The sequence below is a fragment of the Nomascus leucogenys genome, chromosome 13, assembly GCF_006542625.1.
Source record: "Nomascus leucogenys isolate Asia chromosome 13, Asia_NLE_v1, whole genome shotgun sequence".
Lineage (NCBI taxonomy): Eukaryota > Metazoa > Chordata > Mammalia > Primates > Hylobatidae > Nomascus > Nomascus leucogenys.
In genome coordinates, this window is record NC_044393.1 from 32,916,164 (window position 1) to 33,057,612 (window position 141,449).

At 49.0% G+C, this 141,449-nt stretch overlaps 5 protein-coding genes and 1 long non-coding RNA gene across 19 annotated transcripts in view; 4 read left to right on the plus strand and 2 right to left on the minus strand.

Annotated features, from left to right (window-relative positions):
- Positions 1 to 5,750: 5,750 nt before the first annotated feature.
- C13H20orf96 (chromosome 13 C20orf96 homolog) lies at positions 5,751 to 52,276 on the minus strand. Of its 5 annotated transcripts, XM_030825982.1 has the most exons (11): positions 52,181 to 52,276; positions 26,796 to 26,844; positions 26,096 to 26,213; positions 20,267 to 20,385; positions 13,799 to 13,957; positions 13,128 to 13,227; positions 12,022 to 12,179; positions 11,840 to 11,941; positions 11,589 to 11,675; positions 10,765 to 10,883; positions 5,751 to 5,983 (listed from the first exon to the last, which is right to left on the minus strand). In XM_030825982.1, the coding sequence occupies exons 3-11, from the start codon at positions 26,121 to 26,123 to the stop codon at positions 5,923 to 5,925; spliced, it is 933 nt and encodes a 310-aa protein (XP_030681842.1). In that variant the 5' UTR covers positions 26,124 to 26,213; positions 26,796 to 26,844; positions 52,181 to 52,276; the 3' UTR covers positions 5,751 to 5,922. The 5 variants fall into 5 exon arrangements, with proteins under 5 accessions (XP_030681842.1, XP_030681843.1, XP_030681841.1 ...); XM_030825983.1 differs by lacking the exon at positions 26,796 to 26,844; XM_030825981.1 differs by lacking the exon at positions 52,181 to 52,276 and having other exon boundaries at positions 26,796 to 27,065.
- On the plus strand, positions 38,744 to 42,126 carry ZCCHC3 (zinc finger CCHC-type containing 3). Its single transcript, XM_004093104.3, has one exon. It carries the CDS (start codon positions 39,378 to 39,380, stop codon positions 40,599 to 40,601), a length of 1,224 nt encoding a protein of 407 aa, XP_004093152.2. The 5' UTR covers positions 38,744 to 39,377; the 3' UTR covers positions 40,602 to 42,126.
- Positions 52,277 to 61,935: 9,659 nt separating the features above from the next.
- Positions 61,936 to 67,521, minus strand: LOC100605918. The gene is made up of 3 exons (XR_001116786.2): positions 67,411 to 67,521; positions 64,643 to 64,830; positions 61,936 to 63,046 (listed from the first exon to the last, which is right to left on the minus strand). It is a non-coding gene; the product is annotated as an uncharacterized LOC100605918 (long non-coding RNA).
- Positions 67,522 to 67,784: 263 nt separating this feature from the next.
- SOX12 (SRY-box transcription factor 12) lies at positions 67,785 to 72,535 on the plus strand. Its single transcript, XM_030826479.1, has one exon. The coding sequence runs from the start codon at positions 68,194 to 68,196 to the stop codon at positions 69,136 to 69,138; it is 945 nt and encodes a 314-aa protein (XP_030682339.1). The 5' UTR covers positions 67,785 to 68,193; the 3' UTR covers positions 69,139 to 72,535.
- Positions 72,536 to 93,669: 21,134 nt separating this feature from the next.
- Positions 93,670 to 101,619, plus strand: NRSN2 (neurensin 2). Of its 7 annotated transcripts, XM_030826369.1 has the most exons (6): positions 93,670 to 93,754; positions 94,052 to 94,126; positions 95,870 to 95,984; positions 96,259 to 96,453; positions 99,973 to 100,069; positions 100,202 to 101,619. In XM_030826369.1, exons 4-6 carry the CDS (start codon positions 96,265 to 96,267, stop codon positions 100,396 to 100,398), a joined length of 483 nt encoding a protein of 160 aa, XP_030682229.1. In that variant the 5' UTR covers positions 93,670 to 93,754; positions 94,052 to 94,126; positions 95,870 to 95,984; positions 96,259 to 96,264; the 3' UTR covers positions 100,399 to 101,619. The 7 variants fall into 7 exon arrangements, with proteins under 7 accessions (XP_030682229.1, XP_030682225.1, XP_003273517.1 ...); XM_030826365.1 differs by having other exon boundaries at positions 96,237 to 96,453; positions 99,973 to 101,619; XM_003273469.4 differs by having other exon boundaries at positions 99,973 to 101,619.
- A 27,899-nt stretch (positions 101,620 to 129,518) lies between these two features.
- TRIB3 (tribbles pseudokinase 3) overlaps positions 129,519 to 141,449 on the plus strand; it is an 18,320-nt gene continuing 6,389 nt past the window's right edge. Inside the window, exons 1-3 of one of the 4 annotated variants that reach the window (XM_003273466.4) lie at positions 129,939 to 130,143; positions 131,238 to 131,431; positions 136,834 to 137,124. In XM_003273466.4, coding sequence (XP_003273514.1) covers positions 131,351 to 131,431; positions 136,834 to 137,124 — 372 coding nt within the window. In that variant the 5' untranslated portion in view covers positions 129,939 to 130,143; positions 131,238 to 131,350. Of the gene's footprint in view, positions 129,797 to 129,938; positions 130,144 to 131,237; positions 131,432 to 136,833; positions 137,125 to 141,449 lie in introns of those variants that run through there. The other 3 variants (XM_003273465.4, XM_012511893.2, XM_012511894.2) reach the window with 3 other exon arrangements.

Sequence of the window (141,449 nt, forward strand, 5' to 3'; positions counted from 1 at the left end):
ATAACTTTTTAATAGGTATGTGCTTAGTTTATTCATGTTTCTTTGCTAGTTTTTTTTCCCTGCAAAGAAGAAGAAAAATAATTTTAAATCTTATTTGAAGGATGATTGTACACTGATTGCGTTATTGGCCTTGGAAAGGACAGAAGGAGGAAAAGGAGTAGTAAAAGGGAAAATATCTTAAGAGGTTGTATTGTTAATCTACTTCTAGGCAGATTTTAACCACTAAAGCTAAAATGCTATTATGAAATTGAATATTTCAATTGAATATTGAAAATGGTATAATGGTGCCGGGTGCGGTGGCTCACGCCTGTAATGCTAGCACTTTGGGAGGCCAAGGTGGGTGGATCACTTGAGGTCAGGAGTTGGAGACTAGCCTGGCCAACATGGTGAAACTCCATCTGTACTAAAAATACAAAAAAAAAAAAAAAAAGCCAGAAATTGCTTGAACCTGAGAGGCAGAGGTTGCAATGAGCTGAGATCGTGCCACTGCCCTTCAGCCTGGGCAACAGAGCAAGACTCCATCTCAAACAAATAAATAAATAAATAAATATGGTATAGTGGCTTGAAGATGCAGGGGCACATGATGAAGAACGTGGATGGCCCCTAGAAGCTGAAAGCAGCCCCCAGGTGGCAGCCAGCAAGGAAGTGGGGTCTTCAATTCTACATGTGCAAGGAATTGAATTCTATCAACAACACGAATGATCTTGGAAGCTGATTCTTCCCCAGAGGCCGCAGATAAGAGCTCAGCCTGCTAGGGGCTTGAGAAAGGGGAAAGTGACTTTAAAAGTGTAACTCGAGGGAGTTCCAAAAGGCTAAGCGATTCGGTGAATCTAATAAACATGTTAAAATGCATAAAGTTCGGGTGTGGGGGAAAGGGGAGGGAGAGCATTAGGACAAATACATTCTTTTCTGAGTTCTGGCCAGGAGGCTTCTTGATCAGTTCAAATTGTTACAAAGTTCAGCTGGAGGTTTCCTTCTCCCTATGGCCGCTCTGGGCCTCTAGCAGCCCTCCCCAAGGAGCAATCTGTTTTCCTTCAGAGGGTCTGTAGGTTCTCTTGCCTTTCCTAATGGGTTCCTGCAGTCCTTCTGAAGCAAAACTTAATGATGCGAGCCTCCACACGCTGCTCTGTCCGTCGGAGTGGGAGCTGCAGTCTAGTCCTGCCTCCCATCTGCCATGATCCCTGGTGGTTTTTGACTACAGCTCAATTGTTTTAGATTCCATGTATAAGTGAGAACATGAAGTATTTGTTTTTCTGTGTTTGACTTATTTCACCTAGCAGAATGTGTAATAAACATTAAAAAAATGAATGTATAAAATCAGGTAGTGATCACAGCTACAAAGAAAACAGAGTGATAGACGGAAAGTGATGAGGAGGAAGAACCTGGTTAGAAATGGTGGTCAGGCAAGACCTCTCTAAGAAAGGAAAACAGCTGACTGCATGATAAGCCAGCCACGTGAAGACCTTGAGGACAACATGCAAAGCTGATGACCCACCGGCCCTGTAAAGACAGGGCAGGAAATAAGCTTGGTTGGCGCGAAGAAGGAAGGCTGGAGGGAGTAGAAATGGGGACAGGAGCTGAACGTGGGAGAGGGGGCTCAAAGCCAGCTCGTGTAGGCAGGGACTGGGCACTAGCAATGCGCGCAGAACAAAGGCCTCTCTCTCTTTCGCCACACTAAAGGCCAAAATGGTCATCTCCAATTGCGAATTCTGCAATAAAATGCGCCCTTGGCGTCTTACAACCAGGATGCATTCCACACCACTCCCCCACGCCCCACAGCCCGCCCTTGAAGCTGTTGGCTGATTGATTTGTGCCAGTCTTTACCGCCATCTGCCGGCAGTACTCGGTATACCCGCGCCCTGGCGGTCGCACACGTTGGCTAAACGCGGGTACACCAGACACTTTTCAGGGCCTTGCCAAAGACTTCCCAATGTCTATTGGCGTCCCAGACACAAGAGATCCAGGTCAAGACTCACACTTCACAAGATACACAGACACGGGCCTTAGGGCCCAGGAAATTCCATGGAACTTCCATTTACCCAGTTAGCCGGACTCACCGAGCCCCAGAATAGGGTTTTCAACCAACTCCTACTAAAATTAAAAAATAATGTGTGGTATAGATTGGAATAATAGAGAGAGAATAATAGTTTGGAGGCTACAAACGATGGGGGGGGAGAGGGGTGGGGGTTGAAAAATTACCTACTGGGTGCAACATTCACTATCCGGGTAATGGGGCACTAGAAGCCCACTCCACCACTATGCAATATATGCATTTGTACCCCGTAAATCTATAAAAATAAAAAATACATTAAAAATAATAATAATGTCTGGTCATCTAAATAGTACCTCTACAGCTTATTAAGTGCTCTGGAGACGTCTCAGTTGCCTGTCCTTCCCATTAAAGGTGATATCCAGTGCTGATTTCCCCTTCAACCTCGGGTTCCCATAAACCTCTTCTTTCTCACTCCTGCTGCCCTCCGGTACTCCAATAAAGAATGATAGATGGGCCAGGCGCAGTGGCTCACACCTGTAATCCCAGCACTTTGGAAGGCCAAGGCGGATGGATCACCTGAGGTCAGGAGTTGGAGACCAGCCTGGTCAACATGGTGAAACCCCGTCTCTACTAAAATACAAAAATTAGCTGGGCGTGGTGGCGGGCCTCAGTAATCCCAGCTACTCAGGAGGCTGAGGCAGGAGAATCGCTTGAACCCGGGGGAGGAAGTTGCAGTGAGCAGAGATTGTGCCACTGCACTCCAACCTCGGCGACAGAGCAAGACTTTGTCTCAAAAAAGAAAAAAAGAAAACAAACAGTCCCAGTATGCATCCATGTGCATGTGCATGCAGGTGTAGCTGCCTGTGAGAGCTGCGCATGCGGCTCTGAGTACCTGGGAAGACACCCATGTACAGATGCTGTACATGTGCGGGGTCACTCTCTGGTGCATTCAGAGGCATGAGGGCTACGTGCAATGTGAGGGAATCTATGTCCAGGCTTCCTTTCTTGGTTTTCCTCCTCTGAACTCATGTATCCCTTCACAAAAAGTCCAGCTCTTGGCTAAAAACCTATGTGTAATTTTTCAGCCCAACCGCAGGCAATGACAGGTTTTACCTGGCAGGCCTCACAGCTGAGTTGTGCACAGCTGATGCGTTGCAGTCTTTAAAGACAGTTGCAGGCACAGACTCAGGCCTCCTGGACAGTCGACCTCTCACAAACATCTCCGCCCCCAACCCAGGTCTTCATTCAGACACGTCTTCATTGCAGGGGGGTAGGCCTTCGGCCAGGACCTCCTTATCATGGGGGAGTGGAGAATCCTTGAAGACACTTTCCTCCATGCTGACTCAGAAGTTTTCCCACTCTCCCTTCCCCACCCCATCCCTGGCCCCCAGGTCCATACAACTGCAGGAGCCTTTTTGCTGGAAGCTTTTCTGCAGTGAGACCAACCCCACACCTATGCTCATCCACCCAACCCCAGATGGCATCATTCTATGAGGAAATTAGAACAGGTGGATCTGTGTTCTACAAAATAAAACAAGCCAGGTTCTCTGGTTTAGCCTCTTTCTTGTACTGTAATAAGAAGAGATTTGGGGCTTGGCTATTACTTGCTTTGACTTTTTTTGTTTTGAGACAGGGTTTCGCTCTGTCATCCAGGCTGGAGTGCAGTGGTGCGATCTCGGCTCACTGCAACCTCCGCCTCCTGGGCTCAAGCAATCCTCCCACCTCAGTCTTCCTAGTAGCTAGGACTACAGGTGCACGCCATCATGCCCAGCTAATTTTTTTATTTTTTATAGAGACGGGGTTTCACCGTGTTGCCCAGGCTGGTCTCAAATTCCTGAGATCAAGCAATCCACTGGCCTCAGCCTCCGAAAGTGTGAGGATTACAGGCATGAGCCACCATGCCAGGCCATCATTAATCAGCTACGCCAGCACTTGGCAGTTCAGCTCTCTCCTGCTCAGCTGAGCTCCTGATTGTACAGCGGTTAAAAGCAAACTGCCCCTGCCACTTAGTAACCTGGTGACTTGAAAAATCACTTCGCCTTTTCATCCTTTGGTTTCTTCATCTGTAAAATGAAAATAACAATAAACAATACCTCCTTCACAGGGTTGTTGTTGTGAGGATGTAGTGAGTTGATATATGTAAAGCATAAAGTAGGTTCCATTGAAGTGTTTGCTATTGTGTTCAACATGGTCCATTTCTGCTTGGAGATTCATATGGCTCTGGGGAGTATCTGTTGGCTCAGCCTAGGTCACATATTCCACCTTAACCATCCCTTCCCTGCTCCAAGGTAGAGCTGGTGACCTCAACTAAACCAGCAGGCATGCTCCACCTCCAAGACCGGCTCAAAGTGGGTGTGTAATATAAGCTGGTTCAATTAGACTGAATTTTTTTTTTTTTAAGACGGAGTCTCATCCCCTGTCACCCAGACTGGAGTGCAGTGGCACAATCTCAGCTCACTGCAACCTCTGCCTCCCAGGTTCAAGCGATTATCCTGCTTCAGCCTCCTGAGTAGCTGGGATTACAGGCGCCTGCTGCCATGCCCAGCTAATTTCTGTATTTTTAGTAGAGACAGGGTGTTGCCATGTTGGCCAAAATGGTCTCGAACTCCTGGCCTCAAGTGATCCACCCACCTCGGCCTCCCAAAGTGCTAGGATTACAGGTGTGAGCCACTGTGCCCAGCCCAATTACAGTGAATCTTAATACACTGGCTGAAAATTCTGGGACACAGCCAGTCTCTCTCTTTCCAACAGGACATGTACAAGGACCTGCACAACCCTGGGAGATGCTGGCCTATTGGGGCCACAAGCAGTGCTGACCTGAAGAAAAGGGCAACACCTCAGAACACAAAGTAGATAAATAGAAACCAAGTCCTTGGTGCCATCACTTGATTTCTGGATAAAGCCTCACCTAAGCTATTTATTGACCTGAGCCCTTCATAGTTTAGGCCAATGTGATTTGGTTGTTTTGTTACCTGTAACCCAGTATCTTAAAACAAAGTGCATCTGTGAGTGACCAGAGCCTCTTGGGGGTTGTAGCAATCTAGGTCCCCAGAGAGGCCAACTCTGAGATGGAGTGTAGGGTGTAGAACGTTGATTAATGAGTGCTCTTGGAATCAACAACTGAGGAAGACAGAAGTATGCAGGATTGGGAACAGGGAGAAGTCCAGCTGCAATGCAGGCCCAAGGGTAGTTGCAGCTGAGCCTTCAGGAAGTTCTGGAGCCAGAATAGCCCTTCTGAGTTGTTCCAAGCACTGGAGGCCTAGCAAGTTCCCAGGGGTATTAAAATCAATAAACCTGTCAGCCCCGACAATGCCCTCAACAGGTCTGAGCACAGATTGGAGAGAAGCTGGGCTCCCACTGCACCAGGAGGGCATGGCCCAGAGCCACAGAGCCATGGAGAGGGCGGGGTCAGGCAGGGGGTTGCTCCAGCACTTCTTCTGGAGAAGTTTTGAGCCCTAGATGCAGTTAGCACAGTTGCCCGCCCCTTATCAAAAGACGAAGTCCATTCCCACCACATCTTCTGCAAGGCCTAGCTGGGGACCCCGAGATACTGGCAAAAAAGCAAATGTAAATCCACCTTTATTGGTAAAAAAGGAGTAGCAGATTTAATTGGAAATTCCCACCTGGCCCAGCAGCACCAACCAGAAAGAAGGGAAGAAGAGAGGAAAAAACTGCAGGAAGGAAAGAAAGGAGGGAGGGAGAGGAGGAAGGAAGGAGGAGGGAAGGGAAGGGGGAAGAAGGGAGGGAGGGAGGGAAGGGAAGGGGGAAGAAGGGAAGGAGGGAGGGAAAGAAAGAGGGAGGAAGGGCAGAGGGAGCAGGGAGACTGTAGATCAGGGTCTGAATGGAGATCTGGTCCTGGAAGTAAATGATCCAAGGCTCCAGGTGCTGGGAAGAGAGCAGGAGGGGAGGGCGGCCCATGGCACTGCCATCTAGAAGGGTAGTGGCTCTTCCACAGGAATGTTGAGGATGACATCCATGTCTGGGGTGCACCTGGTGGGAGGCAGCACAGAGGGCCATGAGAGACCAGAGGTGGCGGTGTGGGAGCACCCGCTCAGAGGAGCCCTGCTTTTTAGAACTCTGGTACGTACTTGCGTTGGGGGGCAATCCCAAAGTACAATCTGTGACCTGTCTGTGACTCAAAGCCCAACTGTGCATACACAAGCATACACACACACACACACACACACACACACACACACACACCAAAAATGGAAAAGACATGAGTTTGGTAGGACGAATGTTCCCCTGACAAGTCTGAGGTCAAGTGGGAGCAGGAACTCAGCTCCGAAATGCTGAGGGCCCTCAAGATGATCACTGGCTTTGGTGTGAGGATGACAGGTTTGATAACTTTGACTCCGTGTCACCTTGAGCAAGCTATTTCTACTCTCCCAGCCTCACTCCTTCAGTTGGCACTTAAATGAAAAGCACTCATTAAATGCCAGACCCCAGGTGCGCCTCAGTTTCCTCATCTGTCAAATGGGCTTAATATTCTAACCTCAGTCATTGGTGGAAAGATTAAATGAGACCATGCCAGCAGGTATCAGTGCTCAGTAAATGACAGGCATTATTATTTCCATGAAAGTAGCAAGAGAGATGGATTCCCATCAGCAATATATTCCCCATCGCAGGGACCTGCACAAACATTTAAGAGGCTGAAGGATTACATTCTCTTTCACTCTCTTTTCTCTCTTCCAAGGAGACCATCCTCTCTCATGGTTTCAATAATCTACTGATACACATGAAGTATTTAGGCAGGAAATGTCAGGATACAATACTATTCAAAAAAAAAGAATGAACATGAAACCAATATAGAAAAAAAACAATTTCTAAATCTAGTTGGGCAAAACTGGCTATTCATTATGTCATTCTCTCTTCTTTATATTTGAAATTTTTCACAATAATAGTAAAAAAAAAAAGTTCATCTCTATGCTGGCAACACCTAAATTTCTACTTCCAGCCAATATCTGTCCTCTGAGGTCTACACTCATCTTGTCAATTGCCCACCCAATGACTCCACCTAGGTACCTCAAATAAACCAAACTTACTGTCCAAGTCAGCTGTGTGGTTTTTGTTTTGTTGTGTTTTGTTTTGTTTTGTTTTGTTTGAGACATGGTCTCACTCGGTCACCCAGGCTGGAATGCAGTGGTGCAATCACAGCTCACTGCAGCCTGGAACTCCTCAATCCATCCTCCTGCCTCCCAAATAGCTGGGACCACAGGCACGTGCCACCACATCTGGCTAATTTTTTTATTTTTTATAGAGATGGAGGTCTCACTATGTTGTCCCCCTGGTCTCGAACTCCCAGCCTCAAGCGATCCTTCCTCCTCAGCCTCCTAAAGCACTGGGATTACAGGTGTGAGCCACCATGCCTGCCTCCAAGTAAACTTTCGACTGTGCCTACATACACATCCCTCACCCCGTCCCAGCCTTCCCAATCTCTGCATTTGACACCACCATCACCCCATTACAAAAGTCAGGAACCCAGGGGTTATTCTTGATACCTCCCTTTCCTGTACTTCCTAAGTCATACAAGTCCTTCTTACTTTCCTAAATATTTCTCCAATCTATTTCTCCCATTTCTTCTGCCACACTCTTGGCCAGGCCACTTCCCATGTTCCCCTGGACAACTGCCCTCACACCCACTAGAATTCCAGCTGCCACTCTGGCTCCTTGCCAATCTCATCCTCATGCTCTTTTCTTTTAAGAAAGAGTCTTGCTCTATTATGCAGGCCGGAAGGCAGTAGCAGCATCTTGGCTCACTACAACCTCTGCCTCTAGGGCTCAAGCAATCCTCCTGCCTTAGCCTTCACTGTAGCTGGGACTACAGGCGCACGCCACCATGCCTGGCTAACTTTTGTATTTTTTGTAGAGATGGGGTTTCACCATGTTGCCCAAGCTGGTCTCGAACTCCTGGGCTTAAGCAATCCTCCCACCTTGGCCTCCCAAAACGCTGAGATTACAGGCGTGAGCCACCACACCTAGCCCACCATGCTCTTTTCAAACTGACTTTTTTGGAATACAAATCTGATCATGTGGCTTAAGATCCTTTGCTTCTGGGATCAGGCAGAAAATCCGGGCCTATAGGGCACTGCATGGAGGTCCCTAGGGGCTGAGTTGCCCTGCTCCCTTCCCGCCACTCTCCCTGTCACTCTGCATTCCAACCACTCTGGCCTCACTCAGCTCCGTGTCAATGCCAAATTCCTTCCAACCACAGCTCCTTCACAGCTCAAGGCTCAACATGTGGTTGGTTCATAGAACAGTAACATAAGCATCACCAGGGAGCTTCTTAGAAATGCAGAATCAGGCTGGGCATGGTGGTTCACACCTGTAATCCCAGCACTTTGGGAGGCCAAGGCAGGCAGATCACTTGAGGTCAGGAGTTTGAGACCAGCCTGGCCAACATGGCAAAACCCTGTCTCTACTAAAAATATAGAAATTAGCCAGGCATGGTGGTGCACACCTGTAACCCCAGCTACTCAGGAGGCTGAGACAAGAGAATCACTTGAACCCGGGAGGCGGAGGTTGCAGTGAGCTGAGATGGCACCACTGCACTCCAGCCTGAGAGACAGAGCTAGACTCTGTCTCAAAAAACGAAGAAAGAAAAAGAAAGAAAAAAGAGAGGGAGAGAGAAAGCAAGAAAGAAGAGAAGGAAGGAAGGAAGGAAGGAAGGAAGGAAGGAAGGAAAGAAGGAAAGAAAGAAAGAAAGAAAGAAAGAAAGAAAGAAAGAAAGAGAGAGAGAGAGAGAGAGAGATGGAAGGAAGGAAAGAAAAAAAGAAAGAAAGAGAAAGAGAAAGAAAGAAAGAGAAAAGAGAGAAAGGAAGGAATGAAACAAGGAAGGAAGGAAAGAAGGAAAAGAAAAGAAAAGAAAAGAAAAAAGAAAAAAGAAAGAAATGCAGATTCATGAGCCCCACTGAGACCTACTGACTTGGAATCTGCTTTTTAACACGATCTCCAGGTGTTTCCTAGGCATGTTCCAGCTGGTGAGGCTCTGCTTAACAGTGTGCCATTTCTACTTTTTAAGAGGGAAAATCTGCTTCCTTGCTCCTGGTGTTCCCTTCCACGTGGAAGGGCATCCATGCGTGCACTGCTACTGGCCTTTCTCTGCCCCTTTATATTCTGCTTTTGGAAAGGTGGTATGACCACCAGAATGGTGAGTGTGAGGAGAGGAAGGGGACACAGGGAGCCCAGTCCCTTTCTCTCTCAGCAGCAAGAAACCTGAAAGGACTCCACTCTTCCCTGCCCCAAGGCCTGGCTCCACGTGGGTCCAACTCCACCACGATCGGGTGGTGCGATTTGCCTAATTCTGGGTTCGCTATTCAGAGGCCAACACAGTCTCTAAAATCAGCTTTACCAGAATAAACCGGGCCCACATGCACCTTACCCCTTTCAGTCTCATTCACTGTGTTCAGAGCTCAGGTAAAGACAACGAGTGACTACTTATTACATCCCCCGGAGACCCTAGCACCACCCCCTAGAATTGCTCTTCCTTCAGCTCCCCCATCAGTCTCCTTCACCTAGTGAATTTCTATGCATCCTTCAAGCCTCAGTTCAAATGTCACATCCTCAGGAAAACCTTCCTTGACTGCCCAGACTCGCTGTCCTAACAGTTGCTTTCTTTTTTCTTTTTTTTTAATTAAAAAAAATTTTTTTTAGATGGAGTCTCAGTCACCCAGACTGGAATGCTGTGGCATGATCTCGGCTCACTGCAACCTCCGCCTTCAAGGTTCAAGCAATTCTCTGCCTCAGCCTCCTGAGTAGCTGGGATTACAGGCACCCGCCACCACGCCCAGCTAATTTTTGTATTTTTAGTAGAGACAGGGTTTCAACATCTTGGCCAGGCTGGTCTTGAACTCCTGACCTCATGATCCACCCGCCTTGGCCTCCCAAATTGCTGGGATTACAGGCGTGAGCCACCACTCCCAGCTCCTAAGAGTCACTTTCGCAGTGGCATGTACTCTACTCAGTAGCTCCAGGCTACGCAGCAACTCCACATTTATTTGTGGCTCATTATCGACTCATGTCCAGTTCCCTCTTTGGTTCCATGAGGGTGGGACCGAGGACTGTTTTCATTCACATGGTGCCTGGCATTCAGAGGCACTTCATAAATCCAATAGTATTTTGTTCTGGGGGCAGGGGCGGCTTAGAAATAGAAGAAAAGGAAGACATGGCAATAGGAGAGGAGAAGGAAGGAAAAGGACAGGAGGGAGAGACAGATGAAGAAGAAAAATTAAAGAATTTGCAAATGCTAGGCTCTGCCACACATGGTCCTGTGGTGTCATCAAGGAGAGGTAAGCCTGGGGGACCCCCAACCCAACCGCATAGGGCTTGCCCCAAGGAAGGGCAGGCAAAGAATTGGTTTCTGGGGCCCAAAAACCTGCCAAGTGAACAGGACATCCTTCTCTTCTTGTGGAGTGTCTTCCAAGCTATTCTTTCCTGAAGCCAACCACCCCACTCAACTCTGCCTTCCTCAAAAACCCAGAAGTGGAAGGCTGTACCCACTCGGTTGATACATGGGATCTGGGAACTAGCAGGGCCCTTAGAGATTACACAACCCAGCCTGCTGTGTACAGACGGGAATTGGAGGCCTTTGCAGAGATGGGAAAGGTCACATCTGCCCCTGGTCAGTGGCAGATCCAAGGTGGAAACCCAGGCCCCTCCCTCCCTGTACAGGGTTCTGCCATCCACACCAGGCTGCCTTCCCCAAGAACAGAGAGCCTCTGTGAGCTTTGAGTGTGGCTGGTTTAAGAGGCAATGGCAAAAAGATCACATACTTGGGTCTCCGAAGCAGAACATCCTCAAATATGACCTCTCGGGGTTCCCGGGTCTGGGCTTGGAGCTCTTCCACCTCGGCCCTTAATACGGGCATGTTCTCCTTAAACTGGTCAATAAACTGAGAGGAAAGGCACAGCAGGGGAGAAGGGAGAAGCCAAATGGCCCCCAACCAAAGGGAGAAAGGCCAAAATGAACGAGGAGCAAAGCTATCTGGGGAAATGGTATGGGCTCTATCATTGGGACTTGCTGGACTCCAGAGAGGGGACCTCCCCATGCAGGGTGAGGCTGGCTTCCAAGATAGTCACAATATTCAGTGGTGCTGAAACAGGTGAAGGATCATGGAGAATGGAGACAGGTTACAAAGTGGCGGGGAATGCTCAATCATGGGAATGAATGGAGGCTGGCAGAGATATGAAGGGCATGCACATTAAAAACCAATGAAGAGGCAAGATAATGAAAATTAATTCAAGAAGGCAGTGATGGTGAAGTTCATTAACACTGATAATGGGTGGTGGGCAGTGACAAGAATCAAGGGCTAAAGATGCACGGTGGTTAATGGCTGAATAGGTGATGCTTGGTGATGTTGCAAACGGGTCATTAGCCGGCAATACTGGCTAATGAGGCAAGGCCTAGGTCAGTGCCAATCGCCTTCCCAGATGAAAGACAAGTGACAGTAATGGCACCGGCAAGGAGGAAGGCCAATACCAGAGTCAGAGACCTTCTGAGCGCCAGATCAGGAGAAGCCTGACTCATTCCCACAGGCCGTGGGGACTGCCCACCCACTGCTCCCCTACAGGGACCACCACCTTCCTTGCCCACGTACTTCTCTGAACCTTTGCATGCATTTCAGGAAGTCTTGGCTTTCCCACATCTTCTGTAGGAGAGCCTCTTCATAGGGACGCTGGGTTTCCTGTGGAGGAAGAAGAGGTCTGGCCCCCAGGTGCCTCTTCCTGGGCAGCAGAACATGGTAGAGACCGATGGGGCTGCAGTGGGCCTGGAGGCAGAGGATGGGGAAGAGGGCAGGGTGGGGGTGAGACCTGGATCCCCACTCCCACACAGCAACTGGCTACTCACCGCCACCACAGAACTCAGAATTTTTTTCTTCTTCTTCTGAATCTTGTTGGACAAGGACTCCAGGACCTTTCTGCGCATCTCACTGAGGTCATCCAGCTCATCCTGGGAGCCAGCAGAAGGGTGTTGGCCACCAGTCCTGCCTCCCACACACTCTGGTGGGGGAGGGGCAGGGGCTCCCCTACCTGCTGGCTGTCCTTAACCTGCTGCAGCTGGCGCATAAGGGTGGCGATCTGGACAGACTTGACGGAATACTCATGGTCCATATAAGTGCTCAGGAAGTTCACTTCCTCCTGGGTCTTCTCAATCTTGGCATTCAGCTGCTCTGCCTGCTGCTCTAGATCTGGGGAGGGGTAGGGAGGTCAGCAGGGACAGGAGGCAAGACCTTCCCTCAAGCACCTGAGCCCCAGGAGGCCCAGGAGGCAAGGTCTCCTTGGCCAGTAATTGGGGTCTGGGCTGAGGCGAGCTCACACAGGGATGGGAGGTGGTTAAAAGTTAAGGCTCTAGAGGGTTTTCCACCCCTGCAGGAGAAGAGGCAATGCTGGGTAGGAAAAAGGAAGGGAATTGGTGCACGATCCCTAGACTAATCCCCACTCTGCCACTGACTTGTGGTGTGGCCCTCGCCAAGACTGTCCCTCTCCAGACTTCAGTCTCCTCAGAGACACACTCAAGGAAGTGAGACCAGGCAGATGGGGTGACAGTGGCTCCCAAGACACAACTCATGGCAGGATTAAGACAAAGTCTATCCTGTCTTCCTCCAGAGGGAGATCCCCAATGTCTGGGGTTGCCTGATCCACCGCCCCTCTGCTCAGCAGGTGTGTAGTCTGCTCAGGGAAAAGGAACCACAGGCCAGGCAGGATGGAAGCCAGGAGACCTAGGTTCTAGCCCAGCCACTGACTCCCAGAAGGACCTTGGCAGGAAACAGAGCCAGGCTAGGACTGGATTCTGGCTCCTAGCTATATAACCTTCCACAAGCTACTTCACCTCTGTTAGCCTCGGTTTCCTCATCTGTAAAATGGGAGGACAGCTTCCCTGCCTCCAAGTAGTTGCAATGACTGAGTGTGTGCCTGTAACAACACAGACATTGGCAGAGACCCAGACACGGGGCCTGGAAAGAGCTAAGTGTTGGGTAAGTAGGCTATTCGCTCTGTATCTTAGCCTTCCCATCTGCCTAGAAGAGAGACGATGGGGCTGAGGGTTTCTGAATGGCAAGTACAAGGTGAATGCTCTGCTGCTGACCTCCCCAAGGTGCCAGGGGGGAGGGTCAAGGAGTTCGTCCAGGGATTCTTACAGCTCATCTTGCATTTCTTCTTTTCTTCCCACTCCTGAAGCTCAGACTTCAATTCCTGCAGCCTCTTCTTGTTTGAATACTCCAAGATGTTGATGATGGTCTGAGGGAGGGGTGGGGTCAACTCACCCACAGGCTCTGCTGGCTCTCAGAGGCAGCCACCCAGCACTTCCTCAGGAGTCCCCAATCCCAACCTCATTCCCAGAAATCTGACCAGAGGCTAATCGGGACAATAACAGTGTCCACCCATAGGGCTGTTGTAAGGACTATATAAATACATACAGATCGCTTGCTATTGCACGTAGAGGTGTTTGCAAATGCTGTTGGTGGTAGCAGCGACCTCTGTTGCACGGGTACAATATGTGCCAGGTAAACCCCCTCTGGGACGGGTGCTATTGTGCCGCATTTCACAGAGCTCAGGGAGGCAAAGTTAACTCAAAGTCTCCTGGCCAGTGAGTGCTGGCGCGTTGGGATGAAACTCCCATCTCGGTCCTCTTGCAAAGCCCAGGTGAGGGGAGTGAAGGGTGAAGAAATGCGTCTTCCGGTTGGAGGAAGCAGCATGTGCAGTGGGCAGGGAAAGGCAGGAGAGGGCGCGCGAGTGCGCGGAGGGAGGGAAGGAGGGCGGGCGGATGCCCGGGCACGGCCGGCGCCGAGGGCAGAGGCGTGGGTCTCACCGCCAGTATGTCCTGCTGCTGCAGCAGGGCCCGCACGTTCAGGGTCGTGCTGCTCTCCATGTCCTGGATGGTCTCGATCAGCTCCTCGTTGAGCTTGGTGAGGAAGTTCTCATGGCTTTGGAGCTCTCGCAGAGCGGTCCTCCCGTTCCTGAGCATTGTCTGCGGGCGGAGAGAAGAGTAGAGAGACGGCGCTGCGCCCTGCCCGGCCGGAGCCCCCGAAAGCCGGTGGACCGCTGCCCCAACTCCGCCAGACTCCCGCCCCCTTGCGGCCTTCTGCTGGTAACTGCGGCCCAAGCTGGGCGGCGGTTCCCCATTGTCTGCACCGCCCGGGAGCTCCGGGATTCTCATCAGTTCGGAAACACACGTTTACCCATCATTCCACATCCCTGAGGTGCGGGTGCATCTTACAATTGGTGGCGTGTCACCATCTAATCAACAAATATATTATTAGTGGGTAAAGATGTGCCTTAATATCAATGGCTTCTCAGAATCAATGAAATATATAAATAATAATAAGGGCCGGGCGGGGTGGCTCACGTCTGTAATCCCAGCACTTTGGGAGGCCAAGGTGGGCCGATCACGAGGTCAAGAGTTCGAGACCATCGTGGGAGATGAGGAGCGCCTCTGCCCGGCCGCCGCGTCTGGGAAGTGAGGAGCGCCTCTGCCCGGCCGCCCCGTCTGGGAAGTGAGGAGCGCCTCTGCCCGGCCACCCATCGTCTGGGAGATGAGGAGCGCCTCTGCCCGGCCACCCACCGTCTGGGAAGTGAGGAGCGCCTCTGCCCGGCCACCCACCGTCTGGGAAGTGAGGAGCGCCTCTGCCCGGCCGCCGCGTCTGGGAAGTGAGGAGCGCCTCTGCCCGGCCACCCACCGTCTGGGAAGTGAGGAGCGCCTCTGCCCGGCCACCCACCGTCTGGGAAGTGAGGAGCGCCTCTGCCCGGCCACCCACCGTCTGGGAAGTGAGGAGCGCCTCTGCCCGGCCACCCACCGTCTGGGAAGTGAGGAGCGCCTCTGCCCGGCCACCCACCGTCTGGGAAGTGAGGAGCGCCTCTGCCCGGCCACCCACCGTCTGGGAAGTGAGGAGCGCCTCTGCCCGGCCACCCACCGTCTGGGAAGTGAGGAGCGCCTCTGCCCGGCCACCCACCGTCTGGGAAGTGAGGAGCGCCTCTGCCCGGCCACCCACCGTCTGGGAAGTGAGGAGCGCCTCTGCCCGGCCGCCCCGTCTGGGAAGTGAGGAGCGCCTCTGCCCGGCCCCCCCGTCTGGGAAGTGAGGAGCGCCTCTGCCCGGCCACCCACCGTCTGGGAAGTGAGGAGCGCCTCTGCCCGGCCACCCACCGTCTGGGAAGTGAGGAGCGCCTCTGCCCGGCCGCCCCGTCAGGGAAGTGAGGAGCGCCTCTGCCCGGCCGCCCCGTCCGGGAAGAAGTGAGGAGCACCTCTGCCCGGCCGCCCCGTACAGGAAGAAGTGAGGAGCGCCTCTGCCCGGCCACCCCGTCCGGGAAGAAGTGAGGAGTGCCTCTGCCCGGCCGCCCCGTCTGGGAAGTGAGGACCGCCTCTGCCCGGCCGCCCCGTCCGGGAAGAAGTGAGGAGCGCCTCTGCCCGGCCGCCCCATCTGGGAAGAAGTGAGGAGCGCCTCTGCCTGGCCGCCCCGTCCGGGAAGAAGTGAGGAGCGCCTCTGCCCGGCCGCCCCGTCTGGGAAGTGAGGAGCGCCTCTGCCCGGCCGCCCCGTCCGGGAAGAAGTGAGGAGCGCCTCTGCCCGGCTGCCCCGTCTGGGAAGTGAGGAGCGCCTCTGCCCGGCCGCCCCGTCTGGGAAGTGAGGAGCGCCTCTGCCCGGCCACCCATCGTCTGGGAAGTGAGGAGCGCCTCTGCCCGGCCACCCATTGTCTGGGAAGTGAGGGGCGCCTCTGCCCGGCCACCTATCGTCTGGGAAGAAGTGAGGAGCGTCTCTGCCTGGCCGCCCCGTCTGGGAAGTGAGGAGCGCCTCTGCCCGGCCGCCCCGTGTCTGGGAAGAAGTGAGGAGCGCCTCTGCCCGGCCGCTCCGTCTGGGAGGTCTACAATGGAGGCCAGAAGCAATGTGGGGGCTGGACGTGGTGGCTCACGCCTGTGGTCCCGGCACTCTGGGGGGCGAGGCGGGTGATCACTTCGGCTAGGAGTTCGAGACCAGTCTGGCCAACTTGGCGAAACATGAAAAAACAACAAAAACCAACCAACTCAGTACAAAAAGCAGGTCTACCTGAGTCATACTTTTTTTTTTTTTTTTTTTTTTTCCCTTTTTTTTTTTTTTTTCTTTTTTCAATAGGATTGGTTTTACTGATCCAATAAAGTCCCTCTCCTTTTTAACTCCCCCCCCATTCTATTCCCGACTTCCATGTGTAACCTAATAATAAAAAAAAAAAAAAAAAAAAAAAAAAAAAAAAAAAAAAAAAAAAAAAGTTCGAGACCAGCCTGACCAACATGGTGAAACCCCGTCTCTACTAAAAATACAAAAATTAGCCGAGCGTGGTGGCGCATGCCTGTAATCCCAGCTACTGGGGGTGCTGAGGCAGGAGAATCGCTTGAACCTGGGAGGCGGAGGTTGCAGTGAGCCGAGATCGCGCCACTGCACTCCAGCCTGGGCGACAGAGGAAGATTCCGTCCCAATAATAATAATAAACGCCCCAGGTAGGTAAGAAGGTGGCAGAGCAACCCCCATGTCTGGAGGAGAAGCAGGGGAGGCAAAATGGATGATAAACGTCAGCATTTCCTGGCAGGCCGCGGAGCCAATGAGTACTCTCATTTCACACAACAGTACCCTGTGGAACAAGAGGGTCTGAGGGTTAAGTGACTCCCCGAAGGTTACACCCAGCAGGTGCATAAAACCTACAGTAACAATAACAATTGTTGAGGGCCCTCTACATGCCAGGCCAGGTGCTGTGCCTTGCTCTGCAGGTGGCACATGGTATCCGTTCACCCTCCAACAGCTCTATGTTTACTAACTCTATTTTGCTGATGAGTGGAGGCTCAGAGAGTTTAATGATTTGCCCAGTGTCACACAGTCAAGAAGTGGCAGGGCTGGAACTGGAAAGCCAGACTTCTGAGTCCCAATATCTGTCTTTCCACTACGCTAAAACAAGAACTGAGTAGCCTTAAAACTGCAAGGCATGGCTGAACCACGTAGTGACTAAGACTTGGATGTTGAACCTAGACACACCTTGGGTCAACTCCCAGCTCAGCCACTTACCATCTAAGAGAATCTGGGTAAGTTAGTTAATGTCTCAGAGCCTCCTTATATTCATTCTAAAGGTAAGGAAACTAATACCTGTTTTAGAGAACTGCCGTAAAATAAAAATGAGATTGGACAGGTGCAGTGACTTATGCCTGTAATCCCAACACTTTGGGAGGCCCAGGTGGGAGGTTCACTCAAGGCCAGGGGTTCAAGACCAGCCTGGGCAACACAGTGAGACCTCATCTCTACAAAAAATAAACAAAATTAGCTGGGCATGGTGGTGTACGCCTACAGTCCTAGCTACTCAGGAGTCTGAGGTGGGAGGAATGTTTGAGCCCAGAAGATCAAGGCTGCAGTTAAGGTCGAGATTGTGCCACCACACTCCAGCCTGGGTAACAGAGCAAGAACTTGTCTCAAAAAGTAAATAAATAAATAAACACAATTTTAAAAAATTAAAATGTTAGCTGGGCATGGTGGTGTGCACCTATAGTCCTAGCTACTTGGGAGGCTGAGGCAGGAGGATCTCTTGAGCCCAGGAGTTTACGGCTGCAGTGAGCTATGATTGTGCCATTTCACTTCAGCCTGGGTGACAGAGCAAGACCCTCTCTTTAAAAAAACAAAGAATAAATAAATAAATGAGATGAAATTCACAATCAAGCCACTTAGTGAGAGTGCACTCATGTGCACTCAGTGAACAATAGCTGATACTACTGTCTCTGGCTCTAACTCTGTACCCCTGCCATAAATATTTCCTCTTTTATTTGTTCCTGTACTTCCTCATTTCTCCGTTCTTTACTAAAAACTACCCCTTCCTAGCCCTCAGCTCCTTTATTTCTCATATAACAGTAATCATGCTGATGTATTGAGTGCTTACTATGTGGCTGATACTGTGCTAAGCACTTCATACGCACTGCAGCACATCAGCACATCACCCTCACAGCAAGACTAAGAGATGGGCACTATTATTAGGCCAACTTCATAAAAGTGGACAGCAGTCAGGCACAGTGGTTCACACCTGTAATCCTAGCACTTTGGAAGAGCAAGGTGGAAGGACTACTTGAGCCCAGGAGTTAGAGCCCTGGGCAACAAAGGGAGATCCCATCTCTACAAAAATTAGCTGGGCATGATAGTGCATGTCTATAGTCCCAGCTACTCTGAGAGGCTGAGGTGGGAGGATCACTTGGGCTCGGAAGGTCCAGGCTGCAGTGAGCCATGATCATGCCACCGTGCTCCAGCCTGGATGACACAGCGAGACCCTGTCTCAATCAATCAATGTGGACACCAAGGATTAAATTCAGTAACTTATTCAAGGTCACACATAGCAGAGCTGTCATCCTTGAAGTCCTGGCTCCTAGCCACTCCACTATCTTGTCTCCACATCTCCAGACCAAAATACCCAGAAGTATCTTGTGAAAAATGTTATTCTCCAAGTCCTAGGCCCACTGAAACAGCAGCACTAGGGTTTCAGTTCAAATGTCACCCACCTTAGCAGCCTCTCATTAGCACCCTACCTAAAACAATTACTGCCACACTCTCCTCCATGCCTCTAGCCCCCTAACCTTATTCTTAGGCTTCTCTTTAGCTCTTATCATCATTTCAAATATCTTTCTCTTGTGGATTGTCAGTCTCCCCCATCCAATAGAATGTAAGTTCCCTAAGATCACAGGCCACATTACTGGTGAATCCTCATACTCAGAACAGAACCTGGCACATGGTAGGTGCTCAATCAGTATTTGTTGATTCATTAAATGAATGAAAGATTGTAAGAGACAGTATTAAGAACTGGACTGGTTAGGAGCACAAGTTTTAGATCCAAATTGTCCACGTTCAGCTTCTACATCAATCAAAAACATCTAAACCCCTCTAAAGTTAGGATAAAAATAACAGAAATGGCTGGACACGGTGGCTCACACCTATAATCCCAGCACTTTGGGAGGCCAAGGCGGGTGGATCACCTAAGGTCAGGAGTTGGAAACCAGCCTGGCCAATGTGGTGAAACCCCATCTCTACTAACAATACAAAAAATTAGCTGTGCATAGTGGTGGGCACCTGTAATCCCAGGTACTCAGCAGGCTGAGGCAGAAGACTCACTCAAACCTGGGAGGTGGAGGTTGCAGTGACCTGAGATCTTGCTACTACACTCCAGCCTGGGCAACAGAGTGAAACTTCTGTCTCAAAAAATAAATAAATGAATAAAACTAACAGAAATATGAGTTCCTCCTTTAAGAATACTGGGCCACCTCTAAACCATTTTGCAAGATAAAAGGTTAAAGGGGAAAAAAAGGTTTCAAAGCAAATTATATTTTCCCTTGTTCTTTATATAGTAGTCATTGTTCATTGAGCTATTAAAAACTATCTTGAAGAATTATTCTATAGTATTTTGTAGTCTTTATAATACTTAGTATTTTACTTTCTGCTATGTATGCTAAGGACTCGTCTTCCTTTAGGCATTTCAAATACTTTGAAACATTGTTCAGATAATTACAGAAGCCATAAAACAATGTATAGCGAGGAAATTAATTACCTACAATTGTATCAATTGATGTGAAAATTTTAATTGTCAGTTTCTAAGGCTTGCTTCAAAGTACACTGTATGAAAGTTTAATTTACTGGAATTTTTTTTTTTTTGAGATGGAGTCTCACTCTGTCTCCCAGGCTGGAGCGCAGTGGCACCATCTCAGCTCACTGCAACTTCTGCCTCCCAGGTTCAAGCGAGTCTCCTGCCTCAGCCTCCTGAGTAGCTGGGACTACAGGTGTGTGCCACCACACCCAGCTAATTTTTGTAGTTTGAGTAGAAATGGGGTTTCACCATGTTGGCCAGGCTGGTCTCAAACTCCTGACCTCAAATGATCCACCCACCTAGATCTCCCAAAGTGCTGGGATTACAGGCATGAGCCACCACACCCGGCCAAGTTGCTGGAAATTTTAAGATAAATAAGCCACTAGATCGTATTCCTAATACAACAAAATAACAAGCAATTCTGATTATTTCTTGAGTCTTAAACAGAACAGCAAATGCTTTGTTTAACTGGTTTTGACCCCTGATCCTGCCATTTCCTGGCTGTGTGACCTGGTGCATGTCATTTATCTCCCTGCACCTCAGTTTCCCGGTTTGTGAAATAGGAACGAGGATAAGCATGCTCACTCAGTTCCTGTGAGGAAGAAATTAGTCAAGTCTGGCACCCACAAAGTTCTCAGCACATGTTTGCTAGAGCCATCATCCCCGTCCCTGTCCTGGGCCCAGTGTCCAGGGAAGATGTGCCTCATACCTTCATTAACCGGATTTCGGCCTGCATCTTCCCAGGGTCCAACTTCTGCCTTCTATGTAGTTCTCGTGGATTCTTCGGCTGGCAGCTTGTCACCACCATAATGGGCTTGGAGTGAAACACTAGGGATAGACAGGAAAGGACAGGGAGAGAGTGAGGGTCCAGGCAAGCCTGAGGCCAGGTTCCCAGGAGCGCACCATTAATGAGAGGGGGGCCAGACCCCAGCTCCACCCTCTGGCTGCCTTATAATGTGACACTAGACAGGGTGAAATTCACACCCTTCACTAAGCTCCCAGGACCTACTCAGGGCCTCGACATAAGGGAGGAACAAGCCCAGGTGAAAGCAATAACTATAGGCATGGACAGAGGGGAGGGCGGGGCAGCCAGGAACCCCACTCTCAACTGTCCAGTCAGAGAGTCGGGAACTCCCACTCCTTGTGTCTTTCCAGTAGCTACTGCAGAACAGGAGAGCAGAAAGACCAGAGTCTGGCAGGCCTGAATCCAAATCCCTGCTGTCCCACCAACCTGGCTGACAGAAGGCCTGATGGGATAGGGGTTAAGAACAAGAACTAATGAGTCAGACAGTCCAAGTTTAAACCCAGGCTCTTGACCAGGCATGGCAGCTCACGCCTGTAATCTCAACACTTTGGGAGGCCAAGGCAGGCAGATCACCTGTGGTCAAGAGTTCAAGATCAGCCTGGCCTACATGGTGAAACCCAGTCTCTACTAAAAATACAAAAAAATTAGATGGACATGGTGGTGGGCACCTGTAATCCCAGCTACTTGGGAGGCTGAGGCAAGAGAATCGTTTGAACTTGGGAGGTGGAAGTTGCAGTGGTGCGAGATCACGCCACTGCACTCCAGCCTGGGTGACAGAGACTCCATCTCAAAAAATATATATAATCATAAAAATAAATTTTTAAAAAATCCAGGCTCTGCCTTCTACTAGCTGTGTGACCTTGAGCAAGTCAAATGACCTCTGTGTCCCTCCATTCGTCCACCTATAAAATGGGAATAATCATCATGCCCACCTCATAGAGTCTTCGTGAAGAAGAAAGAAGTTATTATACCTTAAAGGTGTTTGGAATAGTGCCTGATGCATATTCAGTGCTGGATACGCATTACCAGTTGTTACTCTTACTTCTAGTGACCTGAGAAGTGGGACCACAACACCAGACAAAGGCACAGCAGGTATGCAAAACTCCAACTGGCTGTCTCTGAAACACGCTAAGAGCTGTGGTTCTGCCAGATATGGAGTACAGGCATTTGGGGGGCATATTCTTAGAATCCCTGTTTCCTCTCCGCCTGTCGTGCAACGACATGAGACAAATCACCCAGGTGGATCCAGCTCTATTCTCAGTCCCCACCAAAATCCCTGCTTCAGGTACAACCCAGCTCATCTGGGAAACATATTAATCTCTTTAATAGATCAATGTCCTTCATCCTGAGAAATGCTGGCATTAACTATGGAGATGATTAAGTAAATTAATTTTGTGTTTAATTTATAAATTACCTGTATATATCCAGTTTTTAGTTGTATTATGTAAGAGATGGAATGATTAATAGGTTAATCTCGTGATTCTAATTTTAAAAGTGTAAGTGGGATTTTGATTTAGATTTAAGTTGAAAGGTTTAAGACACCCTTATTAAATATGTATAAATCACTTTTATTACGTAAGAGAGCATAAGATTACCTATATTAATTTTTTTTTTTTTTGAGAAGGAGTCTGGCTCCGTTGCCCAGGCTGGAGTTCAATGGCGAGATCTTGGCTCACTGCAACTTCTGCCTCCCAGGTTCAAGCAATTCTCCTGCCTCAGCCTCCCGAATAGCTGGGATAACAGGCGCCCGCCACCATACCCAGCTAATTTTTTAATTTTTAGTAGAGACAGGGTTTTGCCATGTTGGCCAGGCTAGTCTTGAACTCCTGACCTCAGGTGATCCACCTGCCTCAGCCTCCCAAAGTGCTGGGATTACAGGTATGAGCCACCGCACCCGGCCAGATTACCCATATTTAGAAGTTTAAGTATTAGATATACAAGAATTATGTAAATACCCAGTGGTTTTTGTTAATCAGACAAGTGAACTATTTGAAAATGAAAATGAATACGTTAAATTTTAAGATGTGGCTTAAAAGGTTTAGGAGAATTTAATTAACCAAGTTCCAAAACCCCCTTACAAGTGTTTATAAAAATTGTAAGATTCTTAAACTGAATTTAAATGCTTAAGGAAGATTTGCAGTTTTAATAATGAGTATTTATTTTCATTATTGGTAGTAGCCCTGATTTATCTTTTTTAAAATTAAACCTTTTATTTCAAGATAGTTCAGATTCACAAGCAGTTTCAAGAAATAATACAGAGGGGCTGGCCGTGGTGGCTCATGCCTGTAATCCGAGCACTTTGGGAGGCTAAGGCAGGTGGATCACCTGAGGTTAGGAGTTCAAGACCAGCCTGGCCAACATGGTGAAACCCCGTCTCTACTAAAAATACAAAAAATTAGCCGGGCGAGGTGGCAGGCGCCTGTAGTCCCAGCTACGCGGGAGGCTGAGGCAGGAGAATGGCGTGAACCCCGGGGGGCGGAGCCTGCAGTGAGCCAAGATCGCGCCACTGCACTCCAGCCTGGGTGAAAGAGCGAGACTCCGTCTCAAAAAAAAACAAAAAAAAATACAAAAATTAGCCAGGTGTGGTGGTGCACACCTATAATCCCAGCTACTTGGGAGGCTGAGGCATGGGAATCACCTGAACCTAGGAGTTGGAGGTTGCAGTGAGCTGAGATCACACCACTGCACTCCAGCCTGAGTAAGAAAGAGAGACTCTGTCTGAAAAAAAGGAAAGGAAAGGAGAGGGGAGGGGAGGGGAGAGGAGGGGAAGGAAAAGGAGAAGGAAAAGGAAAAGAAAGGAAAGGAAAGGAAACAGAATGAGTCTATGTACCCTTTACCCAGTTTCTCCCAATGGCAACATCCTGCAAAAGTACAGTACAATATCACAACCAGGATATTGACATTAAGATGAGCAAGATATAGAACTTTTCCATAACCACAGGGATCCTGCCTGTCGCCTTCTACAATCACAACCACTTCCCTCCCCTTACACCACCCCCCTCACAACTCTGTCCCTAACCCCTGCAATCACTAATCTGTTCTCCATTTCTATAATTTTGTGATTCCCAGAAGGTTATATAAATGGAATCATCCAGTATGCAACTGTTGGGATTGGCTTTTTTTTACCTGGCATAATTCTCTGGAGATTCATCCAAATTGTTGAATATATCAATAGTTCTTTCATGTTTATTGCTGTATAGTTTTCCATGGTATGGATGCACCATAGGTTGTTTAAACATTCACCCATTGAGGGATTTCAAGGTTGTTTCCAGTTTTGAGGTATTATGAACGAGGCTGCTATGAACATTCACATACTGGCTTTTGTGTGAATATAAGTTTTCATTTCTCTGGAATAAATGCCCAGAGTAAAACTGCTGGTCGGATTACTAGAAAGTGCATGTTTCATGTTGTTAGAAACTGCCACACTCGTTTTCAGAGAGGCTGCATCATTTTACCTTCCCACCAGCAATTGCACACAATCTGTTTTCTCCTCTTTGCTAGCATTTGGTGTTATCACTATTTTTTTTATTTTAGCCATTTCAGTAGGTGTGCAGTGATATCTCACTGTGGCTTAATTTGCATTACCCCAATGGCTAATGATGTTGAACATCGTTTTAATGTGCTTATTTGACATCTGTATATCTGCTTTGGTGAAATGTCTCTTCATGTCTTTTTCCCATTGCCTAACTGAATTGTCTGTTTCACTGTTGAGTTTTTAGAGCTACTGATATATTTTACATAGTAGTCCTTTGTCAGATACATGGTTTGCAAATATTTTCTCCAAGTCTATAGCTTGTCTTTTCATCCTCTTAAAAAGGTCTTTCATAAGGCCAGGTGCAGTGGCTCTCACCTATAATCCCAGCACTTGGGGAGGCTGAGGTGGGCAGATTACTTGAGGTCACGAGTTCGAGACCAGCCTGTCTCTACTAAAAATACAAAAATTAGCCAGGCATGGTGGCGCATGCCTGCAGTCCCACCTACTTGAGAGGCTGAGGCAGGAGAATTGCTTGAACCCGGGAGGCAGAGTTTGCAGTGAGCTAAGATCGTGCCACTGCACTCCAGCCTGGGCAACAAAGCGAGACTCCTTCTCAAAAAAAAAAAAAAATCTTTCACAGAACAAAATTTTTAATTTTGATGCAGTCCAATTCATCTATTTTTCTTTTATGGGTCAAGCTTTTGGTGTGATACCTAAGAACTCTTCACTTGGCCCTAGGCCCCAAAGATTTTTCTCTCCTGTTTTCTTCTAAAAGTTTTTCAGTTTCACATTTTACATTTAATTTCTATTTTATTTTATCTTGGAGCTAATTTTTATATTCATTGTTAAATCGTTTCTTTCTTTTTCTTTTTTTTTTTTTTTTTTTTTTGCCTACGGATGTCCAATTGCTCCAGCACCACCCATGGAAAAGGCTTTCTTCCTCCACTGAATTGTTTTTCCACTTTCTGAAAAACCCATTGGGAATATTTGTATGGATTTATTCCCTTTTCCTCACTGGGAAGTGTTGGCAGTGTCCAGCAAGGAGCTGATCCTTCATTCCCTGCTTGGTGGTGCTGATTCCCCAACTGGGATAGTGCTGGCAGGGATGAGTGGGGAGGTCATCTTCTAACCCCCACCTGGCAGAAGATGGTGCTCTGACTCTCTCTCTAGGGTAGTGTCAACAGAGTCCAGCAGTGACAAGACTTCATGAAGTGTCATGAGGTGGGACTCATCACCTCTGGGCTTCACTCCCCTCCCCCAGCCTACGTATGTCAGTAGAGCCTGGTGGGAGCCTGAGCCTCTATCCCCACCCAGCATCAGTGAGATAAAATAAGGTAGTGAGATGCAGGGCAACTTGGCATTCTACTCTCCCATCTCCTTTCTGTGTTTCAGTGTTGCCCACAGGGGAGCTGATCTAACATTACTTACTTGGAGGCAATGAGGTGGTATGAGTGATTTTATACATAGGTGTATACATAAGTATGCTATATTGTCTATGAAGTTCATTTCAGGATACCAAAGAAATATTACAAAATATTTGTTATTAATTCTCACAACAATCCTATGCGATATCAGTGTCCCCATTTCACAAATGAGAAAACCAAGGCTCAGAGAAATGAATGATTTTTCCAAGTGAGTAAATGGCAGAGCCAAAATCTGACCCCATGTCTGCCTGAGCCTGACCTAAGGCCTCGGAACTCCCCTGTAAAGCATGATAATGATGTGGCAGAGATTATTCTATGATTTCACCAAACCTTGTTTTCTTTTCCTCCTGGAAAAACAGATGGACTACATTTCCCACCTTCCCTTGTGGTTAGCAGAGGCCATGTGGCTAAATTATGGCCTCTGAAACATGAGTAGGAGTAACATTTGTCACTTCAAATCTGGACCCCCCCCCCGCAAAAAAAAAAAATGCCCACATAATTGTCCGTGTTCTTGTTCTCTCTCTTCCCTCTATGCCAGGTGGATGCAAAAGTATCCAGCAGAAGACTTCAAGACCTTACAAAATATCAGACCGACAAGGTCAAAGGAACCTGGATCCCTGAATGACCATGTGGAACAGAATCCCTCCTTCCTCAGATCCACGAATGTACTGAGACATAAATGAGATATAAACTTCTATATCAATACTTGCAATTTGGGCATTGTTTATTACATCAGTTAGCCTACCCTAATATAAGTGGTGTCACTAAGAGCCAAGAGCAGCCACTCTATCCTGTCTCCAACCCCCACACCAGCTCCCAGGTGCCTCCACCCACCTGATTGGACCCTAGTCAAAGTCTTCATTTTGCTTGTATGAAGGCTGTTGGTTTGTTGGACCGGAGGCAGAGTAGATGGCTTGGTTTCCAGCTTGGACTGCTGCCATGGAACATAATCCTACAAAATATTCAATCAGTCACATAGCACCATGAGTTTATATCCCAGCTCCACCCTTTTCAGATATCTGTGACCTGAAGCAAGTGACTTGACCTCTCTGAGCCTCAATTTTCTCATCTGTAAAGTGGATCTAATAATAAAACCTACTTCTGTGGATTGGCGCAAGAATTCTGAGAGATATTTATGAAGCATGTGGTAAGTGCTCCATAAATGTTAGCTATCACTTTTTTTAATCAGCCAGCCAGAATTTACTAGGCACATCCAGGCTGTGAGGTGCTAAGAACTGTGAGAAACAGAAGGCATGGAAAAGATGCAAACATCCACCCTCAGGAAACCAGAGTAGCAATCAGATGAATAAGAGAGCAGCATAATATACCCTTACATTCTGATAAGACAGTGAGAGGAGAAAAATGAGGTTCTGAGGCTTGCTCTGGGTCCCACAGCAAAGTGTGACCCGGCTGGGACTGGAATTCGGATCTCCAGCCTATATCCGCGGAGCAGTCACGACCATGAGAGTGGAGGGCAGGTGGACTGCAGGCGCCAGCGAGCCTCCCACCCCAGCCCTAGTCCCCCAAGACTCACCGGAACCTGGAACTCCTGGACCGTGGAGTGAGTCCCAGAGTGCTTGGGTCTGGAAAGAGTTGGGAAGGGAAAGAACTTCCATTATCCCCAGCAAGGGGCAGCAAGCAGCAATTCGAAACAGGATGGGAGTCTCGAACCAGAAGCTGCAGTTTACCGGGGACCAGAGCGCCGCGGGAGTGGGGCGGGGCCAAGGATATGTGGGCGGGGAGAGGGCGGGGTCAGAAGACAGAGGGCCCACCTCAAGGCGAGGGCGGGACAGCGGCGGGGTGTGAAGTAAGCATGCACATTCCGCCTTTCTTCCAATTTTTTTTTTTTAACCTACTTTTGTAAGACATGCGCCATTGGGGAAAATGGAAGAGAGGTTGCGAGTCTGTGAGACCCTGGTCTTCTAGAATAACTACTCGGCTTTTCCAACTTCCTTGTCTCAGTGTAGATCGCGCGGTAACCCAGGCCACTCAAACGTCCGGAGACCAGATGCTTTCGCCCGCGTCTCGGTCTCCAAGGAAACGCGACGCCGCCTACCGAGCGCCTAAAGGGACTAACCTCTCAAGGCAAAATCTAGTTCGGCCCGCTTTTCAATTTTCAAATTCCCCTCAGTTTGTTCTGCCCATAATCCTAAAATATTATATCATATTTCTCCATTATCATCAAACTTCCACCATTTCCTTCGTCATCTTCACTCTTGGCTAATGAGTTTGCTTCCAATTTTACTAAGAAAATTGTGGGAATCAGTAAACCCACAAGTTCACGGCATCATTTACTCGCCTACTTGCCTCCCTCCTGTAACTACGTATCAACTGCCTACTAATACCAATTCCTACATTTATGCACCGAATCCTATCCTCTCACGTTTTCTCAAAGATATTGGCCGAGCAGTTCTCCCCGTTTTTTCCTCCTCTTTTCTCTCTCCTTTGTATCATCAGTATACCAACATATTTTTAAATTTCTTCTATTTAAAAATATTGACCACAGCTGGACACGGTAGCTCATGCATATAAGCATGAGAGCACTTTGGGAGGCCAGAGGTGGGAAGATCGCTTGAGCTAGAAAGGTCCAGGCTGCAGTGAGCCATGATCCAGCCACTGCATCCCAGCCTGGTTGACAGAGCAAGACCCTGTCTCTAAATAAACAAACAAACCACTTCCCCTCCAGCCAGCTCCCATTTCTGCTTCATTTTAAAGCAAAACTCCTAGAGAGGTTTGCCTACTCTGTTTCCCACTTTTTCCCCTCCTCTCAATCAGGCTTTCACTCTCCACTGAAACTGCCCTCGTCAACATCATTGGTGACCTCCACTTTGCTAAACCCCATGGTCACTTCTAGGTCCTCCCCTTATTTGGCCTGTCTGCAGCATTTGACACAACAGATCACTCCCTCCCCTGAAACACTTTCTTAACTTAGTATCCAGGAAACCACTCTTGAGTTGCTTCCTGCCTCCTTTTCAGTCTCCTTTGTTGGTTCCTCCTCTTCTCCCTTTATTATTGTAGTATCCCAGGACTCAGTCCCAGCCCCATCCCTTCCAGTCTCATGGTTTTGAATACCATCTGTACTCAGATGCCTCTCAGACTCACGTCTCCAGCCTCCCCCTGAATTCCAGCCATATACATCCAACTGCCTGCTTGGGCCCCTGATAAGCAACTCTAATGTGCAATATTTTTCCAGAAACATTTTTCCCGAACTCAAAATGGGGCAACTCTGTTCTTGGAATCATCCTTAACTCATCTCTTATCCCACATCCATCAGCAGATCCTGTTGCAATAACTTCAACGTATATCTGGAATAGGAACACACACACACACACACACACACGCACCCCTCTTTCCTTTTGTACCCCAACTAAAGTACTAGCTCCCACCCTTGCCCTACACCAATTCTCTCTCTACACACCAGATTTGCTAGATAGAGCATGGATTTAAAAGTGAATTCCAGTTTAAAAGATAATTGGGAGGGAGCAATAATTTTAAATCACTTAAACTTCAATAGGGGAACATTGCTATAGAACATCACGTCAGAGCTCCCAACCTTTTCTGCCTCTTAAAAATCACAGGAGAATGTGTTTAAATGCACTGTGGTAAATAGAAGCAGCTGCTAGGATAAAAAGCAATTAGCCCAGGTACTCTGGCTATTCAGGCCCCTCCTGGCTGACCCTAGAGCTGAGGGAATCACTATGTTGGGTACCCTCATTTGCAAAGCACACCATATGACAGCACTCTTGCTGGGAAACTCTGTACCAGGAAACCATTAAAAAGTAAAGGATAAAGGCCCGGCACGGTGGCTCACGCCTCTAATCTCAGCACTTTGGGAGGCCGAGGCAGATAGATCACCTGAGGTCAGAAGTTCGAGACAAGCCTGGCCAACATGATGAAACCCCATCTCTACTAAAAATACAAAATAGGATTAGCCGGGCATGATGGCACGCACCTGTAATCCCAGCTACTTGGGAGGCTGAGGCAGGAGAATTACTTGAAGCAGAGAGGCTGATGTTGCAGTGAGCCAAGATCACGCCACTGCACTCCAACCTGGACAACAATAACGAAACCCCATCTCAAAAAAAAAAAGTAAAAGATAGGAATACATGACAGATCCAGGTAGTGACTTACTCAACAGCCATTCCTCCCTGTCATCGCAGCTATTGGATCCTGATCTTGTCCATGTATGCACTTGCCTTAAGGGAGGCAGGTCCCTGGTCCAGCCCTAGTCCTAGTCCCAGCTCCAATAGTCATGACTGTCTGAGGCTGGGCTTGGTGGGCCAATTTCCCTTTCCAGTTAGAGGTCTAGTCATAGACACATGATGAAAGTCTGGCCAAGGAGACAGGATGAGAAATCTACTCAAAGGCTTTTGGGAAAGGTTTTCATCACACTTTTAAAAAAAGGCATTGGAGAAAAACATTCCTTCATCTGCTGGTAAACATTGTCATATCTGTGTGGGATTCCTGGAATCGTGGAACTGTGAGGGGAGTTGGCCAAAGAGGATATACTGTGAATGGTAGAGAGGAAAATGTAAAAACCTTCTTCCTTGATAGCACTGTTGAGCCATTAAATTAACCAACCCTAGCCTGGCACAATAGTACGTGCCTATAATACCAGCTACTTGGGAAGCTGACGCAGGAGGATCTCTTGAGGCCAGGCATTTGAGATCAGTCTGGGCAACATAGTGAGACCACATCTCAGAAAAAAAAAATTGTTTTAATTAGCCAGATGTGATGATGTGCACCTGTAGTCTCAGCTACTTGGGAGGCTGTGATGGGAGGATTGCTTGAGCCCGTGAGTTTGAGACTGCAGTGAGCTATGATCGTGCCACTGCACGCCAGTCTGGGCAACAGAGTAAGATTCTATCTCTAAAAGAAATTAATTAATTTAATTAACCTGTCACCTATCTAGAAATTACTTGAGATTAAATAAGAAATCACTACTGGGTGAGCAAATTTGAGTTGAGTTTTCTGGTACTTGCAGACCAAAAGCATTTTACTGAAATCTACATCTGGAGGAACAACAAGATAGAAGTAACCTGGGTCCCTGACAACCTTGCAGGAGAGAGTCACCTACCTGTCCTTACTGCCTGCCAAATTCCGAGCTGCTTCATCAAAGAGAAATAAACCTCCACCTTGTCTGAGACCCTGTATTTGAGAGTCCCTTTGTTACAGTAGCTTAACCTGTACTTTGATTAATACAAAGAAGAGCTTGGCCACTGTCACACAGCCTTCCTCATCAGACATGCTGACCCAGCATGGACACCCACTGAGAGCTGCCTGTGCCCCACATCTCAGGTGCTTAACCAGTAATATTACTGCCTCCCACTTCAATTTTTTTTTTTTTTGAGACAGAATTTTGCTCTTGTTGCCCAGACTGGAGTGCAATGGCGTGATCTTGGCTCACCACAACCTCTGCCTCCCGGGTTCAAGTGATTCTCCTGCCTCAGCCTCCTGAGTAGCTGGGACTACAGGCATGCGCCACCATAACCGGCTAATTTTGTATTTTTAGTAGAGACGGGGTTTCTCCATGTTGGTCAGGCTGGTCTCAAACTCCTAACTTCAGGTGACCCACCTGCCTCGGCCTCCCAAAGTGCTGAGATTACAGGCGTGAGCCACCGCACCTAGCCCCACTTCAAATTTTAAAATAAATACACAAAAACATTTGCAAAAATGCTGCCATTTTAATCAAAGCCAAAACACACTTGAGGGGCCACTGACAATCACCTGTAACAAAGCTGTTGGAACTGGGATTGAATAAGATGGGGTCCATTTGCACTTACACCTGTTCAGGTGGAATTTCTGTGTTCATGAACACCTGATGGAACTTCCTGCCCCCCAGGATAGGTGGGCAAGATGAGCTGGCCTTTCCTTCCTGCACAAGTGAGGTGATAAATGTGATAGAGGGCCTCTCAAGCCTGCTTGGCTCCAGGCTCAGCAATAGCAACCTGGGCTCTCTGATTCCATCAACATCTTGCTGAGAGGTGGACTAGGCTGAGCAGGCAGTCTCGGGCTTCCATCCATGTCATCTGATGTGCTGGCTTTGTGGCAAATGTGCACAGCATCCTAAACCCACAATCTCTACTGTTGTCACTGGGTAAGATGCTGTGGTTCTTGTGGAGACACCTGCTATACTTGACATAACAAGATCCTAGACATTCCTTCTTATCATCTGCACAGCACTCCAGAGCTGCCTGCTCTTCCATCCCAAGACCCCCCACTGAATTCACTGCTAGGCCCCAGCACCCTGTTGTCTTCCTGTTGTGCATGAATGCTGCTCTTCAGTTGTCCTTGTGCCCTCTTCCAATCCTATTCAGTTCTGATTGTGAGCACAACTTCATCCCGTAACTTGGAGATGGCCAGGCCAACCTTGACTTTGCTGTTAAACATGGCTTCATGGGGGCTGTGGCAGATAACCTCGTGGTAAGTCGAGTTTTTCATCATCTGAGTGAACTACAGACCCTGAAGCCAATGATGTGTGTCGTTGGTCTGCATCCAGGTAGTCAGCATGTAGTGTGTGTACTGGGTTGAATAGTATTTCCAAAAAATACATGCCATTCCCAGAACCTTATTTGGAAATAGAGTTGTTGCAGATGTAATTAGTTAAGACGAGGTCGTACTAGAGTAGGGTGGGCCCTTAAAAGACTGGTGCCATTATGAGAAGAGGAGAAGACACACAGAGGCAGACACAGTGAGAATGCCTTGTGACGACACAGGCAGAGATTAGAATGATGCGTCTACAAGCCAAGGAATGCTGGCAACACCAGAAGCTAAGGGAAAGGCATGGAACAGATTTTCCCCTAGAGCCTTCAGAGAGAACACGGCCCTGCTGACATCTAGATTTCAGACTTCCAGCCTCTAGAACTGTGACAGAAAAAATTCCTGTTGCTTTAAACCACTCAGTTTATAGCAGGGGTCCCCAACCTTTTTGGCACCAGGGACCGGTTTCATGGAAGACAATTTTTCCATGGACAGGGCTGGGGGGTGGTGGTTTCGGGATGAAACTGTTCCAGCTCAGATCATCAAATATTAATATCTCATTAGGAGCATGCAACCTAGATCCCTCACACGTGCAGTTCACAATGGGGCTCCCACTCCTATGAGAATTTAATGCCACTGCTGATCTGACAGGAGGTAGAGCTCGGATGGTAATGCTCACTTGCCTGCCGCTCAACTTCTGCTGTGTGGCCTGGTTCCTAATGGGCAGACCCAGGAGTTGGGGACCCCTGGTTTATAGTATGTTCTTATAGCAGCCCTAGGAAACTAATAGAGTCTGCATGATGCCATTGACTCCCACCACAGGGCTCTGACCCTGTTCATGAACCATCTTCAGCTGTGTTAGCTCCCCGACAATCTGGATGAAGAAATACCCTCAATGGTATCTGCAAGGCACTGGGGGCCCTGAACAGTGAAGATGTCCTACAGGATGTCCTCCTGGATGCACCTAGAGGTCAGAGTATATAAGACAAACTTGGTCAAGTGGTCCTGAAGAGCCAGAATAAATGTGCATAGCCTGGTAGGATTTGCTTGCATGCTGATGAACTAGACTTGGTATCTGCTGCTGAGCACCTTGGAAACCAATCATCTTGGACGTCAAGCCACAGTTAACAGGACATCAAGCCACAGTTAACAGGACATCAAGCCACAGTTAACAAGGTGCTCCTTTGCTGGCAGAGTCTGCAGTGTCAGGTAGAAGCCGCTGCTATCACAGGAGATGTTCTTGCAACTGTGCTCCAGCTCCTTCCCCATGCACATGCACCTGCCATGTCTAGTGCCAAGAAGGGTCTCAGAAAAAATGTCAAAGAGTTTATCCACATGGATATAATACTGGACTTCTGATGATGTCTCCTTCATGGACTCCACAAGCTTCTCATTCCCAGTGGGTTGGGATGATGTTGATCCAGGCCAGACGCTGACAGTCAAGTGCCTCCTTCTTCCCTTGGCCTCAGCCTCCTTCTCTCTCCTGGGTCAACTGGCTCTACTTCCCTTTGGTGGAGATTGCAGTTTGTGGACTTGCTTTCTAACAGCTATTGCAAGTAGCCAAGGAACAACACACACATGTGGCCCCACTGCATCCTGGCCTTGGAAAGGCCAGTATCTCCTCCCTCTGGACATGATCACAATGCCAGATAGTAGGCATCCAGAGGTAGATTTGCAGCCCAAGGAGTGGAGACACCCTTGCTAATGGCATACTATTGAGTGAGAAAGAAATCAGTGAGAAGTGGCAACACTCACAAAAGACAATTCCAGTGAAAAGGAACAGAATACTGTGGCTCAAACATGAGTCAGGATTCTAATCCTAGCTTACCCTTAAATTGCTCCACCTCTCTGAACCTCAATTTATTCATCAGTAAAATAGGAACAATAATGCTTACTTTACTGGTTTGTTTTAAAGCTTAACTAGGCCGGTTATGGTGGCTCATATCTGTAATCTGAGAACTTTGGGAGGCCAAGGCAGGAGGATTTGCTTGAGGCCAGGAGTTTTAGACCAGCCTGGGCAACATAGAGAGACCCCTTCTCTATAAAAAATAAAAAAATTAGCTGGCCATTGCGGCACAAGCCTGTAGTCCAAGCTACTCATGAGGCTGAGGCAGGAGGATCACTTGAGCCCAGGAGGTTGAGGCTTCAGTGAGCCATGATCACACCACTGCACTCCAGCCTTGGTGACAGAGCAAGACCCTGAAATAAATAAGTAAATGAATAAATAAATAAATAAATAAATAAATAAATCTTAACTAACACTATCTTAGCAGAGATTGCTAATACCCTCCCACATCCACTCTACACTTCTGTAGTATTAGAATTTTTATTGGGCACATGGGCTGCCCATCTAAAGACCTCATTTCTTGGCCAGACGCAGTGGTTCATGCCTGTAATCTCAGCACTTTGGGAGGTCAAGGCAGGCAGATCACCTGAGGTCAGGAGTTCAAGACCAGCCCAGCCCAGCCAACATGACAAAAGCCCATCTCTACTAAAAACACAAAACTTAGCTGGGCGTGGTGGGCATCTGTAATCCCAGCTACTCGGGAGGCTGAGGCAGGAGAATCACTTGAACCTGGGAGGCGGAGGTTGCAGTGAGCCGAGATCATGCCACTGCATTCCAACCTGGGCTACAGAGAAAGACTCCTTCTCAAACAAATAACATAACATAACATAACATAACAAACTAAAATAAAATAAAATAAAATAAATAAAATAAAATAAAAACCTAATTTTCCGGCCTCCCTTGCAACTAAGGTGGCTGCATGATTAGGTTTTAGCAAATATGATGTGAGTAGAAGAAATGTGTGCAAGTTCTTGGTCATGCCCTTAAAAGCAAAGGAGCCTAGCTTGTGTGCTAATACAACCACAAATGCAAGTTGTCAATAAATAGTAACCTTAATGTAGGCATTATCTCCATTTTATAGACACAAGGCAGAACTGTATAAGTGGCTAAGCATATAAGCCTTGGAGTCCGCTTGACGTGGATCACTAAGCCACTACTAGCTTTGTGACACTGTGACATTGGGCAACTCAATCTACCTCTCTCAGCCTAGTTCCCTCATCTGTGAATATGAGCAATAATTCTAACCTCATAGGTTTGTTTCTGTATTGCTTTCCAAAACCTACTTCTTCTTTCAAGGTCCATCTCAAATCATGCCTCCATCTCCTGACTTTCTAATGGTCACTTCAAAAATAATGCAAATCCAAAAGTGCATTATTAAGAACTTGGACTGAGATGCAGATAGGCTTGACCAAGTTCTAGTCAATGGAACACAGGTGGAAGTGCAACATCTGCAAATGTCCTTATAGAGGAAGTGGAGGAGACATGCCCTTCTCTTCCACTTGTTCCTTTCAGCTGCTGGAATGGAATCTCATAGTTGGAACTCAGCAGCCATTTGGGCCATTAAATATTGTCGGAAATGTAGGTCATATATGGCAGAACATAAAGATAGAAGGAGCGTGGATCCCTGACACTATGCAGCCATGATATTAGCTCTGAGCTGTCTACCTCCAGACTTATTCTATGAGAGAAAAAATAAACTTCATTTGCATATGTTACCATTATTCTAGAATTTTCTGTTATTTAGGTATTCCCAACTAGCATTAGTGAGTTTCTCTTCTTTTTTAAGACAGGGTTTCTCTTGATCTGTTGCCCAGGATAGCATGGAGTGATCACAGCTCACCTGCACTCACTGCGGCCTCAACCTCCTGGGCTCAAGCGATCCTCCCACCTCAGCCTTCCTAGTAGTTGGGACTATAGGTGGTGCCCCATCACGGCTGGCTAATGTTTTTTTATTATTTTTGGTATAGATGGGGTTTCGCCATGTTGCCCAGGCTGATCTACAAACTCCTGGACTCAATTGATCTGCCCACCTCAGCCACCCAAAATGCTAAGATAACAGGCGTGAGCCACTGCGCTGAGCCAAGTTTCTTAACAATTCAAAAATAAAAAATCAGCTGCCATTTACTAAGTGCTTACAGAACACTGGGCAATTGTGTTTTCTTTTCTTTTCTTTTTTTTTTTTTTTAAACAGGGTCTCACTCTGTTACCCAGGCTGGAATACAATGGCAGGATCACAGCTCACTGCAGCCTCAACCTCCCAGGCTCAAGTTATCCTACCTCAGCCTACAGAGTAGCAGGAACTATAGGTACCTGCCACCATACCTGGCTAATTTTTAAAATTTTTTGTAGAGATGAGGTCTCACTATGTTGCCCAGGGTGGTCGAGAACTCCTGGGCTTAAACGATCCTCCCACCTTGGCATCCCAAAGTGCTGGGCTTACTGGCACGAGCCACCTCACCAGGTCAGTTGTGTTGTCTTCACAGCAATTGTCTGTGAAGACAGAGAGCAAGACATGCCCCAGTTATCAAAGGCCTCACAGATGCTTCTGAGACAAATCCCTTCACCTCTTTGAGCCTCAGTTACCTCCTTTGTAAAGTGAGGATAATTGTGCTTAAGCCAAAGATGGCAAACTAGTTGGTCAGGCCCATTCTGCACACATTTGTCTGTTCTGTTATTTTTTAACTAGAATGACTGAGCCAGGCATATTCTAAGCAGTTTACATGATAGTGACTTGGAGAACAGGTGAGAGTGGTCAGATTGGGGATATATTTTGGAAGAATTGCCATCAGGATTTGCCAAAAGAATGGATGTCAGGCTTGAGGGAAGAAAAGGAGACAGAAATGCTAAAAAGGAACACGGGTGGAAGCCTGCGCACTAAAGACAGAAGAACATAGAGAAGAGGCCTCACAAGAGAGACTCTAGACCCTCACGTGTTCAAGCCGCTGAGCTCAGGCCTTGTTCCAGGCAGCCAAACACTGGATTTCCGATCTCTCTTAGAAAAGCAGACATCTGGCAACACTGGGCCTGTGTCCCTCTGTGACAATAATCTGCCAGAAATGAATAAAGGCTGCTCTCTTCATATGGCCTCAGTGCCCATCCGGACTGCTTTCCTTGCAGGATACCTGCCTGGCTCCTGTAGCTCCTGATGTAATAATCTCTGCAAAATTTGACCTGGAAAAAATGAAACTGACCAAAAGGATGGCCCTACACATACCAATGAAATCTTACAATAGAATAAGATATGGTTAGTAAAATTGGACATGGAGCCAGAACCTAATCCGCAAGTCAAATATTTTCAAAATACAAACAGATGCCTTTAAAGTCCTACACAAAACAAAAATGCTCAAAATACGTTGATTATATGAAAGTTCTTGACTAGTGCAGTAAGACAAGAAAAAGTATAAGATCTGAAAAAAGAGACAAAACCTTCATTATTCACAGACAATATGATTGGCAATACAGAAAAGTAAAGAGATTCCCAAAACCCCTGGAAATTTTTTAAGGTTTCAACTTTGTTGCCAAATATGGGGTCAGTACACAAAATTCAATCGTGTTTCCTCTAAAGGACACCAACAAACAATATGTAACTTCTTATTTACAATAATTTCATTTACAATCGCAGTCAAACCATGTGGTACCTTGGAATAAATCCCCAAAAGTATGTAAGACCTTTATGAAGAAAACTATAATATTTTATTGAAATTCATAAAATATGGCCTAAATAAGTGAGAAATCAAGTGGGGTCATTAATGGAAAGACTCGGTGTTATAAAGCGGCAATTCTGTACAAATGCAATGCAACTCCAATTAAGATCTCATAGTTTCCTGGAACTTAGTAGGCAGGTTGTGAAATTTATATGGAGGTTCCAAACATAGCTGAGACCATCTTAAAGAAGACGAAAGAGAGAAAAGAATGTTTCCCATAAAAGAAGAAACTGGAGTTCAGATTTCTCTTTGGAAACTGAAAGATCCGCCCACAGTGGACCCTCACTTCTGGAGAGGAATAATCAGCTATAGTTGACTAGCAGTTGCCCCTTCAGATAGAATACTCGATCTCCGGTTCACCCAGTATATCTTCTACTTAAGGCACCTGCCTGACCCTTGCAGATATTTGATTATGTGATAGTTACCTGGAGTGAGGGCTTAAGGTAAGAGGAATGGAACAGATTGTTTAAAATACATATATTGTTTGGTCGTGTAAGTATTCTCCTCATGTTGAAACTTGATCAGGCAAGTGGAAAGAATAACAGAGAAATATGTGAATCTAAGACATTGATGTTTCTGGTAATGGTGAAGTTCTGAGTATGATCATGGGAATGCGTGGCTGAGAAGGGATGAAGGAAAGGGTGTCTGAGCATATAAAGTGAGAGGACTGGAAAGTGCAAACGGCCCAAGAGTCAGTGGCTCCCCTGAGACCAATACCAGGAGTTGGGGTGAAGGGAATCTGCCTGTTAACAAGGTTTCCTAGAGTCTGATGCACAGTTCTTGATCCACAGCGCCAGAAATAAAGTGGTTAAATAAATATAAGCTACCGGCCGGGCGCGGTGGCTCATGCCTGTAATCCCAGCAATTTGGGAGGCGGAGGCGGGTGATCACGAAGTCAGGAGATCGAGACAATCCTGGCTAACACGGTGAAATTCCGTCTCTACTAAAAATACAAAAACTTAGCCAAGCGTGGTGGCAGGCGCCTGTAGTCCCAGCTGCTCGGGAGGCTGAGGCAGGAGAATGGCGTGAACCTGGGAGGCGGAGCTTGCAGTGAGCCGAGATTGAGCCACTGCACTCCAGCCTGGGCGACAGACCAAGAGTCTGTCTCAAAAAAAAAAGAAAGAAAGAAAAGAGAGAAAGAGAAAGAAAGAAAGAAAGAGAAAGAAAGGAAGGAAGGAAAGCTACCTATACGTGGGGCTGCCTATTAACTCCGCCAACTGACTTAACTCCTGCCTCTTTATCTGTAAAATGGGCATAATTACAGCATCGTTTTTGGAAGATTCCAAGTAATAAAGTCTGAAGTGTGCTTAACACAGTACTGGGAACTTAAGAAGCACTCACACTCCATCCTAAATACGACGGAAGTCTTCAAAAAAATAAAAATAATGCAATATGACTTACTTGGAAATGTATCAAAAAATAAAGACCGATGAATGGATCGAGGCGTAGTGTGATAAAATAGAGTAAAATTTTAATGATAAAAAGTTAATGGTTAAATGTTCACTGTAAAACTTTCAACTTTTCTTCTTGAAATGTGCATAATCCGACGTGGGAAAAAAAAATAATGCATTGCAGTCAGTTCTGGGGAAAGGGAAAGCTAAGTTTTAAGTTTGCTATTGCTTTTGCTTTTTTAACAGAAAAGGTACAAAAAAGAAAACAAAATGGGAGAGATGTTCCTGAACTCCGTCCCGCCTGTGGGCTGTGGGCCGTTAGCAAAGCTGCTAGCATGAAATCATCGAGCACCGCTTGCGAAATGCCAAATCCTCGAGAGCGAGGCCGGAGGCTGCCAAACCCGCGCTGAGGAAAGGGACGCCTCCGGGCGCCCCATCCCGCTGCGGACGGAGGTGAGGTTGGAGCGAGCGCTGGCGGAAGAGAGGCTCAGCGCAGGGGGCGCAGAGCCGGCGCTGGCCAACATGCGCCGCATGTGATACCTTTGAGGGAGCGGCGGGGGAGGGTAGCGTCAAATTTCAAAAAAAAAAAAAAAAAAAAAAAAAAAACAAAACCCACACAACCCCGGCGGGCGGGCGCGCGCGATGGGCGCCCTTTGGCTGCGGGAGCGAGTGGAGGATGCTGGGAAGGAGGTAAAATGGCCACCGGCGGCGTCGCGGAGGAAGAGAGGAAACGGGGGCGGCCGCAGCTTCTGCCCCCCGCGCGGCCGGCGGCCCGGGGCGAGGAGGCCGACGGCGGCCGCGAGAAGATGGGCTGGGCCCAGGTGGTAAAGAATCTAGCCGAAAAGAAGGGCGAGTTCCGCGAGCCGCGGCCGCCGCGGCGGGAGGAGGAAAGCGGGGGCAGTGGAGGGAGCGCCGGACTCGGCGGCCCCGCGGGCCTGGCGGCGCCGGACCTCGGCGACTTCCCACCGGCTGGCCGCGGGGACCCGAAGGGCCGCCGGAGAGATCCGGCCGGCGAGGCGGCGGACCCCCGCAAAAAGAAGGGCGCTGCCGAGGCGGGCAGGAGGAAGAAGACCGAGACGGCGGCGGCCGCCATGGCGACCCCGGCCAGGCCCGGCGAAGCCGAGGACGCGGCCGAGCGGCCCCTCCAGGACGAGCCGGCGGCTGCGGCGGCGGCGGCGGCAGGCCCGGGCAAGGGTCGCTTCCTTGTCCGCATCTGTTTCCAGGGAGACGAGGGCGCCTGCCCGACCCGGGACTTCGTGGTAGGAGCGCTTATCCTGCGCTCCATCGGCATGGACCCGAGCGACATCTACGCGGTCATCCAGATCCCCGGCAGCCGCGAATTCGACGTGAGCTTCCGCTCGGCGGAGAAGCTGGCCCTGTTCCTGCGCGTCTACGAGGAGAAGCGGGAGCAGGAGGACTGCTGGGAGAACTTTGTGGTGCTGGGGCGGAGCAAGTCCAGTTTGAAGACGCTCTTCATCCTCTTCCGGAACGAGACGGTGGACGTGGAGGACATTGTGACTTGGCTCAAGCGCCACTGCGACGTGCTGGCCGTGCCGGTGAAAGTGACCGACAGGTTTGGGATCTGGACCGGGGAGTACAAATGCGAGATCGAGCTGCGCCAGGGGGAGGGCGGGGTCAGGCACTTGCCAGGGGCCTTCTTCCTGGGGGCCGAGAGGGGCTACAGCTGGTACAAGGGGCAGCCCAAGACATGCTTTAAATGTGGTTCCCGGACCCACATGAGCGGCAGCTGCACGCAGGACAGGTGCTTCAGGTGCGGGGAGGAGGGGCACCTGAGCCCTTACTGCCGGAAGGGCATCGTGTGCAACCTCTGTGGGAAGCGAGGACACGCCTTTGCCCAGTGTCCCAAAGCAGTTCACAATTCCGTGGCAGCTCAGCTAACCGGCGTGGCCGGGCACTAAACACCCGCCTGCCTGCCAGGGTGAACACACAGCCAGCTTACCCCTCTTAAGTGCCAAAACTTTTTTTTAAACCATTTTTTATCGTTTTTGAAGGAGATCTTTTTAAAACCTACAAGAGACATCTCTCTATGCCTTCTTAAACCGAGTTTACTCCATTTCAGCCTGTTCTGAATTGGTGACTCTGTCACCAATAACGACTGCGGAGAACTGTAGCGTGCAGATGTGTTGCCCCTTCCTTTTAAAATTTTATTTTCGTTTTTCTATTGGGTATTTGTTTTGTTTCTTGTACTTTTTCTCTCTCTCCCTGCCCCCCTCCCGCCCCCCCGCCCCTTACCTTGTCTTCCCCTGGATTTTCACCCTTTGGGCTGCCTTGCTCATCTTTATGCCCCAGCACTAGGTACGGGGCCCAACACGTGGTAGGCACTCCATCAGTGTTTGCTGAATTGAAAACATTGTTGACTGTGGCTTCTATCAGAGTGTCTACCTTTTGCAGCTCTTCCCCTCCCTCATTTAATTTGCTGCTTTTAATCTACGTGGTCTGAGAATTTGTGAAACCAGTGTTGTTAGAAGTGTATATAATCTGAATCAATAAGCTCTGAATGGTGGCCAAGGGCCTCTCTTATGGCACAAAAATGCATGGACTTCATGACAGCTCTTTTGGTGGCTCAGAAGCCATTTTTCATAGAATCATGGAATCTAGAATATTCCTGCTGTAAAGAACCTGAGAGTTGGTTTGGACCAATTCCCTGGTTTTCCAGCAGATGAAACAGGCCCAAAGAGGTTAAATGACTGGGTGAAAATCACATAGCTGTCTGGTGCCAGAGCCAGCCTATAGTAGAGTCCCCTGACCCCAAGCCCGGTGCTCATTCCACTACCTCTCACACTTCACAACAATTTCCTCAACACTTGAGGGCCCAGAAAGTCTGATCTCTCCAGAATGATGAGCCCAGAGGAATGCTGAGAAATCATCTGGAGGAGGGAGCAGAAAGAGAAGGTTTTTAAGGAGGGGCTTCTGAATACTTGGGAGATACGGAACGGACCAAGGAACACACTCCAGGGTGCATTCGTTGCTCCCTGGGGCACCACTTCTGGATTAAAGTGTGCCAGGTCCTTTGGAGGCCCTACCCCTTCCCCATTCATTGCCACCAGTGAGAAATGGGGGTGCCCCTGTGTAAAGAAACCTACCAAAGGTTTACATTTGCACCTTAGCCTCAATAGCTAGGAACCCTAGAGAAGCAGCTAGCTGGAGCTCATCTGTGACTCCTGACTCTCAGGAGAAAGATGGATTTTAACCCAAAATTATGAGTGAGCTGTTAACTCTAAAATGTACTTGGGAGATAGGCCAAGCGAGAGGTCATGGGGCCAACTAAGTGTTATCAAGTAGAAAAGACAGTACACTGCTTTTCTTTTAGTGTTTGCTTTTCCTTTGCTATATGTTTTGCTATTTCCTTGTGGCTTAGAATGTAAAATTGATTGTTAAAAAAGTTTTGTTCTGAATAAATATTTATCTTTTGTATTGCTAAAACTGGTGCACTATTTCCTTTCAAAGTGTTAGATGCACAGTTACCCAGCTCCAGACCGTATTTCGATTCCACTTCCCCTACACTCCATTTGTTTACCTTGCTAAATACATTTCCCACCCCTGGAGGCAATACTTAGCACCTACTACCTTGTGCCGGTCCCTTTGCATCACAATCAGTTAGCACACTGTTAAAACGGGTTTTAAGTCCTAACACAGCTCCAAGAAATCAGAATCACTGTTAGAGGAAGTGAAACATTTTAGTTAATCATCCTCAAGCAATTCTGATGGGCAGCTAGGTTTGAGACCAGAGTGTAAGATGTGTGAGCTGAACCCTGCCCTCAGGGAGATTACAGACCTGTGGGAAAGAGAGAGGTGGTTTGCCAGCTTCCTTGTCTTTCTGTTATTGTAAGCGCCGTGGATGGGATGCAAAATATTCTTGGGTTCTGGGAAAATGCCATTTCTTGCAGCTGGTGAAAAAGCGGGTTCCAGGGCGCCGACTTCTCCAAGTTAGCCCCCACTGGAGACTGGGCCTGCAGGCAGAATAGGGTCAAGGTCTCTGGACTTTAGGTCCAGTACCCTGCAGACCCCAGATACAACCCTCTGAAGGATTTTCCAGCTGGTGATGTTAGGATGATCTGATCCTAAGAGTTAAACGTTCCCAGTATATTGACTCTCTGACTCAGTGATTTGAGGATATTTCCAGAGCTGATCTGGAGTTGGGACCTGGTAGGCTCTTGGGAATCCTGTCTTTCAGAGCCAGTTCAACCCCTCTCCTTGTCTCCCAAAGCAAGCAGACTCTCCCCTCCCTCCCATCCCTCTTTCCCGTCTTTGCCAGCAGTTTCTCTCTCACAGAGCTGGAGGCCAGGGGCCAGGAGAAAGCCTGCATTCACCATACTCTCCACGCCGTTCCTCAAAGCAGGCACTGTGCCAGGGAGCCTCCTTGAAGGAACTTTCCCTCTCCTGGCCCCATCCCCCCACTCTCCAGGAGGGAGGAGAGGAAGAAACTGTTTCCCTGCCCATCCCCCACAGGATCTGCTTCAAGGCCTCCTGCCTGGTGGCCCAGGGACAGCCAGGGGCTGGAGCTGAACAAACCTCCCCCAGCTTCCTTTCCTGATCAAGCAGCCCTCAAATTACAATTCTTCACTGTTTTGGGGCTCCTGGAAAGTGTGCAGAGATGCCCGGACTGAGGCTGGTTGACTAGAGGACATTGATTCATTCAACTTCAACAAATACGGAGGGCATTAGAGCTGGGCCCCATGCAAGGCCCTCTGCATAGGTTGCCTTGAACAAGACAGTGCACTTACAGTGGAAGGTACAGATAAGTAACAGCAGGCAATGTTTACAATCATATATTTAACAATTTTTTTTTTTTTTTGAGACAGTCTCACTCTGTTGCCCAGGCTGGAGTGCAGTGGCATGATCTTGGCTCACTGCAACCTCCACCTCCTGGATTCAAGCGATTCTTGTGCCTCAGCCTTCCAAGTAGCTGGGATTACAGGCATGTGCCACTACGCCCGGCTAATTTTTGTATTTTTAGTAGAGATGGGGTTTCAGCATGTTGGCCAGGCTGGTCTTGAACTCCTGACCTCAGGTGATCCACCTGCCTCAGCCTCTGAAAGTGCTGGGATTACAGGCGTGAGACACCGCACCCGGCCAACAACATTTGTCCTGTATAGAATTGTCTGAAGTAAAGATTTCCCTAGAAGAGAAAACGTCCTGACTGAAACCTGCAAGATGAGTAAGAACCAGGCTAAGAGCGAAGAGACAGCCAAGCAGCAGAAATAGCAGATGTAGAGGCCTGTAGGCCAGAGAGCACACAGCGTGTTCAGACTGGCCAAGAGTCAGGGGAAGATGTGGTTGGGAGAAAACGCCGAGAAGAGGTGTCACAGGGCTTACCAGCCATATTTAAAAACGTGGATTTTGTCCTCAGAGCCTACAATCAGGCCTCCTCCATTCCATTCGTTCTTTCAACACATGCCTGTTAAGCACCAACTCTATAGGGGCCTTTTCTAAGCAATGGAACACAGTATGGAGCAGGATAATCAAGTCCCTGAGGCTCAGATTCTAGAGTCACACAAGTACATAATTACAGACGATGATGATGCACTAAAAGAAACATACAGGGTGAGATCCCTGTTTAACAAGGAAAGCTGATCCAGTCTTAAGGGTCAGGGATAACTTCCCAGAGAAAATGTTTGAACTGAGATGGAAAGGACATACAAGGAGTTAATCGAGAGATGGGGCTGGGGGTTAAGGGATGGCAAGGGTATTAACCTAGGCAAGAGGGATAGCAAGTAAAACAACCCTATAGTGGGAAGAGGCATGACCACTTCTAGAGACTAAATCAATCAGTCTTGAGTTTAGAAACAGAAACCACTCCAGCTATTGAAGAAAATGCTGGTCCCTAGGCTGGGTATGAGGAATGACTCCTAGAACACCATAGAACTGCCAGGGGAGTTACTACCTCTCACAGTCAGAAAGACAGAAGCCAGGAGGCCACCACTGGAAAGGCTGAGCATGAGGACACAATGGTGAAGCTTCCACCCAAAGACAGGATCCTGAGATCAGAAAGTTACTGCCAATGCCACTGGCAGGACAGTGAAATGCCAAGTCCTTTCCCTGCCTCTACAAAGCCAGGGACTGTGCACTACTGTCTCCGCAACCATGTTTACAAGTAAAAACAGCCCAAACTGTCTGGCTTACTTATGCCTCCCTTCCATCTTTTATGCAAATACATCTAAGTGCTAGAGCCCTAGCTGCAAGGGAGTTGGGAGATGTTTTAGCTTTCCAGCATCTGCAGCATAGGAAGGCACATAGAATGGGGATGAGTGCTGCCTGTCAAAAGACAATATCCAGCACAATAAATGTGACTGCAATGCAGAGAAGAGGAGCTCGTGGGGGCATCTGGTAGGCCATGTTAAGAATGTGGGTCTAAGAACGATGTGCCATTGAAGGACTTGCAAGCAAGAGAGTAACATGATTAGATTCGTTATGTTTTACAAGTATCATTCAGGATAGTTGGTGGCGACTGGGTCAGAGGAGAGCCCAGGTGGAAATACAGTATAGTTCACCCAGGTCTCTCAAGAGATGAGGACATCTTAGGCATGGACGATGCAGACGAACAGAGAGAAACAGCAGGGTAAAGATATCTTTCAGAGTTTAAGTCAACAAGATTTGGAGCTATATTTGACATGGGCTGGGAGAAAGTTAAGTACCAAGGATGATGCCCAGGTTTCTAGCTTCTGCAATTGGATGGATGGTGGGGCTTCTCCCTGAGATGTGAAACAGAGGAGAAAATCCAAGTTTAGGGTGAAGGGCTTGAATTTGATTTTGGATATATTGAGTTTAAGGTCTCCGTAGAGGATATCTAAGAGGAGATGTGGAGTAGGCGGTTGGATACACACAGATCTTACATTCCTAGGAGAATTCTGGCCCTGAGAAATAAACACAGGAGTTGTATAGCCGTGGCTTTCAAACTGTTTCACCACATCCCACAGTAAGATATATATTTTACATTGCAGCCGTCATACATATGCATGTGTGTATTTATATCTAAATCTGAAATAAGCTTCCTCAAACAATATTTGCCCTATGCATGATGCACCTTGACACTTTCTATTCTATTGCTTCATCCTTTTTTCAATGCTTATATGATGCATTAAACTGATTTCACACTCTTCTAATGGTCAAGAGAGAAAGCAGAAGGAAAGATTATACCAACTAAGATTGTGCCTCAAGCAACTTTGACACAGTTTTCCCTGATGGAAAAGGAGATGGTGAAAAACTAATAAAGGACAGCCAGAAAGGGAGAAGGAAAACAAGAATGTGCAGAGACACATAAACCAAGGGAGGACATTTCAGGTGGCAGGGGTTAACAACTGTGTCAAGGGCTGCAAGAGATCAGGTAAAATCAGCTCTAAGCAATGTCAATTGAGGCCGGGTGCAGTGGCTCATGCTTGTAATCCCAGCACTTTGGGAGGCCAAGGCAGGCGGATCATGAGGTCAGGAGATTGAGACCATCCTGGCTAACACAGTGAAACCCCGTCTGTACTGAAAATACAAAAAATTAGCCGGGCGTGGTGGCGGGTGCCTGTAGTCCCAGCTACTCGGGAGGCTGAGGCATGAGAATGGCGTGAACCCAGAAGGCGGAGCTTGCAGTGAGCCGAGATTGAGCCACTGCACTCCAGCCTGGGCGACAGAGCGAGACTCCATCTCAAAAAAAAAAAAAAGTCAATTGAGATCAGAACTGAAGAGTGCACTAGGATTGAGTAGTGTGGAGGTTATCAATAAGGGCCTTTTAGAGGAAAGTGATGGGAGCAGATTAAGGAGCAAATGATCTAAGATGTCAGTCTGGCACACTGACCATTTTATTCCCATGTCACATCCTCTGGGACTCCCTCGTGCCCTTGGAACCCAGCCTGGTACCCGATCCCTTTCACAAGAGGCTCCTGAACTCCTTTCCAACCTTACTCTCAGCCAGATTGCCCATTACATCCCTTTATGTCAACTCCAGTTACGGCTGACAAACAGCAACCAGAAAGAATTTTGGAGTATGGAGTGGTACAAGACCAAGGTAAGGGGCCGGGTGCAATGGTTCACGCCTGTAATCCTAGCACTTTAGGAGGCCGAGGCTAGTGCATCGCTTGAGGTCAGGAGTTCGATACCAGCCTGGCCAACATGGTGAAATCCTGTCTCTACTAAAAATACAAAAAAAAAAAAATAGCCAGGTATGATGGCATGCGCCTGTAGTCCCAGCTACTCAGGAGGTTGAGGCAGGAGAACTGCTTGAACCTGGTGATACAGGAAGTGCTGGGAAGGGAAGGGCACAGTCCCTTTAAATGACACGGAAGGGAGGAAGGGCGTGGTCCCTGGCTAGGGCTCCACCCCAGCCTGTGCCCATGGACCTAGGTGAGGACAGGCATTTTTGTTTTCCTGCCCAAATGTTGCATTTCCCAAGACCACTCTGGCCTGCCACATCCCCATCCTGTGCCTATGAAAACCCTAGCAGGCAGACACACAGGTAGCTGGACGGCTAGAGGAGCACATCAGTGGAGGAACACACAAACGGCTGGACGTCGAGAGGAACGCACCGACAGGCACGGGCACACCAGCACACCACAGGCCACCGACCAACAGAACTATGTGGAGTTTGGCTGGGGCAGTCGGAGCCCAGGCCACTGAACAGTCCAACTCCAGGGGAAAACCTTCTCACTCCATCACCTTCTGGCTTCCCCCATCGGCTGAGAGATACCTCCACTCAATAAAACCTTGCACTTATTCTCCAAGCCCAGGTGTGATCCAATTCTTCTGGTACACCAAGGCAAGAACCTGGGATACAGAAAGCCCTCTGTCCTTGCAACAAGGTAGAGGGTCTAATTGAGCTGGTTAACACCAGCCACCTATAGACGGCAAAACTAAGAGCATATGGTAGCATAAGTCCATTGTGGCTTCAGGAGCTGTAAACATCCACCACTAGACACTTGTGGGGTCAGAGTCCCACAACCTGCCTGTATGCTCCCCTAGAGGTTTGAGCAGCAGGACACTGAAGAAGCGAGCCACTCCCCCTGTCACACGCCCTGGGATGGGGACAAGGGAACTTTTCCCATTTCAGTGGGAGGCAGAGGTTGCAGTGAGCCAAGACTGCCACACTGCACTCTAGCCTGGGCAACAGAGCGAGACTCCATCTCTAAATAAATAAATAAATAAATAAATAAATAAATAAATAAAAGGACCAAGCTAAGGGTGAGGAGACATCAGGTCATGCTGAGTTGAGGGTGGGGGCTCCACAGGAGTGTACCAAACGTGTGCAAAGGCACTGATACACACAGCCCTATTTGCTGGCTTGTCAATGTGACTAAGATTTGGGGTAGGACATAGTACAAGAAAATAAACACAGATATATTATGGAACAGAATGTAAACTTTGCAGAGTTTTCAATAAAATATGACTCTTTTCTTTTTTTTTTTTTTTTTTTTTTTTGAGGCAGGGTCTCACTTTGTTAACCAGGCTGGAGTGCAGTGGCTCACTACAGCCTCCAACTCCTGGGCTCAAGCAATCCTTCTGCCCCAGCCTCCTGTGTAACTGAGACTACAGGCATGCACCACCACACCCAGCTAATTTTTTCTTTCTTTTTTTTTTTCTTTTTCTTTTTTTGAGACGGAGTCTCACTCTGTTACCCAGGCTGGAGTGCAGTGGCACAATCTCGGCTCACTGCAACCTCTGCCTCCCGGGTTCACTGTGGATATATCCTCTCCCGGGATATATCCATCACTGTGCCTGGCACAGCCGCAGCCTCCTGAGTAGCTGGGACTACAGGCACCCGCCACCACACCCGGCTAATTTTTTGTATTTTTAGTAGAGACGGGATTTCACCACATTAGCCAGGATGGTCTCAATCTCCTGACCTCGTGATCCACCTGCCTCGGCCCGCAAAGTGCTGGGATTACAGACGTGAGCCACCACTCCCAGCCTCTCTCTTTCTTTATTCTCTTTCTTCTTCTTTTCTTTCTTCCTTCCTCCTTTCCTTCCTTTCCTTCCCTTTCTTTCTCTCTCTCCTTCCTTCTTTCCTTCCTTCCTTCCTTTTTCTTTCTTTTTTTCTTTCTTTCTCTTTCTTTTCTTTCTTCAGGGTCTCAATATGTTGCCCAGGCTGGTCTTGAACTCTTGCCCTCAAGTGATCCTCCCACCTTGGCTTCTCAGAGTGCTAGGATTACAGGTGTAAGCCACCACACCCAGCCCAAGAATGGTTTTATTTTATTTTTTTATACAGACAGGGTCTTGCTATGTTGCCCAAGCTGGACTCAAACTCCTGGACAACATAGCAATCTTCCTGCCTCAGCCTTCCTAGTAGCCGGGACTACAGGTGTGCACAGAACAAATTATATGTATTAATATGGAACAATCTCTAAGACACATTATAAAATGAAAAAAAGCAAGATATGGTATCCTACAGTTTACATTTTTTAATGTTGGAAGAAATACATACATATGCTCAGCACCATAGGAAAGATTTTAAAAAAGAAAAAATATATATACACATGCTTATTTATGTACAAATATGTAACACTGGAAGGATATTAATGAAATTCGTAATTTGTAACTTTGGAGAACTGGATATTTGGGGTTTGGGATAAAAGGAAAGTTTATTTTCCACTGTGTATCCCTGCTTTTAAAAAAATATTTCATCTATTATCTCTAACAACAACAAAAACAACTTTTAACAACAAAAATAAATGCAAAACACAAGACTTCAACGAAATTCCTATAGATTTTACAGACAGGAGTCCATCTCCTCTATCTTTAAAAATAAAGGCCGGGCTCAGTGGCTCATGCCTGTAATTCCAACACTTTGGGAAGCCAAGGCAGGAGGACTGCTTGAGCCCAGGAGTTTGAGGCCAGCTGAGGCAACACAGGGAGACCCCGTCTCTACCAAAAAAAATTTGTTGGGTGTGGTGGTACATGCCTGTGGTCCCAGCTACTTGGGAGGCTAAAACAGCAGGATCACTTGAGGTTGAGGCTGCAGTGAGCCGTGATGGCACCACTGCACTCCAGCCTGGGCCACAGAGTGAGACCCTGTCTCTAAAAATAAAAATAAAATAAAATAAATAAAAAATAAGAACCTTGATGGAAGAGTTTAAGAAATTCTATAGCAGACAACACATTGGTCACCCTGCTTCCAGGCTCCCTCTCCTTCAAACCATGGAATCCACCCCAAAACAAAATTTGATCACATTTCCCCCCTGCTTAAAGACCTTCAAAGATTTTGCATCCTCCCTGGTGTTCACCAGGGTCTGCCTGACCAGCCCTGCCTCCTCTGGGCCTCCTCTCTTGTCGGGCCTCACCCCCTTACCCTGGCTTGGCTTCCCCTTCTGCTCCAGCTGGTCATTCCTGGAAGCAGACCTCTTCCTCCCCTACCCATGGTTAATCCTTACCTGCCTGGGGCACTCAGCTCTAATGCTGCTTCCTAACTACAGCCTACCCTAACATCCTGTATCAGACCCTCTTACACCATCCCCTACCTCCCTGGCCTCTCCTTCAGCAGTTACTCAGGTGCAATGATACGCTTATTTGTACCATGGTTTGATTGATATCTGCCTCTGCCTCTCCACTTTGAGCTCCCTGAGGGCAGGAACCAGTCTCTTTTGACTCACGGTATAGCTTCAGCAATTAGCACTGTGCCTGGCACAGAGGAAAGCCTAATAAATATTTATTGCATGCATGATCTAGAATCACTTGGCTGAGGTTACAGATTAAGACACATGTCTACTTGTCCTTCTTTAACATACTTAACATACCTTAGCACTCTGTCATTGACTGCATACTGAACAAGGGCTTATTCATTCATCTTTTAAAAGCGAACTCACTCTTTTAGTTTTCCCACCTTTGATAAGGGAGGATAGGACCTGGCAGGTCAAGCCCTCGGTTTACTAGCTCATCCTCCTCTATTTCTCTGAGAGCATAAAATCACTGGAAGTCAGCCAGCATGCCCCATGGCACTGTGAGGCACAGGGGAGAAGCACCAGGCTCCTGGATTCTGAATGCCTGGGTTTGAAGCCTGGCAAGAGTGGCCCCATCCCTGAGTCCCCCACCACCCCTCTCCATGGGGCGAGGATTCTGCAGGCATGAGAAGTGCCCACGCAGAGTCTGTGCCTATGCCTTCTAGAACATGCTCTGATACCCCATAATTCCCTTCCAAAATGTCACTAAGTTAATTCAAAGGGCCCTTCGTGGGCCTCATCCCTGGCTTCATCTCACCTGAGGGCAAACTATACTGCCTGATGCACATCCTATAGACCTGAGCCTTGGGCCTCAAGATAGCTGTTTGCAGGTGACAGCTAGGTGTTGACCCATGCATGCTAGCTCCATCACTGATGGGATGAGAGGTGGCTGGATAAGGGATGGATACAGGATCCAGGGGACAGGTCTCCTTGGGCCTACACATTCTGGCACATAACTCCGAGGGTCTTAGAATTCTAATTTGAACATGGCCTTCCAGGTTGTTAGAGGATATATCCATCAAGGAAGAAAACAGAACATATTTCATTTAACACTTGCTGGATTCTTGTATAATTTCAAACTATAGACATATGGCATATGGGCCTCCAACTCTACTCTTGTTCTGAGCCCCACAAATGCCCATTTGGTTCTGTCATTTCTTTGCATAGACGAGCTAAATAACCTCTCTTAACTTCAGTTTCCTGAGCAGGAAAATGGGTCTATGGTAATAACTACATTATCAGGGCTGGTGAGAAAATGAAATAAAATAATCCATGTCAAGGGCTTGACAAGAGTGCCAAGCCCTCAGTATATAGTTGCTAGCATTGTTATTTTATCCTTTATTTTATGCCCTCTGGCTGTCACTCCTATGACTTCCTATATGATCTCCAAACTGGTCTCTTTTGTAGGGTTTCAACACTGCTGCTCCCTCCTGCCTCCTTACCCACAGCCAATAACCTCCCCATTCTCTCCGCCTAGTCAAATCCCACCCTGTCTTCAATTGTGATAATAGCCACTGTTGATTGCACGTTTACTACGTTTCAGACACTGTATTAAGAACTTTCCATGCATTATCTCAACTCAGTTCTGACACCAACTCAATGAAGTAGGCACTGTTTATTATTACCCAAACACAAAGACACTGGGATCTGGAGACTGGAAGCACTGGCGGCTGCAAGTGGCAGGGCTGGCGGGGTGTGAAGCCAGAGAGGAGTCTTTCTGCAGTCAGCCCTCCCAAATCCCGGGATGGAATCAAGGAGCCTTTGGCTGTCCCACCGTCTTTCAGTGCCCCGGCGACCCCTCCTCCTCCAAGCCCCCAAATCCAAGTCTGTTATATCCCGTCAGCTCTACGGGTCTGCCTGTGACTTTCAGCCCAAGGGGGCGGACACTTCGTGTCACGCCACGTTGTCCACATCATCGATCCTCCCTCCCTCTCTCCCCTTCCTTCCTTCCCTCCCTCTCTTCCTCCCATTGAGTGCCAGTTCTGTGCCAGGCTTTGGTGTTCAAAATGTTACAAGTGGAGAAGTCAGAGAAGGATGCAATTATAGGTTTTTCTTCTTCATACCTTTCTGTTTGGCTGATTTTTTTCAAATGAGCACGCAGGCCCGGTTCCTCAAACCCACTTCAAATGTGGTATTGCTGGGTTGGTTTGGTCCAAGGAAAGCCCTGTCTCCTTAACTCCCAGCCCCCACGCCTCCTCTGCCGGCCCTCAAATCCAGGCCGCCCTGCCCCCGCCGGAAAGGGGAGTTGGGGGCGAGCGCCGAAATCTGAGTGGCTCTTTCAAGCCTCCGTTGCCATAGAAACCGGCCGCACAGGCCTCGGCTGTCCATTACACCATCCTCTAGCCACGCAGCCAATGGACTCCGAGCTCCATCGCCAGAGGCCCCGCCCCCCAGCTCTGGGGAGCCCACCAATCAGCAGGTCCCGTGGCTTAGAGCCCTGCCCTCGGCCCAGGGACACCACCAATGCGCTTCGACCCTGCCCTCCTTCTCTTTGGTGTAACAAGAAGACTAGACTTTTTTTTTTTTTTTTTTTTTAGGAATTCTGCAGATTAGAAGGAATTGGCAGTAAGGCCTCTGTCAGCTGCACCCTGAATAATCTTTGGCTGCTATTTTATTTAAGGAGAGCAAAACTGTTTCAATTACGCGACAATATATACCATTCTCTACTAAAACAATTTTAGGAAATGAAAATGTAGGCAATAGGATGATATAGTCTGCTCTATATGAATGTCTTGCATTATAGGTATTTTAACTTAAAATGATCAAGGAACTAGTCATCTTTCCTTTGTATTTCAAATGCATACAAAATTAAAGATACCGAGTTTTTTGATGCAGAGTTCATGAGACATTGACTTAATTAGTTGGTAGACAACTTTTACTGAACCATCTAATTCCTGGTTCAGAACATTACAGCTGGAGGATAAATGAGTATTTCTCTTAATCCATGGAAGAAATTCTGTTTTTGAGGCGGGCTGCGTAAATGGCTCTGACACTCTGGAGTCTAAATAAACTAAATGTGTTTTTAAAACCTGTTTGCCATTACAAAAAAAACCTTCATTTTTTTAGAACACTTTTAGATTTACAGAAAAATTGTGAATATAAAGTTCCCGTGTACCCCACCCATACACCCTGTTTCTTTTATTATTATTATTATTGAGACAGGGTCCCGCTCCTTCACCCAGGCTGGAGTGCAGTGGCGTAATCTCGGCTCACTGCAACCTCTGCCTCCCGGGCTCAGGCGATCCTCCCGGACTCAGGTGATCCTCCCACCTCAGCCTCCCAAGTAGCAGAGACTACAGGGGCATGCCACCATGCCCAGCTAATTTTTGTATTTTTCATGGAGATGAAGTCTCGCCATGTTGCTCAGGCTGGTGTTTCCACTATTAACATCACATATGGTATTGCAGACGCATGGTACATATGTTCCAATTAATAAACCAATAATGATACATTATTTATTAATTAAAGTTCACAGTTTATTCAGATTTCCTTCGTTTTTACCTAATGTTCTTTTTCTGCTCTAGGATCCATCCTGCATGCCTCATTGCACTAGCTGTCATGTCTCTCTGGGCTCCTCTTGGCTGTGGCAGTTTCTCACATATCAACATGACCTCACTGTTAATGCTGAGTCAGGTTTCTCTTTCTCTATGGAAAGTCAGTCTTCTTTTGCCCCTTTTCATACTGTACTCTTTGGAAGGAAGTCACTATGCTCAGGCCACACTTAAGTGAGGAGTTATGCTCTATCTCCTTAAGGGTGGAATAGCTACATAGATTATTTGGGATTTTTCTACAAAAATTTGTAGATTTGTCTCACTTATTCAGTAATTTATTTATATCAGTATGGATTCACAGATAATTATTTCATACTTTAGGTTATAATCCAATACTATTTAATTTTGTTGCTCAAGTTCTTCCAGCTTTGGCTTTTGGGAGCTCTTTCGGTTGGCTCCCGTGACCCTTTGACACACCCCTATTTTTGTGGGGTTTTCTTGTTGCCGTCAAGCACTTCCTTTCTTTCTGGCACTACAAGATACCTCAGGCTCATCTTTTGTATTTCCTGCCCCAGTCCTCAAATCAGCCATTTCGCAAGAGCTTTGATTGTTTCGGAGAAGGGTATTTATTAGAAACCAAGAACTGGGCGCTAGGTGCGCTCATTGCTACTAGTGTGTCATTTATTTCCTTCCTTCCTCCCTCCCTCCCTCCCTCCCTTTTTGAGACACAGTCTCACTCCATCACCCACACTGGAGTGCACACTCATGGCTACAGCCACGTAGCCATGGTAATGAAGCCATGACCTCATGAAGCTTCCAGTTTACACAATTGGTGGGTTAATTACAAAGTTGCCCAGCGCTCTGCAATGGGCTGTGTAGGCAATGAGGGGGTAAATTATCTGCAGAGAATTTAAAAACAATAAAAACTGCAGCCTAGATCTCCTGGGCTCAAGTGATCCTCCCTCTTTAGCCTCCTGAGTAGCTAGGACCACAGGTGTGTGCCACCACAGTCGGCTAATTTTAATTTTCAATTTTTTTTTTTTTTGGTAGAGACAAGGTCTTGCCATGTTGCCCAGACTGATATAACTCCTGGCCTCAAGCCATCCTCCTGTCTTGGCCTCCCAAAGTGTTGGGATTACAGGCGTGAGCCACACCTGGCTTTGGGGTATCATTTCTTTTAAGCCTTCTCAACTGACAGAACAAAGAAATATATCTGTATATACCAATGTGTATATATATATACACACATATCTATAACTATTTCCATTTGTAACCATCTGTATATATATTAAGCTAAACATGAGTTCCTGTTTATATTTACCACTTGAATCCATGGATTATTTGGCTTGCTTCCTGCTTGCTTATCTCTAAATTCCCACTCCAATAGTGGGAAACCTGGTTCCCATCATCCGCATCCACCATCCATTTACTTAATTGTTCAATTCCAGTATACATGTGTAGGATTATCAAAACTGTTAACCCATACCCCTGTGGGAAACTTTATCAAGTAGAGTACACTCTTCTGAACACTTTCTTTTGCCTTTAGTGTTCCAGCAGACTCCACTCGTTACTTTTTTAATTTTTTTTTTTTTTTTGAGACAGAGCCTCACTCTGTTGCCCAGGTTGGAGTGTTGGCATGCAGTGGGGCCATCACAGCTCACAGCAGCCTTGACTTCCCAGTCTTTTATTTTTGGAGACGGAGTCTCGCTCTGTCGCCCAGGCTGGAGTGCAGTGGCGCGATCTCGGCTCACTGCAAGCTCCGCCTCCCGGGTTCACGCCATTCTCCTGCCTCAGCCTCTCCGAGTAGCTGGGACTACAGGCGCCCGCCACCACGCCCGGCTAATTTTTTGTATTTTTTTTAGTAGAGATGGGGTTTCACCATGGTCTCGATCTCTTGATCTCGTGATCCACCCGCCTCGGCCTCCCAAAGTGCTGGGATTACAAGCGTGAGCCACCGCGCCCGGCGACTTCCCAGTCTTAAGTGATCCTCCTGCCTCAGCCTCCCAAGTAGCTGGGACTACAGGCATGCGCCACTACACCCAGCTAATTTTTAAAATTTTTTGTAGAGATGTGATCTCACTATGTTGCCTAGGCTTGTCTCCAACTCCTGAACTCCAGTGATCCTCCCGCCTCAGCCTCCCAAAGTCCTGGGATTAAAGGCATGAGCCACCACGCCTGGCCCACTCATTTCTAAAGTTACTTAGGTCAGCACGTTTTCCTCTATCCTCTTCATGAGGTCGTTTCACACATTTGTAATGCAGTGAAGATTGTTTGTCATATTCTGTATGACATTTTGGAATTATCTAAATGTCCTAAATGATTTTTTTAACTTTGCATGCATTAAGGTTCACTTTTTGTGCCATTAAGTTTAATGGATATCAACAAATGCATAGTCACATACCCACATTTCTTCATCCTGAAAAACCCCCTGTGCTCACTTATTGAACCCTCTCCCCGCCAAACACTGGCAACCTCACATCTGTTTACTGTATCTATGGTTTTGCCTTTTTGTGCCATTATTAAAAAAAAAAAGACACACAATATTTTTGTTGTTGCTCTTGTCACAGCTGTCACCCATTGAATCCTTACTATGTCCCAGGTCCAGAATTACGCTGTCCCATTTTGAAGATGAGGAAACAGATGCAAATGAGTTTAAGCACTCCCTAGAGACTCATAAAAATAAGCAAAGTTTGACTTCTATGATTAACTTCAGAGTGACCTCTGGGAATATTTGTAATATGTCTAATAGCCACACTTCTTTTGTTTGTTTTGATACAGGGGTCTTGCTGTTGCCTAGGCTGGAGTACAGTGGCTACTCACAGGTGCAATCATAGGGCACTACAGCCTTGAACCCCTGGGCTCACGCAATCCTCCTGCCTCAGCCTCAAAAGTGGCTGGGACTAAAATGTGTGCCACTGTGCCCGGCTATACTAGCCACATTTCCAGTACTCAATATCCACATGTGCAGTTTATACTATTATATTGGTTTTTGAGTTTTGTTTTGTTTTTGAGACTGAGTCTCGCTGTGTCGCCAGGCTGGAGTGCAATGGCACAATCTCGGCTCGCTGCAACCTCCACCTCCTGGGTTCAAGTGATTCTCCTGCCTCAGCCTCCCAAGTAGCTGAGACTACAGGTGCACACCACCAAGACCAGCTAACTTTTGTATTTTTAGTAGAGACGAGGTTTCACCATGTTGGCCAGGATGGTCTCGATCTCTTGACTTCGTGATCTGCCCACCTTGGCTCCCCGAAGTGTTGGGATTACAGGCGTGAGCCACCGCGCCCAGCTATATTATTTTTTTAAATGATCTCTTATTATTTAGTGAAAAGAAAGGACCTGTAGTCTCAGTTACTCAGGAGGCTGAGGTGGGAGGATCATTCGAGCCCCAGAGTTTGAGGTAGCAGTGAGCTATGATTGTGCCACTGCACTCCAGCCTGGGTGACAGAGGGAGATGCCATCTCACACACATACAAAAGAAAAGCGACTTTGTAATGCACACACTATCATAATCTCTGATTTTTTTTTTTTTTTTGAGACACTGTCTTGCTCTGTTGCCCAGGCTGGAGTGCAGTGGGGTGATCACAGCTCACTGCAGCCACAACCTCCTGGGCTCAAGTGATCCTCCCACCTCAGCCTCCCCAGTGGTTGGGACCACAAGTGTGCACCACCACAACTGGTAAATGTTTTATTTATTGTAGAGATGTGGGTCTCAATATTTTGCCCAGGGTGGTCTCAAACTCCTAGGGTCAAGCTAGCCTCCCAAAGTGCTGGGATTATAGGTATGAGCCACTGGCTTGTTTGTTTGTTTTTGTTTTTGATACGGAGTTTTCCTCTTGTTGCCCAGGCTGGAGTGCAATGGTGTAATCTCGACTCACTGCAACCTCCGCCTCCCAGGTTTAAGTAATTCTCCTCCCTCGGCCTTCTGAGTAGCTGGGATTACAGGCATGCGCCACCACCTCCGGTTAATTTTGTATTTTTAGTAGAGATGGGGTTTCTTCATGTTGGGTCAGACTGGTCTCAAACTCCTGACCTCAGGTGATCCACCTGCCTCAGCCTCCAAAAGTGCTGGGATTACAGGTGTGAGCCACTGTCCCCGGCATGACTTTTTTAAAATCAGGAAATTTAGATGAATCAAAAAACAAATTACCTTGTCCCTATTGTTCTCTTTTCACTACGAATGTCTTTGAGGATCATGCCAGCTGGCAAATAGGTATTTTGGAGCTAGACACAGTTAGGGTGAGTGGAGTAACATGACAGGGCCTAGAACAGCCAGGCCCACACCTGAGTTGGCTTCATCCTGCCTTCAGGTATTATTAAGAATAGGTATTATTATTATTATTATTATTATTATTATTTTGAGACCGAGTCTCGCTGTTGCCCAGGCTGGAGTGCAGTGGCACAATCTCGGCTCATTGCAACCTCTGCCTCCCAGGTTCAAGCGATTCTCCTGCCTCAGCCTCCTGAGACTACAGGCCCGTGCCACCACACCCGGCTAATTTTGTATATTTTTAGTAGAGATGGTTTTCACCGTGTTAGCCAGGATGGTCTCCATCTCCTGACCTCATGATCTGCCTGCCTCGGACTCCCAAGGTGCTAGGATTACAGGTGTGAGCCACCACGCCTGGCCATTTTTTTTTTTTTTTTAGACAGTTCCACTCTGTCACCCAGGCTGGAGTGCAGTGGTGTGATCATGGCTCACTGCAGCCTGGAACTCCCAGGCTCAAGAGATCCTCCTGCCTCAGTCTCCCAAGTAGCTAGGACTATAGGCACACACCACCAGACCCAGTTAATTTTTCTGTTTTTAGAGATGGGGGTCTCACTATGTTGCCCAGACTGGTCTCGAACTCCTGGGCTCAAGCAATCCTTCCAACTTCTACTTCCCAAAGTGTTGGGATTGTAGGCGTGAGACACCACATCTGGCCTATATGGAATATTATTTGGCAATAAAAAGGAAATTCTGATACATGCTACAACATAGATGAACCTAGAAATCATGATGCTAAGTGAAAGAAGCCAGTCACAAAAGGCCACATGTTGTATGATTTGATTTACATGAACTGTCCAGAATAGACAAATCCATCGATACAGAAGCAGATTAATGGTGGCCTAGGGCTGGGGATTAGAGGGAAGGCAGAGCAGATGGGAGAGTGACTGCTAATGAGTACTGATGCTAATGGTTTCTTTTGGGGATGATTAAAATATTCTAAAATCCATTGTGGCAACAGTTACACAACTCTGTGAATGCACTGAAAGCCACTGAATTGTACACTATAAATGACTGAATAGTGTGGTATGTGAATTATATCTCAACAAAGCTTTTTTTTTTTTTTTTTTTGATGTTCTGGAAGAATCAGGATAGACATAACCTCAGGTGAAGGAAGGCAGGAGATGGGATGGTAAAGGAATTCATTGGGGAAAACAGGTTATTATCAATTCCAGCTCTTGTGTCAGATTGCTGACTCCACAGATTTTTATTATGTTATGTAAAAATAAATACACATAGGGCCAGGCATGGTGGCTCACACCTGTATCCCAGCACTTTGGGAGGCTGTGGTGGGCAGATCGCTTCAGCCCAGGAGTTCAAGGCCAGCCTAGGTAATATAGTAAGACCCCGTCTCTACAAAAAAAATTTTTCGAAATTAGCCAGCCATGGTGGCATGCATCTGTAGTCCTAACTACTTGGGAGGCTGAGGCAGGAGGATCACTTGGGCCCAGAAGTTCCAGGATGCAGTGAGCTATGGTCGTACCACTGCACTCCAGCCCAGGCAACAGAGCAAGACCAGGTCTCTAAAAAAAAACCCATACAAGCATAAAGTGAGGGAATCACAGGCAACAATGAGAATGTGTGGCAGATGAAGCGATTCTGTATACCTGAGATAGAGGGAGATGAACAGGCAATGGCAGAGAGTGGTCAGGACAGTCCTCTCTGGGGAGCCCGTTTGAACTGAAGCTAGGATGAGGAGATGCTCCAGCCCATGTGGGGATGGGGGTGAAAAGAGTTCCAGACAGAGGAGACAGCATGAATGAGGGCCGAGGTAGGCCCAAGCCTGTTGTGCTTGGGGGACAGCCAGTTTAAATGTCTGTTCTGTCATATTGTGGAGTCTCTGTGTATGAATTTTTCCTAAAGAAATAACAGGCCGGGTGCGGTGGCTCACGCCTGTCATCCCAGCACTTCAGGAGGCTGAGGCAGGCAGATCATGTGGTCAGGAGATCGAGACCATCCTGTCCAACATAGTGAAACCCCATCTGTATTAAAAATACAGGCCGGGCACGGTGGCTCACGCCTGTAATCCCAGCACTTTGGGAGGCCGAGGCGGGCAGATCACAAGGTCAGGAGATCGAGACCATCCTGGCTAACAGGTGAAACCCCATCTCTACTAAAAATACAAAAAAAAAAAAATTAGCCAAGCGTGGTGGCGGGTGCCTGTAGTCCCAGCTACTCGGGAGGCTGAGACAGGAGAATGGTGTGAACCCAGGAGGCAGAGCTTGCAGTGAGCCGACATCAAGCCACTGCACTCCAGCCTGGGTGACAAAGCGAGACTCCTTCTCAAAAAAAAAGAACAAAAAAAAACAAAAAACAAAAATTAACTGGGTGTGGTGGTGCACACTTGTAATCCCAGCTACTCAGGAGGCCGAGGAAAGAGAACCACTTGAACCCAGGAGGTGGAGATTGCAGTGAGTCAAGATCGCGCCACTGCACTCCAGCCTGGGGACAGAGTGAGACTCCATCTCTAAATAAATAAATAAATAAATAAACAAACAAGTGGCCAGAAACATACATACAAAGGTGTTCACTGCCATATCGTTTATAATAGCAAAAAGGGGTAAAACAATCAAAATGTCTTTCAAGAAGGAACTGATTCACTTTGGGGGGACGAGGTGGGCACATCACCTGAGGTCAGGAGTTCGAGACCAGCCTGACCAACACCGTAAAACCCTGTCTCTAATAAGAATACAAAATTAGCCAGGCGTGGTGATGCATGCCTGTAATTCCAGCTACTTGGGAGGCTGAGGCAGCAGAGTCATTTGAACCCAGGAGGCAGAGGTTGCAGTGATCCGAGATTACGCCATTACACTCCAGCCCGGGCAAAAAGAGCGAAACTCCGCCTCAAAAAAAAAAAAAAAAAAAAAAAAAAAAAAGAACTGATTAAATGAGTTACAATATGCTCGGCAGACCTGGACAAGAACCTACGCACTACATGGAAAGAGAAAAGAGATGTGAAAAAAGCAGGTTACTAGAAATTACATATAGTAACATTCCACTTGTGTAAAAAAACTATGTGTGCATTTGTTTGTAAGCATTTAAATTTCTGGATGGCCAGGTGAAGTGGCTCATGCCTGTAATCCCAGCACTTTGGGAGGCCAAGGTGGGCAGATCGCTTAAGCCCAGGAATTTGAGACCAGCTCGGACAACGTAGCAAAACTCAGTCTCTATAAAAAATACAAAAAATTAGCCCAGTGTGGTGGCACGCCTCTGTAGTCCCAGCTACCTGGGACACTGAGGTGGGAAGATCACTTGAGCCCAAGAGGTTGAGGCTGCAGTAAGCTGTGATCGCGCCACTGCACCCCAGCCTGGGTGACAGGGAGAGACCCTGTCGAAAAAAAAAAAAAGGCCAGGCATGGTGGCTCACACTTGTAATCCCAGCACTTTAGGAGGCCAAGGCGGGCAGATCACAAGGTCTGGAGTTCCGGACCAGCCTGGTCAATATGGCGAAACCCTGTCTCTATTAAAAATACAAAAATTAGCCGGGCGCGGTGGTGGGCGGCTGTAGTCCCAGCTACTGAGGCAGAAGAATCGCTTGAACGTGGGAGGCAGAGGTTGCAGTGAGCCAGGATCGCGCCACTGCACTCCAGCCTGGGCGACAGAGTGACTCCGTCCCGTCTCAAAAAAAAAAATACTGGAAAATTACATTAAAATTTAAAATTTACTCATTATAATGCCATTTTTTTAGATTACAGGAGACATTCACTTTTCACCTTATATAATTCAGTATAAGGCCGGGCGCAGTGGCTCATGCCTGTAATCCCAAAACTTTGGGAGGCCGAGGCAGGTGGATCACTTGAGGTCAGGAATTCGAGCCCAGCCTGACCACCATGGCGAAACTCCGTCTCTACTAAAAATACAAAAATTAGCCAGGAGTGGTGGCACGCACCTGTAGTTTCAGCTACTCAGGAGGCTGAGGCAGGAGAATCGCTTGAACCTGGGAGGAGGAAGTTGCAGTGAGCTGAGATCACGCCACTGCACTCCAGCCTGGTGACAGAGCAAGACTCCACACACACACACAAACACACACACACACAAACACACAAACACACACAAAATATATATATATTACTTTTGCAATAATAAAAAACATACTTCTACTTAAAGAGAATATCAATAAGCCCTAATATTAAGTTTTTCACAGTGAAAGCCCTTCAAAATTGCTTGACAAATAAATTTTAAGTATACTAACTGTGGGAAAAATCTATGCTTGCGAAGACTTTGTAGACACATTTTCTTAAATGTTGAAGCTATAATTTAAAAATGAAGATTTCAGGAGACAAAATAAAGTCAGCTGGATAAAAAATGCAGAGAGAAAAAATATACCAAAATGTTAAGAGTGAGTGTCTCGGCCGGGCACAGTGGCTCATGCCTGCAATCCTGGCATTTTGGGAGGCTGAGGCAGGCAGATCATGGGGTCAAGAGTTTGAGATCAGCCTGGCCAACACAGTGAAACCCGTCTCTACTAAAAATACAAAAATTAGCCAGGCATGGTGATGCACACCTGTAGTCCCAGCTACTTGGGAGGCTGAGGGAGGAGAATCACTTGAACCCGGGAGGCAGAGATTGTGGTGAGCTGAGATCGTGCCACTGCTCTTTAGCCTGGGCAACACAGCAGGACTCTGTCTCAAAAAAAAAAAAAAAAAAAAAGAAAAAGAAAAAAAAGAGTGGGTGTCTCTTGGCACTGGGACAATGAATCCCAACAAATTCCCAACAAATGGTATTTTTTCCTTAAATTTCAGAATTTTTGAAGTTTTACACAATGAATATTTTGTGATCTGAAAACTTTTTCTTCCCCTCCTCTTCCAATTCAACAGCTGAATAATAATCTTGTGTTCATTGTCTACTACTGCTTAATACATTATTTCCAGACTTAGAGGCTTAACAAAGCAAACAGCTACCATCTCACAGTTTCTGTGGGTCATGAATCCAGGCAGAGTTTAGTTGCATGGTTCTGGCTCAGGGTCATTCACGAGGTTGCAGTTGAGATGCTGGCCAGGGCTGCAGTCATCTGAAGACTTGACTGGGGCTGAAGGATCTGATTCCAGGATGGATCACTCAGATGGCTGTTGGAAGTAGGTCTCAGTTCCTTGTTGGTGTTGGCAGGAGGCTTCAGTTTCTCACCACATAGAGCTTTCCATAGGGCTGCTTGAGTGCCCTCGCATGACAGCTGACTTCTCCCAGAATAAATGATACAAAATAAGACAGCCAGGAGGAAAACATAGAGCCTTTTATGTCCAATCTTAGATATCACAAACCATCACTTCTGCCATATTCTATTAGTTAGAGGCAAGTTCACACTTAACTGGGGAGGGGAGGAGGAATTAGGCTCTTCCTTTTGAAGGAAGGAACATTAAAGAATTTGTGAAGGGTCGGGCGCGGTGGCTCACGCCTGTAATCCCAGCACTTTGGGAGGCTGAGGGGGGCGGATCATGAGGTCAGGAGATCAAGACCATCCTGGCTAACACAGTGAAACTCTGTCTCTACTAAAAAAATACAACAAAAATTAGCAGGGCGTGGTGGCAGGCGCCTGTAGTCCCAGCTACTTGGGAGGCTGAGGCAGGAGAATGGCGTGAACCCGGGAGGCGGAGCTTGCAGTGAGCCGAGATCGCACCACTGCACTCCAGCCTGGGCGACAGAGCGAGACTCCATCTCAAAAAGAAAAAAAAAAAAAAATTTGTGAACATGTTTTTGAAACACAAGAAAATTTCCGGCTGATCTCTCCCCCACCAAATTTCCCTCCTCCAATCCAACTACAACACATGAAACTCCTTAATCCTCCTGAAGTGCACCTCTGATCATGTCATCCTGCAACAAAAAAACTGTCCCTGGCTCCCCACAACCCAGGGAACTCCATAACTTGGCTTCTGAGGACCAACTACTGTATTGCCCTTCAGCTCCAGCTCAACATAAACGCATCGTATTCCTCATGTACACTCCCCCGTCTCTGGTCTTGGCGCCTGTCCATGCCCTCTCAATACCTCGTCCCAGTCTCTTTCCCATCTCCAGTCCCTTGCACTTGCTGTTTCCTCTGCCTGGAATGTTTTACATGGATGGTTCTTCATCATCATGAGATCTAAACTCTCCCCCATCTCTATCATCTCCTGTCCCAGTCATTCACTCTCTCATTATCTTGTTTTCTTTTCATTATTTGAGACAGGGTCTCACTCTGTCCCACAGGTTGGGGTGCAGTGGTACGATCACAGCTCCCTGCAGCCTCAACTTCCCAGGCTCAAACGATCTTCCTGCCTCAGCCTCCCAAGTAGCTAGGACTAAAGGCATGGGTCATCATACCTGGCTAAGTTTTGTATTTTTTGTAGAGACAGGCTTTTGCCATGTTGCCCAGGCTGGTCTTGAACTTCTAGGCTCAAGCATCTGCCCACCTCAGCCTCTCAAAGCGCTGGGATTTCAGACGTGAGCCACCTTGCCCAGCCTCTCCCTCCCTTCTTTCCATCACCCAGTCTGAGGTGCAGTGACACCATCATAGTTCACTACAGCCTCAAAATCTCTGGCTTAAGCGTTTTCCCACCTCAGCCTCCCCAGAAGCTGAGATGACAGGTGCTTGCCACCATGCCCGGCTAATTTTTGAATTTTTGGGGAGGTGGGATTTCTCTATGTTACCCAGGCTGGTCTCAAACTCCTGGGCTCAAGCGATTCTCCCGCCTTGGTGTCCCAAAGTGCAGGGATTACAGGCGTGAACCACCACACCCAACCCAGTTTTATTTTCTTTATAGCAGTCACAACTATCTGAAATTATCTTATTTGTTTACCTGCTCTTTTCTGTTGCCGTCACCTGCTCCTTAAGAACAGGGACCTCTGTCTTGGTCACTGCTGTAACCCAGTAGCCCCAGTTCCAAGTTCACTGCCTGGCACACAGTAGGTGGCCAATAAATTGTTGAATTAAATGTCCTCTCTTCCAGGGAGTTGTTTTAGAAAGAATCACACACTGCATAAATGTCTGTTGAGGAAGAAAATGAAAAAAACAAAAGTGAAGACATTATCTTCTCGGCTGAACTTCCCACACCATCTTCTCTGTCATTAATAAGTCCTGGTGTCTACACTGGGGAAGGCAGTCCAAGGTTCTTCCAGGGCCTAGATTCAGCCAGACTTTAACCATCTCTAGCTCCCCACAGTCTGTCAGAGGGCCTAAGGAATGGTAAGTATTAATAATGTTTATGTATTTATTTATTTATCTTTTTTTTTTTTAGATAAAGTCTCTGTCTCCCAGGCTGGAGTGCAGAGGTACAATCATTACAACTTCCATCTTTCCAGCTCAAGCAATCCTCCTGCCTCAGCCTCCCAAGTAGCTAGGACTACAGGCAGGCACCACCCTGCCCAGCTAATTTTTGTATTTTTTTTGTAGAGACGGGGTTTCACCATGTTGCCCAGGCTGGTCTTGAACTCCGGCCTTAAGTGATCTGCCTGCCTCAGCTTCCCAAAGTGCTGAGATTACAGGCGTGAACCACTGCGCAGGGTCAAATGTTTATTAATGGATGCATGCATGGATGGAAGAAGGAAAGGAGGCAGGGGTGAATAATGAATGTAGCATTTTCACTGCTGAGAATAAAGAGTGAAATCCTTGTCCAAATCAGTTTGGCAGTGAGTAAGGTTAGGAACTATTCAAATACATTGGAATAATAATAGCAGCAGCAGCTACAGGGTCAGAGACAGATCTTTGAGAGGCCATAAGCATTGAAAAGATGGTGGTGCCCATCATACACCATCTAAAATAAAATAAATATTTTATTTATGGGAAAAGTGTTAAGGTGTTGATAATTCCAAGACAGCTTTTATTTGTCCTACGATCATTACTTTGATACCTTTTCTGAAATATTAGAGCTGTCCCCACCCTGCCCATTTTTTTTCTCATTATGGTGATGTCTCTGGGTTGCTGGTGACCTGCCTAACTATTGGGAAATCTAGTTTCTCAAAACTTTTGGGTTTCTTTTAGACAGGGTCTCACTGTCACGCAGGCTGGAGTGCAGCGGCTCACTGCAACATCCCCCTCCTGGGTTCAAACGATTCTCATACCTCAGTCTCCTGAGTAGCTGGGATTACAGGTACGCATCACCAAGCCTGGCTCATTATTTTGTACTTTTAGTAGAGACAAAGTTTCACCATATTGGCCAGGCGGACCGCAAATGATCCGCCCGCCTTGGCTTCCCAAAGTGCTGGGATTACAGGTGTGAGCCACCGCGTCCCGTCTATCATAAGTTTTATTGAACATTCACTAGGTATCAGGATGTGTTTACATGCATTATCTCATTTAATCTGTAGAACAACCATGTGAGGGAGAAACTGAATTATCCCTTTTTTCAGGATAAGGAAAAGGAGGGACTGGGAATGTAAACTCAGGAAGTGTGACTCCATCGGGTAGACTGCTCAGGCTGCAGACGTAAAGGTTTTACATGTAGGGTTTTCCAGATCTCAGCTTCTGAAAGGAGGAGGGACCGCTTGGGCGGGAGCAGGGCCTCCTCTTTCCAAGTGCCCTGTGCCTTTAAGAGTCGCCCCCTCCCTCCAGGGATGCTCCAATTACTTTCTCCCAACCACCCCCACCCCGCGCCCCGCCATCCAGAGCATCACCCCGCCCCCCGCGCCGCACCTCAGTCCTTCCTCCCCGCCCCACACCCTCAAGCTCGGTTCTTGGCCTTCGCTCATCCAGAAGTGGGTGAGCTGTACCGCCAGAGGCGCATTCTCCTAGCCTGAAACCATGCCCGCTACGCCCCAGCGGAATGCCACCTTAAAGACCCTAATCCGGGCACCTCCCAGCTCCTGCTTCCCAAGGGCGAGGCCTCAGCGCCCCCTCCCATCGCCCATGCTCACGACGCCGTGAAGGTGACCTCCCCCAGGGGCGGCACACGCCCGGTGGTGCCCGAACTGGCTCACACGTGGTGAGCCGGGAGCGCGCGGCCCCTCCCCGCCACGCGCCTCGTGCCGGCCACCCGGCCACGCCCCCAGGACTGGCTCCGCCCCATGCCCCTGCACGCTTCTCCAGGCTTGGGTGGGGCGACGCGCCCAAGTCGGGCACCGCGCAGGCTACGGGGTGGGGTAGGACCTGGGAATGGCGCACCCACGCATCCCCGAATGTCGCCTGCGGTTTGTGAAAAGCGGGAAGTCCGCCCAGCTCAGCACCTTTGGCTGGCAGGCGAGGTGCCCCGCGGCCCTTGGTGCTGAGCAGGGGAGAGACAGCTGGGACCGCGAGCCTAGGAATCGAATCCTAGTCTGCGTGTCCTCGGTGCTTTCTATTTGGAAAGTGGGCATCATATTATCATATTCCCTTCTCCCTCCGGATTCTTGTGGAGCTTCGAACGAGATTAAATATACATATATATGAGAAAGGTATTTGTTCACTGGGTCCAAAAGCATTTGCTGGTCCCATATGTGGTTGGACCCTGTGTGTAGTAGGCGGGGGCAACATCTACGACAACCTGAGTCTGTCCCCTTAAGAAGGAGCTTTCCTGAGTCTTGGTCCCCCCAAATTCTCTTCTGGGATGGTCCGAAAAGACGTCCCTGAAAGAGGAAAGGGCGGAAATCCTACCTGACGGCAGGTGTCTCGGAATGAGCTAAAATTTAAAAGGCAACGCGGAGCAGGGACAAGCGTCCAGCGTCAGATGGAAGCAGGCTCGCGTCCCCTACCCTTCCTCCAACCCCTAACCTAAGAAAAGAAACCCATCTCGCCGGTCTCCCCCAATCCCAGCCGCAAGACCGCCCAGCCCCGCAGCCCGAGCCCCGCCCCACTCCGGCGGCCAGCGATTGGGAGATGCAAATACCGGCTTCTCTGCCCAGCAACGGGTGACGCGACGCCCGAGCGCGAGGCGTGGCCCGGCCGCAGCCCAAGCGGGCACCTCGGTGTTTACACGGGGCGGCCCCGCGCGCGCCGCAGCAGCCCGCAGACGGCGAGGGGGAGGGGTGGCGCGCGCGCCGGCGGGGCCGCGCGGGGAGAAAGACACTGAAAGGCGTCGGCGGCCGGGCGGAGAGCGGCGCGCGCGGGCCGCGGCGGAGCCGGAGGCTGCAGGAAGAGCCCGCGGGGGCCCGGAGGGTGCGATTCCTCGGCCCCCGCAAAACAATGTGTGTTGTGTGCCAGGACGCAACTTGCCGGAGGCGGCGGGGGCGCGCCGAGCCCGCCTGAGATCGCGCTGACCTTCTCCCCCCGCCGTCCGTTGGGCCGGAGCGCCCAGCTCCTCGCTCCCCAGCTCGCGGGGGCCGGGCCGAGTCGCGGGGCGGGGCCGCCCCTCCGTCGCCGCTGCCTCCTCCCCCACCCCCTGCCGCGGAGGATGCGGACGGCCCCCGGCGGCGTCTAGCGGCCCCGGGCCCAGGCGCGATGGTGCAGCAGCGGGGCGCGAGGGCCAAGCGGGACGGCGGGCCGCCGCCCCCGGGACCCGGGCCGGCCGAGGAGGGGGCGCGCGAACCCGGCTGGTGCAAGACCCCGAGCGGCCACATCAAGAGGCCGATGAACGCATTCATGGTGTGGTCGCAGCACGAACGGCGGAAGATCATGGACCAGTGGCCCGACATGCACAACGCCGAGATCTCCAAGCGCCTGGGCCGCCGCTGGCAGCTGCTGCAGGACTCGGAGAAGATCCCGTTCGTGCGGGAGGCGGAGCGGCTGCGCCTCAAGCACATGGCGGATTACCCGGACTACAAGTACCGGCCGCGCAAAAAGAGCAAGGGGGCGCCCGCCAAGGCGCGGCCCCGCCCCCCCGGTGGTAGCGGTGGCGGCAGCCGGCTCAAGCCCGGGCCGCAGCTGCCTGGCCGCGGGGGCCGCCGAGCAGCGGGAGGGCCTTTGGGGGGCGGGGCGGCGGCGCCCGAGGACGACGATGAAGAAGACGACGAGGAGCTGCTGGAAGTGCGCCTGGTCGAGACCCCGGGGCGGGAGCTGTGGAGGATGGTCCCGGCGGGACGGGCCGCCCGGGGACAAGCGGAGCGCGCCCAAGGGCCGTCGGGCGAGGGGGCGGCCGCCGCCGCCGCCTCCCCGACACCGTCGGAGGACGAGGAGCCGGAGGAAGAGGAGGAGGAGGCGGCAACGGCTGAGGAAGGCGAAGAGGAGACAGTGGCGTCGGGGGAGGAGTCGCTGGGCTTTCTGTCCAGGCTGCCCCCTGGCCCGGCCGGCCTGGACTGCAGCGCCCTGGATCGCGACCCGGACCTGCAGCCTCCCTCGGGCACGTCGCACTTCGAGTTCCCGGACTACTGCACCCCCGAGGTTACCGAGATGATCGCGGGGGACTGGCGCCCGTCTAGCATCGCCGACCTGGTTTTCACCTACTGAGCCCACCGTCAGCGGGGCGCGCACGCCCCCAAACCAGCTGTTTACATACAGGAATCAGGTATTGGGGCCCCTCGGAGGCCGAGGCTGGCACCCCATCTCCCGCGCAGCCTCCCCCCTCCTGGACGTGCCCATCCCCCCTCAGATCCAGACATGCCCCTCCCCCGCAGACACACCCCAAGGCAGCCCAACCCCCACCCCTTCCCTGACACCCAAGCCCCTCCCCACGTTGCCCCCTCCTGCACAGCCACCAGCAGCCAGCCCCCTCCGATACACCTCCCGTCCTCTCCTACAGACCTGCACCCCTCCCCCCTTTTGCACACGCCCCTCCTCGTGGCCGGAGGACCCGCCCCCTCTTTTGCTCCGGAATCCCTCCTCCCTCGCCCAGCCTGCCTTCTCTGGGTTAGGGGGGCGTTGCGGCTGGGTGGCAACGCACGCTCCTCCTGTGCCCCTCCCTTCCCTGGGGGGAGGGGCGCACTCCTTTTATCCCCGGAGCGCTAGGGCCCGCCCCTCCGCTGGGGTCCACCCCCTTCATGCGCATGCTTAATGCTTCTGGGGAGGAGGGGGCTGGTCCCAGTGGAGCCGCACTCTTCGCCCTCTCCGAGCAAAAGCGGGGGCGAATATAGAGCGATCCCGGGAAATCCTTTGATCCGGGAGCCCTAGGTTTCCTCTCCACCCAACGGGGCGTCGCTGCCTTAATGGGAGGAGCACTCGGAAGGGTTGGTTTGGGCCTGAAACTCTCCCAAGTGGCATAGCCCCTTTTCCGGTATGGGGTCTCCTACACCCACGCGCACCACCTCTCCGGTCGCGTGGCTGCCTCTACAGCCTATTTGTACGTCCCTTTTTTCCCCCAACTGGGAATTGGGAGGTAGGGTATTTCTTTGGAAATCCAGCAGTAGAGGAAGGGACCACCCAAGAAAACTAAAAACCAAGACACCTTACCAGTCTGTTTGGGGACAGGATCCCTGCTTCTCCTTCCCCACCCCCTCCTGGGAAGTGCCCCCTCACCTCAGGGCACCCGCAACCCGGGCTCCTCCCTAAGCCCACCGGCCCTTCCTGTCACCCAGGTCCACCCTCAGTACTCAAGCTGCAGTATTCAGCGGGAAAAACTGAGGCACTTTGGTGCTAGGGGTTTGGGACTGAGGCGTGGATAGCAGATGTGATGGCAGGAAGACTCTCGCTTTTAAACATCTGGCTTGGGAGAGACCATCGACTTGGCCAGTGAGACTGAGAATGGATTCCGAGTAGAGATGGGCCGTTTGCACCTCGGTTTTTCCACGTGAGAAATGGGGAGAACGCTGCTGTTAGGAGGAAGTTGTGTCCAGTTCAGGGTGCCCTCGGGAGCCCTGTCCCTGATGCTGTGACCCCTCTCACGCCGCCATCTCTCTGCCCAGCCCCGCCCCTCCGGCCTACCCACACCCCCCTTGCCCTCACTACCTGTATCTCACCGGCGTGTGTTCACCCTCCCGGGTGGCTCACACACTCTCATTCACACACACAAATCTCAGGAACAAACGGTCCCAGAGTCCTCCGGACCCCTGCCCAGGGTCTCTGCAGGTCTCTGCCCCACGCGTTCCCGTCGCTGACAAAGCCACCAGCTGCCTCCTTTAAGCTTGGTGCTCCGGCTCTGGGCCTTTCTTGCGCTCTTTCTTTCTCTCTATTTTTTTTTTTTTTTTAAGAAAAACAACAACAACAAAAAAAGACAATGAAAAAAAATGTCATGTGAGTGAAGAGATGTCACTGTCTGTGGTCTTGGAGAACTAGTCTCGTAGCTGAGGGGTGGGGTCCCTCCGTCTGGGGCACTGGCACCCACAGCAGGACTCCGCCAGTCTGATGCCAGGACTGAATAAAGTGTATTTGCCCCGACCTTGCCCTGTGGTTCTGCATGTCTGTGCTCTTCCTCAACCCTCCCTAAACAGTTTGCCAGATTCAAGTCCGTGTGATTTGGGCCCGAGCTGGGTGTCCCAGGGCAAGCCACCTGGCCTGTCTAGGCCTCTATGTCAGGACTCCCTGGCCTTCATGAAGAATAGCAAACTCATCCCTGTAGGGACCAGGCAGGTAACATAGATGAGTGACTCTGGGTGGACACTGGTGTCGTGACCCACTTCAAGGGGACTACCTCCTGCCAGTTGTGACCCTGTGGGAATGCAGTCCATAGTGGCCAGGTGGCCAGATTTTTCAAGAGAAGCTGGATGGATGTTTCTGAATCATCTTAATTTCAAAATGAAAGCTGACTCATATTTTTAAATCTCTGTGGGCCAAATGAAACAAGTATGCAGGCAGGTCTGGTCCGAGGGGGCTGGCTTGACCATGCCTTTCTGTGCCTTTAATGAGGATTAAGAAGCAAGATTGGGCCACAATGGACTCAAAGCCCAGCTCCACCACTGAGCACCCATGTGACCTTGATTGAGCAAATTAACTAAGTCCCAACTCTTTCCATATGTGTAACATGGGGATAATAATAGTAGCTGCTTCACAGGGTGAAATGAAGTTTGAGGTGAGAAGCATTCAACATGGTGCCCATCGTGTTACTCCATTGTCAGAGGAGGAAACAGGGTCAGACGGGAAAGCAACTTACAGGAGGGCCTGCAAGCAGCCAAGGTCAGAGACAGGGCTTGGTTCTGCCTCCTGGTGAAGCATGGCTTCAGGGTGCTGCCTCTCCCTCCCTGTTTGAATCTGCAGATTGTGTTAGGCCCCCAGCTGAGGGCCTGGAGTGGTGGGATTGGTCCCAGTGCCTGGCACACACTGGCCTGCAGAGTAGATTAACTGAATGACCAAAGAGCAACAGAAGTATAGTGATTCTTGTCTTTGAGGTTCTGACTGGTGTTTTACAGCTGATCCAAGGCTTTTCCCTCCTTTGTCCCTCTGACACCCCTCCCCCTAATTCTTCATCTGTCAGATCCAGTGTATTCCTAAGCTGGGACAAAGCCTCTGTTTTCCCAGTAGGAGCCAGGGCTGAGTGTGGAAATTACAGTGACTGCTTCTTCTCAGCCTCTCTGGTTGAAAGCAAGCTGGCCAAAAAAAAAAAAACACCCTGTAAGAGGAGGTAGAGTTGAGAAGGTGTGGAAGATAGGGACACCTGCCCCCAGAACTCCCTTCAAGGGAGGACTTCCCCAGCTATGGGAAGTGCCATTAGGGTGGCTGCAGCTGCAGAGAGCCACTTCACCTGAGACCACGCCCTTCCTGGGGCAGCCTGTGTCTGATGTCTGAGTGAGGCATGGTATAAACACCTGGTCATTTCAACCCAACATGGGACGGACACTGACAGACAGTACTCCCAGCAGGCCCAGGCCAGCCAGGGCTTCGTCAGGCCTGCAGCACAGTTTGACTTCCTATGCCCAGACCTGCTTCCTCTTCTTTTCACAGGTGCTTATTCCTAATAAACATCTTGCAACCCAAACTCAGTCTCATTGTCTGTTTCTAGAGAAATCCAGTCTACAACAGAGGGTTCAATAGACTGGACAAAGGGAATTGGGTCAGTGGCCCAGCAACTGCAGCTAGGCCTGTTGGATATATCCCAATGTCAAGAGTCTGTTCACCGATGCCATCAGCACCAACCTAGGGGCTGCACACTTTCCTAGTCTGCACACCAGTCACGTCAATTAGAGACTCCAGCCTCAGCCCGCAGGCCCTCCAGGGCCCCCTGCTGATGCCATTCTCACTGCCAGTCCGTCCCCTGGTAAAAGCAGGTGGGAGGGAGGTCGTCATCTGAGTTTGTTTTACAGAATAGCCTGGAATGGGGTGCACGGTAAAATGCCTGACCGGAGATAATGCTAGAGCTGTGGGACCTTGGGCAAGCCTCTTCGCCTTTGTGGGCCGTATTGGGAGTCGGTAATAGGACTAGAAGAGGGCCCATCTCATTTTGGTTCCTTCCATTTCAGATGCTGACCTGAAAGGTGGGGGAGACAACTCCTTATGGGGTCTCTGGGGCCACCTAGTGGCTAAGAGGAGTAGAACCAAGGTTCTGTGCAGTTGGAAGGTGGGAGTCAGGGTGTGTCCCAGGCCAAGGAACTGACTCCCACTCCAGTCTCACTCCATTCATGCATTGACTCATTGCTGGGTCATGCCCCTTGCCTAGGTGGTGGTAGCCACCCTGCTTCCAAGGCTTTCAAAACAACATACGCTGTTGTATTGTTTCTCATCTATTGCTGCGTAACAAATTGCCACAAGCTTAGCAGTGTAAAACAACATGGATTTGTTATTTCAGTGTCCATGGGTCAGGAGTCCAGCATGCCTTAGCTGGGTCTCTGCTCAGGATCTCACAAGGCAGCAACTGGGGTGCAGGTGGCCCGCATTCCTTCCTGGAGCTCAGCAGCCTTTTCCAAGCTCTCACGGTAGTGGGCAGAATTCAGTTCCTTGTGTTTCTAGGACAGAGATCTCTGTTCTATTGCTGGCTGTCAGTTAGTACCACTCTTGATTACTACAAGCTGCTCAGTTTCTTGCCACATGGCCCCCACAGGGCCTCCCCATCCTTCTCAAAATATTGCAACTTATTTTGTTAAGGCCAGAGGAGAATTTTTCTGCTGCTTGGAGTCACTTGGCTCAGGGAAGGCTTAAGCTCTCTTTTAAAAGCCTCTCCTGGCCGGGCATGGTGTGTTCACGCCTGTAATCCCAGCACTTTGGGAGGCCGAGGTGCGTGGATCACCTGAGGTCAGCAGTTCGAGACCAGCCTGGCCAAATGGTGAAACCCCGTCTCTACTAAAAATACAAAAATTAGCCCGGCGTGGTGGCAGTCGCCTGTAATCCCAGCTACTTGGGAGGCTGAGGCAGGAGAATCACTTGAACCTGGGAGGCGGAGGTTGCAGTGAGCCAAGACCAAGCCATTGCACTTCAGCCTGGGCGACAGAGCGAGACTCTGTCTCAAAAAAAAAAAAAAAAAAAAAAAGAGAGGAAAAAGAAAGCCTTCCCTAATTAGGTCAGACTCACCCAGGAAAATCTCCTTTTTGATTAGACATCAACTAATATGGGATTTTTATATCTGCAAAAAATCTCTTCACCTTTGCAGTATATTGTAGCCTTATAAGAGTGACAGCTATCACACTAGATTTGCCCACACTCAAAGGGAAGCGGCTGTCTAGGGCAGCTACATCAGAGACTGGGAATCTTGGGGGCCATCTTAGAATTCTGCTTATCACACACCTGTAATCCCAGCACTTCGGGAGGCCAAGGTGGGAGAATTTCTTGAGTCCAGCAGTTCGAGACCAACCTGGCCAACATAGCAAGACCTCATCTCTACTAAAATGTTTTTTTTTTAATTAGCCAGGCATGGTGGTACATACCTGTAGTCTCAGCTACTTGGGAAGCTGAAGTATCATAGCTGAGAATTCTGAGGTCTACATCTCCATCCCAGACATGGCTAGACTAGCTGCCTTCTTGTCATCTCCACTGGTATATCTAATTGGCACTTCAAACTTGACATGCCAAAAAATGAACTCTTGTTTCCACAGTGCTCCCAAGCCTGCTTCCGCACAGCACATCTTCACAGCTGATGTGAAATGAAAGGCTAAAGCCTCTCAGTTATCCATGATGCCTCTTTTCCTCCCAGCACCATCTCCCTTATACCCTGTTGGCTCTACCTTCAAAATATGCCCTGTGTCTTGTCACTTCTCACATACTCCATGGCCTCTGGGTCCAGGATATAAGGGCATACGAAGGGCTCCTTGCATTTTCCTTTGCCCCACTCATAGTCTTATTGTCCACACAGAAGCCAGAGTGATCTGGTTAAACTGTAAATCCCAGCACACCCTGCCACTGTTCAAAACTCTCCCATTCAGTAGAAGCCAGAGTCCTCAGCATGGCCTGCAAAGCCCCATGAGAAGTGGCCTGTGGCTCAGCCTGGGCTTCATCTTCTACTTTTTTTGTTTCTCACATGCCCAGTCACACTGGTCTCCTTGCTGTTCCTCAAAAGTGCCATCATACTTCCGCCTGAAGGCTTTTGCACATGTGTTTCCCTCTGCTTAAAATACCCTTCCTCCGGCCAGGCGCGGTGGCTCATGCTTGTAATCCTAGCACTTTGGGAGGTCCAGGTGGGTGGATCACCTGAAGTCAGGAGTTCGAGACCAGCCTGGCCAACATGGCGAAACCGTCTCTACTAAAAATACAAAATTAGCTGGGCGTGGCGGCTCATGCCTGCAGTCCCAGTTACTCAGGAGGCTGAGACAGGAGAATCGCTTGAATCCAGGAGGCAGAGGCTGCAGTGAGCTGAGATCGCATCACTGCACTCCAGCCTGGGCAAGACAAAGCGAGACTTCGTCTCAAAAAACAAACAAACAAAAAAATACTCTTCCTCCAGGTAGCCACGTCTTACTTCCTTCAGGTCTCAGCTCCCAGGGCACTACCTCAAAGTGCCCTGGAGTAGGCACAGGGAGTACCTCACAGTGTCCTCCCTGACCATCCGTATAAAGTAACATCCTCCATAAACTATCCTGTTACTTTGCTTTATTTTTCTTAATAGCATTTATCACTATCTGGCATTTATCACATGTAGTTTTTATTTTTTGTCTCTCTCTCTCCAATTCGTATGTAAGCTTCATAAGGAAGGAATGACTCTGGATTGGACTCCATGCCTTAGCACATTCACCCACCCATTCAACAAACATTATTAAGGGTCTGGGCTGGGCATGGTGGCTCATGCCTGTAATCCCAGCACTATGGGAGGCCGAGGTGGGAGGATCACTTGAAGCCAGGAGTTTGAGACCAGCCTGGGCAAGAAAACAAAACCCTGCCTCTAAAAAATACAATTTAAAAAATTATCCAGGCACAGTGGCGTGAGCCTATAGTCCCAACTACTCGGGAGGTTGAGCCGGGAAGATCTCTTGTGCCCAGGAGTTCAAGGCTGCAGTGAGCCATGGTCACGCCACTACACTCCAGCCTGGGTGACAGAGTTAGACCCTGCCCGTAAAAAAAAGGGGCAGGGTGGGGAAGCTTTGCCTTGACCAGGCTGCCTGCTAGGTGCTGGGCATACAAAAGTGAAAAACGTGATTTGTCTTCAGTGAGCTCACAGGTCTGAGGAGACACACAAACCCAGGAATGGAAATGCTTTGCCGGCGATGGACAGTGAGTCTGGGAGAACACTGAGGAGACGTTTAACCCAGACATGGAGTGGGGTGTGGTCAGGTCATTCCCTGGAGGAAGTGATGTTTAAGCTGTGGCCTGAAACCTCAGTAGGATGTGATGACCTTAGAACATGGCTACACGTTATTTGACATTCCTCCTTTAAATTACCTTCCCTTTGAATCTGGGCTGGGCCTTCGTGATCCACTTGTAACCAACAGGACACAGCAGACATGATGCTGCGGGATTTCCAAGGCTAAGCCGCGCTGAACCGCCATGTTGAAAGGCCAACAGCCAAGACTGCCATGTGGTGAAGCAGCCCAGGCCACGTGGGAAGACCATGTGTAGGTAGGTACTCCAATTGACAGCTGAGCCCAGGCACCAGACTTATGAGTGGAGAAGCCTCCAGGTGATTCCAGCCCCTCGTAATTCAAGTCACTCCCAGCTGTTGGAGGGCCTTCCCAGCAGAGGCCCAGCCATCACAGAGCAGAGACAAGCCATCCCTTCTATGTCCTGTCTGAATTCCTGACCCACAGAGTCCACGAGCATAATGAGATGGCAGTTGTCCACACTATTAGGTTTTGGGGCAGTTTGTTATGAAGCAATAACTGGAACAATAGGATAAGGAAGAGTGAGGTGAAGGAAAGGACTTTACAGATGCCAGCAACAGTACATGGGAAGACCTGGTAAGAGTGGCTGACACAGAAGCTAGCCAGCTTGCGGGGACGGTGTGGAGAGAGGAGGGTGACAGGCAAGAGTGAGAAGGACCTTGAAGGTCTTTGGACTTTATCCCGAGTCTTCACACTGCAGCCCAAGGGGTCAAGGAGTCTTTTTTTTTATGGTAAACATGGGGTCTTGCTATGTTGCCCAGGCTGGTCACAAACTCCTGGCCTCCAGAGATCCTCCTGCCTTGGCCTCCTAAAGTGCTGAGATTACAGGTGTGAGCCACTATGCCCGGCCTCCAAGGGGTCTTCTTTTTTTTCTGAGACCGCGTCTCGCTGTATTGCCCAGGCTGGAGTGCAATGGCGCAATCTCGGCTCACTGCAATCTCTGCCTCCTGGGTTCAAGCGATTCTCCTGCCTCAGCCTCCTGAGTAGCTGGGACTACAGGCATATGCCACCACACCTGGATAATTTTTGTATTTTTAGTAGAGACGGGGTTTTACCATATTGGTCAGGCTGGTCTTGAACCCCTTACCTCATATGATCTGCCCACCTCATCCTCCCAAAGTGCTGGGATTACAGGCATGAGCCACCATGCCCAGCCGGGGTCCTTTGAAAATACAAACCTGACCATTGCTGTAAACCTTTCGATGGCCCCTTACTACCCTCAGGATAAACTCTCAAGTTCTTGACTTGAAATTCAAGGCATTTTGCAGTTGACTCCCTCACTCTTTTATAGATTTATCTTCGGTCACTTTATCCTCAGCTACGCCAGGCCACTCTCCAGTGACAATGCTTCCCGCCTCACCCATGCTATTTATCTTTGCTCATGTGGAGGAATTAGAGGGACTTTGGGCTCATCACCTTGCCTTTTGAGGCCTCAGTTTCCCCATCTGTATGATTAGGTGGTTGGACTAGAAGTCTCTTTTTGTTTTGTTTTGTTTTTGTTTTTGTTTTTTTGAGACCGAGTTTCACTCTGTCGCCCAGGCTGGAGTGCAGTGCTGTGATCTCGGCTCACTGCAACCTCTGCCTCCCGGGTTCAAGTGACTTTTCTGCCTCAGCCTCCCGAGTAGCTGAGATTACAGGCATGCACCAGGCCCAGGTAATTTTTTTGTATTTTTGGTAGAGACAGGGTTTCACCATGTTGGCCAGGCTGGTCTTGAACTCCTGACCTCAAGTGATCCACCTGCCTCGGCCTCTCAAAGTGCTGGGATTACAGGTGTGAGCCACGACACCCAGCCTTAGATGTCTCTTAAGAGTATATCTAGCCTGGCATTCTAGGAGTCTATGAAGAGGAGGGAGAAAGGTGTCTGTAGCCAAACCTGCCTGTCTAGCTTCCTCTAGGTTGCCTAGCAATGGATGCCAACCCTCTCCCCCATCCTTGGGGGTTTCTTAGCAACCCAGTTTCTCACCCTCAGCTGTTTTCAGGGTTTCCTTTTAACTAAATGTCAAGTTTTGCTCTTTCTCCTCCAGAAAACCCGAGGCCAAGGGTCTCTGCGTAGAGCCGGATACAACCCAGAATACACAGAGACCTGGGTTTGAGGTCAGTGGAGGATTTGCTGTGTGACTTGGAGATCTTTGACCTCTCTGGCTTTCATTTCAGACTGTGATTACCTGTCATATGCTCCTCATGGTTTTTCTTCTTCTTCTTTTTCTTTTTTCTTTTATTGAGACCGACTTTCACTCTGTCGCCCAGGCTGGAGTGCAGTGGTGCGATCCCGGCTCACTGCAACCTCTGCCTCCCTGGTACAAGCAGTTTTCCTGCCTCAGCCTCCCAGGTAGCTGGGATTACAGGTGCATGCCACCATGCCCAGCTAATTTTGTATTTTTAGTAGACATGGGGTTTTACTATGTTAGCCAGGCTGATCTTGAACTCCCAACCTCTGAGATTACAGGCATGAGCCACTGTGCCCAGCCTGTTCTTTTCTATTTTTTGAGATGGAGTCTCACTCTGTCACTTAGGCTGGAGTACAGTGGCATAATCTCAGCTCACTGCAACCTCCACCTCCCAAGTTCAAACGATTTTTCTGCCTCAGCCACCAAAGTAGCTGGGATTATAGGTGAATACCACCACGCCGGGCTAATTTTTTGTATTTTTTGGTAGAGACGGGTTTTCCCCATGTTAGCCAGGCTGGTCTCAGACTCCTGACCTCAAGTGATCCGCCAGTGTCGGCCTCCCAAAGTGCTGGAATTACAGGCATGAGCCACTGTGCCCAGCCCTCTGTATTGTTCTGATTTTAGTATATGTGCTGCTGAAATGAGCACTTCCCTCTTCCCTTGTATGCATTTGGTTCGACTACTAAATTTATTCACTTTTGCAATAAACCTTTACTGAGCACCTACTATGTTCCAGGCACTGTCTTAAGGACTGGGGATTCGTCAGTGAATAAAGCAGACATGGTGCCTTCCCTCACAGAGCTTATACTCTAGTAGATGGAAACATATAATGAATAAGCAGATAAATGCACATAATGATATCATGCAGTGAAGGGGACAAAGTATAAGGAGGGGCAACTATTTTAGATGAGGGGGTTGTATCAGTCAAGATGGGCTAGGGAAGTCAGAGAAGGTTGGGAAGAAAAAGCCTGGCTTCCGCCTTTCTCCCTCCAGCTTCCTGTGGGTGCCTCACCTTGGGTGACCTCAGCTAGAGGCCAGCTGACAAAGGAGGCTGAGTAGCTTCCAGAGGTCAGCTCTGCAAAGCAGGAAAGAGCAAGGAATCCACTGGAAGCAAGAAGGCCCAAAAGTACCTTGGGAGGTACGTAGCTTTTTCAGCTCACTCACTGCCTGTAAACTGTCAGGGACCCTAGGATCGTTAAAAAATATTTTGAGGGCCGGGCGCGGTGGGTCACGCCTGTAATCCCAGCACTTTGGGAGGCCGAGGTGGGTGGATCATCTGAGGTCGGGAGATCGAGACCAGCCTGACCAACATGGAGAAACCCCATCTCTACTGAAAATACAAAATTAGCCAGGCATGGTGGCGTGTGCCTGTAATCCCAGCTACTCGGGAGGCTGAGGCAGGAGATTCGCTTGAACCTGGGAGGCAGAGGTTGCGGTGTGCTGAGATCAAGCCATTGCACTCCACCCTGGGCAACAGGAGCGAAACTCTCTCTCTCTCTCTCTCTCTCTCTCTATATATATATATATATATATAATTTTTAAATATTGTAGTAAAATACAGATAGCATAACATTTACCATCTTAACCATCTTTAGGTGTACAACTCATTCGATATTAAGTACAGTCACATTGTTGTGCAACCATCACCATCATCCATCTTGAGAACTCTTCATCCTGCAAAACTAAAGTTCTGGATCCACTATGCACTAACTCTCCATTTCCCCCTCCCCCTAGCTCCTAGCAACCACCATTCTGCTTTCTGTATGTATAAATTTGACTATGGTATATGTCTCATATAAGCAGAATCATACAGTGTTTACTTTTCGTGACTGGTCTATTTCACTTCGCATCATGTCCTCAAGGTTTATCCATTGTAGCATGTATCAGAATTTCCTTCTTTTTAAAGCTGAGTAATATTCTATTGCATGTGTATATCACATCTTGCTTATCCATTAATCTGTTGATAGACACTTGCTTCCACCTTTTAGCTATTGAGAATAATGTTGCTATGAAAATGGGTTTGGAAATGTCTCTTCAAGATACACTGCTTTCAGTTCTTTTTTTTTCTCTGAGACAGTCCCACTCTGTTGCCCAGGCTGGAGTGCAGTGGCGCAATCTCAGCTCACTGCAACCTCCACTTCCTGGGTCCAAGAGATTCTCCTGCCTCAGCCTCCCGAGTAGCTGGGATTACAGGCACACACCACCACACCTGATTTGTGTGTGTGTGTGTGTGTGTGTGTGTGTGTGTGTGTGTGTGTGTATTTAGTAGAGACGAGGCTTTGCCATGTTTGTCAGGCTGGTCTCAAACTCCTGACCTCAGGTGATCCGCCTGCCTTTGCCTCCCAAAGTGCCGGGATTACAGGAGTGAGCCACCACCCCTGGCCTCAGTTCTTTGGGGTATAGACCTAGAAGTAAAATTGCCAGATCACGTGGTAATTCGATTTTTACTTTTTCAAGGAATCACTATGTGTTTTCCATAGCATCTGCACCGTTTTTCATTGTTATCAACAATTCACAGGGTTCCAGTTTCCCCACATCCTCGCCAAAACTTCTCATTCTGTTTTGTTTTATGGTAGCCATCCTAATGGGTATGAAGTGACTAGGATCATTTTGAGACCCAAACGGTCGCAGGCTTTTTTGTTGTTGTTGTTGCCCAGGCTGGAGTGCAGTTCACCGCAGCCTCAACCTCCTTGGGCTCAGGTGAACCTCCCACCTCAGCCTCCCAAGGAGCTGGGACTACAGGCACACACCACCACATCCAGCTAATTTTTGTGTATTTTGTAGAGATAGGGTTTTGCCATGTTGGCCAGGCTAGTCTTGAATTCCTGGGCTCAAGCAATCCACCTGCCTCCAGCCTCCCAAAGTGCTAGGATTATAGGCACCCAGCCTCATAGGCTTTTTAGCCCAGGCTTGTGATTTCTTTGGCAGTACAATTATCTGAAAAACTTAGGTTTCTGGCCGGGAGCGGTGGCTCACGCCTGTAATCCCAGCACTTTGGGAGGCCGAGGCAGGCGGATCACCTAAGGTTAGAAGTTCAACACCAGCCTGACCAACAGGGTGAAACCCCATCCCTACTAAATACAAAAAATTAGCCGGGCATGGTAGCGTATGCCTGTAATCCCAGCTACTTGGGAGGCGGAGGCAGGAGAATCACCTGAACCCAGGAGGTGGAGGTTGCAGTGAGCCAAGATTGTGCCATTGCACTCTAGCCTGGGCAACAAGAGTGAAACTCCATCTCAAAAAAAACCTTAGGTTTCTTATCCATTTGACTGTAGTTAATGGTACTAAAACCATGCCCACAATACTTTTCAATATATTGTCCTTAAGTCTGCTTTTTCCCTTTGCTTTCTATCCTAAAGCTGTCACTCTCAATGTAATGGCTGGCAATCAGCAAGAATAACAGGTGGTAGAGTTGCACCTCTAAAGTGATCTTGGCTCTGAGAGTTTTTACAGGACATTTTTCACTCAAAGCCTTTTAAAAATCCAACCTCGTACTTTAGTTGATTCTAGCCTTGAAGTACTTTAATTGATAAAAAAGAAAGTTTTGGCCGGGCGTGGTGGCTCATGCCTGTAATCCCAGCACTTTGGGAGGCTGAGGCGCGCAGATCACCTGAGGTCAGGAGTTTGAGACCAGCATGACCGACATGGAGAAACTCCATCTCTACTAAAAATACAAAATTAGCCAGACGTGGTGGTGTATGCCTGTAATCCCAGCTACTCAGGAGGCTGAGGCAGGAGAATTGCTTGAACCTGGGAGGCGGAGGTTGCGGTGAGCCAAGATTGTGCCATTGCACTCCAGCCTGGGCAACAACAGCAAAACTCCGTCCCAAAAAAAAAAGAAAAGAAATTTTTAAAAATTGCTGTGAAGGCCACACTCTTCACTCAGTCTTTGCCCTGAAGCATTTTAATGAATTGCTAGTGTTAGTATGCTTAGCACCTTTTTAAAACATCTCTTTCTACTTGGGATCCAGAAACATCGGACTTTTCCACTTCTGCAAGGACCTACATTTCTGAACTTATTTCCCTTTTATTTCTGCTTGCAGTTCAGCCAGTTCATTTCTGAGCTTATCTTTCTCTTGAATATTTTGACAAATGCAGCCAAAGGTGCCCATAGAGTCTGCTCTCCAAGTTACGGCAGTAAAAGTTTTACCAGATGTTTTGCTTTTGTATGACAAGGAGTACCAGCTTCCCTGCTGGCTGCCACAACCACTCAGTCAATGCTGCACATTTTGGTTTTGGTGACATAAGCACCCTCCTTCTGGTACCAATTTCTTTATCAATGAGGATAGGCTGCATTATGACATAGTAACAAATGAACTCTGAAATACCAGTGGATTAACACAACGAACGCTTATTTCCTGCTTAAACAGATTCTGATACTGTGACTTTCCAGAGCAGCTGTCCTCACACAATGGCTCAGCAGTCCAGTCTGCTTCCATCTTCGGCTCCACCGTGTCAGCATGCAGTCTCCACAGTTGTTATGGCAGAAGAAAAGATGATGGAGGGTCATGGATCAGCTCTTCAATGCTGTAGCAGTTTTGAAACATAGCCCCCTAATTATTTGACATTTCTGCTACTGAGAGGGAGGAGTCTTCTCCCCTTGGATGTAGGCTTATGACAAGTCGCATAGAGTGGGAGTGATATTGGAGCAGTTTCTAAGCTCTGGACTTAGGAATCTTGCAGTGTTTACCTCATCTTTCTTGGGATACTCATTCTTGGGATCCAGCCACCAGGCTATGCGGAAGCTTAAGAAACCGTGGAGAGTACCACATGGGAAACTAAGGCCCCTGGCCCTGAGCCCCACCTGAGCCCCAACAACTGCCATCACCAACTTGCCAGCCAGGTGGGCAAGCCACCTTGGAAGTAAATCTGTCCAGTCCCTTGCTTAGCAACCCAGCTATTGCCAAGTGGGACAGATTTGAGCCTTCTTGCTGAGAATTGCCCAAATTACAGATTTGTTAGTAAAATAATGATTGTTGTAGTTTCAAATCACTAAGTTTTAGGGTGGTTTGTTAGGCAGCAGTAGCAACTGGAACAAATTCTTTGGCCCAGAAGTGACACGCATCATTCTGCTCATAGCTCATTCGCCAGAAGTAACCACATGGCTTTGCCTAACTCCAAGGGGACAGGTGAAGCACATGGAAATTTGGTGAGCAGTCTATGTCTCTACCACAGGATTTAAATAAACCCTCCTTGATAAGGTGACACATGAGCAGAGAATAAAGCAGGAAGCTAGCCATGCAGATATCAAGAGAAAAAGCAATAAAGGCAGAGAAACAAACAAGTGCAGAGGTCCTGGAACCTGGAGGTAGGACTTTGCCCAATATCTTTGGTTCATTCCAGGAATAGCCAGGAGACCAGTGTGGCTGGAGTGAGGGAGTGGAAGAAGATGACAGCAAAGAGTAAGATTGGGAGGAGAAGGCAGTAGATCCTCTAAGGATGCATAGACCACAGTAAGGATTGGTTTCAGATGTCTGTTGCTGCAAAACAAACCACTTTAGTGTCTGCCAATATTCTGTGGGTTTTCGAGATTCAATGGAACAGTTCTTGTGGTCACATGATGCTATCTGAGGGCTCATATGGGCTGGAATATCCAAGACTCACTCACATGATGCTATCCAATACAGTAGCTGGTGCCAGCTGTGGGCTGGAGGTTGCCTGGGGCTGTCTTCTGGAGCTCCTCCATATGGGCTTTCCATGTGGCTTGGGCTTCTTTGGCATGGGGACTGGGGTCCTAGAGGGAGCATCTCACAAGTGAGTGTTCCAAGAGGTAGGAAGAGGAAGAACTGGCACAGCATGACTTCTACCGTATTCTATGGCTTAAAGCTGCCCTTGTGTCAGAAGCGTTTGAACCAGAGCAACTCCATCTTGAATAGGGGCTGGTAAAACAAGGCTAAGACTCACTGGGTTGCATTCCCAGGAGGTTAGGCATTCTTAGCCACAGGATGAGATAGGACTTCGGCACAATATACAAGTAGCAAAGACTCTGCTCATGAAACAAGATACAGTAAAAGAGCCAGTCAAAACCCACCAAAACCAAGATGGCAATAAAAGTGACCTCAGGGTCGTCCTCACTGTTCATTATATGCTAATTATAATGTATTAGCATGCTAAAAGACACTTGCGCCAGCACCATGACCATTTACAAATGCCATGGCAACATGGGGAAGTTACCCTGTATGGTCTAGAAAGGGGAGGAACCCTCAGTTCTGAGAAATCTCCATCCCTTTCCCTGAAAACTCATGAACAATCCACCCCTTGTTTAGCATATAATCAAGAAATAACTGTAAGTATTCTCAGTGGAGCAGCTCATGCTGCTGCTCTGCCTATGGAGTAGCCATTCTTTTGTTTATTTACTTTCGTAATAAACTTCATTTCACTTTATGGACTTGCCCTGAATTCTTTCTTGTGCAAGATCCAAGAACCCTCTCTTGGGGTCTGGACTGGGACCCCTTTCCAGTAACAATTGGACCAACTCAGATTCAAAGGAAGGGGATAAACTCCTTCTTGAAGGTCAGAATGACAAAGAATTTGTGGCCACCTTTAATCCACGACAACCTTTTCCTTTTACCCTGAATAAGATGAGATGTCATTAGAGTTTTTGTTGTTGTTTTTGTTTTTTTGAGACAGGGCTCTGCTCTGTTGTCCAGGCTGGAGTGCAGTGATTATAGCTCGCTGCAGCCTTGAACTCCTGGGCTCAAGTCATCCTTCTGCCTCACCTCAGCCTCCTGAGTAGCTGGGACTACAGGCACATACCATCACCACCACTCCCAGCTAATTTTTTAATTTTTTGTAGAGACGGGATCTCACTGTGTTGCCCAGGCTTGTCTCAAACTCTTGGGTGCAAGTAATCCTCCCACCTTTGCCTCCCAAAATTCTAGGATTATCTGAAATCTTTAACTACAAGGTCCCACACTCTGACCTCAGACGTTCTCTTTTCCTTCCCATTCTTGGACTTCATTGAGATCCTGATGCTGGAGTTCCTGCATCTTTCCCAGATCCATCTGCTCCCTTCCTAGCAGCCCTGGCATCCTTCCCCACTGAGCTGGGATCCATCCTGAGGTTCACCATGGGATCTGCTCTCCCCCCTTCTATCTGCATCCCCCTTCACCTCTTCTTTCTGCCCCACCTGTCCAGGGAAATTCCAACACAGGAGCTGGGATACCAACAGCCTTCTTCTTCACTCCCACTTCTGACACTGACAAAGAAAATCACATCCAAGGGCCGAGCCCAGTGGCTCACACCTGTAATCCCAGCACTTTGGGAGGCCGAGGCAGGCAGATCACCTGAGGTTGGGAGTTTGAGAGCAGCCTGATCAACATGGAGAAACCCCATCTCTACTAAAAATACAAAATTAGCTGGGCGTGGTGGTGCATGCCTGTAATCCTAGTTACTTAGGAGGCTGAGGCAGAAGAATCGCTTGAACCCAGGATGTGGAGGCTATGGTGAGCCGAGATAGCGCCATTGCACTCCAGCCTGGGCAACAAGAGCAAAACTCAGTCTCAAAAAAGGAAAGGAGATCGCATCCATGTAGATGGTTGTCTCCATAGGTCATGACCTCAGAGCCATCAGAGCAAATTCAGATTCTCCTATATCATGACTGAGTGGCCTCTGCAAGTGACTTACCCTCCCAAGACCCAGTGTTTATCATCTGTAAAATGGGAATTATCATAGTTCCTATCTCATAAGGTTATTGGGAAGATTAATTATCCCGGCATATAGTAAATGCTCGATAAATGATATCCATCATCGTCACTTTTTTTTTTTTTTTTTTTGAGATAGAGTCTTGCTCTGTCACCAGGCTAGAGTGGCACAATCTTGGATTACTGCAACTTCCGCCTCCTAGGTTCAAGCAATTCTCCTGCCTCAGCCTCCCGAGCGAGTAGCTGGGACTACAGGCGCATGCTGCCCCTCCTGGCTAATTTTTTTTTTTTTTTCAGTAGAGATGGGGTTTCATCATATTGCCCAGGCTGGTCTCAAACTCCTGAGCTCAGGCAGTCCACCTGCCTCAGCCTCTCAAAGTGCTAGGATTACAGGCATGAGCCACCGCGCCTGGCCCTATTTACTTATTTTTTGAGACAGCCTCCTGCTCTGTTGCTCAGGCTAGAGTTCAGTGCTGCAATCACAGCTCACTGCAGTCTTGACCTCCTGGGCTCCAGCGATCCTCCCGCCTCAGCCTCCTGAGTAGCTGGGACTACAGGCATGTGCCACCATGCCTGGCTAACATCATATTATTGTTGGTTGTTCCAAATCTTCACTATTCCTTTTTTAAAATTGTAGTAGAATACACATAATAAAATTTACTGTCAGTGACATTTATTACATTCACAATGTTGTTCAATCATCACCACTATCTATCTCCAAAATAATTTCATCACCCAAAAAGGAAACTTGTTAAGTAAGAACTCCTCATTCCTCCCTTTCCCCAGACCCTGGCAACCACTAATCTGTTTTCTGACTCTATGGATTTGCCAATTCTGAATATTTCACATAAATGGAATCATACCACATGTGGCCTTTTGTGTCTGCATTACTATGGTTTTTAAGGCTCTGTTGAATTAAAATTTTCCTCTCTCTCTCTTTCTTTCTTTCTTTTCTCAGAGTCTCTCTCTGTCACCCAGGCTGGAGTGCAGTGGCATGATCTTGGCTCACTGCAACCTCTACTTCAAGTGATTCTCCTGCCTCAGCCTCAAGAGTAGCTGGGACTACAGGCATGCACCACCACGTCCGGATAATTTTTGTATTTTTAGTAGAGACAGAGTTTCACCATGTTGGCTGGGCTGGTCTCAAACTCCTGACCCCAAGTGATCCACCCACCTCAGCCTCCCAAAGTGCTGGGATCACAGGTGTGAGCCACCATGCCTGGACAAATTTTCCTATTTCTTAATAAATAATCCATCTTGTTTTTCTCAAAAGTAGACAGTTTATCAGGTGTCGTGTCTCTCACCTTCCCACCCTACTCAGCTATAAACTAATATAACAATAACAGTAACAATAACCATAATTTGCTGAGTTCTAATTTTGTTCCAGGTACTTTGGATAAGTGTCTTATATGCACATGTCATTTCACTCTTTCACCCCCTCTGAGAGGCAAGTACTTAAATTATCTTCATTTTACAGTCAGAGAAACTGAGGCACAGAGTGTTTAAATCATGTAAGCAGTAAGTGGTGGAGCCAAGATTCAAACGTAGATCTGTTGGACTCCAGAGTTCAACTTACAGACACTACATTGTGGCTCTTCTTGGTGGCCCCCCTCCCCTCCTCCCCAGGCTCTCAGAGGATACGGGATCCCTCCTTTGCTAGTCAAGGCCAGCCCATCCCCCTGTATATTTGACTTCATCTCTTCACACTGCCCCAGAATTTCATCCACCCCTGCTTTGATATCAGGGGCCCCCTCCCCTTCTGTCCATGGTGTGGGGCTTTTTGCACTTCAGACACACACACACACACACACACATACACACACACACACATCCCAGGTTCTTGCCCCCACCCACCACCACCCGCTATCTCTCTAGATGCTTCTGTGGTTCTTTCTCCTCCTCTGACCTCTTCAAATGTATTATGGCGGTTTTAAAACATGTCCATAATTTTTTATTTTTGATAGAGTCTCACTTTGTTGCCCGAGCTGGATGCAGTTGTGCGATCAGGTGCATGCCACCACGCTCAGCTACTTTTTTTTAACTTTTAAGTTTTTTCGAGAGATAGGGGCTCCCTATGTTGACCAAGCTGGTCTCGAGCTCCTGGGCTCAAGCGATCCTCCCGTCTTGGCCTTCCAAAGTGCTAGGATTACAGACTTGAGCCATCGTGCGCAACCATGTCTATAAATTCTTTAAGACTCCTCTCACTGAGTGACAGGGTCTGTGTTTCTTCCCCTTGAATCTGAGCCAAACTTAGTGACTCACACTACAGTAGAAATGATTCTATGGTGACTTGTGAGGCTGGGTCATAAGGGCAATGTGGCCTGACTCATGGGAGTCCTGAGCTACAATGTAAGAGGTGTCAACACTCTCAGCTGCCATGCTGTGAGGAAGCCCAACTGGCCCATGCAGAGAGACAACATGGAGAGGCCCTGAGGCTGTATGAAGAGAGAGATGCTTGGCCAGCTCCCAGCTGCTCCAGCTCCCCACTGCTCCAGCTTCCACTGTAACCACAAAAGAGACACCAAGGCAGAACCACCCAGATGAGCCCTTCCCAAATTCCTGACCCACAGAAATTGTGAAAGATGATAAAATCATTGTCTTTGGAATGGTCTGTTATGCAGCCACAGACAGCCAAACAAAGGCATTTTAATCTGCTTGGGCTACTATAACAATTTAGCATGGAGTAGGTGGTTTGACAGCACACATTTATTCCTCAGGTCTGCAGGATGAACAGTCTAAGATCAAGGTGCTGGCAAATTCCATTCTGCTGGCAACCAAGGGCCTGACTTCTGGTGTACAGACGACCATCCTATTGTAGCCCCAAATGGCACAGAGAAGAAGCAAGCTCTCAAGTCTCCTCTTATCAGGGCTGTAATCCCTCCCAAAGGCCCACTTCCAAATAACATCACTTTAGAACTTCAACATATGAATTTGAGGGAGATGCAAACATTCCGGCTGCAGCAGAGGGCTTCGTCAGAGCTCTGACCTGAGCACGCTTCATCTCAATGTCATTGTTTTTGCCAGCTCTGCATCCACTGCCCTTTCTTTTTTTGCTTTTTTTTTTTTTTTTTTTTTTTTTGAGACGGTGTCTTACTCTATCACCCAGGCTGGAGTGCAGTGGCACGATCTTGGCTCACTGCAACCTCCGCCTCCTGGGTTCAAGTGATTTTCCTGCCTCAGCCTCCTGAGTAGCTGGGACCACAGGCACATGCCACCACGCCCGGCTGATTTTTGTATTTCTAGTAGAGACAGGGTTCCACAATGTTGGTCAAGCTGGTCTCAAACTCCTGACCTTGTGATCCACCCGCCTCAGCCTCCCAAAGTGCTGGGATTACAGGCATGAGCCACTGTGCCTGGCCCCACTGCCCTTTCTTACAGTAACAGTATTTCAATTTCCCTTTAGGGAACCTCTTCAAGCAGGCTCTCAGTCCAAGAGGTTTCTCTGGGTTAACCATTGCCAGCCACCCAAAGGGTGAGCAAGTAACCAGCCAATCAGAGACATTCCAGTGGGTTCAGTAAATGACATATTATCCAACTGGGGTGAGGGGAATCAACATCAGGGCTTTTCCTGAGATTATAGGGAGAGAGAGATTCTTTTCCCAGCAATTAAATTTGAAGTCTGTGGCCATTTTGCTACCATATAGGGAAAATCTGACTGACAGTGAAGCCAACACAGATGAGGGAAGAGCCAAAAGATAAAGAGAAAGATCCTGAGCATCTGGATACAGCCATGCCTGAAGCCAGTGTCCCTTGACTTCTCAATTATGTAAGCCTTTATATTCCCTTTGTTTAAAGCCAGTTCAAGTTTAAAACTGCCATTTGCAGTGAGAACAATTCCCTATGTTGTATCTAAGGCCAAGACTTTGCCCCTGACTTTAGGCCAGTATGTCCTGTACAGTGCCATTCAGCTCTGCCAAAAGCTAAGGGCATCAACTTCTCCACAACCTGGCTTTCCCTCATCTATTTTACATCTCTGTTAATGGGAGCATCACCCACCTGACCTATAAACGTAATAGCCTCTATCCTCTCTCTCTCCCTGTCTCTGTCTCTCTCTCTCTCTCTCTCTCTCTCAATCCCTGTCACTTCCCTTACTTCTTGGTAACCAAGAAGTTCTGCCAAATTAACTTTATGGACATTTTTCACACCTGCACCCTCCTTTCCATTTTTCCTGCCCACTCCAATCCTTCATCATTTCTCACCTAAAGTTTTACAAAATCAATAGATAACTAACATAGAGGTGTATAGTAAAAAGTGAATTTCAGCCGGGCACGGTGGCTCACGCCTGTAATCCCAGCACTTTGGGAGGCCAACGCAGGCAGATCATGAGGTCAGGAGACAGAGACCATCCTGGCCAACATGGTGAAACCTCGTCTGTACTAAAAATACAAAAAAAAAATTAGCTGGGCGTGGTGGCATGTGCTTGTAGTCCCAGCTACTGGGGAGGATGAGGCAGGAGAATCTCTTGAACCCTGGAGGTGGAGGTTGCAGTTAGCTGAGATCGCACCACTGCGCTCCAGCCTGGCAACAGAGTGAGACTCCGTCTCAAAAAAAGAAAAAAAAGTGAATTTCATTCCCACCCTTGCCATCAGTTACCCTCCCCCAAGGCATCTACTGTTACCTCTTTCTTGTCTATTTTCCCAGAAGTTCTCTATATGTGCCATCTTTTTGAGAATTTCAAATGGAGGCATACTATCAAGACTTTTCAGAACACAGCATCTTTCTTCACTTGAAGTGTGATTAATATAAATAACTATAGACTAATTTCTTCTTTTTAATGGCTGCATAGTATTCCAAAAAGAGATATAATGTATATAACTTGTCTTCCACTGATGGTTATTTAAGTTGTGTCCCAGTTATCTGTTAGCACAGAACAAAACTCCCCAAACCTAGTGGCATAACACAACAACCATTTGAATATCCTTGTGGGTTCTGTGTGTCAGGAATTCAGGCAGGACACAGTGAGGCCAGCTTGTTTCTACTCTGCAATGTTTGAGTCTTCAGCTAGGAAGATTTGAAGATTTGAAGGCTGAAGCTGATTCAAATGGCTGGCCACTGGAATCATCTGGTTCTTCCCCTTCCTCTTCCCCTTCTACAGTGCAATGGCACGATGTCGGCTCACTGCAACCTCTGCCTCCCGGGTTCAAGCAATTCTCCTGCCTCATCCTCCCTAGTAGTTGGGATTACAGGTGCACACCACCATGCCCGGCTATTTTTGTATTTTTAGTAGAGACGAGGTTTCGCCATGTAGCCAGGCTGGTCTCGAACTCCTGAACTCAGGGGATCCACCTGCCTTGGCCTCCCAAAGTGCTGGGATTACAGGCATGAGACACCGTGCCCCGCCTCATCTGGTTCTTCTTCAATCACTTCTCTTATGCTTGAACTGGGATGACTCAAAGCTAAGCTTAGCTGGGACTGTGGTGCCTTCATGTGTCCTCTCCTGATGGTCTTGGCATCCTCACAGCATGGCAGCTTCTAGGCAGACATGGAGCCCTAGGTAGGCATGGTGCCTCAGGCTCCAAGAGCTAGACTTCTAGCAGGAGTCGCATGTACTTTTATGTCTGGGCCTTAGAAGTCAGAGCATTACTTCCACCGTACTCCATTGGTTGGAGCAGTCATCAGCTCACCCAAGATTCAGAGAGGGTACAAGGATCCCACCTCACTAGAGAGGAGTGCTAAAGAATTTGTAGCCATATTTTAAAACCACCACGGGTTGTTTCCAATCTGTTGCTATTCCTGAGGTTCATTTTATAGTCTAACATCTCTTGAATCTCTTCATTTCTCTGCACCAGGCCAAGATGCTGTCATCTCTGATCTCTTCACTGATTTGCTGTCGCTCTTGTGCTCAACATGCTGTTCTCTTGACAGCAGCCAGATGTCTTTTCAGAATGAAAATCAGATCACATCCCACCCCTCTTTATAACCCTTCCATGGCTCCCCACTACCCTTGGGTTGAAGCTCAAACTCCTTACCTTGGCTTATGAGGCCCCACAAGGTCTCACTTCTGCCTGCCTCTCCAATGCCATCTCCTGTCACCATCTGGGGCCTTTAGGTTTGAGCTGCAAGAGTTCCTCCCATCACACACACACACACACACACACACACACACACACACACACACTCTTGAATGAGTAAGTAAATAGAACATACAAAACGCTTAAACACTTTGCACATAATGAGCATAATATGTTTGCTACTATTATTAGACTGTCTTCAGTAAATATTTACTGGGCTGCCTACTCAGTGCCAAGCACTATGGGAGGCTCACAGATACAACATGAACAAAAAATATGTGGCCTTGGCCAGACGCGGTGGCTCACGCTTATAATCCCAGCACTTTGGAAGGCCGAGGCAGGTGGATCACTTGAGCTCAGGAGTTCAAGACCAGCCTGGGCATCATGGCAAAACCCTGTCTCTATTAAAAATACAAAAAATTAGCTAGGCATGGTAGTGCGTGCCCATAGTCCCAGCTCCTCAGGTGACTGAGGTGGGAGGATTACCTGAGCCTTGGGAGATCGAGGCTGCAGTGAGCCGTGATCAGGCCACCGCACTCCAGCCTGGGCAACAGAGTGAGACGCTGACTCAAAAAAATAAAAATAAAAAAAAGAAAAAGAAAAACTAAAAAGCAAGATGTGGCCCTATCTTGCAGAGCTCATTCATCTGTGTGTCCCAGCCCCTAGCACAAGGAGAAACAGAACGGATGCTCAAGACACAAAGGCATGTTTGTGCAAGGGTGCTTGATGAAGGTTGGAGGGGCACAATGACTTTCCCAAGATCACACAGCAAATGTGGGACAAAATCAAGGCTGACAGCTCATGACAGGGTGTGAAGCAGATGCGGCTGCCTGGCACAGGCTGGCTCTCCAGGGAGATGGGCAGTGGGCACACATTGCCCAGGGCAGAACTGGGGCTAGGAGAGGAGAGAACAAGGGAGGCTGTGTCATTTGCTCCTCCCAAAGTGGAAGTCACTTCTCTCCCAACTCTGAATCCTCCACCCAAACTCCCTTCGCAAGGTACAAGGGCTGATCTTGTACCAGGGAGGGGTAGGGACTCAAAGAGGAAAAGAGGATGAAAAGAGGATGGGGACTGAGTGAGAAGTGAGGACTTCAGAGAGATTAGGGGCTCTCAAGGCAAGTGGGAGGGGACTTCCCGGTAGGAGCCGGGAGAGAGATGGGAGCCTGTGAAGAGGACGGGGGCTCAGCGAGGAGATGCCGGTTTCTATACTGGGGTGGGGCTCCATGAGGGGGATGGAGACCTAGAGAAGGGACTGACGGTACAGCGAGGAGATGAAGGCTCAGTGAGGGGATGGGTCTTCCATGAGAGGGGTGGGGAACTGCGGGAATGATGGGAGCTTCGGTGAGGAGTTTGAGGGACTGCATGAGGGCTTGGGGCCCAGGGAGTCCGAGGGGTCTCTGTGAGGGACCTGGGGTGTCAGAGCGAGAAGGGAACTCTGGAAGGGGACAGGAGCTGGCGGGGAGCTGCAGGGGGCAGCTATCTGCAGAGCCAGTCCCTGAGGCCGGCCGGCGCCCCCCTCCCCCGCCCCCGTGTCACCCCCGCCCCGAACTGCGGCGCAGGCGCGAACCGAACCTGCTTTTGCTCGGCTCCCGCTCCGGCCCCCGCTTGCTCGGCGGAGACAGCAGGCAGAGAGGTGAGCTTAGCCCTGCTCCACGCGCGGCCAGACCCCAGCCCCATCCCCTGGAGAATCCCCGCGCTCTGCCTGCATCCTCAGCTCGGGCTGTGTCCCGCCAGGGACAGGACCGCTGCGCCTGAGCCTCGGGTTTGGGAGGTGGGGGTCTCAGGGAAGTAGCAGGGGGAGGAGATAGAAACAGCCCCATCGCCCCTCGACACCTCAGGGTTGATAGGCTGGGTAGAGGCTTCAAAGGACACCCCCCACCCCCGCCAACACTTCAAACCAAAAACCGATTCCTACCCCTCTCTGCCTCAGTTTCTCTCTAGGGAAAAGGACGCAGTTAGTGTGGACCAGGGGATCGGTGGTCCTGTCAGAGTGGTGCGGGTACAGGTGAGGAAGGGAAGGGGGAAATGGCCTGATTTCCCCTGCCAACACCCCCCACTCATCCCCCTCGGGAGGGCGCCCCTTCTCCCCCGCCTGGGCAGCGCTGGACGCTGTAGTGGGCGAGTCTGAGGGTCTGGGAAGGAGAACTGAATGAGGCCGTGCAGAGGCGACAGATTCCATCCATCCTCGGGCCCTGGCTCCTGTCAGTTTCGCCTATGCCTCCCGCCCCTCGCCTCCTTCCTCCGCCGCAGTCTCCTCACCTCGGACAGCGCAGCCCCCTCCTCTTCCCGCTCCCTTCCCACCAAGCTCCTCCTGGCTCCCGGCTAGGGACACCTCCCTAGCGATTCCCATGGCAACCCTCGTCCAGGGTACCTGCGCCCCGCCCCCCGCCAGCTAGACCTACTCCCTGCAACCCTAAAACGCCAGGGGGAGGGGCCAGGCCGAGGGGGAGGCACCGTCAAGGTCACCTTCCTTCTCCAGTACCAGCAGGACTGAGTGATTATATCTATTTGGAGTAGGGCAAGCGGTGAATTGGAGGGGAGGAGCTGACCCAGGCCAACAGTCCCGAAGCCCCCTCCACACCTCCTCACCTGCGGTCTTTAGTAATGGTCTCCGCACTGAGGCTCTTACCGTCCCCCGGGCCCCATTTATTCTACCTACCCGGGCCTCCCCAGCGCCTCGCCGGGGCGGGTACCGCGCTGGCCGCACCCTCCGCACAGTCCGCCCCGCCCACCTCCTCCGGTGAGCCCTCCTCTCCAGACCTCTAGCCCTCCTCCTCCAAGGGTCCTTCGCTTTTAGTCTCTGCCTTTTCCCGTTCTCTGTCATGGCTTTTGTTGTTGTTGTTGTTATTTTTCCTCCTTTTCTTCCCTGCTCTTCTTTTCCCTGAATTGTAAGTGAGGAGGGTGTACAGCCACTATTTATGGACAGGCTTTCTTGACAGCAATCTTGTGTGCCGTGTGCGTGTGACTCTAAGCAGAACCTCCAACCGTGTGTGTGTGTGTGTGTGTGTGTGTGTGTGTGTGTGTGTGTGTGTGTCGTACCTATCTGGGTATGTCTCTGTGTGCTTCGTGAGCATGTGTCTGTGTGTTTCTCTGTGCTGTTTCGGTGAGTTTCTCTGTGTAGGAATTTGAGGACCACTTCTGATTGGAAGTGAGAGGGAGCTGTCAGGACCTTTATCTTACCCTTTGGAACAAGCACATTGTTTCACTTTGTAGGAAGCTGCTAATTAAGGCTGAGGGCCATCATGGAGACTGGGGTAGAAGCCCAGTCCTCCCTCAGCACCTCTTGCTTTGGTTTGGGCCAAACCTGTATTTGGATATACAAGTACCTTCCATTCCCAAGATCTGTGTCCACTTTTGTGGGGAAAAAAAAGGTTATTTGATAGGTTTCTCTGGAAATCTAACAGCCCTTAAGCCTAAGAGCCTCTAATCCTGAGGGCCCCTTTCACTTCCTATGGAGTCAAAATTCATTGGAATCTGGAGGCTTTCAGGAGCAGTCCTGGGGAGGACCTTTTATAGCCTTGCAGCTTGGGAACTCCAGCCCAAGTGTCAGCCATGACAATTACCCCCAGGAGGGGGTCTGAAGGGGAGTGGAGGGTGAGGTTCTCTCATTCCAGACATGGAGCCTAAAAAGTTCAAGATGAAAGTAATAACAAAAAAAATTACAGTACTAATCACAACAGCTACCATTTCTCAGCATCAGACACAATAACGGTATGAAACAAGTATGATTATTAGGTCTGTTTTACAGATGAGGAAACTGAGACCCAGAAAGGTGGAAGCACTTGTCTAAGGTCACACCTCCAGGAAGCAGTGTGCCCACAACTCCAGTCCAAGTGGTCAGGCTCCAGAGCCCACAGTCCCAGGTACTAGGTGGCCTCCAGAGTAAACATGCACATTTATTGACACCTCCAATTGCCAGGCACTGGGCTAAGCCCTTCAGTGCACTGGCTCATTCACAGTGTGCTTCGGGAAGGACGGGCTGGGATTCCAAAAGGCCAGACTGTGCTATGAGTGTAGGGTGTCTCGAGTGGGAGGAGAAGCGGGTGGGGCACAAAGATTTGGGGGGCTTATGAAGGTCACCATGAGCAGCTCCCACTAATCCCTCCCTCCGTCAGCTGCACCTTACCTGCTCCCCAGGGGTCCATGATGCCGAGCTGCAATCGTTCCTGCAGCTGCAGCCGCGGCCCCAACGTGGAGGATGGCAAGTGGTATGGGGTCCGCTCCTACCTGCACCTCTTCTATGAGGATTGTGCAGGCACTGCTCTCAGCGACGACCCTGAGGGACCTCCGGTCCTGTGCCCCCGCCGGCCCTGGCCCTCACTGTGGTGGAAGGTAAGGCCAGATGAGCAACTCCCGTGATTCCTCTGCCTTGATGGAGGAAATGAGTCTGAATTTGAGGTTCAGAGGAAAAAAGAAGAGATAGCATAGTAGTTAGGAGTCTTGCACTTTCAAGCAACAAAGAACCCAATTCAAATGGGTTTAAATAATGAAGGGAGCCTTCATTGTATTTGTATTTACATACAAATTATTTACATAATTTTTTACATATTTATTGTATATAAATAATGGTGGCTCATGCCTGTAATCCCAGCACTTTGGGAGGCTGAGGTGGGCAGATCACCTGAGGTCTGGAGTTCAACACCGGCCCTGTCAGCATGGCGAAACCCTGTCTCTACTAAAAATACAAAAATCGGCCGGGTGTGGTAGCTCACGCCTGTAACCCCAGCACTTTGGGAGGCTAAGGCTGGCGGATCTCGAGGTCAGGAGTTGGAGATCAGCCTGGCCAACATACTGAAACCCTGTCTTTACTAAAAATACAAAAATGAGCCGGGCGTGGTGGCGGGCGCCTGTAATCCCGGCTACTCGGGAGGCTGACGCAGGAGAATCACTTGAAACCAAAAGGCAGAAGTCGCAGTGAGCTGAGATCAATCCATTGCACTCCAGCCTGGGTGAAAGAGCAAAACTCCTTATAAAAAAAAATAATAATAAAAAAAATGAGCCAGGCGTGGTGGCAGGCGCCTGTAATCCCAATTACTTAGGAGGCTGAGGCAGGAGAATCGCTTGAACCCAGGAGGCAGAGGTTGCAGTGAGCCAAGATCGCACCATTGCACTCCAGCTGGGCGACAGAACAAGACTGTCTCAAAAAAACAAACAAACAAACAAACAAACAAATGAGCCAGGCATGGTGGCAGGCGCCTGTAATTAGGAGGCTGAGGCAGGAGAATCGCTTGAACCCAGGAGGCAGAGGTTGCAGTGAGTCAAGGTCGCACCATTGCACTCCAGCTGGGTGACAGAACAAGACTCTGTCTCAAAAAAAAAAAAAAAAAAGAAGGGAAAATGTTGCTCATTTTTTAGAAGAGACCCAAGGTTGCATACTTTCAGGCAAAGTTTGATCCAGCAGTTCAACCGTTTATACCAAGGACTTTGCAAGGTTTCTTAGTCTTCAGCCTCCTCATGGTGCCCCTACCCTGGTAGCCTGTTAGCTTCAGACTCTCCCCACCTGTTCCCCAAATGGCCACTACTGTGTGGACCCTCAGATCTTCACTCCACACCATCTAAGGGAAGTCAGCATTTCCTGTGGTATTTCCTTCAGAAAAGAAAATAGCCTGTAATCCCATCATTTTGGGAGGCCAAGGTGCGTGGATCACCTGAGGTCAGGAGTTCAAGACCAGCTTAGCCAACGTGGTGAAACCTCATCTCTACTAAAAATACAAAAATTAGCTGGGTGTGGTGATGGGCGCCTATAATCCCAGCTACTCTGGAGGCTGAGGCAGGATAATCACTAGAACCCGGGAGACAGTGGTTGCAGTGAGCAGAGATTGTGCCATTGAACTCCAGCCTGTGCAACAAGAGTGAAATTCCATCTCAAACAAACAAACAAAATGGCCAGTGGTACTGGCTCACACCTGTAATCCCAGCACTTTGAGAGGCTGAGGCAGGAGGATTACTTGAGCCCAGGAATTCAAGATCAGCCTGGGCAACATAGTGAGACTTCATCTCTACTAAAAATAAAAAATTAGCTGGATGTAGTGGCGTGGGCCTGTGATGCCTACTACTCAAGAGGCTGAGCCAGGAGGACCCTTTGAGCCCAGGAGGTTGAAGCTGCAGTGAGCCATGATTGTGCCACTGCACTCCAGCCTGGGCAACAGAGTGAGACTCTGCCAAGAAAAGAGAGAAGAAAGGAAGGGAGAAAGCAAAATAGTAAGATATTAAAAACATGTTACCATTTACCTTAACACCTAAGAAGAGAGAAATACTTAGGTGTAAATCTAACAAAATATCTGCAATATGAGAAGAACTACAAAACTCAAAAGATATCAAATAACTAAATAAATGGAGAAATAGTTCATGTTCGTGGATTGGAATAGTCAAGATGTTAGTACTTCCCAACCTGATCTTTGATTCAATGCAATGCCAATCAAAAGCCCAGCACATTATTCTGTGGACGTCACAAAATGTCACCTCCTCAGGGAGGAGATCCCCGGACTTAGTCGGGTCCCTTGCTTAACTCTGGGCAAACTGTGTGCCCATTCATTCTTCAATACACTTACCACTGTGCACACTTGTAGTTTATATGGAGAGGTAAAAGATTCAGGATAGCCAGAAATTTAAAACATCATTTATAAGAAACAACACTTTTCATTTCCAGAAGTCCTGAAAAGCATTGCATTGGTCTTTCATTGGGTCACTTGCCAGCCTTGAACTAATTACTGTGGTTAAGAGATGGACTATGCTGACTGGCAGGAAGTGAGGTTCATCTCACCTAAATCTTACTGTGGTTTCTCAATGGTAAACTGGAGTACCTTGCCAGGGCAGCGAAAAAATGTGAAGAATTGATGTCTGTAACAGCCAAGGAGACTAGTCGGCCAGGGTGCACCAATGGGTCAAGGTGTAGAGGTGGCAATGAGCTGAGTCCCTGCTATGGGCATAGCTCTTTGCTAAATATTCTCGGGAGACTGAGGCAGAGGGTCCCTTCTTCTGCTTTCAAAGGACTTCACTCTAGTGAGGAGGTAAGATACCAACCTCTGCAGAGAGGCCAACTTACATAACTTCAGGTCAGGTCCCTAGAGAACACCAGGAGAGGAAATGATCAAGGAAGACTTCCAAGGAAAGGTTAGTGTGTGTTTAAAATTTTTAAGCATCTTCTTATTGCGAGGCACTGTGCTAGGCTCTTGAGAACACAGAATTTAAGACATGAGGTCCCTGTCCTCAAAGAACTCTTTTAGCTGTGGTTTACTTAGTCATTCAGCAAACATTTATTCAGCCTTTGCTCTGTGCCGGTATGTGCTAGGCACAGAAGACTCCTAGTGAGCCAAAACAGGCACAGTCTCTGCTCTCACGGGGCTCTCAGTACTGCGGGAGAGGCAGACATCACTAACATAGCAACCAAAATACATGTCCAGGTGTGCACAATGGTAAGTGTATTGAAGAATGAATGAGCACAGTTTGCCCAGAGTAAAGCAAGGGACCCAACTCAGTCCAGGGATCTTCTCCCTGCGGAGGTGAGGTTTGAGATGAGATCTGATGGTGCATAGGAGTTAACCCAACACAGACAGGGAAGGTAGAAAGGACAAGGAGATGAGCTGGGATGGAGGGAAATGCAGGGTTGGCTGGAGAAACCCACTGCTGGGCGGGAGCTGGGAAGGAAATTAAGAGGCCTCAGGATTTCAAGTAGAATGTGACAGTTTATGCCCCCTGTCAGTTAGACCCCAGCAAGTGTGTTCTGTGCTTCCCATCTCCTAAGGATGGATCAAGGGGTTACCCTTAAGAGTGGTGAGGATCCAAGGTGATCCCTTGGCCAGGGCCCCTGGCTGACCCTGACTGCTTCCTGGTCTGTCTGCTTCTCCCCAGATCAGCCTGTCCTCGGGGACCCTGCTTCTGCTGCTGGGTGTGGCAGCTCTGACCACTGGCTATGCAGTGCCCCCCAAGCTGGAGGGCATCGGTGAGGGTGAGTTCCTGGTGTTGGATCAGCGGGCAGCCGACTACAACCAGGCCCTGGGCACCTGTCGCCTGGCAGGCACAGCGCTCTGTGTGGCGGCTGGAGTTCTGCTCGCCATCTGCCTCTTCTGGGCCATGACAGGCTGGCTGAGCCAGGACACCAAGGCAGAGACCTTGGACCCCGAAGCCTACAGCCATGTGGAGGTCTTCGGGGATGAGCCAGAGCAGCAGTTGTCACCCATCTTCCGCAATGCCAGTGGCCAGTCATGGTTCTCGCCACCCGCCAGCCCCTTTGGGCAATCTTCTGTGCAGACTATCCAGCCCAGGAGGGACTCCTGAGCTGCCCACATGGCCGAAGGAGGAGCCAGATGTGGGTCCTGGATCCTTCCCCCTTCTCACCATAACCCCCTCTCAGTGTTTCCCCAACTTCTCCCTTTCAGCAGGGTCCCTTTAGAGCCCAACTCCAGGTCAAATCTGGAGCTCAAATCCCAGTGCTCCCTCACCAGGGGTGGGGCCCCAACTCTTCCAAGATGCCAGCATTCCTCAAGTCCTCCCAAAACTTCCTACCCATACCCTCTTCCCAAGGCCCTCAGGGGCAGAAAACATCTCCTTCAACCTGTCCCCACTCCTTCCTCTGCATGACCTTGGGCAAGCCCCTTGCCCTTTCAAGCCATCAGCTCCTGCCTCTCTGCCATGAGGGCTTTGGATCAGATTCCTCTTCTCGCCAGGATGAGGACATGCACTGCCCTCCATAGACACAGATGAAGGGGTGGGGGTCATTCAGCTCAAATGGGTCCCAGGTGCTCACTTGGACTTTCCCTGCTGGATGTGTGAAGATGTTTGCCTCTCACAGTGTGTGTTCTACCTGCATTTTGGCATCAGAGCCCCCCAGCCCACCCACCATAGGCAATGACTAGCCCCAGTTGATAGGTGAAGTGCGTGAAGGAGGCTGGAGGTGACATATCCAAGGTCACACAACAAAGCAGCATGCAGGAACTAGAAACACATCTTCAGCCTCCTCCTGGGCCAGCTCTTGTGCTACAGGTGGGGCGGAGCCAGCCCCGCACTTTCCTGGTTCCCTGAGGGTCCTCAGGGTGGAGGACAGGTTTGGCCCAGAAAGACTAGCCAGAGGCCTGATGGTCCCAGGTGGCTCTGGATATACTTTGGATATGGATTTAAATGGTCTCTAAGAGCCGGGGGTAGGGGGCAGGAAAAGTGGGTTGTCTTTGCCCCCCAAAGTCCACCTACCTAGAAACCAAGCCCACAGGTCTTGGCCCTGACCCTGATAATAAATGTGCCCTCTCAGAGGCACCAGCCCCTCCCTCCCCAGCCGGAGGCGTCATCTCTCTTCTGTACCACTAGAGGGAGCTCTGATACAGCTGGAGAGCAGCGCTCAAGGCTCTCGCCCCCCTCCCCTCCAGCCTGAAGGGCCTCCTCGGGGATCCTCAGGTGGCCCCCACCAGGACACACCCTACTGTCCTTGTGCCTCACGCCCCCTCCTCATCCTGCACCCCTTCCATCCTACCTTCCCTTTCAATAAACAGCTGGGATGGATACTGACTTTGTTTCCTTTCTCCCTGGCCACTGGGGCGTGGGGAGGAGAAAGACACAGACTCTTAGGAGCACCTACTGTGTGCTGGACACGACCCATTATTTCTCATTCGCTCCTCAGGATAACCTGTTGAGAAAGGAATTATTGTCTTCTCCTTTTTTTTTTTTTTTTTTTTAAAGATGTCTCGCTCTGTTGCCCAGGCTGGAATGCGGTGGGGTGATCTTGGCTCACTGCAACCTCCGCCTCCTAGGTTCAAGCAATTCTCCTGCCTCAGCCTCCCAAGTAGCGGGTATTACAGGTGCGTGCCACCACGCCTGGCTAATTTTTGTATTTATAGTGGAGACGGGGTTTCACCATGTTGGCCAGGCTGGTCTTGAACTCCTGACCTCAAATGATCCGCCTGCCTCGGCCTCCCAAAGTGCTGGGATTACAGGGTGAGCCACCATACCCGGACTTACTGTCTTCATTTTACAGATGCAGTAACTGATGATCAGAGAGGTGAGTCCTTTGCCTAAGGCTTCCCCGCGGTGGATTTATTTTTTATTTTTATTTTTAATTCTTTTTTTTTCGAGATGGCGTCTGGTTCTATCGCCCAGGCTGGAGTGCAGTGGCGCGATCTCGGCTCACTGCAAGCTCCGCCTCCCGGATTCACGCCATTCTCCTGCCTCAGCCTCCCAAATAGCTGGGACTACGAGTAGCTGGGACTACAGGCGCCTGCCAACGCACCCGGCTAATTTTTTGTATTTTTAGTAGAGACGGAGTTTCACCATGTTAGCCAGCATGGTCTCAATCTCCTGACCTCGTGATCCGCCTGCCTCGGCCTCCCGAAGTGCTGGGATTACAGGCGTGAGCCACCACGCCCGGCCTATTTTTAATTCTTTTTATTTCAGTAGCCTTTGGGGTCCAAGTGGGTTTTGGTTACATGAACTAATTCTATAGTGATTCTGAGATTTTAGTACACCCATCACCTGAGCAGTGTACACTGTACCCAATACGCAGTTTTTTATCCCTCATCCCCTCCCAGCCTCCCTGGACTCAGTCCCCAAAGTTCGTTATATCACTCTGTATGCCTATGCATCCTCATAGCTTAGCTTCTGCTTATATAAGTGAGAACCTACCATATCTGGATTTCCATTCCTGAGTTACTTCACTTAGGATAATGGCCTCCAGCTCCACCCAAGTCCTGCAGTGGATTTAAATGCTCAGCCTAGGGCCTGGAGTGGTGGCTGGGCCAGGCGAGGTGGCTCACGCCTGTAATCCCAGGACTTTGGGAGGCCGAGGTGGGTGGATCACCTGAGATCAGGAGTTCAAGACCAGCCTGGCCAACATGGTAAAACCCCATAACTACTAAAAATACAAAAATTAGCTGAGCATGGTGGTGCACGCCTGTAATCCCAGCTACTCAGGAGACTGAGGCAGAAGAATTGCTTGAACCCGGATGGCAGAGGTTGCAGTGAGTCGAGATCACACCATTGCACTCCAGCCTGGGCAACAGAGCAAGCCTCCATCTCAAAAAAAAAAAAAAAAAAAAAGCTTAGCCTGATTGGCCCATTGCCTGAGTGTGGAGCTCCTGTCTTTGGGTGGGAAGGAGATTTCTCAGCCACCTTGAGAACCCACTTCCCCTAGTTCTGAAAGGAATGTGAGGGCCAGGGTGGGGGAGAGGGGGCTGAAGCCAAAGGTGAGCTCTTTTCCAGGCCTGGAAGAGTAATTAACCCCTTTTGGCACTCACCAGGGTCTGGGCCTTGTTCTTAGTGCCTTACAGAATTCGGGAATTCATTTAACCAGGACGACAACCTCCGAGGTGGCGGCTATTATTCTCAAACCTAGTTTTTCCTAAACTCCAGGCTTGAGTTTCCATCTGCATTCACCTGGATGTTGAATTTAAACTCAACTGTCTCAAACTGTTCTCCTTATTACCACCTCCCCGACCAAACCTGCCTCTACTATGCTGCCCACATCTTAGAGAGTAGCGTCCCCATCCTTCTGGCTGCTCCAGCCAAAACCTCCTCTCCTTCCACACATCCTGTATCCAATCCATCAGCAAGTCCTGTCAACTCAACCTTGGAAATATATCCTGTATCCAACTACACCTCGACATCCCCGTGGCTGACTCCACGGTCTGAGCCACCAGCACCTCCCATCTGGATCATTGCACCAGCTTCCCCCTGGTCTCCTGGCTTCTGAGTTTTGAACCCCACCCTACCCCACACCTTGACTCCCCAAGTCTAATTGCTACACAGCAGCCAGACAGATCTTGTTAGGACATAAATTAGGTCATGTTCCTCCTCCACTCCAAACCTTCCCATGGCTCCCTCCTAACTCAGAGTAGCCAAAACCCTCCCTGTGGCCTCCAAGGCCCTACACAATTTGCTGATTTCCACTCCCCCTGCACCTTCCTCTGTAACCCCAGCTCCCACCACTCTCCAGGTTCCTGTGTCCTCTCCAGCCAGGATCCTGACTCAGGGCCTTTGCCTCACTGTTCCCTCTGCTGGGGTGCTCCTCCCCAGTTGACGACATGGGCAATTCCTTCAAGTCATTGCTCAAACATCACCTTCTCAGCGAGGCCTTCCCTGAGCAGCGTATTTAGAATTGCAACCAGGCCAGGCGCGGTGGCTCATGCCAGTAATGCCAGCACTTTGGGAGGCCAAGGCAGGTGGATCTCCTAAGGTTGGGAGTTCGAGACCAGCCTGACCAACATGGAGAAACCCTGTCTCTACTAAAAATACAAAATCACCCAGGCGTGGTGGCACATGCCTGTAATCCCAGCTACTCGAGAGGCTGAGGCAGGAGAATCACTTGAACCCGGGAGGCAGAGATTGTTTTGAGCTGAGATCGCACCATTGCACTCCAGCCTGGGCAACAAGAGTGAAACCCCATCTCAAAAAAAGAAAAAACAAAAAACAAAAAAATGCAACTATGCCAGCCAGGTGCAGTGGCTCACACCTGTAATCCCAGCACTTTGGGAGGCCAACGTGGGCAGATCACCTGAAGTCAGGAGTTGGAGACCAGCCTGGCCAACATGGTAAAACCCTATCTCTACTGAAAATACAAAAATTACCCAGGCATGGTGGCACATGTCTGTAATCCCAGCTACTCAAGAGGCTGAGGCATGACAATCACTTGAACTCGGGAGGTGGAGGTTGCAGTGAGCTGAGATCGCGCCATTGCACTCCAGCTTGGGCGACAGAGCGAGACTCCGTCTCAAAAAAATAAAAGGAAGCTAACACGGAATATAAATGGTGCAGGCAGTTTGACAATATCAAAATAGAAAATACACATGCCCTTTGATTTCTCCCTCTTATGCAGGTGGATCTATAGATTCAACTCTACATGTTGGAACACTATAGTATTATTTGTAACTAAAGCATTTGGAAACAACCTAAAGGCTCATGGTAGGGGACTAGTTAATAAAATATGGTAAGGCTGAGTGCAGTGGCTCACGCCTGTCATCCCAGTGCTTTGGGAGGCCAAGGCAGGAGGATCACTTGAGGCCAGGAGTTCAAGACCAACCGGGGCAACATAGGGCAACATAGCAAGGCGCCATCTCTACAAAAAATTAAAAATTAGCTGGGCATGGTAGCACATGCCTGTAGTCTCAGCTATTAATATTTGAGAGGCTGAGGCAGGAGGATCACACCACTGCACTTTAGCCTGAATACTGAGTAACAAAGCAAAACCCTATCTCTCTTAAAAAAAAAAAAATGGGGGGGAAAGGACGTGTCTTTTTTGTTTTTTTTTTGAGACGGGGTTTCACTCTTGTTGCCCAGGCTGGAGTGCAATCAAGGGATCTCAGCTCACCACAACCTCCACCTCCTGGGCTCAAGCAATTCTCCTGCCTCAGCCTCCCGAGTAGCTGGGATTATAGTCATGCGCCCCCACGCCTGGCTAATTTTGTATTTTAGGTAGAGACGGGGTTTCTGCATGTTGGTCAGGCTGGTCTCGAACTCCCGACTCCTGGCCTCAGCCTCCCAAAGTGCTGGGGGAATACAGGCGTGAGCCACCGCACCCAGCCAGGACAAGTCTTCTTACAGAAGAATTCCAATTAGTAAATGTAGAAGGATTGAGAGAAATTGAAAAATCATCATTAGAACACCAGAATAATAATTGCTGCAGGCAACATCTACCAATGAACAATAAAATGAGTGGGTGAAACTTTAAGAAGAAACAAGGTTATTTTTTTAGAAACGGGATCTTACTACATTGTCCAGGCTGGTCTGGAACTCCTAGGATCAATGGGATCTTCCCAACTCATGCTCCCCAGTAGCTGATACTACAGGCATATATCACCCACCAGGCTTGAAACAAGATATCTGCATAGCCTCAAAGTATCTACCCCCAAATACGTATTAATTAGTATGGTGGTTTTAACATATGCATACAAGTTCTTTGATGCTCTGCCATCCAGGAAATGGAGGTTAATTTTTCTCCTCTTGAGTGTGGGCTGGACTCTGCAACTTGCTTCTAACAAGTAGAATGTGGAAAGGCAAAAACAGTGACTTCACAGTGGAAAAATCTGGCAGACACCACCTTAACCAAATGAAGGCTGGCACCATCAGTCAAAAGTCTTGTTGATATCACAGCCTCTGAAATGATGTGGTGAGAAGGGCACTTTGCCTGGGTGGTATTCTTCCCCGAAATCCGTAATGTCAGCCTAATCATGAGAAGACCCATTCTACAAAAGACCTGACCAGCGGCAAGGCGCGGTGGCTCACGCTTGTAATCCCAGCACTTTGGGAGGCTGAGGCTGGCGGATCACGAGGTCAAGAGATCAAGACCACGGTGAAACCCCGTCTCTACTAAAAATACAACAAATTAGCCGGGCGTGGTGGCGGGCGCCTGTAGTCCCAGCTACTCGGAGAGGCTGAGGCAGAAGAATGGCATGAACCCGGGAGGCGGAGCTTGCAGTGAGCCAAGATTGCGCCACTGCACTCCAGCCTGGGCGACAGAGCAAGACTCCGTCTCAAAAAAAAAAAAAAAAAAAAAAAAAAAAAAAAAAAAAGACCTGACCAGCACTCTTCAAAGGTGTCCAGGTCACGAAAGACAAGGAAAGGACAAGAAACGGTCTCAGGTTGGAGGAGACTGAGGAGACGTGGCTGAAGGATATACAGGATCTCCCTGTACTGTCCATGTAACTCTTCAATAAATCTACAATTATTTCAAAATAGAGAGCAAAAAATACGATTGCTGGCTGGGCACAGTGGCTCATGCCTGTAATCCCAGCACTTTGGGAGGCCAAGAAGGGCAGATTACTTGAGGTCAGGAGTCTGAGATCAGCCTGGCCAACATGGTGAAACCTTGTCTCTACTAAAAATGCAAAAATTAGCCAGGCGTGGTGGCAGGTGTTTGTAATTCCAGTTACTCGAGTAGCGAGTAGCTGAGGCAGGAGAATCTCTTGAACCCAGGAGGCAGAGCTTGCAGTGAGCTGAGATCATGCCATTGCACTCCAGCCTGGGCGACAGAGCGAGACACTGTCTCAAAAAAAAAAAAAAATTACTGTAGTCAAGATGCAATAACAGGGATCTGATTTAACACACCCCAAAAAGGACCTAAGAAAAGACCATTCCCTCTCCTCTCTGAGGTGGGAAGATCTGGGAAGGAGAGGAGGCTGACCAGTGGGGTCTACTTTCTGCCCCACCCCTCTTCTATCCAAGAGTCTGACACCCAACCCCCACACCACCCTGGAGGCTCCCTCCCTCCTGCTGAGTCCAGCATGCCCTCCCCATCCCTACTGACTCAGGGGACTAGGTTAGCTCAGAGAAGCCCCTCTAACTCACCCACAACTGGACCAGAGAAGGATTGATCTGGGGCCACTGCCTGGTCCCTGGGAGCACTGTGCCAGGGCAGGGGGCTGAGATGCCCCAGGGTAAGAGAGAGAAACAGTGCTTTTTTTTTTTTTCTAAGACAGAGTTTCACTCTTGTTGCCCAGGCTGGAGTGCAATGCGCGATCTTGGCTCACCGCAATCTCTGCCTCCCAGGTTCAAGCGATTCTCTGGCCTCAACCTCCCGAGTAGCTGGGATTACAGGCATGTGCCACCATGTCCCCCGGCTAATTTTGTACTTTTAGTAGACACAGGGCTTCTCCATGTTGGTCAGGCTGGTCTCGAACTTCTGACCTCAGGTGATCCTCCTGCCTTGGCCTCCCAAAGTGCTGGGATCACAGGCGTGTGCCACCATACTCGGCCAAAACCAGTGATATTCATATAGATGGGGGAGGGATTAATGGGGGTGGAGTGAGACAGAGCCTGCTGGGGCAGTCTGGAAGGCAGGCATTCCTTCTGTTCAGCAACATTCCTGCCCCCACAATCTCTTCCCACAGCTTATATGTAGTGCAGGCTGAGAGTGAATCTGTCTGCCAGTGTTCAAGCCACTGTGTGAACCTGAGTTTCTTAACTGTTCTGAGTGTCAGGGGTTTTTTTTGTCTCCAAAATAGGAGCAACAAGGATACCAATCCCTTGAGATTGTTTGAAGCTTAATGCACTTAACACAGCACCTGGCACGTAGACATGCACCCTAAATGCCAGCTGTTATTATGAAAGAGAGAAGTCTGAGGTTCAGAACTAGTAGGCAACACATAATCTATAATGATGGATGGCTCAGACAGGGTCCTGTCCTACAGGGACTCACAGTCTAGTGGAGAGGACAGTCCTGTGTGGACAGCAAATGGCAATATACCTGGTTAAGTACTGTAATAGAATGACAAAGTAATATCTTACCACAGAGGCAGTCACGGGGGCAGTGAGAGACAAGCACTTGTCCATGCCAGGCTCTGTACTCAGTCCATCACATTCATTAGGTCTTGCAGTCCTCATACCACTATAAGGTGGTTACCATTATCTCCAATTCACAGAAAAGCAAACAGTACTGAATGTTTAAGCGTCCTGTCCGAGATGGCATAGCTAGCAGAGTTGAAATTTTAACCCAAGCAATCCAGGTCCAGAATGCCCTGGATGCAGAAATGACCACAAAGATTCTACCAGTGAACTAACCTGATAAGATTGGAGGTCATACTCATAACCCCTCACACAGGTCCACACAGACACAGGCAAGCACACACATGTCTATTCAGATACACACCAATTCCTCTCTATGACAAGCGCTCAGAAAATCCTCCACAACACCACACCAGGAATGATGTGCATTTTGAGAAAAAAAAAAATCAGCTCTGAAGACCTCACAGACACATGCAGTGAAATGTAAATTGAGGGACCCACCCAAGTTCTTGAATAGCACATTACATGCCTGGATGGACACCAACATGCATTCATGTACACACCAAAGGGCATGTAAATGATGATGATGAGGCCTGTAGACACTGACACACTGCATTTGCACTCACTCTGCTACTGAATTTTTTTAGCAGCTACATTTACTGAGCACCTACTGTATGTAAGGAAAGATAAAGCGGCCGGGCACTGTGGCTCACGCCTGTAATCCCAGAACTTTGGGAGGCCGAGGCAGGCAGATCACCTGAGGTCAGGAGACCAGCCTGGCCAACAGGGTAAAACCTTGTCTCTACTAAAAATAATACAAAAATTAGCTGGGTGTGGTGGCGTGCACCTGTAATCCCAGCTACTCAGGAGGCTGAGGCAGGAGAATCACTTGAACCCAGGAGGCGGAGGTTGCAGTGAGCCAAGATCATGCCATTGTACTCCAGCCTGGGTAACAGAATGAAACTCTATCTCAAAAAAAAAAAAAAAAAAGATAAAAAAGATAAAGCTCAGAGAAGTGAAGTGGCTTGCCCAAAGTCAAATGGCTGAGATTCAAACCCTGGCCCTATAATATTAGGCAATGGTGTCTACCTCCGCCGCTGTGCAGATGTATCCATGAGTGAACAGATGTGCTATGGCTGGATTCCCTCATTGACGTTCCCTGTGACCCTGGACATGGCATGGCCTCGTCTGGGCCACATTCTCATGTGAGTCCATTCACAAGTGTGCTCCATGGATGTGCATGGATGGGACCGGCAACCCTGGCCTTGCTCTGAGTCTCAGCCTGGCTTGGTGTCACCAGGGCTGTGAGCTTCCAATCCCAGCCTTGCCGTGTCCCAGAGCACATGGCTCAAAATCAAGCTCTGGGCATCAGGCCAGCAGGGCCCTTGTGATGGAAGAACTCACAGGATTTCATAAGCATCCGGCCTGGGACACATGGTCAGGGCAAGAAGGGAGAAAAACAGGATGTCCACCAGGGTGTGCACCTGGGCAGGGTCCATGGACCAGGTGTGGCAGGGGAAGAGCTGTCAGGACTTGGCATCTGATGGGCACTCAGCAGATATAGGCTGTGTGAGGGGAGGAGTTTGTGGGGAGGCAGGGCTGCAGCTTTGCTCCCATCCTGGAGGCCAGGAATGAAGGAGTAAGTGAGCCACTGACTCAATGAATGAATGAATGAGCGGGTGAGTGAAGGAAGGAAGGGGTAAGTAAATAAGTGAAGAATGGAATGGGGGAGGGAGTGAACTTATTTATTTATTTATTTATTTATTTATTTATTTATTTATTTTGAGACAGGGTCTTGCTCTGTCACCCAGGCTGGAGTGCAGTCTCAGCTCACTGCAACCTCTACCTCTCAGGCTCAAGTGATTCTCCCACCTCAGCCTCCAGCGTAGCTGGGACTACAGGTGCGTGCCACCATGTCCCGCTAATTTTTGTATTTTCTGTAGAGATGGGGTTTCACTATGTTGGCCAGGCTGGTCTCAAACTCCTGAGCTCAAGCGATCTGCCTGCCTCAGCCTCTGCAGTGCTGAGATTACAGGCGTGAGCCACTCGTGCTGTGCTGTGAATTTATGTTTTACACAAATCTGAGTGCTCACTCTGCGCTGGCCCTGGACAGGTCTCTGTGGATGTCTGCTGAGCAGGATGGACACAGCCTGGTCATTGCAACGCTAAGAGCTTGAATGACACCAGTCAGGCTGAGGAACTGGGAGGGCCCTTGACATGCAGAGTGACTCAGCCAGTGTGAGCAGGGGTTGTCAGCATGCCTAGGGGAGCAAGAGACTGTGAGAGATGTGTGTGTATAGTTGTGTGCCTGTGTGGGTCCGTGTGTACACATGTGTGCGCTGGCACAGCCAGGTGTTGGCCAATGCAGGTGTGGTGTCCTCACAAGCACAGTGCATCCTCATTCTTCACCCTCCCAGGCCTCACCTGCCCCTGTTGTGTGCCAGCTGGGCCTGCCCCATGTTATGCCTGACACCCATGCAAAAGCTCCTGCTTCCAGTCACAGGACAAAGGCATCCTCAGCCCAGACCTTCGACCCCAGGGGTAAAGATCTCCCAGACCCCTAGTGCTCCTCAGCATGGACCTCTCCACCAGGAGCCCCAGAGTTGTGAGAAACACACGCACCCAAAGCCCACCGCCCTGTGTCCATGTGCATGGAGTGTGCCCAGGTACACGCAAGTGCTGGAGATGCCCCAGGGCGGTCCAGACAGATGTGCAGATGGCACATTGGCCACTGAGTTTCCACAGACACTGAGCTAAGTGCTTTGGAGACACACTGGGTGACCTCAGGCATGTCACCCTCTCTGAGCCTCAGTTTCTAATCTAAAAATAGGGTAATTATACTCACTTCCAGTCTTGTTAGAATAACTCAATGCATATCAGCTCAGCACATCGTGATTATTTTTCCTGAGTTCCTGCCTTCCCAGCTATATCATCTATTCCTCAGCAGTACCCACTGAGTCTTATATCCCCGTTTCTCCAATGATACTCCATTACACAGGACTCAAATAACTACCTGCTCTAAGAATTGCTGAGTGACGTGTAGTCCTCATAAATAGCAATAATAGTCACTAACATTTATATAACAACAAGAGCCAGCAATTTTGATTCTTTATTATGTCAGGCATTGTGCTGAGCACTCTACATTCCTTCATTCATTTAACAAACATTCACTGAACACCTGGTAGGTGCTGGGCTCTGTGCTAGACCTGGGGATGCAGCATCTCTGCCCTCAAGGTTCTTACATTCTAATGGGGAAGAAGAGACAGACAAAAGACAATTTAGCTGGGCACAGTGGCTCACGCCTGTAATCCCAGCACTTTGGGAAGCTGAGGCAGGCAGATCACTTGAGGTCAGGAGTTTGAGACCAGCCTGGTCAACATGGTGAAACCCCTGTCTCTACTGAAAAAATACAAAAATTAGCCGGGTGTGGAGGCGGGCACCTGTAATCCCAGCTACTCGGGAGGCTGAGGCACAAGAATTACTTGAACCTAGAAGGTGGAGGTTGTAGTGAGCAGAGATCGAGCCACTGCACTCCAGCCTGGGTGACAGAGTGAGACTCAGCCCCCCCCCAAAAAAAGATAATTTAATACATAAATGGGATAATTTCAAACCTTGACAAGTGCTACGAATAAAATAAGGAAGAGTTATGGATTAGAGACAAACTGCAGGGATTAGGTGGGGCATGATGCTTGATGAGTGGTCAGGAAGGGCCTCTCTGAGGAGCAGATATTTGATCTGAGACCTAAAGAAGAAGGAAGAGCCTGGAAAGATATAGGAAAAGTTCCAGGCAGATGGCACAGCAAGGGCAAAGGCCCTGGGTCAGGAAGAACTTGGTAGGTTTGAGGACTAGGAGAAAGGGAGCTTAGCTGGAGGATGATTCAGCAAGCCTGGCAGGTCTGTTCTGGTTTCAGAACCCAGGCATTTTGTCCTTCACTCCAGGCTGCCTCAGAGACATGCATCCCTGCCATACACAACAATGTGTGCACATTGGCACACATGCACATGCATGCGCACACACATTCTGCATGCTGACACACAACTAAGGGCTGGACCAGCCATGATAGTCTAAGATGCTAACATTTTTCTCTAGTGTCTTGTGGGGCCAAGTAGAAGGGCCAGATGTCACCTTCGCCCAGCCTTCCAGAAGCTCTGGGCCAAAGAAAGATGGGCTGGGCAGGAAGAGAAAAATGGCTTAGTAAGGAGGTGACCGGGGACTCGGGTGGCCTGTGGGGGTGTGGAGATGGGAGGAGATGATAGAGATGTGAGAGCCCATGGGCACATTCCCTCTGGGGAAGTGAGGGAGCACCGAGGGCAGAGAAGCAGAGGGAGTGGAGACGGTTCTCAGAAGCAAAGGGCTTCCACACTCACCACAGCCCCCACTCAGCCGACATGCCTTGCTTCCTCTCACCTCCCCCGGTTCACCTCAGAGATGGGACACTCATTGCCCACCAGGGCAGCCTGGGTGGTGCCAACTGTGAGAGAGCTCCTCTTCCACATCTGCCTTTGTGGCTGTAAAATGTGGAAAGAATAAGAGAAATACCTATGAAAGCTGCAGGAAGATACTTTTTTTTTTTTTTGAAATGGAGTTTTGCTCTTGTCGCCCATGCTGGAGTGCAGTGGCGCAATCTCAGCTCACTGCAACCTCCGCCTCCCGGGTTCAAGCGATTCTCCTGCCTCAGCCTCCTGCGTAGCTGGGATTACAGGCACTCGCCATCACGCCCAGCTAATTTTTTGTATTTTTAGTAGAGATGGGGTTTCGCCATGTTGGGCAAGCTGGTCTCGAACTCCTGACCTCAGGTGATCCACCCACCTCAGCCTCCCAAAGTGCTGGGGTTACATTTTTCTAAATCAGTTTGGTAAGAATCAAAAATTTTGATAACACCCGGTGCTGTTGTAGTTCTGGGAAACAGGTGCTCACACGCTTTGCTGGCAGGAGGTAGATTGATAACAATCTCTATAGAGGAGGAGCCACAGATCTCTATTAAAAGTGCAAATGCACAAACTTTTGACTTAGAAATTCTGCTTCTGGGCAGGGCATGGTGGCTCACGCCTGTAATCCCTGCCTCCCAGGCCGAGGTTGCAGTTAGCCGAGATCGCGCCGTTGCACTACAGCCTGGGCAACAAGAGCGAAACTGTCTCAAAAAGAAAAAGAAAGAAAAAGAAAGAAAGAAAGAAAGAAATTCTACTTCTAGGAAATTAGCTCAGAACTTCTCTCCACACTCCCATGTATGAACATTGCAGCATTTTTAGTTATAGCAAAAGACTGGAAATAATTAAATGTTCATTGACAAGGGATGGTTTAAATAAACCAGTACATTCCTAACCATGGAATAGGACCAAGCTGTAAAAACTGACCAGGCAGTTCTTTCAGGAGTGATATGGAAGAGTTAACTGTTAAATAGGAAGGAAAAAGGCAATCTGAAGGATATGGAGTGTGCTCCCATCTGTGTAAAAAAGTGACAATAGGTCGTCATATTTTATGTCTTGAAGGAAACATGAGAAAATGGCTTGACCCCAGGAAGACGAACTACGAGCTGGGGATAGGAATGGGAGGGAGACTTCTCAAGTATTACCCTTCCGTGCCTTTGAATGTTGAGCTAAAATATTTAAATAAAATATTAATATAATTAATATAATACAATTAATAATTAATTTAGAATAAAATAAAATATTTAAAAATCTGCTCCCCAGGTGTGGTGGCTCACGCCTATAATCCCAGCACTTTGGGAGGCCGAGGCAGGTGGATCACCTGAGGTCGGGAGTTCAAGACCAGCCTGACCAACATGGAGAAACCCCGTCTCTACTAAAAATACAAAATAATTAGCTGGGCGAGGTGGCGCATGCCTGTAATCTCAGATACTCAAGAGGCTGAGGCAGAAGAATCGCTTGAACCCGGGAGGCGGAGGTTGCAGTGAGCCGAGATCGCACCATTGCACTCCAGCCTGGGCAACAGAAGCGAAACTCCGTCTCCAAAAACAAACAAACACAACAACAACCAAAAAAAACAAAAAAAACACAACAGTCTGCTCAAAAGTGCCATACTCCTACATACTCCTTGCCCTCAGCTAAGTTCTGTCGCTGTGGAACTCTCCCTGGAAGAGAGAATCTGTCTCCCAAGAGAGCAGGCCTGTGTGTGAGTCCTGGTTCCATCACTGACCCTAAGTGTGACCTCAGGCAAGACACTCCCACCCCTGACTTGCACTAGACAATTTCCCCCAGCACTGACATTCTGTCTCTCCTGCTGGAGGGGCAGGAGGGCAGGCACAGTGTCTTCTTGCTCTGTAATTCATTCAGTTCACTTAAACTGAGTTACCTACTCTGGGCCAGAGTCTGGGTTCGTCCATTTCTTGCCCTCCATGCCCACTCCAGTGTCTGGCATGGGAGTTGGTACCCTATAGGATTTCTAGACAGACTCAGCTTATAGAAGAGGAACGGATGGTGGGTCAGATGCACAGTAAGGGTGGTCAGGTACATGGCACATGGTGATCGAATAGATTCATGGGTGAGTCTTTAAGACAACAGCCTTCAATCCTAAGCCCTCCCCACAGCTACCACCCTATTTTTTCTCCCCTTTGCAGAAAAGGTCTTTGAGAAAATTGTCTATCCTTGCTGTTTTTAATTACTCTTCTCTCTGTCTCTCCCTCTGAGACAGGATCTGCTCTCTCACCCAAGCTGGAGTGCAGTGGCGTGATCATGGCTCACTGCAGCCTCAACCTCTTGGGCTCAAACGATCTTCCCACCTCAGCCTCCTGAGTAGCTGGGACTACAGGTGTGCACTAACACGCCTGGCTAATTTTTGTATTTTTTGTAGAGACTGGGTTTTGCCATGTTGCCCAGGCTGGTTTTGAACTCCCAGGCTCAAGTGATCCATCCACCTCAGCCTCCCAAAGTGCTGGGACTGCAGGTGTGAGCCACCACACCCGGCCCTCTTGTCTCTTAAGTCCATTTAATCATGCTTCTACCTGTCACTTCCCCAGTTGAAACTGCTCTTGTCAATTTCAACACATTGCTAAATCCAATGCTCAGGTCTCATTCTTCATCTTCTTTTTTTTTTTTTTTTTTGAGACGGAGTCTTGCTCTGTCACCCAGGCTGGAGTACAGTGGCACGATCTTGGCTCACTGCAACCTCTGCCTCCTGGGTTCAAACGATTCTCCTGCCTCAGCCTCCCGAGTAGTTGGGACTACAGGCCCAAGCCACCAAGCCCAGCTAATTGTTGTATTTTTAGTTGAGACGGCGTTTCACCATGTTGGCCAGGATGGTCTCAATCTCTTGACATTGTGATCCCCCGCCTTGGCCTCCAAAAGTGCTGGGATTACAGGTGTGAGCCACCGCACCTGGCCCATTCTTCATCTTCTTAACTGATCAACAGTTTGACACAGCTTACCACTCCCTACTCCTTGATGTACTTCTTTTCACTTGGTGGCCAGGCCTCCACTCTCTGCTGGCTTTCCTCCTTCTCAGGCTCCCTGCTTCTCCCATTCCTGTTGGAGCAGTGAGGACTTGGTCCCTGGAGCTCTCATCCAGTCTCACGTCTATGACTCCCAACACTGCATCCTCAGCCCAGACCTCTCCCATGAACTCCAGCCCATACATTCAAATACCTACCTGATGTCTCCTCGAGGATGTCAAAAGCCATCACAGACTCCACAGAACCAAAGCTGAACCTGGGCTTCCCCCAAGCACCTTGCTCCATCTCATTTGATGGCAGTTCCGTACCTGTCACTGTTCAGGCCAAGAAAACTTGGAAGCACTTTGACACCTCCTTTTCCCTCAAACTCCACATCTAGATCATCAGCAATCCTGTTGGCTCCACCTTTAAAATACACCCAGAATCCAATCATGTCTCGCCCCTAGCACGGCCACTGCCCTGCTCTGAGCCACTGGAGTTTAAGAGAATTATTGCAACATCTGCTCCCTTGTCTTCCTGTCCTTGCCTCATTCAGTCTATTCCAAGTACAGATCCCTAAATGATTTTATTTTAAAAGTAAGTCAAGGCTGGGCATGGTAGCTCATGCCTGTAATCCTAGTGCATTGGGAGGCCAAGGAAGGAGGATTACTTGGGTGCAGGAGTTCAAGACCTGCCTAGGCAATGTGGCAAGACCCTGTCTCTACCTAAAAAAAAGAAAAAAAAGGCCGGGAATGGTGGCTCATGCCTGTAATCCCAGCACTTTGGGAGGCCAAGGCAGGCGGATCATGATGTCAGGAGTTCGAGACCAGCCTAACCAACATGGTGAAACCCCGTCTCTACTAAAAATACAAAAATTAGCCAGGCGTGGTGGTGTGCGCCTGTAATCTCAGCTACTTGGGAGGCTGAGGCAGGAGCATTGCTTGAACCCGCGAGGCGGAGGTTGTGGTGAGCTGAGATTGTGCCATTGCACTCCAGCCTGGGCAATAAGAGCGAAATTCCGTCTCAAAAAAAAAAAAAAAAGAAAAAGAAAAAAAAAATGGCTGGGCATGATGGCTCACACCTGTAATCTTAGCACTTTGGGAGGTTGAGGCGGGTGAATCACCTGAGGTCAGGAGTTCGAGACCAGCCTGGCCAACATGGTGAAACCCCGTCTCTACTAAAAATACAAAAATTAGCCGGGCGTGGTGGTGTGCGCCTGTAATCTCAGCTACTTGGGAGGCTGAGGCAGGAGCATTGCTTGAACCCGGGAGGTGGAGGTTGTGGTGAGCTGAGATCGTGCCATTGCACTCCAGCCTGGGCAATAAGAGTGAAACTCCGTCTGAAAAAAAAAAAGAAAAAGAAAAAGAAAAAAAATGGCTGGGCATGATGGCTCGCACTGTAATCTTAGCACTGGGGCTGAGGCGGGTGAATCACCTGAGGTCAGGAGTTCGAGACCAGCCTGGCCAACATGATGAAACCCCGTCTCTACTAAAAACACAAAAATTAGCCGGGCATGGTGGCGCACGCCTGTAGTCCCAGCTACTCGGGAGGCTAAGGAAGAAGAATTGCTTGAACCCAGGAGGTGGAGGTTGCAGTGAGCCAAGATCGCGCCACTGCACTCCAGCCTGCATGACGGGAGCGAGACTCCATCTCAAAAAAAAAAAAAAAAAAAGGTAAGTGAGATCACTTCCCTCCTCTCCTTAAACCCTCCCCTGCCTCCCCATGACTCCTCAGCATCCTTTCAAAGGCCTCCAAAGCTCCAGATTATCTGAACCCCCTTTACCTCTCTGACCTCATCTGCCACCGCCTCCCCGTCACTTGCTGCACTCCAGCCATGTTGACCTTCTCCGATGGCACACCAGTCAGCTAGTCAGCTTCCCTTTGGAGCTTTTGCATGAGCTGTTCCTCTTCCTGAAGAATTTGCCCTTCAGATAGTCTCAGGGCATCCACTGAGCACTCCACTCAATACAGCCACTGCCCGCCCACCCAACACTCCTCATCTCTGTACTTACTCTTTTTTCCCTTGCATTCATCAACCCCTAACATGTGTTATAATGTACTTATTATGGTAATTATTTCTTGCATGTTTCTTTCTTTCTTTTTTTTTTTTGAGACAGGGTCTCACTCTGTTGCCCAGTCTGGAGTGCAGCGGCGTGATCTCAGCTCACTGAAATCTTGGCCTACCTGGCTCAAGCCATCCTCCCTTCTCTGCCTCCTGAGTAGCTGGGACTACAGGCACTCACCACCATGCCTGGCTAATTTTTGTACTTTTTTGTAGAGATGAAGTTTCACCATGCTGCCTAAGCTAGTCTAAAACTCCTGGGCTCAAGTGATCCTCCCGCCTCAGCCTCCCAAAGTACTGGGATTTCGGGTATGAGCCACTGTGCCTGGCTGCACTTTTCCTTCTAATGGGATATAAGCACCACTTTTGTCTGTTATTTTCACTGTAGTATCCCCAGCCTTTGGAATGTTGCCTGGCAAGTAGTAGGTACTCAGTAAATATTCGTTGAAGAAATGGATGATTGTATAAATAGCATGGATTGATATGGGAAAGCTATGTAGGTGGATGGATGGATGCTTGTCGGATGGAGGGTAGATGAAAGAACAGCGAGAAATTCGAATGGCTAGACGGTGGGGATGTGTTATAAAAGAATAATTCATAGATGGAAAAGGAATGAATAGATAGGTGGAGGGATTTAATCCCTTCAGCTACTATTTACTGACCACATCCCGTGTGCCAGGCACTGTATGAGGTGCTAGAGACACTGGTGAGCCACACAGGCAAGGTGCCTGTCCTAAGGGAGCCTATAGTTCAGCGGGGGAGGCAGACACTAAACAAATAACAAATACATACATAATTCCAATTATAGTAAAGTGTTCTGGTGGAAAAGAACAGGATGCTCTGGGAGAGAATAATATGGATAAGTGATGGAAAAATGGACAATAAATGGGTAGATGGAGATGGATAGGATCGGGGTTATTTGCCTTAAAGGGCCTGGCTTTAGGACTGGGCTTTACCTTAAAGGGACTGTTGGACCACATGTACCATCCCACATCCCAGACCAGCTCTGCCCTCACAGACTGTCCCCTCTCTCCCTGCCCTGACTCAGCACCTGCCTGGCCTATCCCCAGTGGTCCTGCCTGACTCCACCTCCAGCCCCCACCCTGCTGAGTCACAGTCAGGCTGGTCAGAACCATGTTCAGTCCAGCCCCTCAGCCTTCCTCGACCTGGGGGGGTATGGGGTGCAGGCCAGAGGGGAGGGGAGGAGGTGCCAAGCTCTTGATGCCTATGCCTGAGCACTGCCCTGTTGAGACTAGAGAGAGAATCTATGGCTAGGGTATCTGGGGCTAGAGCTGGGGTTTATCTGGGGCCTGGGGTCACACATGATGGATTAGAGCTAAATCTATCTCCAGGGTTATAACTCAATCAGGAGCTAGAATTCAAATTCAGTTTATGGATCATGTGGGGAAAAAGTGACCAAGACACTGTTCAGTTTGGGACCTGGGTCAGGGTTAGCTGTGGCTAGGGCTCAGGGCTTAGTGATCACGGCCCAGACCATGTTCAAGGTTTCAGGCCAGAGCGCAGTTGAAGTGCAAAGTCAGGCAATAGGGTTCACCCTAGGACCAGAGTCAAGGATCTGGGTCAGTCAGTGTCCAGGGCACTGGCCTTGTCTCCTCTTCTTTGGGAGAGGAGCCAGGTGGATGAGTTGGATCTAAATGCCCTGAGGAGCAACTTCCAGCTCAAGTTCCATCACCCAGGCAGCCTAAGCCCTCTCAGCACTGGCCCCAAAGCCTCCTTCCATCCCTCAACTTCCTCCATCACTCCCTGACAGCCTGGCCTTGCTCAGTGTCCCTCACAAGGCTGAACAGTCCTCACTCTGGCACCTCAGGGGACAGGATAGGGGTGGGGACTATGGGACAGGGCTCGGTGCTGGACCCAGGAGGGCGCCTTGCGCAAGGTTTTCTGATGCAACTGGCTGAGTGCTTCAGCGCTGCATCCCCACCCCCTCAAGCTTTTCTCAGAAAGGCAAGGCCTGGGCAGTTATCCAGACCGAACATATAATCCCCTTCCTTCTCTGGCCTCTGATGGCTTCAGGACCTGCAGGCAAAAGGAAGGCAGGAAGGCAGGCAGGAAGGAAGGAAGGTCAGGTGACTCAGCAATGAGTCCAGCACTGGGAGCTGGCAGATCTGGGGCTCCCTCCTCCTCCAGCTGAGAGGCGAGAAACAGAATCAGGATCCCTGGAAGTTTGGAGATCCTAACCCCTTATACATACAAAGCAGCAATTATGTGCCTAAGCCCAGGAAGAGACCTGTAGCTGCCCAAGGTCAGAGGCAAGGTCAGAACCAGACCAGCTGTCTTCATCCCATGGCTACGATCTAGCTATTTCCACCACACAGAAGGAAAGAACCCTTCACCCTTGAGGAGGGCACGGAACTTCCCCAGGAACCTCCCGTCAATCCTGTTGAGGCTCCTGAAATGGTGGAATGATGTGGACTTTGGAACCACACAGACCTGGGTTTAAATCCCAGGCCGGGCGCGGTGGCTCATGCCTGTAATCCCAACACTTTGGGAGGCTGAGGCAGGCAGATCACTTGCGGTCAGGAGTTTGAGACCAGCCTGGCCAACATGGTAAAACCCCATCTCTACTAAAAATACAAAAATTAGCCAGGTATGGTGGCACACGCCTGTAATTCCAGCTACTCAGGAGGCTGAAGCCTAAGAATCGCTTGAACCTGGGAGGCGGAGGTTGCAGTGAGCTAAGATCATGCCACCGCACTCCTGGGTGAGAGTGAGACTCCGTCTCAAAAAACCCCACTGGCTAGCTGCCTAACGCTGGGCAGGTTACTTTCACTCTTTGACACTGGATTTGCTCACTTGCAAAGTGGGCGTAAATACATCCTTAGCTCACAGGGTTGTGGTGAGGCTGACATGAGGAAGCACTGGAAGGCACAGCCTAGGCTCTACATGGGCCACTCTGGTGAAGTGTGTCCCCACCTCCCCCTTTATCCTCAGCTCTCATGGGGTGTGTTTGCTGGGGGAGGAGGTGCAGCAGCCCTGGGGCCTTGGAAATAATAATAGCTGCTCACCCTCCAGTGCTCACCATGTGCTGGGAACTCTCCTAAGCGGTGAACTTAACCTGTATTAGCCCATTTAACCCTCCATTTAATCCAATAACAGTTCCCAGGCCAGGCATAGTGGCGCATGCCCATAGTCCCAGCTACTCAGGAAGCTGAGGCGGGAGGATCGCTTGAGCCTGGGAGGTTGAGGCTACAGTGAGTCATGATCACCCCACTGCACTCCAGCCTGGGCAACAGAGTGAGTCCTTCTCTCAAAAGAAAAGAAAAGAAAACAAAAGAGGGAAGGAAGGAAGGGAGGGAGGCAGGGAGGGAAGGCAATCCCAATGACAACAAGCAGTTCCATAACCCTACAGGAAAACACTGTCATCAATCCCACTTCATAGATAGGGCTGTGGGTCTGAGTAGCTAAGTGACTTTGTCCAAGACTGTGGACAAGAGACCACATGGATTTTGAGCCAGGCCAACTGGCTCTGAATCCCACTGTCCCCTCCCTCCTTAAACTAGTGATGTCACTGCTCTGAGCCCTGGTTTCCTCATCTGTCTCCAGGGATAAAAACAGCAGCTTCATGGGGAAGTTGGAGGATGACACAAGATGACGTAAGGGAGGTCCCCACATGGGGCTCCACCCACAGGCATGAGAAGAGCCTTTCTCAGGAAGAATCCCAGGCCACCCCTGGGGCAACCACCGGGCTGGCCTTCCTGCCTCTCTTTAGGCCCAGCATAGCATGATTTGGATGGTGAGGGATTTCTGCAAAGCCCCCGGGGCCTCCAGAGAAGGGAGGTGCCCGGTCTCCGAGATAAGGGCTCCCAGAGAGGATCACAGCCCTGGAGTTGCCATTCTTGAATCACCCACCATCTTCCCCAAGTTGATTGGTCTGAATCCATGTACTTATTTTTTATATTAGTTCCATAATGTTTTCCTTCCAACCAGCTCATCTTTTATTTATATATTTATTTATTTATTTTATTTTTTTATACAGAGTCTTGCTCTGTCACCCAGGCTGAAGTGCAGTGGTATGATCTCGGCTCACTGCAATCTCTGCCTCCTGGGTGCAAGTGATTCTCATGCCTCAGCCTCCCAAGTAGCTGGGACTACAGGTGCACGCCACCACGTCCAGCTAATTTTTGTATTTTTAGTGGAGATGGGTTTTTGCCATGTTGGCCTGGCTGGTCTCAAACTCCTGACCTCAGGTGATCCACTCACCTCTGCCTCCCAAAGTGCTGGGATTACAGGCATGGGCCACTGTGCTTGACCACAACCACCTCATTTTAAAAAACTTATATAAATGTATTTAACATGGAAATTTTAAATCACTGACCTCAAATAGAAAACTACTATGATTTGCCATAAAGAAGAGGTAAGCATACAATTAAATACAAAAAAAGCAGAACAAGGTTATTCCATTCCAGCTAAATCCTGTTTCTTGCTGAAGGCTCCAAGCTGAACTCTGCTGTCTCATTCTTAACAAGAGAGGTGTTAAAAACATAGAAGCTGTTAGGCCGGGCACGGTGGCTCATGCCTGTAATCCCAGCACTTTGGGAGGCTGAGTGGATCACGAGGTCAGGAGATCGAGACCATCCTGGCTAGCACAGTGAAACCCTGTCTCTACAAAAAAAAAAAATTAGCCAGGCATGGTGGCACATGCCTGTAATCCTAGCTACTCGGGAGGCTGAGGCAGGAGAATCGCTTGAACCCAGGAGGCAGAGATTGCAGTGAGCCGAGATCATACCACTGCATTTCAGCCTGGGTGACAGAGCAAGAGCAAGACTCCGTCTCAAAAACAAACAAAACAACAACAACAAAAAACCATACAAGCTGTTGGCCGGGCGCAGTGGCTCACGCCTGTAATCCCAGCACTTTGGGAGGCCAAGGTGAGTGGATCACGTGGTCAGGAGGTCAAGACCATCCTGGCCAAAATGGTGAAACCCTGTCTCTAGCAAAAATACAAAAATTAGCTGGGTGTGGTGGCACACGCCTGTATTCCCAGCTACTCGGGAGGCTGAGGCAAGAGAATCACTTGAACCCGGGAGGTGGAGATTGCAGTGAGCCGAGACGCCACCGCACTCCATCCTGGCAATACCGCCAGACTCCATCTCAAAAAAAAAAAAAAAACAGAAGCTGTTGGTCGGGCGTGGTAGCTCACGCCTGTAATCCCAGCACTTTGGGAGGCCGAGTCGGGTGGATCACAAGGTCAGGAGATAAAGACCATCCTGGCTAACACGGTGAAACCCCACCTCTACTAAAGATACAAAAAAATTAGCCGGGCGTGGTGGCGGGCGCCTGTAGTCCCAGCTACTCGGGAGGCTGAGGCAGGAGAATGGCGTGAACCCAGGAGGCGGAGCTTGCAGTGAGCCAAGATCACGCCAGTGCACTCTAGCCTGGGTGACAGAGCGAGACTCCATCTCAAAAAAAAAAGAAGCTGTTAAATGAGACTTTCTCCCTGAGTCTTTGGAGAAACAGCAAGAAAATTGAAAGGGTTTAAGTGTATCACAATTATGATTCAAAGTTATGTCATAGAGTATCTGGAGACCCTAAAACCCTCTGGCACTCAGCCATTGTTGTACATGGTATATTTCAGAAAACACTGACCTCACTGACCTACTCCAACTTTCTTTTCTTATTTTACAGATAAGAAATTTGAGGCCCCGCACAAAGGGAGGTGACTTATCCACAATCTCACAGGCTCAGTGGCTTCAGCCAGACCTGGAACGCAACCAGAAGTTCTAAGGCATCATGTCACTTTTGTGGGGGAAATGTATGAAGATGAAAAGTTTCAAGGACACCTATGGTGGAATTTTAGGCATATGGCAGTCACTAGGGACACCCACGTGGAAGGAAAGGAGGCAAGCATGGCTCATGTCGTTGCTATGGGCCCCACATCCTTTCCTTCCTCAGAGCATAGCCCTCTGAATTCCTCATCTCAGTGCTGGGGGTCAGAGAAGGAACTCATCAGAACTATAGCAAAGAGGCCGGGCACGGTGGCTCACACCTATAATCCCAGCAGTTTAGGAGGCCGAGGTGGGTGGATCATTTAAGGTCAGGAGTTTGAGATCAGCGTGGCCAACTTGGTGAAGCCCCATCTCTACTAAAAATACAAAAACATTAGCCAGGTGTGGTAGTCCACACCTGTAATGCCAGCTACTCGGGGAGCTGAGGCAGGAGAATTGCTTGAACCCAGGAGGCAGAAGCTGCAGTGAGCCAAGATCACATGCCACTTCCCTCCAGCCTGGGCGGCAGAGAGAGACACTGTCTCAAAAAAAAAAACAAAAAACCTATAGGAAAGAGAAAAGCAGCCTTCTGGGCTCAGAAATCTGAGCAGAAAGATGCTCTGAGCTTGGAGAAGGAAATTCATACAAGCCTGACTCTCTCCAGAAAAGAGTACATTTCTGCATTTAATTTTGGGAGGTTGGTCACCATTTTTTTTTTCTCGCTTCTAAACAAATGCTTATATAGCATTTATATTCCAGTCACTTTACAAATATTGTCATTTAATTCTCATGCAAGCCAATGAGGTAGGAACTGTTGTTATCTCCATTTTACAGATGGGGAAACTGAAGTACAAAGAGCTGAAGTAACTTGCCCGAAATAGATGTGGTTTTGAACCCAAGAAATGTGATATAACTATGACATGAGGCAGTTTCAATGCATTTAATCCTTATGACTGCAATGCAAGGGAGGTATAATTAATTACATTTTATAGATGTAGAAACTGAGGCTCGAGGCTATTTGGTGTTTATGGTGTAGATCTAGGAGCCAAACTCCAGCCTACCTAGACTCTTTGCCTCTGCCGTACCCCTGGACCACGTGTTAGGAATTCTTGGTACAGGGTGGTAGTGCTCAATATGGTAGTGGTTTTAGTCTGTTTTCTGTTGCTTATAACAGAATGTCTGAAACTGAACAATTTTGAAAGAAAAGGAATCTATTCCTTACAGCTATGGAGGATGGGAAGTCCAAGATTGAGGGGGCACTTCTGGTGAGGGCCTTATTCCTGGTCTCTGAAGTGTCTGGAGGTGGCACAGGGCATAGTGTGGTGAGGGGACTGGGCATGCTGACATGCTATGCTTTGATCTCTCTTCCTCTTCTTATAAAGCCACCAGTTCCCCTCCTGTGAAAACCCACAAATCCATTAATCCATGAGTGGGTTAGTCCATTCATAAAGGCAGAGGCTTCATGATCCAATCACTTCTTAAAGGTCCCAACCGCTCAGTACTGCCACATTGGGGGATTAAGTTTCCAGCACATGACATTTGGGGGACACATTTAAACCATAGCAGCAGCCATTTGCCACATATAGTTATTGAGTACTTCAGGTATGGCTAATGTGGCTAGTGTGACCGAGAATTTTTTATTTTATTGAATTTTTTTTTTTTTTTTGAGATGGAATCTTGCTCTGTCGCCCAGGTCAGAGTGCAGTGTCATGATCTTGGCTCACTGCAACCTCCACCTCCCAGGGTCAAGTGATTCTCCTGCCTCAACATCCCGAGTAGCTGGGATTACACGTGTGTGCCACCATGCCCGGCAAATTTTTGTATTTTTAGTAGAGACAGGGTTTCACCATGTTGGCCAAGGATGGTCTTGAACTGCTGACCTCAAGTGGTACACCTGCCTCGGCCTCCCAAAGTGCTGGGATTACAGGTGTGAGCCACCGTGTCTGGCTGAATTTTAAATTTAAAACCAAAGCAGGTAAAATATTTTTATCTATTAAATACAATTTAATTGCTTTGGTAGGACTACATTTCACTTTAACCATTGGCAGTTTAGCTTTCACACTCATTTGCGTCCAAACTAAGCATAAAATACACACCAGATTTTGTTTTCTTTTGTTTTAGAGACGGGATCTCTCACTCTGTCATCCAGCCTGGAGTTCAGTGATGCGATCATACCTCACCGCAGCCTCTGAACTGGGCTAAAGCAATCCTCTTGCCTCAGCCTCCTGAGTAGCTAGCACTACAGACATGCATCATCATGCCTGGCTAACTTTTTGAATTTTTTGTAGAGATGAGATCTCACTGCATTGCCCAGGTTGGCCTTGAACTGCTGGCTTCAAGCAATCTTCCCACAGCCTCCCAAAGCACTGGGATTACAACCGTGACCCACTACATTCAGCCTACACCAGATTTTGAAGACATTAGCATGAAAAATAGTTTTAATGCGGGCGGTGGTCACGCTGTAATCCAGCACTTGGGAGGCGAGGCGGGCGGATCACGAGGTCAGGAGATCGAGACCGGGTGAAACCCGTCTCTACTAAAAAAAAAAAAAAAAAAAAAATTAGCCGGGCGTGGTGGCGGGCGCTGTAGTCCAGCTACTCGGAGAGGCTGAGGCAGGAGAATGGCGTGAACCGGGAGGCAGAGTTGCAGTGAGCTGAGATTGCGCCACTGCACTCCAGCCTGGGCGACAGAGAGACTCCTTCTTAAAAAAAAAAAAAAAAAAAAAAAAAAAAAAAAAAAAAAAAAAAAAAAAAAAAAAAAAAATAGTTTTAATGATGTCATTACTGATTTTTATATTATCAGTTGGCATAATACTATGTTGAGTATATTGGGTTAAATAGAGTGGGTTATTAAAATTAATTTCACCAGTTTGTTTAGTGCATGACTAATTTCAAATTACATATGTGGCTCACATTATATTTCTATTGGAACACAGAATGGTCTAGAGAATTGGGATTTGACAACCCCAGCTGTGACAAGGCACCAAAATTTGGGGGCCATACCCAGGGTGCCATTCCTGTCACCATACCCATAGGTCCATGTGGAGGTGGCAGGGATACAAAGCTTGTGAAATATCCCAGGATGGCATGGGCACTGGAGTCAGCTGCCCCAAGTTCAAATTTGACATCAGTGTTTTTTTTTTTTTTGAGATGGAGTTTCACTCTTGTTGCCCAAGCTGGAATGCAGTGGCGCAATCGGCTCACTGCAACCTTCGCCTCCTGGGTTCAAGCGATTCTCCTGTCTCAGCCTCCCGAGTAGCTGGGATTACAGGTACATGCCGTCACGCCCGGCTAAATTTTTGTATTCTTAGCAGAAACAGGGTTTCAGCACGTTAGCCAGGCTGGTCTCCATCTCCTGACTTCAGGTGATCCGCCTGCCTCGGCCTCCCAAAGTGTTGGGATTACAGGCATGAGCCACCGCGCTTGGCCTGAATTCAGTCTTATACAACCAGCTGAGTGGTCTTGGGTAGGGACCTACTCTCTTACCTTAACTCTTCTTGTCTGCAGAATGGAGGTTACTTAACTGTTTTTCTCTGTCTCCCCTTCACATCTTTGCATTCTTCACCCCTTCTCTTCCTTCAGCTTTTAGTTTAAACATCACCTTTCTGATAAGCCCTGCTGAAAATGGCCACCTCAGTCATGACGGAGAACAAGTCTTTCCTATTTTATTCAAGAAAATGCATGATGCAATCTATTTTAAATGATCATGGTTTTAATTTTATTTTCCTGATAATGGTCTATCTCTCCATTGATTTATAAGATTTGTAAGGGTAGGGGTGGATCAGTCTGATCACTGCTAAGTCCCCAGCATTTAAAACAGGGGCTAACACAGCACAAAACAACGTTAGTTGGGAATGTACAAGCAAACCCAGCACACCTTCAGAGGGGTGCTCGGGAAACAACCCTCCCACCTTTCTTCACCCCTTACAGCTGTGGGATCTTCCTAACCGTTTCGGTGTCCCAGGATAGAAGATGAGTTTATTCACCCCTCCCCAGCAGGAGAGTCGCCTGGGTTAAATGAGATCCCAGAATGCCCTGGTATACCTTGAAGGCTCTGGGACACAGGTGAGCTGGTCCCCAGGGATTTGGAAACAGGAAAACAAATATGACTCCACCCTGCCTCCCATCCAGCCTCTGCCTAGAGGAGTTATTTTATTTTATTTTACTTTTTTATTTTTATTTTTTGAGACGGAGTCTTGCTCTGTCGCCTAGGCTGGAGTGCAATGGCGCGATCTCAGCTCATTGTAATGCCTGCCTCCTGGGTTCAAGCGATTCTCCTGCCTCAGCCTCCCGAGTAGCTGGGACTACAGGCGTGTTTTTTGTATTTTTAGTAATTTTTTGTACTTTTAGTAGAGACAGGTTTCACCGTGTCAGCTAGGATGGTATTGATCTTCTGATCTCGTGATCCGCCTGCCTCGGCCTCCCAAAGTGCTGGGATTACAGGCATAAACCACCATGCCCAGCCTCTAGAGGAGTTATTTTACTTATTTATTTATTTATTTATGACACAGGATCTCACTGTGTCAGCCAAGCTGGAGTGCAGTGGCACAATCACGTTTCACTGTAACCTGAACTCCTGGGCTCAAGTGATCCTCCTACCTCAGCTTCCTAAGTAGCTGGGACCACAAGCTCGTACCACCATGCCCACTATTTTTTTCTCTTTGTAAAGACAGGGTCTTACTATGTCATCCAGGCTGTTCTCAAACTCCTGGCCTCAAGCAATCCTCCCGTCTTGGCCTCCCAAAGTGCTAGGATTACAGACATGAGCCAGCTTGCCCAGCTGAGAAGTTATTTTTTGACACTGGTGAATTCAGATCAAAAGGGATTTCTAAGAAAGGTGCTGGACCTAGGCCGGGCGCGGTGGCTCATGCCTGTAATCCCAGCACTTTGGGAGGCTGAGGCAGGTGGATTATCTGAGGTCAGGAGTTCGAGACCAGCCTGACCAACATGGAGAAACCCTGTCTCTACTAAAAATACAAAATTAGCCAGGCGTAGTAGCGCATGCCTGTAATCCCAGCTACTCGGGAGGCTGAGGCAGGAGAATCGCTTGAACCCGGGAGGTGGAGATTGCGGTGAGCCGAGATCATGCCATTGCACTCAATCCTGGGCAAGGAGTGAAACTCCGCCTCAAAAAAAAAAAAAAAAAAAAAAAAGAAAGGTGCTGGACCCCTAGGACGCAGAGAGGTGTTTCACCCCAAAGCAAGTAGCACCAAGCCCTTCCAGGCCTAGGGTACAAGCATATTAAAGGCCTCTTTCCCTCTCTGTCTCCATTGTTTACACTCCATTGAGCATCCGCAATGTGCCACACACTGTTCTAAGCGTCTTACACATATCAAATTAAATTATTTAATCCTCACAACAACTTTACGAAGTGAGCGCAATTATGAGCCCATTTTATGGAGAAGGAAATTGAGGCAGGGTTTTAGGTAGCTTTTCTGGGGTAGCACTGTGGGTTGGAGCGGAGGTGGAGTGCACTCTTAGGCCAGCTGGCTCTAGGGGCTCTTCACCACTAGGCCACACTGCCTCTAGCAAAGGGATGCGGGGAAGTTCACCAGACCTTAGGCCTCCCCAGGGCGCCACAGTGGTTCTTTTGAGCCCAGAGTCAGCTCTTAAGTCCATAGGCCTTCCTGAAGCTTCTGAACTACTTGCCCATAGCTGGGCCTCGGGCTGGCTCTCAGTAGAACGTGGAGAATGGAGATTCCCGCATGTCCACTTCTCCTAAAGGTTTTGTAAGGCAGTGCTGGGAATGTGCTTTATAAACGGGGAAGCACTCCGACAACAGTCACTGTTTGCTCTTTTAAGCACCAGCTTGAGAAGGAGGAAAGTTCTTCCCATTTCATAGGTGGGGAAACTGAGGCTCAGAAAAGCAAATTTTTTTTTCCAAGGTGATAGGGAGAGTCCGTGGCTGATGTCTGCACTGACCAGACACCCCTAGTGGGCCAGCGAGGGCGGGGTCCCCAGGTACAGCGGATGGAGAGGAGAGAGGCTCGGGCGGAGCGCGCCCTGGCGGTGACCCGGAGAGGCGGGGCGCGGGGGATGGTGCAATCGCGGGCCTGAGGGCATCAGACAGCGGCTGATTAGCTCAGGTTTACATCACCCGGGCCGGGAGCCGGGCGCGCACAAGACTCGCAGCGGATGTGGAGGCGGCTCCGTACGCGTCCGCTGCTAGGACCCGGGCAGGGCTGGAGCTGGACTGGGATCCCGAGCTCGGCAGCAGCACAGCAGCCCGGCCCACCTGCTGGTGCCCTGGAGTCTCTGAGCACCGGCGGCGCCAGGACCCACGCGGGACGACAGGGCAAGGTACTCGGCAGGGTGCGGACTGTGGACTCGCCCGGAGGCTGGGGGGTGGGAGGGGGCGGCCAGGGAAGGGGGCGGCCAGGGAAGGGGGCGCCGGGAGCCTCTGGGCGTCTACGTGTTGCTGCGTGTTGCACGCACACACACACCGTACACACCTTTTAACAGACCCTGCCGTCGGGGGAGGGCCAGATCAGATCCCTTTTGATCTGGGCCTGGGCTGAGTGCTCCCCCTGGGCTTCAGGTGACGTGACCCCGCAGAGCGTGGGGTCGCCCGAGTTGGGCTGGGGAAGCCAGGGACGGAGGTGTCCGGCTGTCACCCCTAGAGGAGGGTGTGCGGGGGTCTGTTTTGCGTGAGTGTGGGATAGGTGAGTCGTGTGGTGAGGTGAGGGGCTTTTTGGGGGCACTGGAGGACTCTTTGTGGGGGTGTCGGGGGATCTGCGGGGGTCCTCGTGAACCCGTAGGGGAGAGTTCTGGGTGAGGGTGGGTCCCGGGGACCTGTGTCTCCGGAGATGGTGAGAGCTGTCTGGAAGCCTGGGCACTTGGTGGCAGGGGTTGGCGGTGCAGGGGACACCGCCAGGACAGGGCTGGGGTGCCCTGGGAGCGGGCCGCGGACCGAGCGAGGGGTGCGGGAGCCGAGCGAGTGGGAGCTAGGGCGCAGCGCGGGATCTCTGGCCAGGCAGGGCCGCTGGTTCTCCCCGCTGCGTGGCTCCGGGTTTGCAGGTGGACGGTGCGCGCGTGTATGCGGTGTGTGCTGTGCTTGCAGACCGGGGAGGGCGGGGGACGACAGCCACCTCCTTCCCTCTGCCTCACCCCCTCCTGTCCCAGGGCCGCGCTTCAATTTCCGCTGAAACTTCTGACTCGGACACCCGCCGCCTTTCGCTTTCGCTCCCACGGGAGGGGCCTCGCTGCAGGGGGCGGGGCGGGGTGGGGGTGTGGCCTTCCTTGTGTAGACCATGGGTGTGATAGCTGGGAGGGCTGTGTGTGTGTGCGCGTGTGTGTGTGTGCGCGCGCGCGCTCACGCTTACCCGTGGAGGGCAAGGGTGTGTCAATGTCTGCCCTGGATGTGTTTGTCGCTGGCTGGCTTAGACACAGTGTCTCAGGGGTGTGTGTACACCTGTCAGCCCTGGGTGTGTGTGTGTGTGTGTGTGTGCACGCGCGCGCTTGATGTAACCTGTCCTCATTTCCCTGGGTCCCGAGCGTGGCAGGGAACAGCAAGAGGTAGATATTAGGGGCTGCTTTCATTCCACATCACAGATTCTATTCTGCAGCGTGGTCTGCAAAATGCCTTGCCTAGATTTATAGACTCAGTTACCGCATCTGTCCCCATCTGGGTGGAGCTTATCCCAGGCCCCAACAGGCTCTGAGGGATGGCTGGGGCCAAGGCAGCCTGGACTACTAATGTGGCACAGGCCAGAGGGACTCCAGGCAGTCTCCTGCTGCACAGGGCACAAAGCATGTGCACAGCCAGGTATCATCCTGCGTGACTCAGAACAGCCTTGAGACGTAAGGAGTGTCATCCCAGCCTCAAACCTGGGGAGCTTTCTAAGACTCCCAAGGATGGTACTTACGCATCTTGCTGTGAAGAATAACAGGATGAGTGCTAATAGTGACCATTTCCTGACACCTACCCGGCAACAGGTCCATAAGCTCTACATGCTTCATTTGTGTTTTCATTTCATCATCACGAGAAACCTGTAAGCTTTGCAACCTGTTCCCACTTTACAGGAACTGAGGCTCAGAAAGCTTGAGGAACTTGACCAGGGGTACCCCCCAGCTAGAAAGGGTTTGAGACAGGATTAGAATCCTGTATCTGACTACAGCCACTCCTTACTGCATTCTTACCAAGCCAAAGTCATAACCTTTCACTCATGTGGGGAGGCCTTCCCTTCCAAGGCAGCTCTTCCATTTGGGAGCAGCATACTTGGAGAGGTGGGCCTCTGTCTGGTAACTGACTCATGTTTCCCTGTTAATCCTGCCTTGAACTGTTGGGAGGTCTTTAACCAGGCTGAGGTCTCTCGCACCAGTGCCCATACCTGGGCATGCCCCTCCTTGGAATGGAGTTTAAGTGGGTTTGCAGATGGGTTCTAGAGAGAACCTTCCTGCCCCGACCATGCCCTACTGCCCTCTCCTTCAGCCACCACACACACAGTCACACAGCTGCGTGAATGGTGGCTTTCTTTTCACTTAACAGTTCACTCTGGAGATCCTTCCAATTACCCTACAAAGAGCATCCTCAACCTTTTAAATGGCTGCAAATTGTTCCGTTGTGTGGATGAAGTATAATTTATGTAACCAGCCCTGTAATTATAGATAGACAATTATTTCTGTTACAAGGACTGCAGGAATAACTGTGTATTTGCATGCTTACACATACACACCTCTACAGAATAAATTCTTAGCAATGGGATTAATTGCTGAATCAAAGCGCACACGCTTTTCATTGTTGTTTTTGTTTTGTTTTGTTTTGCTTGATTTTGAGACAGTCTCACTTTGTTGCACAGGCTAGAGTGCCTGACCATGGCTCACTGAAGCCTTTACCTTCTGGGCTCAAGTGATTCCCCTACTTCAACCTCCTGCATGGCTGGGACTACAGCTGTGTGCCATCATGACTAGATAATTTTTTTTTTCTTAGGGACAGGGTCTTGCTACGTTGCCTAGGCTGGTCTTGAACTCCTGGGCTCAAGTGATCTTCCTGCTTCAGCCTCCCAAAGTGCTGGGATTACGGGCATGAAGCACTGCACCCAGCCTGTTTTTCATTTTGATATTGTCAAAAGGCACTCCTCAAAGGTTGCACCTTTTATTCCCCCACTAGCACTGTCTTCATTGTTAGTGGCTGCACTGCCACTATTCCACAGTATAAACCCACTTTTCATGATACTGCCAGGACATAACAGGTCTGAAATTAACAGTTTTCTTCCACAGTCCCCAAAATACGGGCTTCTCCCCCAGCTCAGGACATGAAGCCATCATCCCTCCTCATTGCAGGAGCCAAAGGCTGGACCTCACCTCGATTCCACCCTCTCCCTCACCCCCAACATCCAATCCATCCGGTCCATCCAGTCTGCCACTGAGTCCTCTTGATCCTCCTCCTATGAGCCCTTAACTTCGTGTCTGCATCTAGCACCCCCCTTAGTCCAGGTCACCTTCTCCTTCCTGGACTCCTGCTTGTGCGGGCCTCCTAGCTAGTCTCACTGCCCTTGTCTTGTACTTTCAAATCCACCCTAAAGGCATGATGTTCCCCTGCTGAAATCCTTCAGTGGCTCCCCACTGCCTTTGGATAATTCCAAATCCTATTGTGTGTTAATTGGGATTAGGCTCAGCTGTAATATAGAAACAGCCACTTAATAGCTAAAATGAAATAGATGTTTCTTTCTTTCTTTTCCTTTTTTTTTTTTTTTTTTTTTTTTTTTTTTTGAGACAGAGTCTTGCTCTGTCACCAGGCTGAGTGCAGTGGCGAGATCTCAGCTCACTACAACCTCTGCGTCCCAGGCTCAAGTGATTCTCCTGCCTTAGTCTCCCGAGTAGCTGGGACCACAGGCACGCACTACCACGCCCAGCTAATTTTTGTATGTTTAGTAGAGATGGGGTTTCACCATGTTGGCCAAGATGGTCTCGATCTCCTGATTTTGTGATCCACCTGCCTCGGCCTCCCAAAGTGCTGGGATTACAGGCGTGAGCCACCGCTCCTAGCCTTCAATAGATGTTTATTTCTCTCCTGTGTAAAAAATCTGGAGGTCTGGCCTGACAACTCCATGTGTCAGAGACCCAGGCTCCTCTCTTGCTCTGCTGTATATGGTACTTCTGAAGCCAAGATAGATGCTGGAGCTCCAGTGGTTAGGTCCACATTCCAGCGTGTAGGAGAGGAGGAAATGAGGAAGTTAGGCCCCCCATTTAAGAACCTTGTCCTGGGCAGTGTACACAACACTTCCACTTGTGTCCTACTAGCCATATGCTGATACAAGGATACAAGGGAGACAGGCAATGTAGTTTATTCTAGGTGTCCTTATGCTCAGCTGAAAATCTCAGGTTCTAATCCTATGTAAGGAGGGGAGACCTGAAACTGGGGACCACTAACCACCTCTGCCATATGATGCTTGTAGAGCTCTTCACAATAGGGCCTCTACTAACCTCGCCTTATTTTTATGTATTTATTTATTTTTGAGATGGAGTTTCACTCTTGTTGCCCAGGCTGGAGTGCAACGGCACTATCTCAGCTCACTGCAACCTCTGCCTCCCGGGTTCAAGCAACTGTCCTGCCTCAGACTCCTGAGTAGCTGGGATTACAGGCATGCACCACCCCGCCTGGCTAATTTTTGTAGTTTTAGTAGAGACGGGGTTTCACCGTGTTGGTCAGGCTGGTCTCAAACTCCTGACTTCAGGTGACCTGCCTGCCTTGGCCTCCCAAAGTGCTGGGATTACAGGCGTGAGCCACTGCGCCCAGCCTATTTTTTTCTTTTTTAACTTTTCACTTTTTTTTGCAGTCACGCTCATTCTCCAACATGTTCTTGGGGAACGTGCAGCATGTTCTTTTGCCTCTTCCCTCACCCCAGAACAGGGGTTACTGGACAGCGGCACCTGGGAACCGGATAGAAATGCAGATTCAGACCTTCTGAATGAGCTACTTTGGGAGTAGGGCCCAGCAATGTATGTTGAAACAGGCCTCCAGGTGATTTCAATGCTTGCTCAAGTTCGAGAACCACTGAACCTCAGTATGACTCTCCATGTCATCTGGCTAACTCTGCCTCACTTTCAGGTCTCAGTGTAGACACCACCTCTTCTAGGAAGACCTCTCTTGACCCACCAGCCCAGGAGAGAGGCCTCTCTGGGTTCCTAGAGGCCCACGCTTCTCTGTATAATAGGGCTGATCACATTGTATGTGATTTTTTTTTTTTTTTTTTTTGAGACAGAGTCTTTACTCTGTCACCCAGGCTGGAGTGCAGTGGCACAAACATGGCTCACTGAAGCCTCGACATCCCAGGCTCAAGCAATCTTCCCACCTCAGCCTCCCGAGTAGCTGGGACTATAGGCATCCACCACCACACCCAGCTAATTTAAAAAAATTTTTTTTGGTAGAGACGGGGTCTCACTATGTTGCCCAAGCTGGTCTTGAACTTTTGGGTTCAAGCAATCTTCCCACCATGGCCTTCCAAAGTGCTAAGATTACAGGTGTGGGCCACTGCATCTAGCCTTGGACGTGATTTTATTACTCATCTGCCCCCCAAATTGACTAGAAGATCCTGATGGCAAGAATGCTGTCTAACCTACTTCTCTTCCCTAGCACCCAATGTTAAGTGAATGAACAAGATCATATCTCTCATCTGTGAATGTACTAGAGCCATGGATTATGAGATTAGTTGATCTTCTTAAATATAATTTTTAGGAACAAGCTGTGTTTTCAAGCAGGTATTTATTTCCTTAAATGTAAATTCCTAATTAGGAAATACTTTTTTGAGACAGAGTCTTGCTCTGTCACCCAGGCTGGAGTGTAGTGGCACGGTCTCGGCTCACTACAACCTCTGCCTCCTGGGTTCAAGCGATTCTCCTGCCTCAGCCTTCCCAGTAGCTGGGATAACAGGTACGCACCACCACACCCGGCTAATTTTTTTTTCCCCCGTGATGGAGTCTTGCTCTGTCAGCCAGGCTGAAGTGCAGTGTTGCGACCTCAGCTCACTGCGACCTCAGCTCACTGCAACCTCCACCTCCCAGGTTCAAGTGATTATTCTGTCTCAGCCTCCCAAGTAGCTGGGATTACAGGCCCACGCCACCACGCCTGGCTAATTTTTGTATTTTTAGTAGAGATGGGGTTTCACCATGTTGGCCAGGCTGGTCTCGAACTCCTGACCTCATGATCCACCACCTTGGCCTCCCAACGTGCTGCCGTGGGCTGCACTTTGGCATTGTCTTGGTCATGTGCTGCTACCTGGGATTACAGGCATAAGCCACTGCGCCTGGCCTAATTTTTTTATTTTTTAGTAGAGATAGGGTTTCACCATGTTGGCCAGGCTTGTCTTGAACTCCCAGCCTCATGATCCGCCCACCTTGGCCTCCCAAAGTGCTGGGATTACAGGCATGAGCCACCACGCCTGGCCAGGAAATACATTTATATGGCTCAAATTCAAAACTATAAAAGTCTGCCAAACATGGTGATTCACATCTGTAATCCTAACACTTTGGGAGGCTGAGGCAGGAGGATTGCTTGAGCTCAGGTGAGACCAGCCTAGGCAATGTAGGGAGACCCCATCTCTACAAAGAATAAAAAAATTAGTCAGGCATCATAGTGCACACCTGTAGTCCCAGCTACTTGGGAGGCTGAGGTGGGAGGATCACCTGAACCCTGAGGTCGAGGCTGCAAGTGAACTGTAATAGTAAGTCTCCTCCTAATCTTGTGCATCCTTTCAGAGAGAGAGATTACACATATTCAAACAAATATATACATATATACATAACATATTTATATATATTCTTTTTTTAACATAAAAGTATAGCCAGATGTGGTGGCTCACTCCTAGAGTCCCAGCTACTTAGGAAGCTGAGGTGGGAGGTTCACTTGAAGCCAAGAGTTTGAGACAAGCCTGGGCAACATCTCTTGGGAAAAAAAAAAAAAACCCACCATAAAAGCATTCTATAACACATAATTCTGTGTTTGTCTTTCTTCTCTTAATACATCTTGGAGGTCAGTACACATCAGTATATAGAGAGCTTCCTTGTCCTTTTTCAGGGCTGTGTAGTATTCTGTATGGCTATACCATGATGTTTTCACTAGCTTTCTACTGCCTGACATTTGGGATATTTCCTGCTTTTGCTATTGGACACAAGGCTCTGATGAACAGCCTTTACTATATTTAATTTTTTTGTGAGAAGTTTAACTGGAAAATAAATTCTCAGAAGTGGGTCACCCAGTTAAGGATATGTGACTCTGTCATTTTAACACACACTGCTAGATCACCCCCTATAAATGTGCCACGTATCCTCCCACCAGCAGGGGAAAGGAGGGGCCACCAAGCAGTCTCACTTTAGTGCTTTTCTCTCCTTTTTGCTAGATGCGAGCCACCCCTCTGGCTGCTCCTGCGGGTTCCCTGTCCAGGAAGAAGCGGTTGGAGTTGGATGACAACTTAGATACCGAGCATCCCGTCCAGAAACGAGCTCGAAGTGGGCCCCAGCCCAGGCTGCCCCCCTGCCTGTTGCCCCTGAGCCCACCTCCTGCTCCAGATCGTGCAACTGCTGTGGCCACTGCCTCCCGTCTTGGGCGCTATGTTCTCCTGGAGCCCGAGGAGGGCGGGCGGGCCTACCGAGCCCTGCACTGCCCTACAGGCACTGAGTATACCTGCAAGGTACGTGCCCATGGGCCACTGTCCCCCAGCATCACAGGAGGCATGGGAAGGAGGCCTCCAAAGGATTGCCAGGGTGCAGAGGGGTCCTTATGTTCATTCATTCTTGTGTTTGTTTAGTGGCGAAGCATCCAGTGAGCCCCTGCTGGACTGATACTAGAGAGGTAAACCAGAGGTTGTCCCAGTCCTGGGGGAGTTCACAGCTTAGGCCTTATAGTGTGATAAATGCTGCAGGGGTAGAGCTTAGGGATCATGGGCACAGAAAAGGCTGAGCAGAAGTTAGCCAGGTAGAAGTGGGAGATGGGAGTTGCAGGCGGGGGAACAGCTGTTCCAAGGCCTAGAAAAGTGAGGGGATAGCACTTTAGAGAATGAAAAGGACTTCTCTGTGGCCAGAGTGGAGAGGGTGTGCAGAAAGGGGCAGGAGATGAGGGTTGGCAGCAGCTGGTCATGAAGGTGTTAACAAGGGGCCTCCACTGGGCTGTGCAGAGCTACTAAAGATGTTTGCACAAGAGAAGGGTAGGGCATGGTAGACATCAAAACTCCTGGGACCTCGGAGGTGATTGAGCCTAACCTGTGGCCATTTTACCGATAGGAAGACTGAGATGAAGACAGGAGAAGGGCGATGCATGAAGTCACATAGCACTGGGCCTGGCTCCCGGGGTGAAGTAAGGGGTAGAAAAGTCTGAGGATTCCTGGCAGAAACCAGGAAATGGACAGGGTCAAGGCCCCTGAGGGTCAGCCCATGCAGGGCACTGGCAAGTGACAGTCCAAGAAGACAGAGATGAGAATAAAAAGTGTAACAATAGGTATTCACTGTGCACCAGGTACTACGTTGATTGCTTAGTGTGTGCAATCTCTTTTAATCTTAACCAATGAGGTGGTTTCTATCATTGTGCCCCTTTTATAGACAGAGGACACTGAGACTCAGAAAGCCATGGTTACTTGCCACATGAGAGAGCCAGGTGGTATCAGAGCTGGGATTGGGCCCAGGAGGCTGAGCCCAGAGAGTCCTGTGCCTGTGCTAAGATAAGCGTTTCAGACACAATCAGGGCAGGCTGCCCTGGCAGGCAAGCATAAGGAAGATAAGGGGGACCTGGATACCCAAGGGACTGTAGCGGGGGCCTGGGTCCCTTGGGAATGCACAGAGAAGCAGAAGGACTTAAGCCTTCTCCTGGGAGCAGCAGCAGAGCTTTGCTCTCTTGACGGAGATGCAGCGAGCAGCGGGGTAGATCCAGACAGGGTCCAGCCCCTAGCTTCACCTGGCCTCTTGTGCACAGATCTCCAGTGCTCTTACCTAAGGAGCCCAGAACTCTGGGTCCCCTTCCTGCAGCATCACAGGCTCTTTTCCACTCCCGCTGGGGAGGTGAGTCCATGATGAGAGGAATAACCCAAGCAGGCTCAGGACAGAAGCGCCATGCGTTCACAGGGCCCTGATTCTCAAGAAACATTTGGGAAAATCCACTGGAACGTACTCACCCCCATGCCAGTGTGCACCATGGGTGCTGAACGGTCATTTCCACACTTCCTCAGCTTTTCTGGTCAGTGTGTAGAAAGATCAAAATCCTGTCTTTGTAAATGATCACCTTATTCATTAATTCAACACAACTTCATTGAGCACCCATATTTGCCATGTACCATGCTGTGGTTAAGAAACAAAGTTCTGTTCTCATCAAGCTTGACATTCTAGTGGGAGATACAGACAATAAACAAGTGAATAAGCAAAATATGTGTCAGGTGGCCGGGCGCGGTGGCTCACGCCTGTAATCCCAGCACTTTGAGAGGCCAAGGCAGGTGGATCATGAGGTCCAGAGTTCAAGACCAGCCTGGCCAATATGGTGAAACCCCATCTCTACTAAAAATACAAAAATTAGCCAGGCATGGTGGCGAGTGCCTGTAATCCCAGCCACTTGGGAGGCTGAGGCAGGAGAATCACTTGAACCTGGGAGGCAGAGGTTGCAGTGAGCCGAGATTGCACCACTGCATTCCAGCCTGGGCGACAGAGCATGACTCCGTCTCAAAAATTAAATAAATAAATAAAATGTGTCAGGTAATCACAAGCACTATGGAGAAAAATAAAGCTGGGAACAGGGAGATCAGAGGACAAGGAGGGCAGGAGTGCAGGTGATTCTAGCAAGGGAGGTCCAGGAAGACCTCTCTGAGGGGTGACATTTGAGCAGTGACTGGAACAAATGGAAGGAGTCAGCCTCGTGGGTCTAGTGGAAGAGCATCCAAGCAGCAAGTGCAAGTGCATGGGGGCAGGAATGGGCTTACCCTAACTAAAAAAAAATAATAAAAAAAACCTCTGTTTTGGGGTTATTTCCCCCATGTCACCCCAACTTGTTTTTAGTTAGTTTGTTTGTTTTTGAGATGGAGTCTCACTCTGTTGCCCAGGCTGGAGTGCAGTGGCACAATCTTGGCTCACTGCAACCTCCACCTATCAGGTTCAAGTGATTCTCCTGCCTCATCCTCCCAAATAGCTGGGATTATGGGCACATACCACCACGCTCGACTAATTTTTGTATTTTTAGTAGAGAGGGGTTTCACCATGTTAGCCAGGCTGGTCTCGAACTCCTGACCTCAAGTGATCCTCCCGCCTTGGCCTCCCAAAGTGCTGGGATTACAGGTGTGAGCCACCGTGCCCAGCCCCAACTGGTTTTTAAAGTCACATACTTTAACTTTTGTATCATAGATTAAATATGTATGTGTCTTACTTATTTTTCTTTGTGGCATAGTCAACATAACATGCAAAGGATTTAAAGTCAGACAAACCAAAGTGAGTATACTTGTTCTGCCACCAATTATCTGCCTGGCGTCTAATACGTCACCTTCCTTTTCTGAACCCAGTCTTATCATTGGTAAAATGGGACATACCTTTCACTGCTAGGGCGAGGTTTTGCTGTAATGCCCACAGACGCCTGGCGCATTTCCCATCAACCTCACCACCCTCATCACATGTCCTTTTTCCACTCCCCAACCCTTTCTGGCTACACTGATTTTTGCTTGGGTTTCTAGAGCAGGCCAAGCTTTTTCCTGCCTCAGGGCCTTTGCACTGTCTGTGCCCCTACTCAGAAAGCTTATTCCATGGGCATCTCTGAATCATTCAGATCACTTTCCCAGAGTCCCTCCTGAACCATACTTTCTAAAATGGGTGCCCCCTTCCAAAATACTCTATTCCAGGCTGGGCACAATGGCTCACGCCTGTAATCCCAGCACTTTGGGAGGCCAAGGCAGGCAGATCACCTGAAGTCAGGAGTTCGAGACTATCCTGGCCAACATGGTGAAACCTTGTCTCTATTAAAAATACAAAAAATTAGCCGGGCATGGTGACAGGTGTCTGTAATCCCAGCTACTCAAGAGGCTGAGGCAGGAGAATCTCTTGAACCCGGGAGGCGGAGGTTGCAGTGAGCCGAGATCACATCACTGCACTCCAGCCTGGGCAACAAGAGCAAAACTCCATCTCAAAAAAACAAAAAACAAACAAAAAAACCCCTTATTCCAGCATCTTTCTTGGTTCCTTTGCAATGCTTATCAGCATTTGTCAATATTTGGTTTCTGGGCATGTTTGCATGGGCTCCCAGTGGGCACCGGAGAGCAGCGCCCATGGCTGTCAGTCTAGCTGGACATGTGGGTGGCCCATGCAGGCCCAGGGCCAGCATACTGAATGAATAAAAGGATGGGTGGGCAGTTAAGCCCAGAGGACCGCAGCTGTGATGTGATGAGCATCAGGTGCCTTCTGCATTATCCACCCTTCTGGATTCCTCCTGCTTTGTGGGTTATTTTTCTGTTTGGGTGACCTGTTACTTTTCAGTTATCTGATGTCTGAGGCCATATAGCGTAGCAGTTAAGAGCACAGACAAAAGGCCGGGTGCGGTGGCTCACACCTGTAATCCCAGCCCTTTGGAAGGCTGAAGCGGGAGGATCACCTGAGGTCAGGAGTTCGAGACCAGCTTAGCCAACATGATGAAACCCCATCTCTACTAAAAATACAAAAATTAGCTAGGTGCTGTGGCACACGCCTGTAATCCCAGCTACAGTGGAGGCTGAAGCAGGAGAATCACTTGAATCCAGGAGGCGGAGTTTGCAGTGAGCTGTGATTGTGCCACTGTGCTCCAGCCTGGGTGACAGAGCGAGACTCCGTCTCAAAAAAAAAAAAAGCACAGACAGTGGAGTGCATACGTTCAAATCTCAGCTGTGCTGTTTGCTGGCTGTGTGGCCTCTCAGCTTCCTTAACTGTAAAATGAAGCAAGTCATCCTACTTATAGGGCTGTGGTCAGGGCTGAATGACTCGGTAAGTGAAGCGCTGAGTGCAATGCCTAGCACGTGGTAGT

Coding starts and splice junctions, on each gene's coding strand:
- C13H20orf96 (XM_030825983.1), bottom strand. CDS start 26,123: ATGAAGACTTTGACTAGGGTCCAATCAG. Junction 13,958..20,266: donor CCGAAATCCGGTTAATGAAG/GTATGAGGCACA, acceptor CTCCGCCCGCAG/ACAATGCTCAGGAACGGGAG. Junction 10,884..11,588: donor GCATGCAAAGGTTCAGAGAA/GTACGTGGGCAA, acceptor CTTTCCTCTCAG/TTTATTGACCAGTTTAAGGA.
- SOX12 (XM_030826479.1), top strand. CDS start 68,194: ATGGTGCAGCAGCGGGGCGCGAGGGCCAAGCGGGACGGCGGGCCGCCG.
- ZCCHC3 (XM_004093104.3), top strand. CDS start 39,378: ATGGCCACCGGCGGCGTCGCGGAGGAAGAGAGGAAACGGGGGCGGCCG.
- NRSN2 (XM_030826365.1), top strand. CDS start 96,265: ATGATGCCGAGCTGCAATCGTTCCTGCAGCTGCAGCCGCGGCCCCAAC. Junction 96,454..99,972: donor GGCCCTCACTGTGGTGGAAG/GTAAGGCCAGAT, acceptor GCTTCTCCCCAG/ATCAGCCTGTCCTCGGGGAC.